This window comes from Musca vetustissima, unplaced genomic scaffold (genome assembly GCF_032173495.1).
Source record: "Musca vetustissima isolate MV318-11 ecotype Yass unplaced genomic scaffold, APGP_CSIRO_Mvet_v1 utg13038, whole genome shotgun sequence".
NCBI classification, from domain to species: Eukaryota; Metazoa; Arthropoda; class Insecta; order Diptera; family Muscidae; genus Musca; species Musca vetustissima.
In genome coordinates this window covers 92,212-230,976 of record NW_026878009.1, presented here as the reverse complement: position 1 = coordinate 230,976, position 138,765 = coordinate 92,212, and the positions used below count along the sequence as shown (strand labels likewise).

At 34.5% G+C, this 138,765-nt stretch overlaps 7 protein-coding genes across 8 annotated transcripts; 3 read left to right on the top strand and 4 right to left on the bottom strand.

Annotated features, from left to right (window-relative positions):
• Positions 1-57,336: 57,336 nt before the first annotated feature.
• On the top strand, positions 57,337-75,691 carry LOC133322791 (uncharacterized). 2 transcript variants are annotated; one of them, XM_061531748.1, is made up of 5 exons: positions 57,337-57,496; positions 58,394-58,446; positions 73,442-73,530; positions 75,000-75,187; positions 75,511-75,691. In XM_061531748.1, exons 1-5 carry the CDS (start codon positions 57,374-57,376, stop codon positions 75,688-75,690), a joined length of 633 nt encoding a protein of 210 aa, XP_061387732.1. In that variant the 5' UTR covers positions 57,337-57,373; the 3' UTR covers position 75,691. The 2 variants fall into 2 exon arrangements, with proteins under 2 accessions (XP_061387732.1, XP_061387731.1); XM_061531747.1 differs by having other exon boundaries at positions 75,000-75,199.
• A 2,525-nt stretch (positions 75,692-78,216) lies between these two features.
• On the bottom strand, positions 78,217-83,145 carry LOC133322802 (zinc finger FYVE domain-containing protein 9). Its single transcript, XM_061531759.1, has 8 exons — positions 80,504-83,145; positions 80,126-80,428; positions 79,543-80,045; positions 79,203-79,476; positions 78,888-79,134; positions 78,704-78,824; positions 78,461-78,640; positions 78,217-78,382 (listed from the first exon to the last, which is right to left on the bottom strand). Exons 1-8 carry the CDS (start codon positions 83,139-83,141, stop codon positions 78,230-78,232), a joined length of 4,419 nt encoding a protein of 1,472 aa, XP_061387743.1. The 5' UTR covers positions 83,142-83,145; the 3' UTR covers positions 78,217-78,229.
• Positions 83,146-88,259: 5,114 nt separating this feature from the next.
• On the top strand, positions 88,260-93,281 carry LOC133322801 (serine-rich adhesin for platelets). Its single transcript, XM_061531758.1, has 2 exons — positions 88,260-91,765; positions 91,869-93,281. The coding sequence occupies exons 1-2, from the start codon at positions 88,319-88,321 to the stop codon at positions 93,279-93,281; spliced, it is 4,860 nt and encodes a 1,619-aa protein (XP_061387742.1). The 5' UTR covers positions 88,260-88,318.
• Positions 93,282-93,982: 701 nt separating this feature from the next.
• LOC133322800 (carboxylic ester hydrolase) lies at positions 93,983-96,087 on the bottom strand. The gene is made up of 5 exons (XM_061531757.1): positions 96,013-96,087; positions 95,815-95,952; positions 95,531-95,754; positions 95,220-95,346; positions 93,983-95,161 (listed from the first exon to the last, which is right to left on the bottom strand). The coding sequence occupies exons 1-5, from the start codon at positions 96,085-96,087 to the stop codon at positions 93,983-93,985; spliced, it is 1,743 nt and encodes a 580-aa protein (XP_061387741.1).
• Positions 96,088-97,293: 1,206 nt separating this feature from the next.
• Positions 97,294-98,099, top strand: LOC133322799 (charged multivesicular body protein 6-A). The gene is made up of 3 exons (XM_061531756.1): positions 97,294-97,384; positions 97,453-97,562; positions 97,622-98,099. The coding sequence occupies exons 1-3, from the start codon at positions 97,319-97,321 to the stop codon at positions 98,097-98,099; spliced, it is 654 nt and encodes a 217-aa protein (XP_061387740.1). The 5' UTR covers positions 97,294-97,318.
• Positions 98,100-98,833: 734 nt separating this feature from the next.
• On the bottom strand, positions 98,834-100,028 carry LOC133322794 (glucose-fructose oxidoreductase domain-containing protein 1). The gene has a single exon (XM_061531750.1). It carries the CDS (start codon positions 100,004-100,006, stop codon positions 98,834-98,836), a length of 1,173 nt encoding a protein of 390 aa, XP_061387734.1. The 5' UTR covers positions 100,007-100,028.
• Positions 100,029-100,614: 586 nt separating this feature from the next.
• On the bottom strand, positions 100,615-104,867 carry LOC133322798 (cilia- and flagella-associated protein 57). Its single transcript, XM_061531755.1, has 5 exons — positions 104,647-104,867; positions 104,447-104,527; positions 103,412-104,361; positions 103,184-103,353; positions 100,615-102,861 (listed from the first exon to the last, which is right to left on the bottom strand). Exons 1-5 carry the CDS (start codon positions 104,865-104,867, stop codon positions 100,615-100,617), a joined length of 3,669 nt encoding a protein of 1,222 aa, XP_061387739.1.
• Positions 104,868-138,765: the final 33,898 nt, after the last annotated feature.

Genomic DNA, 138,765 nt, shown 5'->3' with positions numbered 1-138,765 from the left:
ATGTATTTGAAAAATTAAAAAAATATAAAAACAAAATATCAAAGTTCCACGCATAGATTCGGATAATGATGAAAAAAATAATAATATTAAATCCACGATTTATTCGTATAGTTTATGAAAAAAATATAAACTACAGTTTATATATTAAAAAAAAACTACAGTTAGAATAATTTTTGAAAAAAATAATAAAAATATCCACGCTTGCAATTTAAATAATTCAAAATTCCACGCCTATAGTTTGCATAATTTTTGAAAAAATATATAAAAAATTTTTAAATTATCCTATTATTCGGATAAATTAAAAAAAAAAAATATCTGAAATCTGCACATAGTAGTCAAAAAATCAACGCCTATAGTTCGGATAAGAAATGAAAACAACATAACTTATTTAAGGAATCCAAGACTATAGTTCGCGTAATTTTTGAAAAAAAAAATTAAATTAAAATAATTAAAAAAATATATTTAAAAAATCCTAGCCTTTAGTTCGGATAATTAAAAATATATGTTTGAAAACCAGTGAGCGGATCAGTATAGTCGGACGGGGCCGACCATACTATACCCTACACAACTACCACGGAACTCTAACTTTCTGCGAAGTTTTATTTCGAGCCTAGGCAATATTTCGTGATAGTTGCACCATCTTTCCCGATAAGAGGCCAAGAGCACCTCTTCCTTACACTGACATATTTTCCGAATATTACCAATATTCAGTACAGCCCTTCTAACTACTTGTCCGTATTCCCTTCACCGTGGGTTGTGTTTTGATGTTAGGCTTATAATTGTAGCCTACAGATTGAATCAAAAAAAAAAATAGTTTTCGGTCCTCTTCATCCCAAAATTATTATCTGATCATCACCGAAAATTTTAGGCATTGTACTTGACCATAACTGGAACCTCGTGGAACATTTCAAAGCGATCAGCGCTATATTTCCGTCCTCTAGTGTGGTAATGGTTTATTAAATGATATCTGAATACGTAAGCACCTGTAAATATTATAGTGTAACTCCCACACCTGAGTACATACGACCATATAATTGGTATCAATTTAAAGGTCAAGCACTCCTCTTGAACACACTACAAACTTCTCGGGCCTTGGTCCTTCAGGGGCAAATATATACGCCATAGAATGCAAATTTGCTCATTTTTCACACAAAAGTCAGGGTTGATTTGACCCGCTAAATATTGACCGATCTTTATCAAAACAGGCGTGTTTATTCTTTGTTATAACTGAGGCCTGTATCGTGTTTACAAATAATAATGGACACACGGACGGACGGACACACATGTCTAGATCGACTCAGCTAGTCGAGATATGACGATCGGTATACTTGAAGAAGGACCAATATTTCGCGGCGTTACAAACTCTTGGGGCTGCACAAAGCTATAATACCCTGACAACATAGTTGTGTAGGGTATAAAAATTCACACCTATGACTTAGACATTCATTGACATAAATTTAAGAAATGCAGGCCTTGGGCTTGGATATTTAATCAAAAATATGGATGTGGCTTGTATTGGGTTTCAAAATTATATTTTTTCTTCAATCCGCCCATTTTTTTTCAATGTATGTGTTGTTCCTTTTTTTGCATTGGACGTTTATCTACGCACCGAGAAATCGATGAATACCTATAAATTTACCAAGTTTATTTTTCAGATTGATGTTTTTTTTTTTTTTTTTTTTGATCTTACAGATGGATAAGTTTAAGTTGGTAAATGCTTGACAGAACATGTTTGAAATTGGCACGATTTATTGACCACATTTGAAGTGTATGTCCACCAGTGAATGATACGAATCATATTGGCTCAAAGTGATAGGTATCGAAGTGATTTCGTTCATTCATGGAGGCAAATGGTTTGCAATCAGATATTGAATTTATATGCGTGTATGATTTTGAACTTGTTTTATGATTTGCAAAAACAAAAAACCAAAAATAAACAAAATAAGCGCCATGCAAACAAGCTGACAAAATACTACATTGAAATGTTTATTTTACATTCAATATTTTTGTCCGACTGTACGTGTGATTGCCTTGCATGCACGATAGTTGTCAATTTGATTGAGGGCAAGTGTGTCAGCATAAAAAAATTCCTTATTTTGAGGAGGAACAAATTGAGACTGACGGCTTAAGATCTTTGTGTCATTGGCCGATATAGGTACCACCCAAAATAAATAAAAGCAATGGGGTTTGGTTCGTAATGTCAATTCGTTTTTATTTCCCTTTCTTCCAACAAAAATACCCAGAACTTTCAGAATACATTAAAACCTTCAATGAAATGAAATGAAAGGCAAACACAAAATTTCTGGTGGCCATACATAAAAACATACAACCATGAAAAGTGATCAATCACTTCGGTGGCATGCAAAGAAGACAAATTCGTTTTTTTTTTTTTTCAGCGGTACCTTCATTCTGAATGTATGCCCCTGAACATATGTATGAATGTGTGTGTATACAAATTGAGTTTGAAATTTAAAATGAATTAAGATTTTATGGTATCATAACTCTTTTCCGCATTGTATGCAATCGAAATGTGTGTACCCATATCGATAGGCTGATTCATGTTGCATCAAAACCAAATATTAATTCTTTTACAAACACGCGGAGCACAAGCGGAATAGATGGTTGGAGCACCTGAAGAGTTGCAACATTGGTACCGGAGTAAGTAAACTGTGGGCAACGGTTAAGTCGCTCTCGAACCCTGGTAAAAAGGATGATAGGACCTCAGTCACATTTAACGACGAAACTGTGACTGATCCGAAGAGATGCGCAAGTCATTTTAACCGACAGTTTGTCGAGCATCCCGAGAGCGACAGGGCGAAGAGAAGAGTACTTCGTCGTATAAGATCTCTTCCAGCCGAGGAGGTACCACCACAGTTTACGATGGGTGATGTTGCATATGTCATCCGTAACGCGAAGTCATCTAAAGCGTTGGGCCCAGATGGAATATCTATGTGTATGCTGAAGCAGCTGGATGAGCCGGGAGTCGAGTACTTGACCAACGTCCTCAACTTGTCGATAGCCACCCACGTCGTCCCCGAAGCCTGGACTATGGGCAGGGTGGTCCCGCTACTGAAGCCGGGCAAGGATGCCAGCAAAGGTGAATCGTACAGGCCGATTTCACTTTTGTCGCCAGTAGCGAAGACCCTTGAGGCTTTACTCCTCCCCAGCATTAGAGAAAGCTATCCAGTTGCGGATCATCAACATGGATTCCGTAAGCAACATAGTACAACAACAGCGTTGCACGCCATTTCCACGCATATAAGTAGAGGACTTAACCAGAACCGGCCGTGCGATAGAACAGTGTTGGTAGCGCTTGACCTATCAAAAGCCTTTGATACTGTCAGCCACGCCACGCTGTTTGAGGACATTGAGAACACTTCCCTCCGGCCGAGTTTGAAACGTTGGATAATCAACTATATGTGTGGACGCCAGTCGTACGTGGAGTTCCGGAACAAGAAGTCCAAACCCCGTAGAGTTAAACAGGGAGTTCCCCAAGGTGGAGTGATTTCTCCGGAACTGTTTAATCTCTACCTTTCCGGTATTCCACGCCCTCCGGACGGCATAGAAATCGTTACGTATGCAGATGATTGTACGATTATGGCGTCGGGTCCCATTGTTGAAGACATATGTGTGAGGTTGAACGCATATCTCATCGATTTAGCAGCTTTCTTCAAAGCGAGGAATATGAAAATATCCGCCTCGAAGTCGTCAGCCGCACTTTTCACCACATGGACTGCGGAGATGAGAATGCCGTTGAATGTGCAGGTCGAGGGGCATACAATTCCGACCACCAACTACCCCAAAATACTCGGGGTCACATTTGACAGCATGTTCAAATCGTCCGCGCATACCACAGCTATCTGCGATAAGCTGAAAAGTAGGAACAAGGTCCTCAAGTCGCTTGCCGGCAGCACTTGGGGCGCAGATAAGGAAACCTTGTTGACCTCTTACAAAGCGATAGGTCGGTCTGTGGCTAGCTATGCGGTTCCAGTGTGGTCTGCGAATTCCAGTGATACGCAATGGAGAAATATTCAGACCTGTCAGAATGCCGCCCTGAGGACAGCGACAGGGTGCCTCCTCATGACACCAGTGGACCATCTTCATGAGGAGACGAAGATCCTTCCCGTACGTCAGCATAGCAATATGCTTTCGTTGCAGTACCTGCTTGGGTGTTTCAGGGACGATCATCCCAACCATTACATGGTGGATAGGACTCCCCCGCCCAGGCGTGTCAGGAAGGATCTGCATGATCTAGAGAGGGAGGTCCAACGATACAAAAGGGAGCCTCTAGATCAAGTTGCCTATCGAGCGGGTCTGAATGGCATTCATACAGATGCAGTAGCCGCAGCGCTGAACGGTTACAAAGTGAATGCCGTCCTCGGAGCTCACCCCCCACCCATAGCAGCTGAAGAACGTCAGCTGCCTAGACAAACCAGAGTAGTTTTGGCTCAATTACGTTCTGGATGGTGCAGTCGGCTCAATTCGTATTGGGCACGGATTGATGACCAGGTGCTAAATGTCTGCCCAGCATGTGGTACAGGCCCTCATACCACACTGCACTTGTTCAATTGCCCAGCCAAACCTACTCACCTTACTCCGGAAGATTTGTGGCTACAGCCAGTGGAGGTAGCTGCATTCCTAAATCTGGAGACAGAACTGGAGGAAACTTAACAGGAAACATTCAATACATATAAACTGCTACAACAACAACAACATTAATTCTTTTAAGCCAAAGTGCAGTTGTCAAATCGATCATTGTTGAGTGGTTATTATTTCCAGGAAAATATTTAGTTTGTTTGATAGAGAAAAGCAAACCTTACACTCATAGCTTGAATAATTTTTATATAACACTATCAATACTGTAGCTTGGGTAGTCTCCAAAAGTACACTTTTCACAATATACTTTCTATCCTAATTTCAGTCCAGGATTGTTTGAAGTCATAGCCAGAGACGTGGATTTTGTTTAAATAATAGTTTGCAGGCATAGTCAGAGGCGTGGATATTTTTAAAATAGTTGTTGAAGGCATTTTTTTTAAATAATTGTTTGAAGGCCAGAGGCGTGGATTTTTTTAAATAATTGTTTTAAGGCATAGCCATACGCGTGAATATTTTTAAAATAATTGTTTGAAGGCATATCCAGAGGCGTGGATTTTTTTAATAACTGTTGTAAGGCGTAGCCACAGGCGTGATTTTTTTTTAAATATTTGTTTTAAGGCATAGCCAGAGGAGTGAGTTTTTAAGACATTTTTTTTCAAGGCTGACCTGTGGCGTGGTTTTTTAAGAAACTTTTTTAAGGCTAGCCAGAGCGTGGTTTTTTAGACACTTTTTTCAAGGCTAGCCAGTGGCGTTTTTTAAGACACATTTTGAGGCTAGCTAGGGCGTGGTTTTTTAAGACAAATTTTTCAAGGCTTATCTAATATTTTCATATCTAACCCTTACTAATATTAACAAATATTTAGAAATCACCCATAACAAAACCTATGCCTAGATTAAGTTAGGAATGTACGGTTGTTATAACAACCGTCCACTCGGAGACTATGTCCATTGTGATCATCCTTTTATATTACCTGTAAAGAAATGAAAAAGAGAGAGTGGAGGAGCAAGGAGAAAAGATAGTGAGAGAAGAAGAGCGGGGGAAAGGTTATTTTAGCCATGTCAAATTTTTGACAAAACCTAGGATCAGGTTTGGGTCTATTTTGGAGAAGAAGGCTGGGTTATCAATTTCATACCTTCCAAACTATTTGTCTTCTGCTAATCAGCGATGGACATTTACAAAGGATGTGTTCAATTGTTTGCAGTTCTTCTTCGTCCTCACATAGACGACAGTAATCCTTTCCACTGGAGTCTCACTTCGAAGTGAGAGATCTAATCTTGCAGTGACTTGTTATGATCGCCACAACGATTTTAATCTCTCTTATTGTTTGTCAGCAGTGAAGACGTTTTTTTACGAGATAGATTTTGAGATTTTGCAAGCAGGTTCTCTTATCCATCTTTTGCGACTATCTCGCAGTAGAACGCACGGATTCTGCCAATGAAATAGCCGATGGGAAGTTTCACAGATCTCTCAATCAGAAGATTGGACGACTGTGAGCCCCCTCGAGCAAGCTCGTCGGCTACCTCATTCCCTTCAATGTCGCTATGACTTGGAACCCAACATAAACTAACTAACTGTCGTATATCATTCAAAGCGGACTTGCAATCATGAACTGCTTTTGAGTTTATAGTACGCGACTTCACCGCTTTAAGGGCCGCCTGACTATCGACATATGTAGTCACCGGTCCCGTAATGTAGGCATAAAGTGATTTTACTATCTCGGCCGCTTTCGTGATTGCAAGAATCTCTGCTTGAAAAACGCTGCAGAGATTGTTGAGTTTATATGAGGTGTATGTCCCAAATTCCCTACAGTAAGCCTGCGCCAGTGCCTTCCTCCATTTGTAAAAAATGACAGACCTGGCAGAGGTAAAGAGCAAGTAGTCCAGGATTCCCTACTAGGAAACTCAACTTTGATGTCGTTAAAGTCCCTATGAGAGGGAACATAGAGTCACTAATGTGACTATTCCCCCTAAAGAGGTCACAACATGGCGTTATGTTTAGGATGCTGGTATGATCATAGTTCAGCGATTTCAAGACATCCGTTTCCCGGAGCCTCAGGGCGCACCTGGCCGCTTGGAATTTAACCAGAATGTCCAAAGATTGGAGATTCAAAATTGCGTTCAAGGCTGCCTGTGGTTTACTTCATAACGCTCCGGTGATCATGATTGAAGCCAATCGCTGTACAAAACTCAATTTTGTCAGCAGCATCTATTTGTTAACCCCCTGCCACCAAACAAGACAACCATATGTAAGAATAGGTAAGACGATCGTCGTATACAGCCAGTGTATAATTTCGGGTCTTAATCCCCAGCTCTTACCTATGGAATTCTTACAAGAGTAGAGTGCCAGCAGTCCTTTCTTAGAGCGTTCCTCAACATTCCTATTCCACGTTAGTTTGCGGTCAAGGATGGTGCCAAGGTATTTTGCTTCTTCAGAAAGGGTTAAAGTCACTCCTCCGAGTGATGGCAGACGGAAACAAGGAATCTTACGTTTCCTAGTGAAGAGCACCAGTTCTGTTTTAGTGGGGTTTACACAGGGTTGAAATCTATGATTAGTAATATGAACAAATATTTTTATCAAATGTATTTTAAACTTCCACGCCTAACAAATATTTATTTTAACAATTATTTATAAAATACATACCTTGCAATTATATATCTAAAAAATATACAAAAAATAGAGTCTTATATATTTAAGAAGTTCACGCAGAAAATATTTAAATATATTATTTAAAAGTTCCATGCATTACAGCTCTAATAGCCTTGTTGTTCACCACAATTTATGGTAATGGAAATGTCTAAAACCCCCTGTTATAATATACAATATCTAATCCCTTAAAGATAAATAAGCAATTTATATTTCAATTACTATAATAAACAGCTTAGTGTCAACAATATTTACGCTATAACAAGAAAAACAACAACAAATCAATCTATAAAGTGTTTGTTAATCCATGAACAACCACCTTCAACTATGAGACACCCAAGAAGGAACTCAAATTGAGCATATCGTTGATAACAACAAAGAAATAAATATTTAGATTCAAATCACCGTCGAAGTGGTTTAAGTCAGTCAATAGGTGTCAGTTAAACGAAATCTTAAGAAAAAAAATCAACAATATGTAGTTGTAATAAGATAAGCGTACCAAATTGACTTACACTGACACTAATGAGCCCCCTTATGTAAATTAAAATTATTTTTTTTTTCTTCCTCTAACATATTTTGAAAGAGAACAAACTTTAATGAGACATACATTATTAATTTGCCATGGTAGAGTTATGTTGAATGACACACTTTCAGTTAGTGACTTTTGATTTTGTGACTTTAACAAAGGGAAAAAATTCCATTTGTCATATGTTTTTTTTTATAAGAATATTTCCTCAATAAATTTGAGAAAAAGTGAAGTTAAATGAGTTCTGCAGAGTGGAGTGAGGAACTTCAAAAAATTGTCCAGAGGAAGTACCAATGCAAGCAACATTGTCAAGGTTAATTTGTTGTCCAAGACGAGGTTGTACGGTTTGGATATCCGCAACCGATGTGTTAATATTAAATTTGATTTGGATGGAAGCAATTTGAGAATTTGTGTAATATTAAAATTTTTTGTGAAATGACTAATGCCACATTGGATTAAATAGAAGTATTTACACTCCCTGTTTATGTTATTTTTTTTTTATTTTCCCCCACCCTCGTTTATTTTTGCCATAAATTTGTTGAAGTTTGGGCTCCCTCATATTTCCTGGTTAGTAATTTCGTGAAAGTGTAAATAATGTTAATGTTTAAAACATATGTTTTAATATATACACATGTATGTACTTTGGCCTCTACAATATTTGTGTAGTTTTTGTACTTTAAGTTTGTTTGCTTTTAAGTAGTCATAAAGGAAGCATCATTTAGATGAGTAATTGTGTTAAAATATTTGTCACATGTAAAGAGTGTTTATCATAGAGAATATAAATAAATGAAAAAGACTTCAACTTCTTCCGAACTGGGTGTGGATTTTTAAAACCATTTTTTCAAGAATTCACAACAGGAATAGACTAAAATAATATTTTAGAGGTTTTTAAGTGACATGCATATTTTTTTTTTTTTTTTTTTTTTTTATGGGTGGCGTAGGGGATGATAGATACCAAGCAACGGCTCTGATTGGCTTTAACATGGCGAAGTCCAGGCTTATCTTGGTCCCTCTTTCATCTCAATTGTGGACACTGACCTCCCCGCGGTGCCACCTGGGGAGCTATTCTCATCACCCGATGAAATAGTGAGCTAATATGTGCCGCGAGTTCACCCATAAGAACTATAAAAAAATGGGTTGAGGCGTCGGGTTAGTTGCCCACCCTCGGAAAACCCAACCTACTATGAAAAAGCAAAGAAAAAGAAAACCAAACCCCCCTAATGTTGACGACCCCCGCAAACGTATAAAGGACCACGATCTGCGAATCTGCACTTGGAATGTGCGCACGTTGTACAGAACAGGGGCAGTGTTCGCTTTGGCGGATATACTCAAGAAGTACAAAGCCGATATTATTGCCTTACAGGAAATGCGATGGAAAGGGACAGGCGTAAGTAAATCAGACGATTACGCCCTGTATTATAGCTGCCATGAAACGAGACATGAATTTGGCTGCGGATTTATGGTTAACAGGAGAATAAAAGACCTTGTCTCCAGATTCACTCCAGTAGATGAGCGAATTGCTATAATCCGTATAAAAGCGAAGTTCTTTTACATCAGTCTAATTTGCGCCCATGCTCCGACCGAAGATAAAGACGAACAGACCAAAGACATATTTTACGAGCGCCTAGAAACAGCATATGACCGTTGCCCTGGCCATGACATTAAAATTCTGCTAGGAGATTTTAATGCAAAAATCGGAAGGGAAAATATCTTTGGCCCCACCGTCGGTAAATTCAGCCTTCATGAAGAAACATCCGACAACGGCATGAGGTTGATTGACTTCGCGGCAGCAAAAAACATGGTAGTTAGCAGCACCAGATTCAAGCATCTCGATATACACAAGGCCACCTGGATTTCTCCTGATCAAGTAACGAGAAATCAAATTGATCATGTTGTGATAGACGGAAGGCATTCATCCAGTGTTTTAGACGTCCGATCGATCCGAGGAGCGAATATCGATTCGGACCATTACCTTGTGGCAGCCAAGGTACGCACCCGTCTTAATGTTGCAGCAAAGGTGCGATCTAATACAACACGGAAACTCGACGTCGAAAAGCTGCAAACACAACAGGTAGCCGAGGCCTACTCCGCTCAACTTACCCATCTGCTTGAAGAAAGCACTTCTTGTCCCGATAATAGTATAGAAGCACAATGGCAAAGAATTGCCCACTCCCTACAAACTGCAGCAAAAAGAACAATTGGGTACCAAAAACCACCACCAAGAAACCCATGGTACGATCAGGAGTGTCGTAATGCTACTGATGTGAAAAACGCAGCGTATAGGGCAACCCTGCAGACAGTAGCAACACGTAACGTGATGGAGAATTATCGGGAGAAAAGGAGAGAGGAGAAACGTATTTTCAGAAAAAAGAAGAAAGAACAAGAAAAACGTGAGCGTGAGCAAATCGAGATGTACAGGAGTCAGAATGAAGTCCGGAAATTTTACCAACGAGTAAAACACCAAACCGAAGGCTTTGGTGCAGGCACATCCTCCTGTAGAGATGAAGAAGGAAACCTGGTGACAGATACAGACAGCGTGTTGAGAATCTGGAAGGAGCATTTCGAAAAGCTACTTGTATCAAATAGTGGCGATGAAGCAGATACCCCAGAACCAATAAGAGATGATGGTATAGAGTGTATACCACCTAGCCAAGATGAGGTCATAAAAGCAATTAATCGGCTCAAGAACAACAAAGCAGCAGGAGCCGATGGGTTACCAGCCGAACTATTCAAGACTGGTGGCCAGATGCTGGTCAGGAGCATGCACCAGCTGATTAACACAATTTGGCTAGATGAATGCATGCCCAATGATTGGAACCTCAGCATCCTGTGTCCCGTGCACAAAAAAGGAGACAAGACGATATGTGCCAACTATAGAGGAATAAGTCTCCTTCCCATCGCATATAAAGTGCTATCCAGTGTGCTGTGTGAAAGATTGAAGCCAATGGTCAATGACATCATCGGACCATACCAATGCGGCTTCAGACCTGGCAAATCCACCATTGACCAGATTTTCACTCTGCGCCAAATCCTGGAAAAGACCCACGAAAAACACATCGACACATACCACCTATTTGTCGACTATAAAGCCGCTTTCGACAGCCCTATCCGTTCAGAGGTGTTCAAAGCCATGTCTGCGTTCGGCATTCCTGCAAAATTAATACGGCTATGCAGGATAACATTAAGTGGCACAAGGTCAGCCGTTAAAGTAGGAAAGGACCTATCGGAGCCCTTCAATACCGAACGAGGATTCAGACAAGGTGACAGTTTGTCGTGTGATCTTTTTAACATCCTACTGGAAAAGGTCATACGAGACGCAAAGGTGAACAGAAATGGCACTCTGTACACCAAACAACACCAGTTACTCGCCTACGCCGATGACATCGATATAATGGGTCGAACATTGCGAGCGGTAACAGCCACCTTTGAACAAATTGAAAAGGAGTCTGCCAAAGTGGGTCTGGCAGTAAACGGCGAGAAGACCAAGCTGATGGTATCAACGCGCAAGGCGTCCAGTAGACTCGGACCAACTGTGGAACTTGAGAACTACAGCTTCGAGGTAGTTAAAGACTTTATATACCTTGGTACCGCCATAAATAAAACGAATGACATCAGTTTTGAAATTCGGAGAAGGATTGTGATGGCCAACAGATGCTACTATGGTCTAAGTAAGCAGTTTAGAAACAAGGCCACCTCTCGCCAGACCAAACTCACACTTTACAAGACGCTGATACTACCCGTGCTATTATATGGATCAGAAGCATGGGTACTTGCGCAAGCAGATGAGGCAGCTCTTGGGTGTTGGGACAGATGGTGGGTACATGAGGAAAAATAAAAAAATTATGTTACATATTTTTCAACCTATTTACATTGGAAACTTACACCAAATACTAACCGCAAAGTGTTATACAAACTAAAATAAAACAAATGACTCGAGAGCCTGGCGAACTGTATTTTAAAAGAGTTTTAAGTATTATTGTAATTTCAATAGCAAATTTATATTTATACAATTTATATTTACACAATAGCAGATATAAAAGTTTTTCATTTCACATATCAAAACTGTTATACTCCTATATTTATTGAATGTTTTAACATAAGATTTGAACATTAAAAACACGCATTTAATTTTTTTTCTGAAACGTTGCATTTTGAATAGTTCTTCCTTCTTATTTCTTCCCAGTGTACAATAACGTGTCATAGTGGAGGGGCCAATGACACGTTGAGGCAAAAAAGAAAAATAAAACACACACACAAGGATACTAAAGAGATTTTGAAGAGTTGAAGTAGGGACAAGAAGAAGAGAACAACGAGAGAAGGAGCTTAGACTTGGAACGAATTCGAATGCTACAAAATTTAATTACTTACCATAGAAACAAGGACGACGACAAGCGGGCGTTTGTGGTAGTCGTATAATATTTAACCGATAAAAATGTTACATTTATGAATATATTTGATGTAATTGGTTTCTGTGAAATTGCCAGCAGGCAGGCAGGCGACTGACAGGTTGCTTGGAATCGTATGTTTTCTTTTTTATTAGATTATTTTGTTAAAGAACTAAAAAAGTAAAGCAACAGAATTTTGTTTTTCAAAACTGATGATTTTTTTTTTAAATTTATAGATTGGAAATCTCTACTATAGTTTGGAATTGTTCCCGCATCATGTAATAATAGGCTTGCATTTTTGAAATATTTTTTAACAAGAACTAAGAGAAGCACAGTACAATATCTAACGTTTTAAAAAAGGACTAATATACCTACAGGCATGAATTAAATTCAGGATTATTAAAAAGTACCAAATAAGAACCAAAACAAGGAAAATGTTAGCAAAAAACAAAAGACCTAAAAACCTGGATTTTTAAGGACTAAAATTCCCACAATTTTTATTAAGATTTTTAACAAGGACCAAGAGGCTAACAGAAGAGAAGGACTCATAACAAGGAATCTTAACAATTACCAAAACGCCCACAAGCTGCGCTTATTTAATTATTTTTAAAAAGGACTCCTTGGCTTCTGCACATTTTGACAATCGCTGAAAAAGCCTCGTGTCGATTGGTGCAAAGATATTTAAGGAAAATACGATTTGTGCTTCAAACGACGAATCTGAGCCCGAAACAAAACATTAATCGATCATGTGAGTTTTCAAATAATTCACTATTGTTCAACAAAATTGTAAGTGGAGGAAGTCCTTCCTTCCTCCGCAAAACTGGTCATGTGGCAACAGAGACGAATTATCGTCTCATCCGCCGAACAGCGCTGGCTGGGCTACCAATGCCGTACTTAAAATCAAGAAGAAACACGTAGTCAAAACCCATGTTTTGGAGAAAAAGGTGTTATATATTATATATGTTTATATATTGCTATATAATATATATTGTTATATATTTTATATTAGCCCTCGCATATTGAATTATTAATTTATCATTATTGAATATTAAGAATTCTACACGTTTTTTTTTTGTGCTTACCAAAATGATTATAAAACTATATTGATTGATAATAATTTTGGTCTAAATCATTGACAATGGTTGTTAAAAATAGACCAAAGCGTTAATTGTTTACTTTTTTAAAGCAAAAAACATATTACTGTGCAATTTAGACAGTATACAAGATTAAAACTGTTATACACAAAGACAAACCTATTTTCATTTCTAATTTTTTTAAGTTGTCATGTATATTGCTCGCAATACCAAAAAATATATTGACTAGAACTGTAGTTTAGAGGCCCTAACGAAAGCCCGATATAAAATAATAAAAAAAACGAAGCATTTGCTTTTTACAGATTTTCTATAATTATAACAGATAGAAAAACAATAGCAATGAATGTTAAAAATAAGCCATGCCATGCTAATTGTTTATATTTTAATCCAAATTAACATTTGTGTTAAATTTAGATAGTATAACAGTTACAGTATAACAGTTTTAAACTGTTATACAATGTGCAAAATTCAAGATTTCATGTTTTAAATGTATCCTAATAAAATACATGCATTTACCAATATCGAAAATAATTTTTAAATATATATCAAACGGATTGCTTTTAATTTTTTCGTATAGCAAATCACTTCTATGTGACCTTCCAGTTTGACAGTTTAATTCTTTTTGGGGGGAACAAAAAATTACATACTCGTAGTATACAATATATGATTGTGACAAAAACAACATTATATTTGTGTTTTTATTCCCAAACCACCCTCTTCGAGAGCAAGATGGGCCTAAAACGCTTCACCACCCAAAATGTTATGGTGTTCTGTGCTATGCAGCAGAAGAGCAGCAACTTGCCATGGTGAATGGTGGCTCGGTTTGGATGGACGGATAGGGTCACTGAAAGCCTTCTTCTTCTTCTCGTTTGTGTTGTTGTTTTTGTATTCATGTTGTTACTTTAGCAATTACCTAGTTTCATGTCTGTCATACTATGTACGAGTAAATTTTGTTTTTCATTGGCAAAAGAAGTGACATAATTTTTTCGTATTTTTTTCATTTGTTTTATGGATTTTGCAATAAAAAAATGTTGGTAGCCTCGTAGTGATAGGCGGCAAATGACGAATACAATACTCAATGGAAAGGAAGAAGAAAATGTGTTTTTGGAAAATTTTGCCTTGTAACACATCTCACAAAGGTTAATTCCACAATGGGGTGATGGTAGTAGAGAAGCAAGTACACACAACGATTTCCCTGTTGTCGGAGTGAAGGAGAGGAGGAAGGGTCTTAGTGGCTGTCGTCGCCTTATTGACTAGCCTGCCGTTGCCAGGCAAGCAAAAACAATAGAGAAACATGGGAAAATGTTAATGACCACTTGAAAGAAATCAAGTGAGTGACTGACTGACTGACAAGAATAGAAGAAATGACATGTCAAGCAAATTGAAGAACATAAATGCTTGTTGTCATTATTTTTATGTTGTGCTTATTTGTTTTTGAACTTGGTTGATGGGATTTTATTTTTCAAAAACGAAAAAAGCAAGACCCTTTTTAAAACACATACACAATGACAAAACAAAAATACTCATACATTATGTAAGAGTAGGGATCTTTTTTTAAATACATTACGGATTTCATCTGTAAAAATTAAGGCTTATTTTTTTAGGTTTAGCTTTAGATGATGGTCCTAATGGGAATATCATCATGACCTTGTTGTTAGTACGTGAGGAACGTGGGTTGTTTTTATTTTTTCAAAATTCGGGCATTCGTTCGTTAACATTTTATTCTAATGCTAATACAGGTGTTACATTTAATTAACATTCAACTGTGAGACACGAGTAAAACGTAGTGAACGAACGTCAGTGAATTCGGCTGACGCTGCTGTTACCATGGCGGTGGCAGTGTCATTTTGAGGAGCTGGTGGTGTACTTAAGTTTTAAAATTTATTTCAGTTGAAAATTAGAACTTTTGCAACAAAATGTGTGAATGACGACTGTAACACCGCCGAACCGAATGGTTGTTGTTGGTTGTTGGTGGCTTAAGATTAATTAGTAAATGGCAACATCAGGGGAATAGTATTAGAGAGGTTAAATGCTAAACGTGCAAGAAGAAACATTTTCAAATGACACGTTATGAGCGAACATGCCACCATGCCGCACAATATTTATGAAGATACATGATGTTTGTTTTAGATAAAAGGTAAGAAAAAGTACATTGCTTTCAAGAGAATATGTAAATTAGAAAAAAAATGGAAAATGTGTGATGGAAAAAATCATTGAAGTGTCATTTTTCTGTTAATGACGTTAACCTTGAAGAAGTTGCATTTTTGGTACTTAATTACGTGTTGAACATCAAAACAAATGGATGTTCTAATTTGTAATTTTTAACATTTTAATTAAAACAAGTAAAAAAGTGGCAATGGTTGGTCGGATCGAACTTTTTATACCCTACAACATGAGTTGTACATTCAAAGCGCCTAAAATCGATGGCAATTTGCATATAAGGGCTACGCAATGGTAAATTTTTTGTAGGAATAATAACTGCCACCCATCCAATGAAATATCAAATTATAAAATATATCTAAAATATCAAATTATACCAAAATTGGGTTAAAACATGACCAAAATATCGAATAATAGGGGGTAAAGGTATATGGGACCTATTCCCAAATCTGAAAGCAATTCTAATAGTTTTTTGTAGGGAGATTGTCTCCCCAGTGAAGATCCAAAATACTAAACTACATCCAATTCGGATGAAAAATCTGCCAAAACTTCCCAAAATATTTGTGAGTTACCTTTATATGGACTATCCTAAAAAGTGGACCAGTGGTTGAAATATTTGCTACCCTATGAGAATCCAAAAGACCATTATTACATTCTCTTCGATTTAACTGCTTTCCCAAACTCCACAATATGCCTGAATACATGGGATCTTTACCAAAACGTTGGCCGGTTTATCCCATTTTCAATACCAAACATTCGAGGAGTAGTAACAATGTGTATGCGCAAAACAGACAGACATGTCTAACATAAGTTTTTTTTTATCAATAATTTGGGGTCTTCGGTGAATATTTCGAGATCATCCAAACGGAATGACAATTTTGATATACACGACACCAAACGGTGGAGGATATACTAATATTGAAATATATTTTTAGAACAGTTTGTTTCTGTTTTATTAATGTTCTATTTTTAATTTAATTAAATACATTATCCCAATTGTATAGGCCATGTAAACAATATTATTTGCCATATATACAAAATTAAAAAAAAATGAATTAAAACTCTTTGTTAACAAACATGCATTAGTATAACAGTTGAAGTATAACAAATTGTTATATTAATTGAAAATTAACATATTCGGGAATTTCTTTGTTTCTTTTTTATTGTTCAATTCTAATTGGTGGTTATCGTACTGAGGTTGAAATATAAAATTAAAAAATAAGGTTTATTAACCCTTCATCTTTATATCGTTCATTAAGAGTGAAATGCATGACAAATTCAGCGTATGATAAAGAAAAAACCAGACTTTGTTAAAAACGGCATATTTATTTCAATTTAAACAAAAAAAACAGAAACACAAAACATAACAAATTCCCATTATCAGTCGAATATATGAAACACCTTTTTGATATAAAAAAGCCCACGTTATTTTTGCAATTTTTTCATTGCTTAATTTTATTTTTGTTCTGTTTTTTTCTCCTTCCAAATCCGTCTCAACAGCGTTCATTATCATTTGGATTTGGCTTTGTTGTCCCAGTTAAAAGATTTTGTGTTCATAAATACAGTCCAAAGCAAAGCACACAGAAAATGCAAGTAGAGGAGGAGGAGCAGGCATGCAATGCTGCAATGCAATCATATGAATGAATATGTGCCGACCGACCGACCACACGTGGCAAAAACGGATGGAAAATAAAAAAACACACACAACAACAAACACAAATTGTAAAATAAATCTCAAATTTTAGGGATCAACGAACATTAAAAACCCTATAGCATATTATTTTCATGAAGAATTTTGATAGCAATCATAAATATGGGACCAAAGAAATTCCTCAGATATTAAAAATAATATTGTATCTAATTGTATGTATTTATTTTCCAAATTCTAATCCTGTCACCACATGAATTCTGTAGGGTATATGTGAATGCGAGTGTATCGCCTTGACTTGTAAATTCACTTTTATAATGTATTCAAATAAAGTGGGGTAATTGCAATGTACTTCTGCACTTTGTTGAAATCCGCAAACATGAAATCTACATTTAAAAAGCGATAGCAGAGAACAGATGTGGAAACAAATTATGACTTTACTACCCCCATTGACTACATCACTGCAGATTAGAAGAGAAACGAATAAGTAAAATATGAGAAGTTTAATTTAGGTCGATCGTATATACCCTTCACCAAAATATATACCGAAACCGGCAGTTGAGTAAGTAATGTAATTGAAAAAGTTCCACCAAAGCTTATTACACTCTATGGAAGACCCTTCAAAGGGACTACTATTCTATAAAAGAACTTTAAAAGGGTTTACACCAGTTTATAGAACATTTCAATTGGCCTTAATTTTTTAAGGTATTTCAAAAGGTATTGCTGTCTTTGGAGGACCTTTCAATAAGCATTCCGTTCTTTAGAAGATCCATCAAATAGTTACCTGTTTAAAGAAGAGCTTTTAAACTGTCATGCGTACGTCTTCTATTTTATATAAGACCTCCAAAAGGCCTCCTAGAAGATTTACTAGTGCATGGGGGGACTCTCATTACGCCTTCCATTCTTAAGAAGATCTCGCTGTTTTATAGAAGACCTCTAAAAAGGCAAATTATTCCAAAGAAGGTCTCTCAAATGAATTTCCATGTACAAACCACTCTATATGAAATCCTTTATATGAAATACCCCTGAAAAGGGATTTTATTTTACAAAAAACTTTTTGATAGGTCTTATGCAATACATTTCGAGATGTATTATGAGGTCTACTGTATATTTCTGATCTAAGGATTGTCTGTCCTTTCTGTCTGACATTTCCATTGATAAGTTTAACATTCTGTAGCATAAACGTACTCAGAAACGTTGAACGTACCACCATTTGTTGTGTTGTTTACAATGACTTCTGAATATTTTCGACGTAGATTCACGACAGGAATACATCGACGAAATTTAATCTTTGTATGGAAATACCATAGTACGGAAATAACGGGTTAATGAATTCAATGGTTGCCAATTTTCGCTCAAATACTAAGGCCTGGGTCTTCAAAGTACAACCAAATTCAATGAACGTATTTCGGGGTAGAACTACTTCACAACAAATGGTGTTTATTCCGCAAAATTGATCATGTAGAATTTGATTCGGTTACGTAGAACGGCGGTTCTGAATGGTTCACCACAATTTGTTTGCCTGGAGTTTTCGGGCTAATTCGCCTTTGTGAATAATCAAAATGTATTATTGATGGTTCATCCGCCATATAGTCCTGATTTTGCCCTCAACGACTTCTTTTTATTTTCACACATTAAGAAAAAATGTGTGGTGAACGACTTTTGTCGAAAGAAAGGTTGCTCTTGAAACGTTCACAAACCATGTGTGGGAAGGGACTCAGTCATATTAGAGAACTTATCTTATAGAGGACTTCGGAATAGAATAAATGGCATAATATAATATCTCTATAAGCACTAGAGGCCACTTAATATATATTCTGTAACAGTCCCCTCAATTGATTTTCTATTCTTTAGAAAATCTCTTCTGTACCATAGAAGACAGTTTCTCCTGGACCAAAAACTTTTCTATTTTATTCCATATATTATTTTCTATAGAAGATTATTTATTTTCCTGAATTCTCCTTTTATTCTGTAGAAGACATCTTATATTCGGTACAAACAACTTTTCTATACTCCAATAGCCGTCTGTTGTAAGCAGAACTTGTTACCTCCACACAGGTGACATTGGTACTACAGTAATTACTTTGGAAAAGACATTTGGCAATGGGTATGTGCTTACACATTTCCCACCATGTTTTTTTCGGAGAGGCTTGGCTGAAAATTTTCTTATCGATTTAGGTCACAACACTGTAAATGTTTTCTTTTTTTTAGGCTAGACAATATCTGATATCAAGCAACAACAATTATAAATTATATTTGAATATAGTATTAGGTTTTTGGCAAATGTCTTTTATGGCCCAACAGTCACAGTCGACAATAATGGTAGTAATGTTTTGAAGAAGCTGACATGCCAAAATTCTTATTGGTCCAAAAAAAGCAATTTGAATATGAAATATTCAAAAATAAATTTATTATTTTGTTGTGCTACAATTGAGATTCAATTGAATTGAGAACATAAATAAAACAAAACACTACAGGAGGAATTCCATTTAATGACAATGCAGAGCAATTCATACACAAAAACAATTTATGTTGTTGTTGATATTGTTTATAAACATTTGGTATAAATGATTTCTACGATAACGCGTGCAATTTCCTTAGCTGAGTTCAATTTTGAAAATTGCAAATGTTTTTCTCACTCCACTCCATTTAATTGGTGGTAATTGTGCAATTGTGCATTTGTACACGTTACAACCGGTGTTCCCGCCCCAGCGAAGTCGCATCTTTGTTGTTTTTTTTAACGCTACTGCTGTTTAATTTTTACGTTTTGTTTACATTGTTATTTTTGTTTTTTAATTTATTCATTAGCGCTTTACTATTTGGCTGCTGCTGGTTTACTGTAAACGCTTTTGTTTTTACTGTTGTTTTTGTATTGAGCTGCGAACAACGACATTATCATAAGAAGTTTTATGTGACGTGTCCAGCAGCCACCAATATTTTACCGGCTTTAACCAGTTCATTCATGATTATTTTAATTTCATTATTGATAAAACAAGAAAAATCCGGAGGTAAATGTGACGCTGCCGGCGTTTTTTGTTTTTTTATTTATTTCAGCGTCTGCTGCTGTTGTTGTTTGTTTATAAACAAAAACGAAACGAAAAAAAATCTTAAAATTTATGGTCCCCGGGAGTTGAGATAATTAAATGATTATCTTTGACTAATGTTGTTGCAATTTTTCATTATTAATTGTTGTTTTAACAAAAAAAAAAAACGTGGTATTCAGATTTGGCGAATTTGTCTTTCTATTCGATTGCAAAAAGAAATGGTCGTCGATTACTTAAACTGTTTCGCTTGTCTAAATTTGAAATTCTACAAAATTTTCAAATTCGTAATGTAGCTCCAGCTCCCTTTGTGCTGTAACTCAAGCAACAGTAGATAGAAAATATTAACATCAACTTCTGATAAAGAATTGGTTCTAAGACACTTGTGACATAAAAAACCGATCTTTACATAAGGTATATTTTTGATCATATCAAAGCACATTGAAACAAAAATTATTCGATATAGTATTACAAAAAATATTCAAATATTGAAGTGTTAAAAATGTTTTAAATTCACAAAATATTATTTATAAATTAGTGAGAGTGTATCTTTAATAAATGTGCAAGAAAAATATTGTTTGTTGCAAAAAAAAAAATTTAAAAATATTTACATATTTTGCAAGATGTCAAAAAATTATAAAATAATTTATAAATTTCTTTAAAAGTACTTACACTATTTTAAACAATGCCGGTAATGCCAAAAAAGGCACTCACTCTCTCCTTTAATTTCTGGGTTATAATAACCCTCCAATAAATGTATTAAAAAAAGAGAGAGCAAGCAACCTTTTTGACATATTGAGCAATTGAGAGTATTATTATTAAAAATTACAACAACAACAAAAACACAATACTACACATTCTAAATGCCATGCTGACTAAATAAACAAAACTTACATAGCTTAGCAAAAAAAAAGAATAACAACAATAACAAAAACAAAAGGTATGTAAGAGAGAACGAGAGAGACATAAAGCAAAATCACTTACCTTGAACCAATTATGACAGGTTGGCGACCACTGTTATTGAGCAAATCATCAGAATCGTGACCATTGTTAGTAGTTCCCACCACTTGACCAATGACCCTCTTGACAGATTCGAAAACGGAAACGGGGCCTGTTGGCTCTGTGGTCGATTGATAAATCGATTGGCCATTGTTGTTGGCCCCCGTACCCTCTAGGGAAACATAACCACCCTCGGCTTGTGGCATATTTTTGTTTTAGCTTTTCTTTTTATTATTGTTTTTGGATGTGTAATATGAAGCGAATTTTATGTGGTTTGTTTTTCTTTTTTATTATTGTTCCGTTCTCTCCTTTCTCGGGGTAAGAAGTATTCACCGATGAGGAGTTGAAATACTACTAAAATACTTAGCCTTTAGTTTCGATTAAAATGGGTCGAATTTTGTTGTTTGGTTGGTAGTCGTCGTCATCAATGTTGGTGGTTTCAGTTGTTGCCCATGACAGTCAGAGCCGTCAGTCGTTGGTAGCAGGCAGCCGGGGAAGGAGAATTGAAATGAATGCCGGCACAAGAGCAGCGGCGAGCGGTACAACAGAGAAGGGGTGGTGAAGTTGAGTGTTTTTATTTTTATGGTTTTGGCGGTTTTGTGGTAGCGATGTTGTTGTTGGTATTACCGAATAGTGGTGGTGTTATTGGTACAGTAGTTCAGAGTTAGATCGTTCCAGTTTGATTATTTTATATATATTTTTTAGTGTATTAGTTAGTGTTTTTGTTGGTTCGTCATTGTTGTTGTTGGTTGGATTTATATTTGAAATAACAGGGGGCCAGCATAACAAGTGTTGTTGGTCGGACGGTTAGTTGGTTGAATGGTTGGTGCCACAGATTGTTTTGGTTTGTAAAGTTTTGAGGTTCGATTGTACGGCCGATCGATTGTACGATTAGTTGGTTGTTTGGTGCAATTTAATACATACACATACATACAAACATTTATATTACAAGACACAAAGTGTGTGTGTGGGAGTAAGGAAATCAAAAGTAGTTTTTTTTAATAGAAAAAATAATTACAGCATATTACAACAACGACATCAACAGCAGCAACAACAAGACATTGTTGATAAATACATTTATTTTGTGGTGATTTCAGATTTCATATTTTTTTTAAGTTTGTATTTTTTATTTTATTGTTGTAAATTTCCATTTAAACAAAATGCAAAAAAATACAATAATATAATCATGTGTGTTTTTTATATATTTTTGCAGCGCATTCAAATTACACATTAACCATTTATTTCAAAAAAAGAAAGAAAAAAAAATAAACAAAAAAGAAAATACATAAATAAATTAATGTCAATATAAAATAAAATAAAATAAGACATACATTTTTACAAATATTATTCATATACACATCATACATATATACACAAACATTAAAAATTAAACTAAATTAAACACAATTACTTATTTGAAAGCATCGAATACAAATATGTGTTAAAAAACAATGAAAGAAAGAATGAAATAATATCACTGATGTTGGTGGTGACAGTTAGTGTTTCCGAAGTTGTTTCTGATGATATGGCGATGACGTGTTTTCTTGGCGTTTTTTATGATATGATTTGGCAAATGGTGAGGTAGGGGCGAGTCGTATAAATTGTAGATTATGATAATGACCATTCTTTTCGTTTGGGCCAGATATGAAGTTATACATATTGAACGTCACACTTCTTATCTAACGGCATTCACATTCAATCACTGCTGCTCATTTCGCCGAATGTGCGATTATCATATCTCGGTTGACAAAAAGCAAAGAAAACCTTTTTGTTCGAGAGAATATGTACAAATGTGCTTTTTGCCTTCCCCATGGAATGACCGGCAATTCAAATTCATCTAAAGCCCTTATCTCACACGAAAATTATCTTCAACTTGTGAATGTGACTTAAACAAATAAAATGTTACTAATAATGTCTACATACATATTTATAAAAAAAAAAAAACAAATCTTGACAACAAGAACAAAAGCAGCAGAACAATTAGAATCACATTGACACACTTTAGAGGTACTTTGATTACCAAAAAAGATTTGTCATATCTAAATGACTACAACAAATGATATGACAGCACAGCACAAAAGAAGATTTTGGAAAATTTGGGAAGAAATTTATTCGGTTATATGAAAGAATTCCAATAGAAGAGCACAATATGATTATCCCCATATATAATAATAATCCTCATATACAAAAGAAAGGACTAAATCCCCAGAATAAACTTCATATACAATTGTAAAGTCATATATTTAGTGTTTATACAAAATCTTTTTTTTAAATAGAAAGTACCATATTTCCAAGATGATTCAAAATTCAATTTTTGAAGACATTTATATTCAAAAAAAAATTTTACAAATTTGTTTAAAGGACCATCATAAATATAAACGTCGATTTTTATTTTGAAGGTCCATCATAGCCTTTAAATCGGAATTTTTGAAACGTGGATTTTGAAGAATTTTTAGGGACACATGAGGTGTCTGACATTTCCCTTAAAAATTTTGATATATTATTGCATAAAAGTACTCAGTACGGTTTTGCCTACTACCATTTGTTGTGTTTTTATAGTGATTTGAAACATTAATTTGCCAAATAAAATGGGAATTAACACGAGGATATTTTTGGACGATAATCGTTCACAATTTTCTAAATGTGTAGTCGCAACATCGTACTACCATGTGTTGTGTTTCTATTGTGCTTTGAAACCTCAATTCGCCAAAAAAAAACTGGAATTAACACGAGGATATTTTCGGGCGATAATTTTTCACTAATTTCAACATGGGTAGTCTCGACAAGAGAGCATCGATGAACTGAAATCTTTGTATGATAAAGTGGCACCAAATCACTGTGAAGATTTTGGTGAATGTGACAATCACTCCAAAAACTCTTGCCAATTGATGCAACCATTTGTGAAAGACCGTCAACGAAATTTTTTGTTGGAAGAAGGATTTCCAACCTAATGGTCTTCTGGTTCTTCGGTAAAACGTATCACGTTTGCGACTCTTCCGCCTGAGCAACGTTAAAAATGCAACAAGACAATGCAATCTCTCACACACCGTCTCTCTCTCTCTTTTGACCGGTCAAAACATGGAATTGAAGGGTCATCAACAATTCAGCCCTTACTAGAAATCCAATGACTTATTTTTATTCCCATATTTATATGATCGTCACAGGTGGCGAATAATGGATCTATGCGCATGAGCCGACGTAGACGCCATGTGGCTGGCCCTTCAAAGACGAGCAAAGCCCAACGAAAGTTGTTCGTGGAAGAACACTTCCGCAAAAACGGGCTATATAGCGATTGTTCCGCTTGAGCAAATAAATAAAATAAAGGACAGAAAATTGGGGCACCGTAGTTATAGCCAATATATGGTTATTACAATTTGGACTGCATAAAGATTTCCCTAATTTCCATTTTCAAAAACTATATCTACCTGTATTGCTGGTGTGTTGGTGCTCGATATTTATTTGGTTTTTTAGCAGTTTCAAATAAAACATTACACCATTCATTATCCATATTATTGATTAAATGTCATTCGTCTTCGTCTTGCCACGTTAATCCATGGGGGTTGTGGTTAAAGAATCCGCCAAAGAACCAACCCACCAACCACAACACGGAAAATACATCAAAGATAATTGAGCGAAGAAAAAGTAGGTTAATGAAAAGCTAAAGGTGGCGATGGTGAGGTACTATCGTCAGCGGTGTTGTTGTTGTTAAATCCAAATTAAAAATACGTTTGGCCACAACACTTGATTCTTTATTTTGTTGTATTCTTGGACTTTTTAAAGGTATGTTGTTTGCTTTCTTTGCTAAGGTTTATAATTCGTAAGGAACGTGAAGTCCATAAAAGTGTACAGCACAGCAGGCCCACAGTTTTACTCTCGAAAATGTAGATTAAAAATGTTTGTTGTTGTTCTCAATTTTTATATGCCTTAATGAGGAAAAAATCCCATCATCATCATCATCGTTAAAGGCAACATGAAAAGTCAAATAAAGCTGTAGGTTTGGCACCAAATAATTTTAAGCCTGTACAACATGACCTAGCGAATAATTTTTATGTTAACAAATATTTGTGACAACAATGTAATATTTTAAAATTGTTAATGAGGAATTTCAAGAATTCTCTATGAAGATTTACTATTAGCTATTATATATTAAATTGGGAATGTTTACCAGAGCTCGATAATTTAAATGATTATAACCCGTGATGGTACAACTTAGTCGGAGTAATTTAATTTAATTGTTCGTTAATCAGAGTATTTGCTATAATAATCATCTCTTTATTAACCCTTCATACGATGTTTTTTGTATTTATTTTTCCTCTTTGTATGGAAAATTGTGAAAAATATTTATTGCATATTTTTGTGCAATAACATTTTATCAACAAAAACAGGTTATTTGTTATTTATCAGATTATGAAGCCGCCAACCAGTCAACCATTCAATAAAAATAATTAACACATTTTGTTTGGCGTAGAAGCAGCCAACAAAAATATAATTCATTATAGATGAACTATGTCAATAGATTGGTTGGCTGGTGGTAGTAGATTATACTTTCTCTTCCCCTTCCAACCATCTAAGGAGCTTGAATAATTGTCCCCATGGTGATAGTAGGGATGCGACCCCCCGCTCTGGCCATATCGTCAACACAATCATGGTAATAAAACATTTTTATATATTTTTTCCTCAACAGCTAACAAGCCAGCCAACAATTGTCGTTCCTTGTCCATGGTCATCAAATATAAAATATTAATTGAAGTAGGAGGATGGATGAAGGTGGCGGGGGCGACTATACATCATGTGTATAATTGTGTCGCATTTGCAAAACAACAACAACAACAACACTAACACCACCCATTGAAGGATATAAACTATAGTTTATTACCAATCAACGAGCAAAATGACAAATTGATTTTGTCATCATTCCAACACCACCCTATTTTACCTTTATTCCATCCATCCTGCCAACCTTTTGCACTGAAGGTGGTAATAATGGAAAACCAGTTCAGTTATGCAAAACAACAAAAACAATTGCGTCATTTTTTTCCAATAGCTTGATGTTTTGTGGTGACCGATCGACCGACCATGAGGAGCTTGCTATAGCTTGCTGTTCTTAATGAAAACTATATCTCGTATGTGAATAAAAACGCATTGCAAATAACAATGGAGCAAGCGGAGGCGACCACAACAGCAACGTAATTAGTCCCTATTTGTACAGAAAATTTTAAAATGCAAATATGTAAAATTAATAATTGGTCATGTAATTTAATCAAACTATTTAAATGACAATGGCAACAAAAATTCCATTGCTCTATATTTAGATTTAGTTTTTGTAAAGTTGGCTAATTTTCATTGATTAACTTTTTCATTATGGTAATTACAGAGTTATTTTTAATTGCGATTTAATTATATGGAGAAAGTGAAAACAATTCATGATGAAAATCAGCACTCATTTTAAGGATCATTTAAGCCATAATCGTGGTTATTAAACAGACTTTTTTAAGAAAGATCAGAGTGGCCATTCATTTAAAACCAAAATGAAACGAAAATAGGTTGTGCAAAGTTTGGTTCAAATCGGACGCTCAATTAGCCTGATATTGGATTTATAAATATTGAAAATTTGACCCACTGTGGGGGAGGTAACAGAAGAAGTGGGCTAATGGGTCCTATCTTCAAACATGATCAGGGCTTGGTAAATATAACAATATGGGAAATGTTTGTTTCAAATCGGACATCCCATTAGCCTGATATTGTATTTATAAACATTGAAAATTTTGACACTCTGTGGTGGAGGTACCAGAAGGAGTGGATCAAGATAATAGGTTGTACCAAGTTTCGTTAAAATCGGATAATCCGTTTGCATGTGCGTGGTGGAGGTACCAGAAGGAGTGGGCCGATATTCCCCATCTTTGAACTTAAACTAAGTTTGGAAGAAATATTGAGATGTGCAAAGTTTGGATGAAATCGATTATTCCCTTTGAGAGTTATCGTGCGCACCAGCCAGCCAGACAGACGGACAATAGGCGGACGAAAAAACATGGGGTCTAAAACCAATATGTATCAAAGCTATAAAAACTTTGTAGCTTTAAAAAATATTTTCGTCGGTTTCAGATCCGATTTTATGCCACCGATTGTTTTAAAAACATTTTTCAGGCCAATTTTTAAAAAATATATTGACAAAGGAAGTCGCTCAATGGCCTTCGTAGAGGGATGTTTTGGTCATAATAATTCTGTGAAAAAATTTATTGGGATTGAAAAATGTCAAACAATGTTCTTCAGTTTTGTTTTTTTTTTTTTAAGTGAAATTATAAATTGAATCTCAAACCATAAGGTAGGTAGAGTAGTAACAATTAATCGTATGTATTATAAATACCTTCGCACAAAAACGTATGCATGCATATAGGCCGACCGATTTCATTCATCTTACAAGGCCAATTATTGCATGCCTTTGTTTAATGGATGGAAATAACAATCAAAAACATTAATTTCTTTTATCGGCTGATAAAGATATAAATTGCAAAAAAAAAATGCCAGAAAATAATAACAAAATTGTGGCGCAATTAAAGCCTCATTTCATTGAAAAATAGAAAAACAAAAACAGCAACAACGACGACGATTGTTTGTGAGTCATAAAATTTAATCAAACACAAAACAGATTTGTTGTTCTTGTTTTTTGGAATTTGTTTTATGATTTATATTTTTACGCTAAACCAACGTTGAAATTGAAACACAAACATATGTTCAAACAGCAACGACAACAACAACGAATTTGAGACGACGTTAGATTTTCGCTTTCCTCTGATGGATTATTTTGATATCTGTGCCTAGGCTCAACAACAACACTACCTATCTGTACATTTGTCAGAACGAGAAAAAATACAATAACAAAAAATATAATTTTTTTCTATTATTGTTGCTTTTTACGCTTTGAGGCTTTTTTTGTAGCGCTTTAGTGAAAAAATATGGGTACTAATCAAAAAAAGCCACCAACAACAACAAAATAGACACAGTGTTATTCACTGATGATAATCAAAAAACCAAACAAACACACATACAACACAATAATAATAGAAAGATAGAAAAAAAAAACAATAACACCAACAACGAATGTAAAACGCTTGCATGTAAACGAAATATTAAAATGCACATAAAGTGGATCACAACAGATTATTACATCGCACACAGCCCGCCCACCTGTCCCCTTCTGCTCTTTCAGTGTATGAATGACACAGAGACCGACCACCAGGCTAACACTTAAGCTTAGAAATGAGAAAAATTAGTAATGAAACAAAAAAGAAAAAAAAAACAGTAGCCAACAAATATACTGGGGAAGATGGTGAGATGAGGTTCACCATAGGGAAACAATTAAAATTGTAAATAATTTGTATTCCTAAAGGAAAAAAACGTGGTAGAATTGAATTTAAAAAAGGAAGAGAATATTGAAGAGGAAGAGAGATTGAAAAAAGAAAAGGTCGTTCAAACACGAATGTGTCCCAAAAACGGTTTGAACTGATAATACAAGATCGTCATGTAATATATCGCGAGATAGTTGCATCTTTAGACATTTCTTCCATTAGCATACATTCGATATTTCATAAACACCTGACCGTAAAAAAAGTTTGTTCCTGTTCCCATTTTGACAACAAAGAATTTTTTTAAAAAATACAATAATGAAAATAAATCAATTATGAGCCAGAAACAAAACAGCGATCGTGGTGTGGTGTCTTTGAAAGTCATATAAAAAAATATATGTACGTGGGAGAACCACTTCGAAGCAGATAGAATTTTGCAAAACTGATTAAAGCACCGATTCCGATTAAAGCACCTTAGCCTGAAGTCTTTGTAGAAATTCGAAAAATCAATAAGTGAAGACGAATCATCGCTATACACCATGATCATTCCGCCTTTCATACTTGATCTCGAACCTGGATTTTTTAACAAAATTTGGAATTGATGGTTTATCTGCCGTACAGCTCTGATATTGCAACAAACGGCTCCATTTTATTCCCGCACATGAAGAAAAATAAGTGTTGTCAAAGATTTTTGTAGTGCTCAAAAAGAGAAAAATAAGCTTCGACACATGTTGGAGCATACTCGGAAAAACAATAAAAATAATTTTTGATGAAAAATAATCGAATTTTTTATAATCCCAAAATATATGTAGAGATCTTGTATAGTCCAATTATCGGTACATCTAACTACAAAGCTCTGCATTCAATTTCATTGAAATCTAATATCAAAAAAATAAATAAATAAAATAATAATTCTCCAAAATATTTATTGACCTTAGACGTCTATGATGTCCTACCATCAACGCAATTTTAGCGAGTATATATATTTAAGTCACCCACATATTACGTTTCATAAAGTATTGCTCTTCTTTTTCTTTTCACAGAAGACGAATAGAATTCTACAAACATGACCTAATCAACCCCATTGATCCCAGTGATCATTAAGGTTTCTATCTATCTTTTCAGATTCTATTCTTTTGAAAGTCCTGTTTGCCGTGGATTTATACCTCTAAACTCCAACTTAACAAAGTCCGGTAGTCTATCAACGTCTAAAAAAATTTGAGATCCTCTGATATTCCAATAGGTATTCAAGCTTTAGTAGTTCTAGGACTTATTTTTCTTTCCACAGAAGACGAGTAGAATTCTACAAATTGGATCATATCATCCATTGATCCAGTGCTCATTAAAGTTTCTATCTATCTACTCCAGATTCGATTTTATGATTTTCTTTAATCAATCTGAAAGAATTTTCAAAAAGACAATAAAATAAATCTGAATTTTTCGACACCATTTGGTTTCGATTAATAGGAGACTTCTAGATCTAGAACAATGACAGTAGTTATGTATGACGTTATAATAAATGATTTTATCTTTCTATTTTACATTGACAAAGTGAAGTATGTGATAGAAACCAATTCGATTCGATGAGTCATAGAAAGATTCCACTTTTTTTTTAAATTTTGTGAAACCTTAAAAAAGATTTAGATTAAAGATATTTAATCTAATATATTTGTAGTAAAATAAACAAACATAACAAAATAAACCTGAGTCCGAATAAATTTTTAAATTTGCTGTCAGATTTCACTACTTTTTAGCCCAAAATTTATTATAAAGCACTTTTCCAAACACTGTTCCCCGGCCCAAATATTAATTTAATGCGAGCGAAGAAAGTAGAGGTAATAGCTAAGGAAATGACAAATAATAAAAATAAACCTCAAAAAAGACAACTCAACTACTAAAAACCTAGCTACACTTTTTCATATGAATAAAACATATACACATAAAATATATATTATCAAATATATATAATATATACAGATGTATGTATAAAGACAAGAAATCATTGTAAGCCTCGCCTAAAACATGAGATGGAAAGCAAAGGAAACATCAACCCAGCCAGCAGCAGCTATGTGGAGCACAAAACGTAGGCGGCAGTGAACTACTTAAAGCTGTTACTGTCGCTTATTAAGATAATTGTAGATAAAAACGAAACGAAACAATGAGCATTTCTGTTGAATTCTATTTTCGTTGATGCTGTTCATTATCATCGTTATGGCTTGGCTTGGCTATTCTCATCATTTAAACGTCGTTCATCCTCTTCATTAGCACAAAGAACATGGAATGCCTGTCGTCGTTGTCTTAAGACTAATGAAACTTATAAAATAAACCAAGCAACAGGGCTTAACTACACAAAACTGCAACTAAGATAAGAAGAGAAAGATGTAAAATTAATGTTAGTCAAAAAAATTTAATGAATAAAAAGCGCACAAACACACACATAAAACTGAAGACTTCGATTGAGCTGCAAAAGTCACTTTGCCGTCAAGACCCGTATAGTAAGCAAACCCACACTATTTTTTGCCGTTTCTATATTTAATAACTAATTATTATTACTTTTGTTTTTTGCTATTGTTGTTGCTATTTGATTTCCCAAAGGCGTGGTCAGATGACTCGTGTACTGCCAGCCATATCATATCAAGTGTTGTGTGTGACAATGTGTGTTATTTGTATTTATTCTAGGTTAGGCCATAGACACACCGCTGGCTCTTCCTCCTTCCACCAGCAGTATATAGTTATTTCTATAATGAGGATAAAATCGTATAACACACACACTAACGCACTCTTTACACAATGACAGACCAACACTTGAAATGCGTTCTTCTTTACGTCGTATATGGGGTGGGGTGCTGAGCCCCTTTACAACTTTATGTGTGTGTGTGGTGTATAAACAAAATAAACTTCAATTGATAAAAAAAAAACAAAGTTTACATTGTCAACAGTCGCATTGGCATCGAATTTCATCTGACATATGTAGTATGCACCGCCTTTCTGATGCATCCCTACCACGCTCTTTAAACAAAGCTATTTATTCAATGGCAATCAACTCAAAACTCAAAAGAAGTAAATAAACTAAAAAGAAAAGAAGATAGTAAAAATGGATCAAAAACATTCACTATCGATTATTGGCAGACTAAGTGCAGGTCCCCCTTCTCGAACTGTTTCTCGATATTCGTAAAACAAATATTTACGTAACTAACATGAGACATACTTTACTACTACTTTACGTAGTTTCGATGTTTGAACAAGCGAATGCAGCAGTTGTCCCCACAAGTTTATCATGTTAAAGCACATGAAAAAGAAGAAGAACAACAACAAAAATGTTCTTGAAATATTGAATAAACATTTAATATTTAGAAGTGATATGACAAATTTATTTTGAACGAAACATGGACGAACAGATCAATGATAGCTCAGCTTTGATAATCGTGCAAAGCACTTCATGCGAAACATCAAAGATTGAAAATCCTAAATCGCAGTGTTGAAATCTGAAACGATAAGTTTGATGAATCACATCGATGGAGTACTTATGCACTAAAGGTATCAAAATAACCCTTCTAAAACAGAACAGAAATTATTTAAGCCATAGGATCCCATAAAAGGTCTTTTATCTATTGAAATTCCTCAATTTTACAAGTAGAAGTCCTTTAGGAGGTATTCGAATTGAAGGCCTTTAGGCCATCTATCTATCAGTTAAGCTATTTAAGTCGTATATAAATAATTGCCCTATTGATCCCCTATAAATATAGTACCAATTTGCTTTCTATCAGTAGAACGTCTTCTGACGGATTACATTATACGATTCCCCATCAAGCAAGAGACTTGGTTCCGTTATAAATATGATATTTTTCTTCTCTTGGTCTATTAAAGAAACCCTGTAACTGGAAGTCTCAAAGTATCTTGTTTATATAATGATTGTATGATCTCATATCAACAGAGCATCTTCCTCATAGCTTTAAAAATATACGGACTTCGGGTCTTCTATCAAAAGAATTTATCTAAATATTCAAAACATTGATGACCTATAGGCCTTTCATCAGAATAAATTCTTATTTTTCTGTCTTTACAATATGACCAAGTTATCTAGTTGCACAATACATGCAGATCTTCTTGCGAACTTCGGATCAATTGTCATCCCTAAGAAACATAATATAAAAAAATCTAACAGATATGTCACTTTTTTGGAAGTTCTCTCAATCTACTAACTGTGAAAGGCCTTCCGTAGGTATTTATTTTATAAAACCTTTAAGAGTTCTATCGACAAAAGGCCTCTATATAGGCCAGCCATCTAAAGAAGTCCTGTAATAGGCCTTCCTTTGGCATTTATTTTATAAAACCTTCAAATATTCTATCGACAAAATTTATCCATATAGGCCTGTAACCTAAAAAACATCCCCAATTTGTTTCTATCTATACAAGGCTAAATTTCAGAACATTTGCAACCCAGGTATGATCTTTTGGTTTGGGATTTCATTCTAAATGTGAAATATCAATTATTTATTTCTTTGTAGCTTTCATTTGAAACCAATTCGAATCAGCACCTAAAAGGTTTCATGTGTCCCTCCATTAAAATTCAACAAGCTCACTGCAAATATAAATTTAGAAATGAAATATTAAAAAACAAAAGAAACAAATGAGTTATAGCCCAAAAAAGGATAACCACCAACCAATAGCTCCAACATCTATCGTGCTAAGCGTGATTCTACGCATTTTTAAATCCAAATTTATTACTGTGTCTACGTAAAGAACAGCAGCAGAAAAAAAAACAGTAAAACTGCACTCTTCTTCTCTCCTCTTCTGCCTTTCTCCTTGCAAAATACAATATATGTCTACTACTATCACGTCTCATCAAGGTTAAATATTAGCATTCAAGAGATTTATTAAATAAATTATACGAACAGTCAGCGGCAGCCGTGACAACAACAACAATGATGATAATAATAAGAATAGAATCCCAAGTATTTGTTCTTAAATAAATGTCACAGAGACCCCCTTTCTCCAGACTCAAAAAAAGTGGGTAAGGTGAACGAAGACAATAATTTTGATATTATTTTGTAATTTCCATTTCAAGGTAAATAGATCCAGGAGGACACATCCACAGCACAATATTTTTTGCTTATTCATTCAACGTTTTAATGTTTACAAATGGTGACATTTTCAGAGACATTAGTGGCACTGACATGCAAATGTAAAAACGAAATACAACTGAGGAAGATAGATATGTAGATACGTTTATCTTTGTAGATATGTATTGAAGGTTTAACAATAACCTCAAGGTCCACACAGCGCTTCCTTCATCAGCCAGTAAAACTGTTTCACCCAAGTTAAGCTACAAATTTACATGGAAACTAGAAAATTAAAAAAGAAGAATGTAGAACAACAGAAGTTTTTCATAGAAGTAGTGGGGCAAAAGACCAACAAAAAATATTTTTATTTGCACTTTGTTTTTTTTTTTGGCATGCAAATACAGCTACGAAAATCTAGTTGTTGTGGCATTCCTTTCTCCTTTTGCCAGTTATATAAAATCATTTCACGAAAAACAAAGCCAACGAAAAATAATAATAATGGAAAAACACACACAAAAACTATAAGGACTCCATGCCATCTAACTTGTTCCTCCCCCCTACTGCTCATCGTGTAAACATTGTTTGTTCTTGGCGAAAGGTGAGTTCCAGCTTAAGAAAGCAATTACTTTATGACCGACCTTTAGCTGGCTGGGCTCTCTAATACACAAATGATGAAAATACCAGCACAGTTTTTCCTTCTTTTTCTTTTCTGAACAATACCAAATACCAGTAGCTATAGTGAAAGTAAAAGACCCGCCATGTTGCGTGCAGAGGGAAAAAGCGGGAGAATACGGCCCTCCACCTTTAATACAAACAACATGAAAAACAAAAAATGAATATTAAGAGGGAGGAACTTTGGTTATCTTTTTTAATGCATTCGTCGTTGTCGTCTTTCATTGTCCGTTGTTGTTGTTGTTTTTTATACCATCATCGCCATCCATTGTTTTAAATAAACCATTTCCTTTGGCAGGAAAAACTATTACAATTTGAAAAAGTGCCATTCATAATTTTCAATTAACAATTGAGCATCTTGTTGCACCTATGGCCCCTGCACCGCTCCACGCCAACAGCACAGGCATTTCCAAAAGACGAACAGAGAAATGAAATGAATTACGACAATGCCTGCCATTGGCAAATTATAAAATGCCAAGTAAGCAGATTAGGTTCTCTTTTCTTTTTTAATAGAAATGTTTGGAAATATGGTAAGACTGCTGCATATTGTAAGATTGCATATTGTGGATTCATTGTTAAAAAATCATAATAATTTAGGGATACATTTTGATTATAAATGAAATGAGGAAATTAAGAAAAAACATACACAAATGTGATTTTTAAAAATCTAAATTAACTTATAATTCCATTACACTTTTTTATATTTATCGACTTAATTCACTTAAAGGCTCCATTGCGACAAAGATAGCCAAATTTCTCTGCTCTTGGAGTATTTTTTTAGTAATGGAACATCTTTAAAAAACGTCTATATTTAAAATCCGCACTGGATAATTCAGAGTAATTCTTGGTAGAAACTTGTAACCAATTTCCCCTTTAGAAAAATATTATATCAACCCAACTTTTCTTCTTCTTATCACAAAAACTTTCCAATACACACTTTGATTTCCTCTATAATAATAAAACACCATAACATTAACAACAATTCAACTTCGCGAACAATATCAAAGTGAAAAGCTAATAAAATAAAAAAACAAAATCATTATCAGACACGCAAACCAAATCCAACTTGTCATTCAGTGCACCATGCAGTGGAAAAGCGAACAAATGTGCCTAGCACCGATAGTTGAAAGATTTGCAGTACCATTTTCTTTGTACAATTGTACTTGAATGTAATACAATTGTAGTAATTATTATATAACAATTCTAATAATGTATTTAAAAACCACAATATTTTATGTAACAAATATAATTACAAAAAAAGTACATGTTGTAATATCATTACTAGTAAATTAAATAATAATTACGAATTTTGATGTTATTAAGAAATCAATATTGTTTACGATTGCAAATGACATTTTGATTTATGAATGTAAAGTGTGCTACTTTCAATAAGAACTTCATCGATCGTCTTGATTAAGGTTTTATTTACCTATAAATCCTTTGGCATAACTACCATTGAAATAAACGTACACACATATTTTATGGCTGTCATTCCTATATATGTACATATGCAACGATAACGTTGACCATCGATGTGTATAAGATGTTAAAGAATTCAATGTTATCATTGATTTAAAAGTCCAAGGTAATGTCATCGTCGTTATGACGCGATGCAGATGGACTTTTTATGTTGATATTTATTTTGTGGCCTTTTACACAACTAGCTTTGGTTTAATATCGGTAGGAAGGAAGGAAAATGAAAAAATAAAAAAACACATACAAATCCCATTTTTAATGAAAATTTTCTTCCATATACATATGTATGAATTCCAAATAGCCTAAAGATATACAACTATTATTAATATTTAAACACAGCAAATTGTTTTGTTGCAGGCGAAAATATCCTGGGGCTGCCATTAAGTTGTGGAATAAAAAATGAACTTGCTTTCAATGTTTTATATTGAAATAAAATGATTTCAAATAAAATATATAACGATTACGTATTTTTTATTTAAAAAGGATATTTTTCATGCTGTCTAAAATTCATTTTTCAGGATTTTTATTAAATTTGATTTTCCTGATTTAGGTTAGGGACCTTTAATAAGCGTGATTTCTAATTTTGTAGGAGAAAGGGGGTCAAACGTATCAATTCCCGTTATTTCTTTCACAAACTACAAAAATGATGCAATTAAAACCACCTTAGATAAATCAGGACTAACAGTCGAATGATTTTTTATCATCAGGAGAGTCTAGAAGGAAATGTCTGAGTTCCATTGGACATGTCCAATGTCGTCCTAAAATACCAATTATATAAGGTCTTATGGCATTTCCCACCTAAAGAGGTCACTTCTAACGAAGGGAAGCACACGGTTTTCAGTCAGGGGTACTGAATGCATTCAATGAGCTTAGATATACCTTGTTTATAACTTAGCTCATCAATAAATTTTTCAGACTTTGCAGCCAAGTGTTCGTCGCCATGGTCGGCCACGAAATCCTCTTGTAATAACCAATTTTATGGAAACCAATTAAGGCACATGAAAAAATTGCTTTTTTTATAGCCAATGTTCTTCGTTGAAGAACCGGTTAATGATGCTTTGGTTGTTTTAGTGTTACCATTTTGTTTGTACTTTGGACTCTTCATTCAGCATGAACAAGTTTTATCAGTCATCAATTTAAATTTATCTGGCTGCTTTGACCGATTAGAATCTGACATACTTGGGGTACTATTTTTTTTATTACTAACCCAATCTCCTCCAGTATATTTCCGAAACTCTCATAACAAAATTATCTTTCGGTTCCCAGAAAATGTGATATAATTTCTAACCGATCAATGGTAAACATTTGAATACATTCCACGAATTTAGCATATGCAGCTCGTAATTATATTTTGTAGAAAATCCATTTAAACAAATCAAAAATATGTTAAAAATTTGTATCGTCCTACTACAAGCAAGGTCATATTCAATATGAATGAAGGGGCGTAACCGTCGTATTGAGGCATATCAATAAATGAAAAAACCTGTTCAAGCTTTACGTTTACAAAATAAATAATTAATCGAATTAGCAATACTAGACAACCTTTTGCCGGTAGGTGGGATTCAATTTGGTATAAGCTATTTCAGCATATATGTATTAGCGTCCATATACATTTATTCTAAAACTGATGTCGAAATCGAATTTAACAACGATCAAACGACACTTAGCTATAAGCTATAGTCGTTATAAGCGATATCAAATAATGAGCAGAACTGTTTCCGGGATTTTGTATAACGTATATTCCTATTAAATTCATAATTTAGCAGTTCCTACCTAAAATATTTCCATATCTGTTATATTAATAAATTGAACTTTAAATTGTTTGTAAAAAAATAAGGAATTAAATTAATTCTTATATTTCTCTAAACAAGATGTCTTCAAAAATGTTACCAAAAGGTAATTCTTTTTTATCCGAATTGCAAAGACATTATACCGATATATGGGTATACACAAATTTTTCTTTGAAAATTTTGAACGCCTAAATGTGGATATCCTGTTATTGGACATGGGCCTAGTGTTGAATTTCTATCCCAATTAAATGAATCACTCAAAAACAAATATTTTTTTATGAAACAAAAATCCGGAAGAATGTGTCTAACAACTGAGATATTTGATTAATTGGCGTTAAACCCATCAACAATTAACAACTGTTTTAATATGTCGGATAAATGGAATTTGAATTAAACAGGCATGCTAAAATTAATCAAAGCCCGTCCGTCCGTCCATCCAACATTAAAATGCATAACGAGACACCACCACTGCAAAAATAAAAAAGTAACTACAACATTATTTTTCAAAAACATTGGTCATTGATCGAACACTAAACTGTTGACTTGTGTGTGGGAATCTTCAAGACCACAGAAAATCCCCTACCTACCTCCCCTCTCTAAAATGTGGGAATTACGTCAGACCCCACCGCAGAGCTGTGCTGTGTGACTTTGGGCAAAGCACAGCAGAGGAAATATGCAGCGAAGCAGAGGTAGGCAGGCAGGCAGTCGATCGGGCAATCGTCACACAGGGCGGCATGGTATGACAAAAATAAAACGAATGTTTGTCAAAAAGAAGAAAGAAAAACCAAAGAAAATTCTAATAAAACAAAAAATAACGACCACACGTTATTTACAACAACAACTGGAAGTTTTGGAGGCACGTCACCCGTTGTCGTTATTTTTTATACACAGTTTAGGCGTAATGCCAAATTTGGTTCTATTCTCCAACTGTTGGAATTTTTTTGAACACACACACAAAAAAGGAAGTTGACTGAGACAAATAACGGAACTGTAAAAGTGGACTGAGGAAACAAATAAAAACACAATAATTCAACCTATTCAGGCAGAAAGGCATAATTAAAAGCAGCAAGAAGAAGAAGAAATATGCGAACGGAAGGAAATAGGTTTTTTCATAATAAATTAAAAAAAACTTAGGTTTTTATAAATTTATTGACAATTAACTGTTATATATGTGGGTAAAACGTATTCTTTTCCATAATTTTTGTGCAAAAACTATGTTTATCTTTTTGCAAAAATCATTTGCGTGTGATTGAATGTGTGTCCTAAGTAGCCAAAAGCAACAAAAACACCAAAAAAGAGAAGTTTGTTTTTGTAACCCAAATAAAAAGGGGAGGCCACCCACCCATCAACAACACAAAATATACTGGTGGTGTTTCTGACATATGGGGGAGAATTCTGTTGTTGAGAGCATGGTTGGGATGGTTGTCAAAAAATGGAGAGAAAAATGTTCAATGATTACAACACCACCACCACCACACCAAATAGTTATGGGAGACAGAGAGTTTTGCATTGAAATTTAGGGAATTACGATTAAGAGAATTTGCGACAATTAAAACTGGGTTAAATTTTTTCAAGTTATTATTTTTTATTGTTGTGATTTGATGGAACAACAGCAGCAAGGTAAGTGCTTTGCAATGATGACGGTGATACATGAGAATGTAGTTGTGAGTCTGTGTGTTTGTGTGTAAAAATCAGCTGCTATTTGTTTTATTTGTTTTAATAATTTGCCTTAAATGATGTTTTCCCTAATTGGATAGTTGTAAACCACACCAGAGAATAATTTCGATTTACACAAAAAAAAAATGGAAAAACTTACCTGAAATTAGCTGGTTTGGATTACTTGCAACGGAGAATGAGGTCGTCGTTCGGCCGTGTTATGGGGCAGAAGACAATTCAATTTTTTTATGTCACACTTCACAATTTATTTTTTCTCCAAGGTTTTTCCTGGGCAATGTAATGAATGCTCCACTTTCAGCGGCAGACAATTCAACTCACACGAAAATTACACAATTTAACCAAAGTTATTTAAAACTTAATTCGTTGGAAAATCAATAATTTCTTCTTGCTCGATTTTTTTTTCTTTTCTTCTGGTTTTTCTCTCTTGACACAGACTGACCGAAAAACGCACGTCGTAATTCGTTTTAATTTAATTGAGCTTTGTTTGTGGTGTTCTATTTGTTGGATTTCGTTGTGTTAATTAACAGTTTCCTCCTTGTCTTGGGGATATATTTTTTCTGTTTGTAGTTAAGAATTTCAACGCCAAAGTTTCTTTAAAAAATATTAAAATATTTTCTTTTTCTTTCCTTGATCCGACTTAGTCGGTAGGTAGGCTGGTTGGTTCTGATGGTTATAAGTTCCAATTGGATGAAAAATACACGACCGACCTAATCTAAAAACGTTTCAAACACTGCGTATGGGGGAGACAAGAGAGAATAGCCGATAAAGACCAGACCGAAAAGAATATGGAGGGCACTCATCAAGTTTACGAATGAGTGTAAAACATAACGCCGTGGCACACACATACACGGCATGTTTAGAACAAAGGGAAAGAAGGATGGTTTTATTTCGTTCCGTTTGTTTCGCGGGTTACCACACGATGCAATTGAACACAAATAACCAGAAATACCTTTTGTCTTGCTCTAACGAAAGTGACAACAAAAGGGAATGACATAAAAACCAACAACACAAATCCGTTAAAATAAATTTTTTTATGGTTTTATGTGCTACTATTTTTAAAGATACAACATATTTTTAACATTTGCACATATAAAATAATTTATTTATTACATTTTATTATATATTTAAAGATATTTTCATTCATAATTTTTAAAAATAAACAAGTTTTCTATTGTATTTGTTGTTGCACCAGATAAATAAGCGTTGCCATACTTGGGAGTATGACAACATACAGGGTTGCAAGAAAAGTGTAGCAATGAAGTGACAAAGTGTAATTAGTCCATTAACGTAACGCAAAGTATTATGCATTGAAGAGTACAGTAAATATAACACACGCTGCTATAGCACATCAACGTTTCTTATATGAAAAACAATATATTAAAATTATTTCTTATTAAAAATTAATATAAAATTGTGTATAAGGAGAATTAAATATTGCATAGTATATTGAGAGAATAAAAAATGTAAATAAATAAATATTTATATTGAAAGTATTCGTAAACGTAACGTACGTATCGTTTATCTTAATTCTTACACTGTTCACTAACTTCAAATGGCATCAATTACTTTTTGGCGGGAATATTTGTTGACTAAATTCACATCTGCTTTTCAAGTGAGTTTTTGATAAGAAAATTAAATATTTTTAATTTTTCTGCATATTTGAATAAATAATACTTTATTTTTATATTAAGACCGTTAAGTAAAGGAATAAATACAATGATCCACATATTCTACTCAATGGAGCAAAAGATTTGCTGTTAAACAAGCCAGAGGTATATTAACCGTCACTGATATTTAACAAAAATGGACATTCTTCAAGGAACATGCCTTTGATTCAAATTGGAATAAACGTAAACGGGTCGTAAGTACATAATAAAAACAACAATTAACATGAAAACAAAATTGATTCTGATTTACCCCAGTGGAAATCGGTTTTGCTTGTGGGTGAGAGAAGAGGAGTCCAACAACAAACGATTGAAATGAGATGGAGGTCGTCAGGTCATTGCAATGATACACCACAAGTATATTAACGATACATCTCAACATCATTTTAACGTAGGGTACCATATATGTAAGTAAATATTCTGCAATAGAAATATTCATTCCCAAAATTCTTCATAAAATAAATATTTTAGATGATAATGGATGAACTTATCAAGGTGAAGCAATAGGACATTACACCTCAAAAAAAGGAGTTACTTTTTAATAATGTGGTCCTTCAATGTTCCTTTGGAACATGGTACAAAAAGGCGGTAAGTCAGCTTTAAATTTGAATTTTATATTTAACACAGAATTTGTAATAGAATACCATTTTAGATATAATAATTTATATGGATGGCCGATAATCGGCATTTTCTATAGACAGATGCATTTTAAATAGAAGAGGTTTTGTGGGTGTCCGGCTTTTGTCTGGGACATGGCACAAATAGAAGATAAGTCAGCTTTAAGGTTATTATTTAATTTAAGGATATTATTTAATGAATTCGTAATACAATACCATTTTAGATAATATAATAGATAGTTGATGGCCGATCATCGACATTTTCTATAAGCAGATGCATTTTAAATAGAAGAGTTATTGTGGGTGTCTGGCTTTTGTCTGGGGATTAATGTCTTTATCCTATTGACGAATGAAGTGCCATTTTAAATAAAACAGTTTTGACGAGATTCGTATATTTGTCCTATAAACATTTACCAACACCGGTTTTCAGACGGAATCTCCTTTCAAATAAAATGGTACGGATTTTAAGGATATTTGTGGAAAAGTGTAGATTCTCCAGAATAAAATATTTTGGTGTTATCAGTAGTTGACCAAAGTTATAACCATATAAATCGAATGAGCTCATATTTCAGGTATTTTGCACTTAAGCAAGAACGTTATCTTTATAAACGGGCCCTTAGGGCAACTAGAAAAAATTTCGAAACATTCGCGATCGATGGCCTAAGTGTAGAAGGTAATGTTCATCGGAATGTTAGTTATTATTGTTATTACGAATACGCAACGGCAACAATAACGAACAGATTGTGATTTTTTACAACGTTACCTAAAATTCAACGAGGCGTACAAAAATATTCAACATACCCACTATGGCAAACTGTTTTATATTATTACCCAAATACGTCGAATCGATATATCTTAGAGAACTAAACAAAATCGCGAAACTAAATTAAAAAAAGTATACAATGTATCCAAATATTTCACATTCTTATAGAAATTTCCATATTTTCTTTTTGTTTCGTTTCTATTTTCAACAAAAGAAAAAACAAAACTAAGTTCTGTCATAGTTGAATTTGTTCAACTTGGAAAATTCGTACGTCGACGTATTTCGGTAACAGTCATATAAATACATGTGTTTTACTTTTGTGGTGAATAACGTCGAACGCCCTAGTTGAATTTTAGGTAGTGCTCTTAAGGGGGTACCGAACCTATAAAATATTTCAAATATTTTTTTAGCTTCATTTCCTACGAATACAATTTCAAATAATTTATTAAAAAGCATGATTTTCGTTCTCAGATAGTTTTTAAAAACTTCGACTCCACAAACCATATTGTGACCTCGGGTCAGATGAAAATTAACAGTAAATAATTTCATTATTGAATATATAAAATGTTATACAAATAATTTCAATACATATTTAATATTATTTCTACTTCATTATAAAAAAGTTTCTGTACCAAAGCTTTCAACAAAAGTTCAAGTTTGTTATCAATAAAAACAAAAATTTTGATAACCTTCACCGATACATGTTATGTCTTGGTATATGTGTTTTGCATAAAGCTTCTTACTTTTTAATATACTACATAACATTTTTCATCGATTTATGCATGTCCCTACAAATTATTTTAATAATGCCACAAAAAATAAACTGAAAAACAAAATAAACTCAGCAACATACTCGTACAGGAAAAAACTTACCCATTTTTCTCTGGCATATATCCAGGATTTATAAAACCATCAGAAGCTGGTGTTTCGTTATTCGATTTTGTTGTCGAATCGGGGTTTGTGTCCAAATCGAGTGTCTGCCAATCTTCCATTTCGGACATTTTGTTGATGTTGTTGTTTCGTTGTTGGTGTTGTTGATAACCAGATACATGCTGATTTTTATTATTTTTATTTATATTTTTCAACAACTACATAACACTATCGGGGAATGTTAACACTAAACTGAAAAACAAAATAAACTCAGCAACATACTCGTACAGAAAAAAACTTACCCATTTTTCTCTGGCATATATCCAGGATTTATAAAACCATCAGAAGCTGGTGTTTGTATTCGATTTTGTTGTCGAATCGGGGTTTGTGTCCAAATCGAGTGTCTGCCAATCTTCCATTTCGGACATTTTGTTGATGTTGTTGTTTCGTTGTTGGTGTTGTAGTTGAAGCTGATTTTTATTATTATTTATTTATATTTTTCAATGACGGGGAATCACTTTAAAAACTAGTATTTCGAATTTTCAATTGACGTTTTGTTTTGATTTAACTTCAAATGATTCACGACAAACTTTATGGCCTTTTTTCTGTTTGATTTATTGGTTTTTCGTTTTTTATTTCTTTTTACTTTTTTTGTTGAGAAGATGCACTTGCTGCGGCTAATTTTTTTATTGTTTACAAATTACACATCTATGAGTCTGGGTTTCGACTGTTTTTCCTTTTTTATTTTTTCAAATGGTTTGGCGGCTTTTGTGTTGTTAACTCGTTGAAAATCACGTCGCGAATGATTTAAAATTTGTCGTCGTATGACCGTTGTTGGATTGGGTTCCGTAACCGACAATAACTGCAAAACTGTTGCTAAAAATTAAATTTATTTCTCAATACCGCACACACATGGTTCTAAAATAGCCAAACCAAAATAACTACAATGCCCATCGATAAAATAAAAAAAACATGCACATTGCAAACCGAACAATGTTTCAAATAATTGTTAAAAAAAAATCGAAAAACTATTTTCTGGTGGAACATAAATTCGAAATCACATCTAATCTAATTTACCATTAAACTGGGAATTGTTTAAAATCGATCAAGTGGAACTTACAGCAGCGATAAGAGTAGCATCATCGTCGTCGTCACCGGTGTTGTTTGAAATTGGAATGTGACGAAGCTTGGGAGTGTCGATCGCCCTAGTGACCAATGTCAACGGAATACAATAGCAAAAAAACAACAAAAAATCGCAATAATCAATTAAGGGGCGTTTAACCGTCAGCCGTGTTGGTTTTCACTTGGATTTCATTACAACACTGGCCCTGTATGGGAGTCTATTCAACTCAGAAGCTCGAAGAATCGACAGTAATTAACTATTGAAAAAATGTCAACATAAATAATAATAACAACAACACAACAGCAGAAAGTTAATCGCGATCAATTCAATCAACACACTTCGCCAAACTCCCCCTGATCTCTGATCATCGACGATTAGACCACAACCAACCACCACTGCTGTAAGTACTGCAATTTTTCTTGATTTATTTTTTTTTATCACTTTCTATTATTAAAGGCTTCTGTGGTTCAAAGCGAATATAAAACACACAATTGCGATAAACGTCCATTTACCCCGCCCGTATCGAGTACACTAAGTTCGCATTAGAATTGTTTATTTTCTGCTGGATGCCAGAACTAAAGTGGCAGAAGAAAACAACAAACAAAACAAAGGGGATTTTTCGAAACGAGCAAATTCTGGAAAATGAAAGTTTTTTTATTTTAGTTTATATTTTGTATTTTGTTATTATGTATGCCCAAGATGTTTTGCTAAATTGTGTTGTTGTAACGAGGCGAAGGAGAGAAGCTGTTGTTTGTCAACAGCTACTGGCCACATACCATTCGATTGTTCGATTGGTAGTAGTTTATCTACATAAAGACATCACGAAATAGCCATGAATGGCTTAAAGTTATTTGTAATCGACTCGATTGACGCGCAAAATTGGGATTTCAAGATATGTCAGTCTGCCCGTTCGTCCGTCTGTCTATATGCATGTTTGTACAGTGAGAGTAAAAAACGAAATTAGTAATTTATTCCGCTAGCAAGTATTATTTTGCTCACTTTTTTTGAATATAAAAGATTTACATATTTTTGCTGTTTTGTTATTTTTGAGTCTCATTGTAAACACATTAGTTATCTGTTCTCATTTTGGCAACATAAAAAAAGGATTCGAATCATTTGAAAGCAAATTTGTTACTATATAGAAAATATGTATAGGTTTTGCTTTTATTTTTTATTTTTAGTTTGGATTAGTGATATAAACATGTTCCCGCATTTAGAGATAAATGCAATTAATGCAACCCGCGACAAAATATTTCATTGAATTCCACGTGATAATTATGTGAAATATTAAATTCGGCCATACCGACATTTTATACACTCAAAATACCCGAAATTAATATGGGAGCAACACCATCATAATACATTTTAAGTAGGAAGATTTGACACCCAATGAACACCTAATATATCAACTTATAGCCAATTCTATTTAAAAACGTACTCAATATCCCCGACTTCTATGTAGATTAATGGTGAAAGTGCCTTCCCCAAAACGTGATTCAATATTGATAATTTTTGGTAAGGAGACCTTCTACCCACTGAGAATCCTGTAATACTAAATTATAGTCAATTCAGTTGAAAAGCATGTCCAAACATACCGAAATTTAGGATGTAGCGTGATGATAGAGCTACCGTAAAATGAGGACCAATGTTGAATATTTTTGGTAGAAAGATGGGGGCTATACCAAAACAGGGGCCAATATATTTCACTTTTAAAACCAAATTTATGTTTTGTTTTTACGAAATTTTAAATCTCTATATTAAATATGTCGAGTTATATTGTGATATCAACAGACGGGCGGACATACCTAAATCGACATAGATTCTAATCAAGAATATTTATACTTGTGGTGGTGAGGGTATAACAAGTAAGAGTGTCACTTAAAAAGTTCTTATATGTTTAAATTTTCAGAGCCCTATCTTAAATATTACATATATATATAGTAAATAAAGTAAATCGAATCAAAATAATAATTATCACATATTTATACAAACCCGCAAAAGTCCGAAATTGCAGCATTCTTAAAATATGTTTAGTATTGTTGTGGTTTTATCTTACAAATCCAAAATTCCAACTAAACTTGACAAAACAAATTTCTGATTGGCTAAAATACAGCCCTTGCATTACGCATGTCCTTCAAGGATTTTAATGGGCGGAGTTTTCATTCATTGGGCAACAATGTTGCTAAACATATTTTGAAAAATACGTACGTTAAGTATGCTCTGGAAGCTTTTGTAATCGTCTTAGCCGCAAAATATGCTACAGTTTATATTACAAGTTCGTAAGAGAAAGGTTGTATACGGAAAAATATTTGTGATAATACTACCACACATACATATCATTAATTTTATATTTAAACCAAGAAGACTTTGAAGATTTTTTATCAGCGGTGAATTTTTTTATATATCAAAAGTGAGTAATACCAAAAGATATATTCCACAAAGATTTAATTTTAATATACAGAGAAATTATTCATCAAACGTTATAAATTGCATTATACCACAAATGTTTTTTTTTGCAATTTTCCAAACTTCGGTTAAATGTGTCCACTGTATTTATTCATCCATGCAATATTTTTTATTTTTGGTTTCCCGAATCTGGAATTTGATCTGATAACCTTTCAATTGATCTATTGCAATGATAGAAATTGGAGAAAAAATAAATTTAAGCAAATTTATTTGGTCGTATGATCGCGCTGTGCCTCTGTTGTGAATATTGAATAATAGCGGAATATATTAATTAGAACAACGAATTAAAAGAGAAATAGTGATAGAAACTATATAAAAGACATGGAACTACATATTAATTTGCGTGTCCATATAGTGTGTTTAGAAAATTCGCTTAGGACTTTCAATATACCGAAAATGGTCTATGTCCTTTATATTTGGGCTTAGTCAGAAAATAAACCGAAATTTACCGACAATTTGTTAAAAATGTTCATCCTTAAATAACCTGGGGTGCCAAATTACAGCCACTTCGTTTGCCAAATGTGACTAAACCCTACTAAATACATATAAATTTTCTGCAAAATGGTAAACAGGAGTGCCTACTTCCGATTGGCTGTTATGTTGATTTTGAAGTATTGCCGTCTAATTTTGGCATATTTACTAGATTTGCGTTCCCGAATTTTTCAAATTATTTTGTACACTGAGAGCAATTTTGAAATGTTTCCCTTTTACTAGATTTACTATCAAATAAGTACTGGAACAGGCCATAAATTAGAGTCAATCGGTTGAAAAACATAAACAAAATTAAAAAAAAACGAATGACTCTGATCAAAAAGTATAATTTTAGGGAGACTTTCCTCCCAGTGTCCAAACTCTTCAAAATACCTAAATTTAGTTGGTGCCATTATATAGGGGCTACCCTAAAAAGTGGTGGTAGGAAGATTTGATATCCACTGAGAATGAAATTCTAATGAAAATTGATAGAGAAATTCGTTATTCCTTAAAACCTCCATTCCTGTAGGAGATTGAAATATATGTGCACAATCTCAAAGCGTTATATTAAATGTTGCGAGCTCTAGCTCTAACGTCAGACGGACAGACAGAATCATCAAGGCCTAAAGGCAATAAGTCCATATTTTAAAATTTTAGAACGCATTTAATCACCACTAGAAAACAACAAATGTAATTGCAGATTTTTTATTAAATCGATGTATTTTTATTTATTGAACATGTGAGTATCAAAATCTCAATTTCTAGAAAAGGTGCACTTATTGCCTTCTCACGCTAAGCCAGCGATATATACCATCCGACGCCTTCGAGAATATTTCGAAGATTTGCAAACGGAGTGACAAACTGGAAAACATAATAGTTCTGTTCCAGAACCTAAAAGAATCTAATAATTTAACAAGTTTTGCAACTTTTTACTCGAAACCCGTTCCGGAATCCACAAACTAGTAAAACATTGAATCAAATTTAAGAGACCACAAAACTCGAGAAATTTGGCCGAATAAAAATGGTAGACAGGAATGTCATCTTCTGATTGGCTGTTATGTTAATTTTGAAGTATTGCCATCTAATTTTGGCATATTTGCTAGATTTGCGTTCCCGAACTTTTCAAATTATTTTGTACTCTGAGAGCGATTTTGAAATGTTTCGTTTTTACTAGCTTTACTATTAAAAAGTACTGGAACAGACCAAATATTAAATAATCTTAAAAAATAGAATACCAGACAAGAACTGTTTGAGTTTGATCCACTTATAATGGAAGTATGAGGATTATGCAATAAGAGTTTGCAGTGACATAAGCAAAGCTTTGTGAATATTATCGTAATCGTAGCCTTATCTATTCCCTTACATTTAAAATTGTATTGGTATCATTATTTAATTTTTAACTAATAATTTTAATGCAGAAAATGTAACCTAAAATTGTTATCATTATTTTAAACAAATAGGTACTAAAATATACATTTTAAGCTTACGAATTTGTTGTTGTTCCTTGAATCACAGAAGTTTCTTTTCAAAATCTTTTGTTGTCACATGTAATAAAAAATTACAGATCAAATTACGGCACTTAAAAGATCACAACAGAAACCATGTTACACAAATTATAAATTCTAAACAAAGAAAGACCATAAAACAATTTGCGACGAGAGTTGCAAAGCACAAAAGCTCTTTATATTTATTAAGTTTGGAAAAAATAGATCTCGCAGTATATTTAAGACAGTAAGAACCGCACGAAAAACTTAAACTGTTTATACATGAAGCTCGCCTTTTGTCCATAAAAACTACTTCTCTTGCGTGCGAAAGAAAAATTTCCATAACTGGGAGAAATATTTGTTTGAGTGAAATATTCGAAAGCTCTACTTGTTTATAGAACCATATGTTAATATTTATGTTTTTTTATATAATACTATCCAAAAAAAGAAGAGAACAACATGTTTAAACAGAAGCCGTCGATTTTAAAAATAGAACAAATTAATGTTTTATTTTGTTGTTACTTAAAAAAGTAAGTAAATAAATATATATGTACATTGAAATGTATGGTATTGTTTACAATTTTTTTTTAATTTCAAGTTAACAAAAAGGTTAACTAATTTCCGGGATTTAATTTGTTTATAATGTTTATGATTTAAATTCAGTTACAGGATTAATGTATATAAATCTGTTTCAAAGAACCATATTTAAGGGGACCCCCCCATTCTCGGTGTCAAAATTTTTGTTGATATAATTCGAATCTACACTGATTAAGGAATGTCTCTACAAAATTTCAAGTGAAAATCTCAAGAACTCTTGAAGATATAGCCGATTTATTGTATCAACATTAAGTGACGGCTAAAGGGCTTCTCAAACTTTAAACGCGTTTTACTCTAAACATTTTTTTGTGAATGGCGGGCACGATAACTCAAAAACCAATAATCCAATCGGTTCCAAATTTTGCAGCGTTTCTCTGAGAGTGTATAGCTCTCGTATGAACTAGGATAAAGCCAATCGGTGAAGATCTTCCTTATTTTTTAACATAGTTTTTGGTAAAAAATCGGCGATTTTCCAAAAAAAATTTTTCAAAGGTCCACCATTTTGTTAATTTTAGAGCGAAGTCAATAATCCTAGTTCATACGAGAGCCAGACATGTCCTCTTTCTAACACAGTTGGAATTTTCGGATTCCGATGTTCCAGTGAGGAGTTATCATGCCCGCCATCGAAAATGTGGACTTTTCTTTGCACCCAAAAAACAACAACAAAACAACAACAACAAATTTTTGTAAATTATTTTTCTTCCTTTTTAAATCTTCAAATATATATGTGCCAAGTTACAAATCTTAACAAGCATTGGTATTCATTTACCAGCCCATTTAAAATCTTTAAAATAAAAAATCGAGAATGGGGGGGGGGGGGGTTCCCTTAAATCGTTTTTCTTTCTATGCTCCGAAAGTCTTGTCCATCTATTAAAATTCCTAAAAGAGTGAGGGGTATTGTATGGACCTACATTAAAATGTTTCTCCGCTTTATCGTTGTCTTATATCACCATATTTTATCGTGACCTCAACCAACAGACATACATGTTTAAATCGACATAGAAATTTATTATCGTGGTTCGTTTGCAGAAAATTATGCTTCAGATCGTTCTGGATATTGTCCAACAACGGTCCCAAAAGTGATTCTTGTGTTTCTCGGGAAGTGTCTTCACTTGAAAAAATCATGCGATAAGTCTTAGCAATGCTACCAAACGGTGTCAACCACTTGGACAGGGCCATAACGATCGTTCCCATTTTTGTTTAAATCGCTTTGAAAGATACGTAGGGAAGACCTTTAGGACTTGCGTGGTAGAATATAATCCTCTAAATTTATAAAAATGTTCAATAATTTCCTAAAGGGTGAGAGCTGCGATAATGACCTACAGCTTCCACATCGGGTCGATCCAGGGTTCATTAAAGCCTTATTTGTGGCAGATGGAAAGAAGATGTTGTTGAGACAGTGATTGAATTGCATGATGAAAATAACATGATTCTGCGGTATCTTGTCCATTACCCACGTCTTTTTTCATGATAGCCAATCAGATTATGGTAACTGGAACTACCATAAATAAGCCATCGAGAAATATCGGAAGAGGTTTCTTTTCTGTTTTATAGTCGTACTACCACGGAAGTCTTTCGAAGAGAGATATGAAGATAGAAGAGCATGACATTTACTGTTGTGTCGATATTTTCTCCTCGGATATTTTTCGTCCGGGCAAACTCTTTATACCCTTTTACCATGAGGTGGAAAATTTATAATAATCTGGACATTCACAAATGACAGGCTATGCCATGGCAACTTTTTGGTAGGAAATTTCGACACCAACTGATAATCAAATTGTTTCCAATTCGGTAATAAACGCGGTCATAATACCAAATAATGGGGGCTATGTTAAAAAGTGAAGCGAAAGTATTAAAAGAGAACTCAAAGAACTTAGGTTAATATTTCGAGGTATGGCAAACGGAATGACATACATTTGTAATATATACCCCACCTTATGGTGAAGAGTATAAAACATTTTTTTAATTTTTTAAAGTGACAAGTATGGGGTAACCCCTAAAAAAGATAGCGTTGTATTTGCCCCTATGAACTTTTCATGTTCCATCGAGCTTATCATAAATGCATTTAATGTTGTGTTTCTATTTTAATGTGAAAATTATCAGACTAGACTCGTAAGTTATCAGCTGTTTTTAATACTATCAATTTTTGTTAAAAGAGATTTGGGCTCCATACAAATAGTTGTATTCCCCACACAACAAACCAACTGTACAAAATATCGATCTCTCTCCTCTATTTCGTCGTGGTGAACTTGTACTCTAATGATTACGTGGACATGTGCGGTGGAACATTTTTGTTTTGTTGTACAAAATTTTCTTTATTTTTTTATCGCATTGTTGCTGCTCTTTTGTGTCTCTGTCAGCGTCGACAGTCGTAGCTGATCGCTGACGGAGAGGTATTTTTCCCATAAGTTTTCTACGACAGCTCTCAGTTGAGGTTTAAGCGTCAACACTTACGGTTGTGTGTCTCAGTCGTGATCAGTGTTGGTTGGTTCGTGATTCGTTTTTTTGACATTCCTTAAAAAAGTGTATTAAAAAATAAAGGTAAATTGAACAAAATATTTAATAAATAATTTGTATTAAAAAATCATACTGAAAATCATGTTTCACAAAAGTCGAAAAAAATCGATTTTAAACAGAAAAAATAGTATGGAGTAATGGAAACAAGAATAAATGTGGATTGTACTTTCACAAGTGTAAGAAATATATTTAAAATAAATCCCATCAAAATGTAAAAAAAAATATATATATATATATATATATATATAAAATCAGTTCCAAACTCCAAGGAACCTTTTGAAATTTGATAATGAAATTTCACCCAGTTCACCAGCGTATTTCTGACGTCACAAAACTTGTTCTCTCTTCTGCATGTTGATCTTTCAATCAAATAAGAATTTACAATTGGATTTGGTTGGTATGGGAAAGGGGTCAAGAGAGAGGGCAATTTACACATGTTTACTGTACTCTCTACCAATTGAATGAGAATGCCGAATGCGAGTGTTTTGTGTTCTGAAATGAAAAATACGTAAAAATGGGTTAATGCTCTCTGACAACATAAAGTAGTGGAAGAAAAATAGAAGAAAAGAATAGAGAACACGATTAAATCCGGTATGTGAAAGTACCCCAAGAATAACAACAAATCTTTTGTTAATTCTTCTTTACTCATCATTCTTGTTTGATCATCAAAACACTAATTGGGGGTGGAGGTAGTATCCACAAAGATTTTTGTTTGTGTTTTGTGTGGATATGTCGCCGCCGCCGCCACCGACACAAACCGCCTTAAAAAATAAACAAACTGTTGCTGTTGTACAAAAAAATACACACAATTGGGTTATTGAACTCGAAACTTACGCATTTTAACACTTCATTTTATTGTGAAGAGGAGATTTGACGTTTATTTGTACGAACCATTTCTTCCATAACAACAACAGCAACATTCCATAACTGTGGTTTTTAAACCTAACTTTTTACTCCCCGGGTGGAAATGTGATGTAGATACCCAAAACAGCAATCGACTGTGAAGTGGGATGACAAACGATCGCGTTCGTTCATTCACACATTTTCACTAAACTCCAACAAAAACAACCGGCATTTTTCGTAAAAACCAATTTTGTAGAGAGATGCGGGCAGGTTTTTTTGTTTTTTTTTTTTTTTTTTATCGAAACCAGTTTATTTTATGGATGAAGTTTTTTGTCTGCTTTTGGTAAACTGGATTAGTGGCATTCGTCGTTGTAAGTCCAAAACGTTGATGTAATTTGGCCGTAAGTGCTACCATTTTGGATAGAAAATTGGCTTGAACAACTTTCATTTAAACCTGACAATGAATCGGCACTGTGTGGTATATTAAAGAAGGTGATACAATTCAAATTTCCTTGTCGATATTTTTGTTCAGGAAATTTAGAATACAGACAAGTGAAAATAAAATGTTAAAGGATGGATCACAGGATGTAAATATTGGGGTCAGAAAAATGGAATTAAACTTTAAGACCACTAAATCAATGTAGCCCTAAAATGGAAAGATTCCTGTGGAAGATGCCCGTATAATCGTTTAAATTTTCAGCATTAACACCACAAACATTTTCTTATAGAGCAATCTTTTGTGTAATATAAAGACTCTCAATTTAAAAGGTCATAGTCCCAGTAATATATAGTAATCTGATCTAGATGGTCAAAAAATATCTGGTTTGAAACACTAGGCCTTTCAAACATATTCATCAACGACTCAAATCACTAGATTGTTGAAATGGACTTGGATTTAGATAGAAAGGCCCTGTAATTAGCGGAGACACGATTGCTTACGTTAAGAAGTGGTTGTGGTCGGAGTGCATATGGAAAGGGTTCAGTTAATCCCAATTAAATGTAAACAATTCAACTGATTTCTAATTGTTTTGTTGTGGTGCCACGTTGTTATTGCATATTGTCACTAATCGTGTTTAAGTGTGTACTGAAAGCCTCATATAAAGACCCAGCCCCTTTTGAAGGTATTTTGATGGTGCCTACAGTACATGTGCCTACATTGCCCCAAACAAAGGCCACACGTTATTTTCGATATGTTCCAGGACATAAACGAATTTTCCAACCAAAGTGTGTGTAGTTTGTTGTTTCGTTCTCTTAATTATAAAACTTTCGATCCATTTTAGGTATTTTGAATGTCCACTTTACGGTGGAGGTTATACAAATTTTGTCCAGACAGAAACTTATTTGACGAAGTAAAAAATTCAGGTTTTATGTTGGTATCAAAGTATTGAATTTTTTGCTGTGAATTCTAAACTGTTCGGAGGTATGAAGTTTAGGGATGCTATTTGAAGTAACTCAAATTGAAATCTATAATTTTTTTATATGTGGGATATTGAATACAACCCAAACAGTTATATGGAGGATGTTATCCATAATCCTGATATTCGCCATCCAAGACAATCGGAATGATCCACCATTCCACGAACTTTGAAGGAATAGTTACTAATAATAATATGATTGTTATTAACTATTTGATGGAATTAACATTCGGGTTTAAAAAAACGTATAAGTCCGAAAACTAAATACAGCAGGTGATCGAAAGATTTTAAATTGAGCTATGAAATTACTCTATTGAAAATATTCTTACAAATTAATAATGGTGAGAAGTTTAACACCATGAAGTAAGTTAAACCATTATTTGTTTAATTTCCCTATTGTGTATTTTGGGTAGTTTAATACCACTCGAGTAAAAGTTAATTTTCTTGATTGCTCTTGGCATTTCATTACATAGATTGGAGTTACATTTTCACCACAAGTAGCCCCATTTCAAACTGTTTTTGATATGCGTAACACATTTCAAGCCACCTTCATTGCCCGTTACCTCCAAGACATAATTTATTTTTCATGATGAACTAATTTCCCCCCAAAATTTTCCTTAAACTTCATCCAGATTGTTAGTTCCAAACACACACACACGGTTACGGTTGAAAAACTAAACGCATCATTTTATCAAAGCCAATTAGACAATAATGTTACAAAGCGTGTTAATATTACGAAGGTGAATTTTCATTATTTTTTTCACTTATGAAACTCTAAACTCTTCATTATGATGAAGAAGTTATAAATCATTGTGCGCGGTGGCATTGTGTAGTGCCAACTATAAAGTGAAGGTGGTGTTATCAACATCATCTATCCACATATTCAGGTTTAAAATTATGACAACGTTGGGTGGTGGCGGCGGCGGGTATATGTTGTGTGAAGCAAGACAGCAGGAAAAAAAAAACTTGACTATTGTACGCACAACATAAACGAAATACAATTTATTATGTTTTGTGTTAAGGAAAGCGTAAAATCTGCTCTTGAAGATTTTGTTTTGTTCACTTCTGCTTTTAGCAGCCATTTAAAATGGAGTATTTAAAAAAAAAAACAAAGTTGTTTTCAAAAAAAAAGAGAAATTGAAACGTTTGTAATTAATAAAGGCAATTTTGAATTTAAAAGATACAAAAAACGGAAATGAAGTCATAACACAACAACCGCTATTTAAAAACTATATTTCTTCTTTGCAAATATTGGCCAAAAAATGTAACAATCATGATTTCTCCAGAAGATGATTGGTCGCCATGTGTGCTCATGTCTTACCTTTTTAGGGCAATTGAATATTTTCATACCCCAAAAACTTGGAATCAAACAAAAGTGAAATAGTTGGTCATTGCCATTAATGTTACTGCATAATTATAACCATCAAAACCGCCATCATCGTTTCTACATATAAGTCATGATCATTGTTTGTCGTGAATAATGTCATCATCATACACCATCACGGGCAACAACATCTTCATGACCATATAAGTGTGATTTACAATGGACTGACTACATGTCTGTCCTATGTTATTTAAGGGACTTTCTATTTTTTCGCCTAGCCACAGAGTGACTGTGACGATTTGAATTTGGACATTTCTGGAAATTGTTGAAATTTATTTGCAACAATATCTAAATTTGGAGCAAATATTATTGCATAAAATGTTATTTTTGGAAATAGTAATATTGTATCCAATACTATAGATTCAATGATACTATTATGAAAATATTAACATTTCTATAATTTATAAATTCAATGATATCTGGAAAACCTGAACTAAACATTTTGCATGGGAAATTCAAATATGGTAGCTGAGTGTGCATTCAGATGATATTAATATTCTTCCATAGGCTGTGGTCAACACTCAATCAAATGAGAGATATAAGGATATTGAAAACATACTGCAAGGAATGAAATAAATTGTTTAAAGTTCATACAGAATGAATTTCAATTTGATACCCATAATTGTTAGTATTTATCAACATTCATCCAATTCAATAAATCATAAGTTGCATATGGAACCAACTGCGAAGACTGATATAACTGAAAAAATCGTTTGTTATTCTGAAACATATGAAGCTGTATTATAGACATTCAAAAGCATATGTTAATATTTTCATATATTGCAGAAATGGCCAATAGCCAACATGATTACTTGCGGAATCTAAAATTGGGTTTAAAGAAGTGAGAGGTCTGGGAGATTTTAAAATCATTTCTCAGAACAGAAGGTTTATAGAATGATTTTTGAAAACTGTATTTACTAGTTAATTGGTTCTCCATCTCAACGATTTTTTTTATGAAGTAAATTTCAATATACACATTTTATTTTCAAATCATTTCAAGTAATTTAATTTTACTGTCATTTTAATTCACTACTACGATCGGTAATATAACGTCGTGTGTTTCCATATGTATGTTACAATTATTTCATTTATAATATTCATGCCCACTGTGTCAATATTACATGATCACAAAACAATTACAAGATATTGCTTATGCAATTTCATTTTTTTTCATTATGTTTCTTTTTTTGCAAAGCCAAAAAATAGCGTAGAAAAATATAAGCATAAAGTCGTCACATGAACACGTTTAAAAGTGAAATCAATAAATTTAAAGGTGCAAGGGTGGCATTTGTTCAGCTCACCTCTCATCCACCACACTCTCACAGCAATCACTTTAATTTGTGCCGTTGAAGACTGGCTGAAAAGACGCATTGGCCAAAAAACCAATTGCATAACAATTATAATGCGGACAAATGGACAAAAGCAGCAACAATATCACCTCACCATCATGTTTTACAATAAAAATGGCTTTAATGCAAAGCAATCACAGACATTCAACAAAACTTGCTAGTCGATAGCCGGTGGTGAGGCTAGGTAGGAAGAGATGAGAGCCAGCCAAGTTTATGCGATTTGGCCTTTGTCTGTTTTTTTTTCTTTTTTTGGCATAGAGATGAGGGGTCGGTCGGTTGTGGTGTCTTTTGGTTTCATTCATTTTTCCAGTTGCATGTTGCGTTGGAAATGCGTTGTGGATGCATTTAAGCCGGTTGTGTCCTCTGCTGATGAAATCTGCTGCAACAGCAATGAGTTGTTGTTGCTATTTGTTTTTCATGGTTATGATGCAACCTTTTGTGGCATTTGCCACCTTATGTTTGCTTTGTTTATCTTCTTCTATTTTGTGTTTTTGTAAGAAGTTGTTGGTTTTTAACATAACCTTGCCATGTCAGGCCCTAAGATGACGTGTTTATGATTGTCTGCCAAAGTCGTGATTGTGAAAAACCCCAAACGGTGGGTTTTTCTTTTTGTTTACCTTAATTTGTTGCGCCATATGAATTTGAATATTGTTTTTTATTTATAATTTGTTTTGTTTTTCTTCTTTCATTGCAGCCATGTTCAAATCCGTACTTATTGTCTCGTGCCTTTTAGTGGCTGCCGTACGCAGCGAGGATCTTAAAGTTGATGTGGTCAGCGTACCAGAAGTTTGTGAACAAAAATCCAAAGTTGGTGATACGGTAAGTTGTTGTTGATTATGCAAATGTGATGATAATTGGGAAAAACACTGGGAGAAAAAAAATCGTTACAGAAATTTAAAAAGTTTATAATTTTTTAATTAAAAAATAAAGTAATATTGGGTCGCAAGGACCTTTTTTGTCCTCAGTCTTTTGAAATCACAATAGAGAAATTGCTATTACTCTTGGCATTGAATATAGGATATATCGGTCCACGTTTTGGTATAGCCCCCAAATATTCGGTTTTTTGACCAAATTTTATAAAAAGCGAGCCTACTGATGGTTCTGACATTAAGGGACGGTTAAGAATCTATAGAAAAAGCAAGTGGGAGAAAATATCTCAAAACATGGTATTTCAAATTGGAAAAACTTCGCATGGAGGTATTTTTGGATATCGGCTAATGGAACGAATGTTCCGTCTCGAGCCAACTAATTAAATAAGGATTCTTAGGTAAGAATAGTAGAAAATCCCTTTACCAAAAGTTAACAATTTCACCACTAGTAGCCCCATTTCAAACTGTTTTTGATCTGCTTAACATTACAAGCCATCTTCATTGCCCGTTACTTCCAAGACATAATTTATTTTTCACAACATTTCTTAGAACTTCATCCAGAGGTAGGCCACATCTAACTGTACCCCTTCGCCCATTATTCTGTATTTAGGGGATTTTAAGAATGTTTTTCAATCTGATTAGCAATAGGTTGATACCAATAATTTACAATGGTATAGCCTCCATATAAAAGTCTCGATCGATTTTAGGTGAAGTACGATCGGCCATACTTAACAACATTTATAATTGATTTATTTGCAAACCTTTGTATGTTATTTTGAATATCGACTTATCTACCTTATGTGTTTCGAAAAATTTTCATCACTTTCCCCTTTCTTTTTTATTACAGCTCACCATGCACTACACCGGCACATTGACTGATGGCAAAAAATTCGATTCTAGGTACGTTCACACTCTTTGTCCCTACGATTTGTTTATGTTACTCTCTACTCCCATCGCAAACCTTTTTTGGGATAAAACAAAATGCATTGTTGTGTGTTATGCTGCCTATTTATTGGCTTATTTTAATTTATGTCCTTTTTTGCGCGTGATCAAAAAAGAGATGTCCTCATAATAATGTGTGTTCCAATACTCTCGCCTGGTATTGTTCCTAGTTTACACAGGAACGCCAAACGAACAATGTTTTTAACACGTTTGTATAAACATTGTCGTAAATTAGCTGCAAAAATCATTGATAAGAATCTTGGTCATTCAACAGCCGACAACAACAACAAGGGGAACAACTCTATTGTTGGTCACATATTAAAGAGGAGCGTCTGCTTTTATTATTATACTCTTTCCCTCAAAATTACACTTTGGCCATGTATTTTTGAGGGAAAGAGTATACCATTTCTTTTTTGGAGAGAGGAAAAAACGTGGAATTTAAAAGTGCAAAAATTATTTTAAAGTTGCGTTTGAGTTTTCAAAGGCCAGGACATTTTCATTAAATAAATATTGAGTTGTTGAGATTGATAGGTAACGAAAAAAAGTTTGTCTTTTTCAATACTCTGTGGCAATTAAATATGGGAATCTCTTATATTATCGTTTCCCCTAACAGTAAATGGTACATTTGTTTTTCTAAAAACATTCAATACTCCCTCCAACTCTTCTGTGAAAATTCTTATCAGAGCACTAAAATTATCAGCATTGGAAAAATGTCTTTAAAATTTATGAAGATATTTAATTTGAAAATATGTAATATAAATTTAATTGGGCAAGCTGTCAACTCTACTAACCAAAAGAGTGAAAATAAGGGTTTCTCATTTGCCACATGTTCGTACTACTTGCGAGTCAAGCAACATGATATGCATATTTCTCTCCCCTCAACGAAACCTGATAAGTCACCAATGTGTTTCTAAACCCTCTAAATGATAACAAACTGAAGTCGAACAAAAAAACTTCTGTTACTGCTGGTTTATTATTAGAGCGGCAAATGCTTATCAGCTAAACATTTAGGCAGACCTCCTGCTTCACATGTTTCTATGATTTTTTTCTATAGTACCCAATAAATTTATTCTCTATAATATTAATATATGAAACCGAAATTTTTGTTGTCCACAAACAAAAAAATAACACAAAAATCTAGCAAAATGATTAGAAATAATTGTTTATGTCCACATGCTCTCAAAGATTAGAAATTTATTACGGGGCTTGGATTGGTTAGTGTGAGTGGTACTTTAATGCTTGTCAAACTTTGCCTGTACATTGAAGTGTATTTTCAACGTTCAACTTACATGTAGTGTATTCAAAATACATTTGTTATATTAATATGTAGTCGTTCCTACTTGTAGATTTGTGTTTTTTGTTTAGTTTTCAAAATCTCATGTTTAGAATTTATTTAATTTTGAGGGAAATTGTTTTGTGATTGTGCCTTAAATGCAAATTGCCAAACAAATTTACTTAGCATAGCTGAATAGTTTTTTGTGTTTGCAAAAGGTATGCAATTTTGTCCTGAAATTGTGTTATCTGCTTGATTAAATAATAATGGTGTCCTTAGGTTAACGTTATGGCCAATTTAGCACCAGACGAAATAAATAGAGAGAACAAGTAAAATAAAATAGGAATAATCAAATATAAAAATGTACTTTTCAATGAATTCATTTAGATGAGATGAAAGGAATGTGAATGATCTACAACAGGGTTTCGAAAAAGAGATGTTATATTATAAACCATCTGCATTGGCGAAGCAGGTGGCAGCCGACGCAGGCACCTGCTTCACGCTCGCTACCTTTGGAACTTCCACCAACAACTGCCCAATTGTCACAACCTTGGATATCGGGTTTAATTTTTTTTGCAATCCGATTCCTACGAAATAATAAGATGAAATATGTATCAAATGTACAAGATTTTAGCACGATGCCAAAAAAGTCGAAATCGATTCAATTAAATCAAATACATATATGCCAAAAATGGTACTACATAAATACCATTTTTCATAATCCGACTTTATTCTTACTAATGTGAATTCCTTATTCCGCATTCGCAACTCTAAAAAATATGTCATTCCTTATTAACAAACATATTTCTCTTCTTCTTTCACATACATGCATTACATCCTCCATTACCAACGACAGACGACGACTTCTCAACTATTCCCAAAGTGAAAGTTTCTGTTTCTGTCTGATGGTTGGTTGGGTGGTGGTTTATTTTTCTGGTTCATTATGATTTGTGTTTAATTTACCGAGATTTATACGAATTCCCCTTCTATTTACTCTTACTCGTCTCTTTTTGTTTATCATCGTCATCACATCTTGATGATGAAAGCTAGGGTAAACAAACACACACGCCGACAACCACCTGTTGCATGCAAAAATCAGGAGGCACCCTTCCTTACACCCACAACTGGGGTTGGAAAATATTTCAAGTTTTAACAGTTCACCTTGTTTTGAGACATTGTGCATTACTTAATCACCGAACAAAACAGGAACAACAACGAGAACCTTGAGTTTTACAGAAAAGGACATGATGACGATGGAAAAATTGCTTTTGAAACTCTTTATGTATAATCAAGTGCTGGGATTTTGTTTTCCTTTCCTTTTTTCGTTGCAAAAATGTAACATTTTTGGCTTAAAGCAAAAATGTGTTAAACACTGTCTTGTCATAGCCGTCGTTGAGGTAGATGGAAACGACGAGCAGCGTTTGCTGTTAGTTAGCTTCTTTTTACTACCAGCGGAGATGAGCACCAAAGTTATTCAAGCATATAAACTGCATTCTCTCCTCGAAAGGTTGGAAGTTTTTCCTCTTTGCTGGCGTTTGTAGTTGTTATTGAAGCTTGGCTCTACCGGAAATTACCAACAACAATAAAGACTACCAAAGACGGCCACAATAATAACTAACAAAAGACAAACGATAAAAAAACGCCAACTTGTGTTGCGTCAAAAAAACTAACAACCGCATTTAACGCCAAACAAGCGAAGCCACCAACAACAACAAATACGCAATTTTAATCACCCTGACTAGCAGGGTCTTTTTTAAAAGAAAACAAAAATGAATTTTCTTTATAACAACGAAATGTTAACATCCTCAAGTGGTTTGCTAACCACCCACAATTTTTCCATTTATCTTACAAATGCAAATCTGGGCAGGTTGAAGAGAAGCAAAACACCTGATATTGTACTGCTGTTGATGAAAACTCTGATGATGATGTAATTAGGCGGTGTACAAATGATAAGCAATTAAGCGTTCAGTCCCTATCCCATATAAAATAATTAACCAATAACAGATACAAAAGGTATTCAATTTCATTGCACATGTGTCTTAGCTTCTTTATATTTATTTGCTAGCCATCATTTTCTTGCTGCTCTTTTTGTCCACTTTAATTTCCTTGCATTCATTTGATGATGATTTTCATTTACCCTGGAAATGACAGTTTTATATAAGGCCACGCTTCAAAGATGCCATTGTAAGTGGTGATCAATTGTGGCTATGTCTAGAACATGAGCCCCGGCAACATAGTCAGTCTTTGGCGAACGGAGGAAGACATCATTTACCTTGTTTTTATGGAAAGCATTCAATGGACATTCATTGTAAGTTCGGGTCTTTTATTATAAAATTGTCTGTTACCATTTTTATAACCAATGAGAGTGGGAGTGTATCTTTGATAAAAGGATGTCAATATTTGGCATGTTTTTATTCGTTTTCGTCTTCTTAGGAATAGCCATTGTAAAATTGAATTTTTTATTGGCATACGTGTCTGCTTAATTATAAAAAGGATTAAATGCAATAATTGCGTTTTTGGCGGGCGCTGGAGCAATTCTCTTGTTATTTTTAATAATTGGAATAATTGGCGGCAATTTTGTCTACTACATTTTTCAAAATATTGGGAGATCTCAAACTTACCATCACCACCTACACACCTTTAAATATTGTAAACCTGCAAAAGGCCTCATACTTTAACATCCACTTAAACCATATTACGCTATTTCAATTGTATCTATTTTCTTAATATTATTTTTTTTGTTATATATTTTATGCTTTTATTTTATACACATTCTATTTTAATTAATGTAACCGTATTAAATGTTTTTATCCATTCAAACATGTTTTTCTGATTTTTAAAGGATATAAAATAGCTGAAAAGTTTCAAGAAGTCGATTCTTTCGCAATATCCATTCAAACATGTTTCATAGTAACCATATGATAAGAATATTTAAGAAAATAAAATAGATGAAGAATTTCAAGAAATCGATCATTTCCCAATCTTCATTCAAACAAATTACATAGTAACCATCTGATAAAAATATTGAAATCTCCGAAAAAAGTATAAAAAACTGACAAGAAGTCGATCATTTCGCGATATCCATTCATATGTTGTTTCAATTGAATCAAATAAATGCCAAAACATGGTCCTACATAATTCCACTTTTTCATTGTCCGACTTTATCCATGGAGAGAGGACTTCGCATTAAACTCCTTTAATGAATAAAATATATTCTGCGAATAGAAGGAATTTCATTGGATCACCAATGGCTATAAGTTTCGTAGATCTTATATATAGGAAACTTTCGAATCCTTTATTAAAAACTGCCTTAAATCCCGTTTCTTTAAGTCCCTAAAATGGTGTCTTTCCATTTTCCAATTAAATTTATTTGATGTGTTAATTTTTTTCTACTAATTCACCATACAAATGTAGCTCCCTTAGAGAGCCTATCCAAAGGAAGAACAGCCTCCTCTGACATTTGCAATTGCAAGCGGCAGACACATTAACTTTACATTTTAACAACAACACGAACTCAATGAAACAAATGAACGTCGTTGTTGTTTTTTTTTTCAGTCTCAACAAATTTTATGGCAAGAAAATAATCTTAAAAAATACTACTCTACATATGATCCTTGCCACAGCTAAGGATATTTGCCATTTATAGCATGTATTTCGTTGCGGGGCAAAAGGAGATGAGTATTCACCAACATCTCTGCTACATGGAACATATAATCGCAAAATATTTTGAATAATTTAAAGGATTCAAAGCAATAATGCTAAAAAAAAGTATTGCTTCGCTTCTTTATTCATTTTCAAAAGGATGGCAGGATGGAGCATTGTACGTGTTCGAGGTGAACATTGCAATTGCTTGTCCAAGAGAATCCCCCTTCTTCGTAGTACAAAAAAAAAAAAAAATACAAACTTTATAACTGTGTTGCCATGAAGTTTCTTGGTGGCTTTGTGTGAAGGAACAACCTTTTTCTGTTTTGGCCAAGTGTTAAAGTGATGAACAAACTGTCCAAGTTGTTCCTTTTATTTGACACCCAAAAAAACAACCGATTAATCCCTAAGGTGATACTTAGGTATAAAACCTCATAGTAATCACTGCGTAAGTGAGTCGGAATAAAGGGGGAAATACAAGAGACTGTTTCTCTCCAAAGGAACACAAACTTTAAATTTCATTTTGGCAAACTCACACACACACGCACAACCACTTGACATTGTGTGAGAAGTATAGAGGGGGAGGAGGACGACTGGATGGTATAACACTTGCTGGCTCATCTGTCTGGAAAATCCTGAATTTTGATTTTTCATGTTATAAATCCATTGCTCTATGCGAGCAATGAATGAAGCAAATCCATCGATATGCTTGTTGTACGTTTATTTTATGAGTTGGTGTGTGTGTGTGTGTGATATCCTTTTTTGCCTTCTCTGGACGACTATGTGGGAAAATAATATGATTTTCCCCAGAACAGATAACGTCACGTGCTTCTGTTTTGATGGGTTTGGAATGAGAGACAGAGTTTATCACCGGTTATTGGTTTATTTATTCATACCCATTCTGAGCCTTTTTTCCGAATTGTGGTAGTGGTGGGATGGAATGTTTTCCCCCTACCTTTCTCAATTTTTTATGTTGGGATTGAGGGTTTGTTTACATTTTAAATGTGTTACAGTTGCAAATGAAACAAAGATTCACATTCACAGTCGCAAACCAATGCAATCAATTTCATTCATCCTGTTTAACATTCACATTACCAACAACTGATCCTGTATGTTGTTATGGCAGGCAATGGTTTGTATGTGTGCGCGTATGTTGTGTTTTTTATGTGCAACATTTGTTGAATTGTTTTTCCCCGGTTATTTTACTCCGTTTTCATTGAAAATCGAAGCTTATTAAATATTTAAGATCCGGTTAAAAAATTACAATGTCCCATTGGTGAGGCAAAAGAGAAGGAGACTATGGTAGTGGGCGGGGGGTGAATGAAGCAGTTGGGGTGAAAATAAACATTGACCTTTTGACTTTATAATATCACCGTTATGGGTTACATACACAATTTACAACACAATAAAAATCATATATCTGTCTGAAGGTTGGTTATATACAAGGGTATCGGGAATTCAGACGAAGACCACACACTTGGCATGCATAACCCGGTTATCTACGCAACCGGGTTTTGCAATGGCCTTGGACTCCATATACATAGTCCAATTTTTCAGTTATATGATCCATGATCATTATGCACTATTTCACAATGATTTTCTGCATTATTATTAAGAAAAATATTTCCCAGTAGTGTTGGCGGTTTATTTGGGATACCATTTGTATTTTGTTTTTGCAAAATAGTCAGGCTGAATCCCAGTTTGTTGTTTTTATAAAAAAACAACTATTTATTTGTGGGGAATGTATGGCATTGTTTGGGAAAGGTGTGGTATTGTTTGTAAATGCCTTGTTAACCTCGAAGTGAGGCTCCAGCGAAATTCTCATGCAGTTTATGTCGTTGGTCAGCTAAGTACTTCGCTTTGTTACAAGAGACATTTGGGTATGAAAGGTTTTTTGTATAGAAGCAATAGCTTCTGGGGAGAATATCCCAACAAAAAACTAAGGGAACTGATGAGGATCAGTGGCGTGATCCGAAACTATAGTCTTCCCTGCCTTACCCCTCGGCAAACAATGCCATACATTCCCCACTAATAAATAGTTGTTTTTTTATAAAAACAACAAACTGGGATTCAGCCTGACTATTTTGCAAAAACAAAATACAAATGGTATCCCAAATAAACCGCCAACACTACTGAAGTTGTAGACGCAGGCACGGTTAAACTGTTTGGTTTGTTGCTGTACACTAGCAACACCAACAAAGTCGTTGTGTGCATTTGTCGCGATGTGACAACACACAACAGTGGGAAAGGTGTGGTATTGTTTGTAAATGCCTTGTTAACCTCGAAGTGAGGCTCCAGCGAAATTCTCATGCAGTTTATGTCGTTGGTCAGCTAAGTACTTCGCTTTGTTACAAGAGACATTTGGGTATGAAAGGTTTTTTGTATAGAAGCAATAGCTTCTGGGGAGAATATCCCAACAAAAAACTAAGGGAACTGATGAGGATCAGTGGCGTGATCCGAAACTATAGTCTTCCCTGCCTTACCCCTCGACAAACAATGCCATACATTCCCCACTAATAAATAGTTGTTTTTTTATAAAAACAACAAACTGGGATTCAGCCTGACTATTTTGCAAAAACAAAATAAAAATATTTCCCCATAAACTTCTATAGACTAGAGAAAGAGGATTTAACTAACCAAACACATTTTACATAATTAAAACATGTTCACTCCTATTCCATTTCGCCGCTCCATCAAAACAATACTTAAACAATTTATAAATTATTTAACACTAGCAAAATAAAGGATATGGTCACGTTTTACAGGCTTTTATATTATCCAGCGCCTGTCCCTCCTCCTCCCAATCGTTCATTGAGCATAGCCTAACTTCTACATGTCATAAGCAAAAACACAAAACCTGCTAAATAAAAAACAACCATAAAAACCAGACCGACAGACAAACCCATCATTCTACATAAAAGAAACTAAACATTAGAAACACGTGCTCCATGGGCAAATGAGTGCAGTAGACAATTTGAAGAAAAAACAGGCAAGGATATAACAATAGACTGGCCACGAGGAAGGATACAGAAGAGCAGCACACCTGAAGTCTGTAGAATAAACTATTTACAATAAGAGAATGCAATTGAAGGAGGGAGGATTCATTCATTGTTGTTTCTTTTAGCTTTAAGAAGAATCATTGTTCTTCAACAAGTCCTTTTGTCATTCTACAGCTACTCCTCCCCATCTTTCAGCATTTCTTTTTCTAATTAGTTTATTATGCCGTTGTTAACCTGAAAACCTAAATATTGAAATTATTATTTATGCAGATCTCGAACAAAAGTCATAAACAGTCATAACTCTTTCTCCCCTTTCTTTTTGTTGTTTTACTCCACCTTGGTCGTATCTGTCTACACGGTTTTGTTTTGTTTATTTTTCATGCTGTTGACATTTCATTTTCATCATTTAAAATGATAAACATGTCATACATCTTCATGGAGGCAAAAAAGTGCTGATGAGGTGTTTGAAAAAAAAAAAGAAACACTGCTGGAAAAATAGTTTACAAGGGGTTTGAAAAAATATTCAGATGTATACATATATATTTGGCGGCGAAAGTTTCAGTGTGACAAAGTAGTAAAGTGGTAAAAAGTTTTATTAATTTGTAACATGTACAAAAATCCGTCAAATAACAAATATGTCGTAGTAAAAAGTGAGGACAGTGTTTAAATCTGGATTTTTTAAAAAATAATTTAAGGCACAGTTTTTTAGAAAATGTTTTTTCAAGTCTAATTTAAGGCGCAGTTTTTTTAGAAAATATTTTTCCAGTCTATATTTAGGTTTTAAAATATTTTTCAATTCTAATTTTAGGCGTGGATTTAAAAAAATTGTTTCGAGTATATTTTTAGGCATAATAATTTTAAAAACAATATTTTCCAAGTATAGTATTAGGCGTGGATTTTTAATAATAAAATAAAACATTCTACCAAAACATTGGATAGGCTTCATATAACAATAGTAGCTCACAAATTCGGTATTTTGAGGGATTTTCGACACGTTATTCAATCAAATTGGATAATATGGGTTTTTAGGTTATCTTTAAATGATAATCTCCACCAAAATATATTAATATTGACTTCTGTTTGGGGTCCCATAAAACATTACCACCCTCATTATTCGGTGTTTTGCATAGATTAGGTTTTCATGACATGCTATAGCTCTCATATAAACCCATCAGTCTCGATCTATATTAGATCTTCTTAATGCGCACCTTATGATGCAGGGTATTAAAAATCGGCACGGACAAACTTAACGACATTTTTTATTTCTTTTTAATTCCACTTTCAACAAATTACCCTTCTTTACCAATGTCTGGCCCACCATTGTGCCTAGTCTTGGCCAAACTGTCTCACTTCCGAAAAAATAGCAACATTTTTGGTCATATTTCTTGTCTTTTTGGCCAGACACCTTTTATCATGCAACGCCACCGAGTTGGAAAACTGGAAACGCTTGTCTTGGGCTGGTTACTTGATGATGTATGAGCGAGTATATAAATTACGCATTTTTTACTTTTCCTAACAGCGAACTGCTGGCAACATAATTTTCAAGTTCGTTCGTTTCATATTTTTTGTAGCTTGACTTTATTTCATACTTGTCCGTCCTATGAAGCTGGAAAATTTTGAATGTTGTTTTTTTTTCATTCGTTTTTTGGATCTCTTATGGAATGCAGGCCGACTACTTTGATGGGTGGTAGTGGCTCGAATAAGTGAACGAATCTAAAAGTTGGGTCTGAATTGCATTGCTGTTATGTTGTTGTTGTATTAAAGTGTCATAATCTTGAGTCCAGTGAAAGTCTACAAAATATTTTGGGTTGACTGAACCTCTCGCTCTCTCTCATTTCTTCCTATTTACTACTTCATTATCAAATATTAACTCGTATGTGACAATTTATTTTGTGTGGTGGCTGGTAACCAAACCTCGGACAACAGAGTTTGGTGTCCATTTCTTTTAAGATGATTATCACCTTTTAAGAGTTGGCTATAAAATGGTAACAAATTTTTATTGTTGGTTACTTAAATTGTCGGTAAACCATGGATGGCTTTGTCGAAAAATATGTGAAAATGTATGTGACAACGATGTGAAATACCAATGAAGTATGTGAAAATAGTAGTTTTATTTTTGAAATTTTAATCATACCACCACATTCAGAAAATATATAGGGTCACGATGAGAGATAGATAGATTGGATAGATGTCATTCGCAAATTTCATTTGTATTTCGATTTGTCTTAAGTGTAATATGGTAACTGTGGACAAAAAAATACGATATAATCCTCAAAAAGTATTCATTAAAAAAAGTAAAATCTGATCCTAAGGCGTCTACTTGTACACGTAAGATGATTTTTTTAAATTGTTAGTGTTCTAGAAATTAAAATAACAAAACTCTGACCATTCCTATTTATAACATTAAACAAAGCTCAACAACAACAAAAACTTGCTAATAACTAAGACATGACTTTGGCAAAATTTCCACTTTGTTCACTCTTTAAACAACGAATTAAACAAACTAATTCGGATTCCTATCACCATCAACGTATATTTGCTGCATTCGTCGTGAAGTTTCCATTACCGATTATCCACTGAACTATTTGATTTAATCAAATTTAATATCATTTAATTTTTTGGCTATCCCTCACTGATATGAATTTCAATTCGTTTTTTTTTTTTTTTTTTTTTTTGGCTGACACATTGAACTCAGCTGCATCAGCACCTGTCGATATTTGGTTACTCCATATTCATCATAATGATGGATATCATCATCTACTCTTCGTATCCGGATGAAAAGTAGCATACTCATTCATATTGCACAGACTTTCTTTCATTCCATCCCCCGTCTGTCTGTCACATTGCCTACATACAAACAAACATATTTGTATAGCGCGAGAAATGTGACAATCCAATTAACTGTTTACACGGCGATTAACAATTCATCGGCACCATCAATAACAAATTAATTCCGGTAAAAGGTATTGCCATTGTCGTCGTTGTGCCTCGTATATTCATATACCTCGGAAAATATTCAATAAATAAAAAATATTGAAATTAAAATAAAGAAAACAAAAAACTCTAACAATAAGTTAAACTGTGTTACAAGTGATATCCCATACAATGCCATCATCGAAGCGGCTACAATGGAATGTTGTCATGCTGAATAATAAGGAAGAGAAATTTGGGATGAACATATCTGAAACTAACAAACTCAAATAGTATTTATGAATACAAAGGTCAAAAGCCTTAGACATATTTAGAATTTTTTTTTAAGTTAAGTTCAATTTTATGCGTGAATTTTTCCAGTCTAATTAAATTTTTTTGAACTTTATTTTTTCATGTCTAATTTTGGGCGTGGATTTTTTAAACTATAAACTTTCAAGTCTAATTTTAGGCGCGGATTTTTTTAAAAGTATTTTTTCAAGTTTAATCTTTTGGCGTGGATTTTTTAAACATATTATTTTTGTAGAGAAAGCAAAATCTAATCTGAAATGTTATCTATTTTGGGGAATTTCGACACGTTTTCAATCAAATTGGCAATAATGAAATAATAGGGCTAACGGTTACATCCTTCAGTAATACTGAAGTATTTTATGAATATTTAAAGGGTGCCTACGAAGTTCTGTATATTGTTCTTAACCAGGCGATAAGTAGGGAAATCTATACATAACCCGATTATGGACGACGCATATCAAAAGAAAAATCAAAAAAATTCAAAATGTTGGTAATGTTATGAGCTTTTCAAAATAGAGAATTTAGAGGGTATATTTGTGTAGAGTATTAATTTGTGTATACAGTCTAAATTATTTAAATCGCTTCGTATTCAAATTGTACGAATTCTGCCACCAGAATTATTTTTGATTCTTGTAAAAAAAAATATAGAGAATAATTTATAATGACTTTCTGTCGATTTTGCTTTTGGTTTTCTTGATATTGGACTTTAATTTTTCCAAAAGAATGTACTGTATCTCTCTAATGCAAGGATGTAGCGAATTTTGTGCATATCCTATTTAGGATAGTTGCATTAAATCTGTGAACAGAAATTTGTTCTAAGATTGCGGAAAACATTCGGGGCTCAAAGGGTTAAAGATAAAATATAACCTGCCAAAACATTTTTATAAGAGGGAGTTCCCCTTATTATACAGAAATATCGAAAGATCCAATACCATTCAGATTACACATAATCGGTCTACCGTCTATAATATGGTCTCATTTTATTTATTTATAAACTTTACTAATTTTTCTAAAATAAATTTAATAGAATACAACAGACTGCAAATAAATTTAGAAACATATTTTTTTCAAACTGTCCTTTTTTGGCAAATCATCCAGACCTTATGATTATCATATTGTACAGGCAAAGAAAAAAAAACTTTTTAACAAATGAAAAATGCCTCCCAATGCAACACTTTTGGAAAAATAAAAAAAGTACTAAAAAAGTTTGCACTAACAATTGCTGTAGTTACTACTTGCAGTTCGGCTGCTGCTGCTGATGGTGAGTAGCAAATTCTACAACAAGTTTCGTTCTTGGGCTTTGATGCCAGCTTACATCAGACAACAAGAACTTTACATATTTTTTCTATATTAACGTTTATTTAACAGCCAGGCACACTGAACAAGTGGCGGGTTTAAATATTTTATGTGCCTTTTCCTCTGGGGGGATTTTGTTACAATTCAAATACGGTTGTCTTCATTTGTTTATACATTTGTAAACACAAGAGGAGGGAGTACACATCTCCCCCTCGTTCCGTTATATTACAAGCTTAACTGCTGATGATGATTTTTCTGTAGAATGATGAAGCATTTTCCCGACAACACTGCGACATTTGACTGTTTTATCCCAAGGTGAAGACGAAAGGCAAAAACAAAACAAATGACAGGCAAAGGAACCAAGGATAATCTCTTATGTGGTTTTTCACACACACACACAAAATACCCTACAAGGTGACAGTTTAACTGTAACAACAGCAACACCTTCAAATGTCATGGAATTCCAAACGGAAAAATATTTGTCCGCAACATCCTACTACTACGCATTGTTATGCTGCGGCACCCGCATCTAACACTCTAAAATTAATGTGTTTATAAAAACACCATCAAAATAGAAAAAATTACGACCTGGATATTACTTGAGGATTCCGTTGGATTATGAGTGGCTTTCCCACTCTATATGGGGAAATTCTTATGTTTCGCATGTTTTCTGGCGCACTTCAATATGTTATGCATGCTTATACTTTGATGCTCGCTCTTCTTCGTGGTCCCTCATATATAGAGTTCATTTTTTTGCCTTGAATTTGTATTGCATTTCGGTGAACGTATTTGTTTGTTGTTTTTTTACAAGCATTGACACTTGTTTCCGCCAGTTTGCCATAAACACCTAGAAAACAAGTCGTGCAAATGTTGTGGAGGATTTGTTGTTTTAAGAGATTATGATGATGACGATTCTATTGTGAGCTGTGTGCGGCTGACTTGACTGAAGGGGCACAAATGTCTTCAGATGAGCGAACAGTGGCGCAGGGGTTTCTTCCTTCTATAAACAAAAACTGGTTGGTGGGATAGAAGAGCATTTATTTCGTTCTGCCACGCTTCTGTTTATTTATATCTAGCCAATATCATAATGAAGATTTGTATATTGTGTTTGTTTGTGTGTGTGCAGTTTTATGATTCTAATGCTAGATTTTTTATCGCCATTTTTGCAAATGCATAACTAATTTTATGCGTATTCAGTGTGCCAACGTTTTCCCAACATACTTGTATTAATATTGTTATTATTGTTGTTGTTGGTTTTTTTATTATCATTTGAAAATCTTTTGTAAAGCTTTTCCGTATATCAGAATTTATGGGATTTATATTAATACCTTGGGAAGGTATCATCGCATAACTTCCTAATATTGGGAACATTGATTTATGTTCATTAAATATGCTAATTGTTATTCAAAGAGACATGATTGGATAATAATTTGTTATGAACTTTGGTAGAAAACCGGGGAGAGATGAACTTCAGGAGTATAAAGCCAATATATTTTGTGTAACGATTTTTTAAGAAAGAGGATTGAGTATCCTACCCCATAAAATATATAATTAAGCATCCAGACTTCTTAAAAATTCATATCGAATTATTTCGATTGCTGGGTATGTAGCCAGTCCAATGATAGGTGTATATTACACCTATCAAAATTGTCCACAAGATGACGTCACATGTGTTATATTTATACACCTAAACATCCTTATAAATATTGTCGTCTTCTAACAGAAATATGTTTACATATTTTGTAAAATATCTTACAAATTCTGTTTATTTGATTCACCCAACACCCATCCCCTCTCAATTCCCTGAGCACAGTCTGTGATAAGTTGTTTAAGTTTATGATAATCATTTTTTATTTAGCCCCGCGTGTGTCATTTATTTTTTGTTGAACAGTTGGACGAAGAGGAAGAAGAAGGGGGACTACATTAGAACAAAATCCTATGGCGACAATATTAATTTTTAAAAAGATGTTCGCATTCAATTGTTGTTATTTGTAATAAACAAAAATCGTATGCCAACAAATATCGTAATAGAATTTATTTTAAAAATAAAATATAATGAAAGAGCCATAATTTTAATTTAAAAATTTTAAAGGTGTAAATGACTACATATATTCTCTCCTTTTTTCCCTCCACTTCCATAATCATCAAAGGATAATCATGAGATTGTTGCCCATAATTTTCTTTAAATTCATTTTATTTTATCACTTTTCTCTTGGTAAGGTCTAAAAAATTGTATGTGGTTTTAATTTTTTTAAACCATTTATTACATTTCCTTCACGGCTAAAAATGACGAATTATTCATCACACAGAGTGATACAGTGAAAAGTAGACATACGAATGTTTAATGATGTACCACCAAAGCATACGTTAAATATGAAGTGTTGTTACATCGCCTCCAGTGAGAGCACTTCACATGGTTTTCAGAATTGTTTTTTTTTCTCATTTCCTTCTATGCTGTAGATGACACTTATCTTCAATTGGTTCTAATTGTTTGTACCTTTTTTTCTTTTTCTTCTCATTGCAGTTTGGATCGTGACCAACCATTTACCTTCCAATTGGGTGCTGGGCAAGTTATTAAGGGCTGGGACCAAGGTTTAGTTGATATGTGTGTTGGTAAGTTTAAAAATTTGAATTTAATAAAAATAAACCCTTTAATAAGTATTCAGTATCTAGAATATATTTTAGCACGATTTGGAAATGATAAAGAAAAAAAAGAGTTCAGTTTAAAAAATGCGAAAAATGGTAATTCCGGTGCCTTTATATGAGAGCTATAATGAAAGGAAGATTTGCTACCCTTTTTCAATTCAAAATAGCAAATTCCTGGCAATTCGATTTAAAATCCGTGCCTAAACTCCCCAAAATACCGAAATTTGCGTGGTCCCGTCATACGGGTCTATTTTAAAAAAGAAGTGTGTGAATATTGATAATTCTTGGTAGGAAGATGTGCCACATAATGAAACACATAATACCAAATTACAGTCAATTCGGTTTAAAAACGTACCGAAATGTCCCAAAATTCCGAATATATGGGTGTTTCGTAATAGAACGTACCGTAAAAATTTAAAAAAAAATAGGTTTTGGTAGGAAAATGTATCACCTATTAAAAACTCAACAAGCTAAAATACATCAAATTCGATTGAAAAACCCGCCAAAGATCCACAAAATTCTAAATTTCGGCGGTACCTTATATGGGGGTCATACCGATATATCCCATTTTCAATACCAGACATCCTATTAGTAGTTACAATTTATGTGAAAATATTTAAGGTTCTATGGGGTCTCCGGTGAATATTTCAAGGTGTTGCAAATGGAATGACAAATTTAATATACACTCCACCTTATGATGATGCAGGATATAATTACAGGTACTTAAGGGACCCCTCCATTCTCGGCTTCAAAAAAATTTAATTTTGCATTTTAATGTAATTTGAACCTACACCAATTCAAGAATATCCCTATAAAATTTCAAGTGAAAATCTCAATAATTTTTGAAGATATAGCCGATTTATTTTGTTAGCATCAAATGAATACAAGAGGGATTCTCAAACTTTAAACGCGTTCTTCTCCAAACAGTGTTTTTGCGAATGGCGGTCACTCAAAAACTTATAACCTAATCGATTCAAAATTTTGGGACGTTTCTCTGTGAACTAGGATAAATCCAATAGATCTACCTATAAATCCTATTTTCAATATCAAAAATCCTCAAAGTAGTAGCAATATATGTCTGAAATTTCAAAGCTCAATCTTATGTAATGACATAACTAAATGGACATAGAATTAGATTATGATCAATGTTAAAAATTCAATTATTGTTTCGACAATATAACATTTAGGTTATGGATCCAAAACGACTCTGATGTTACTCGAACTTCGTCACATCAAAGTTATAACAAAATAATAACAAAAAGTTATAACAAAATAAAATATTTTTTTTAGAAAAAATTGAGACATAACAACTATTTATGAGGATTTTCAATTTTTATCTCAAATATCCAATTTTATTTGCCTAATCCAAAAAAAAAAAACTCAAAACTACGTTTGAAACCATTTTATAATATTTTTTCCCTTTTCTCCTTTTTTAGGTGAAAAACGTAAACTTACCATTCCACCAGAGTTGGGCTATGGCGATCGCGGTGCTGGCAATGTTATCCCACCCAAGGCTACTTTGATCTTCGATGTTGAACTCATCAACATTAGCAACAGCCCACCAACCACTAATGTCTTCAAGGAAATCGATGAAAATGGTGACAAGCAATTGAGCCGCGAAGAGGTAAACCAATATGTATGGATCGCACTTTTTCATTTTCTGCACTTTTTGATTTTTAATTGGTTACTGGGGTATAATCATGAACTACTGTTGGTGGATGGTGACTATACTATGTATTTGTACTTTTCCCTTTTCTCCAACCTCCCAGGGAGAATGGAAAAAAAATAATTTTTCAATTAACATTTCTCATCATTGTAGTAGTACTAACACAACCATCATTTTAATTTTAACAAAAAAACTGCACTTTAATTCTAATATTTTTTTGTTAATATCAATGACATCATTTCATTTCGTAATATTTATTTTGCTAATTTAATTTTTTACAGGTCAGTGAATACTTGAAGAAACAAATGACCGCCGTTGAAGGTCAAGATTCGGAGGAATTGAAGAATATGTTGAAGGAAAACGACAAATTAGTTGAAGAAATCTTCCAACACGAAGACAAGGACAAGAATGGTTTCATTTCCCACGATGAGTTCTCTGGACCCAAACACGATGAACTGTAAGAAGAGGAAGCTGATTAGCTGTTCTTACAACTGTAAATCCAATGTCTTTCCTTCCTTCATCTATTAGTAGACAACCAAATAATTCCACTTTTAATATCTTCATTCATTGTCATTCAAACGACCTCAACTTTTTTTACATTTGGTTGCTTAATTTAAGTTTTTTGTATGTAAAAAAAATAATTTAAAAACAAAACATTGTTAACATTTCATTAAAATTGGTAGTTAAAAAAAAAATACTCTCATTGTTGGAGTAAACTGTAACATGAAATTGTAGACATGTTTTTTCTCTTCAATCTCTCGTAATGTTAGGATTTCCCGAAAATATTGTTTTTAGTTACCCTCTCAGTTAATTAATTTAATTTGAAGAAGCAAATGACAATTACTGGGAAATTCTGTTGTAAATGTTAATTATGAAACAGATCGCGAGAAGATGACGAATTGCAAATTCATTGCTACAAAATGGACAAAGTGTATAAAATATGAGACAAGTGTTTTTTCTAATTTTGTATAGTATAAAAAATCAACAAATTACACACAAACACACAATTGTTCACAATCATCATTTTTGTAAGTAAATAAAGTAATTTATTTAAAGAGAAAACACAAATGTCTGTTGGTTTTTAAATGGGGAGTGATAAGTGTTTATATATTTTCACTGTGATGGATGGTATGTATTTAAAGAATGATTTGAAGTTTAAATATTACGATCTGTTTTTGTAAGCGATTAAAAAAAATATTTCGAATTATAGACATAATTTGCAATTTTCACACAGAAGTCTGGGTCCATTTGGCCTGCTAAATATTTACCAATTATCATGAAAAGAGCGGTGCATTGTCCGAATGCAAGGTGACTCTTAAATTAACTTTTCTACTGTCACTCGCTACCAAAATTCTAAAAATGGTAGCAAGGCCATTGATGTACTTCTGGCGGTCATTTGGGTAACATCGGATGTTATTTCAGCAATCAGTGTTGATGAATTTGTATTATACCAATATATTTGTACGTTTATTTTCAATAAGACCATCCTATTATATCTACAATAAAAATATTATTTTAACTCATCAATTTGGTAAAAGTTTCATAAAGAAATTTCGCTTCGTTGCTGAGATATTGCTATTTGAAGTAAACCTTGATTGAAAAATATCGCTGCTGTTAAATTCTGATCGCCTGATACCACAAATCAAATTTTCCTTTGTATTTTGATCTTTAAATTGTCGCTAAATTTCTGAGAATGATGTAGCAAATTGTAGCATATTTTTAGGAGCAATAATGTCATCATTCGTTATTGGTGTGGATAATATGTATGTATATCAGTATGTACCATCCATAATTTAAGAAGTATGTGTTAATGACCCTCCCTCCCTCCACCACCCTCCCTCACCCAGTAGTTGTAGTAGAAAATTAAGAAATTTCAAAAACATAAAATACAAGGGAAAACCAAATTTTGGTAACAGGCACACATAAGTCAGCAGTAGGGCTATTTCGAATGAAGGTAAACTTCTAATTGCAATATCTCAGAAACTAAAAGTGATATTTGTATAATTCTTTTACTTGATTTTAGATGTGAACATGGAGTTTCGAACATATGGTTATTGTACGAAGACTTATCAGAATTGTAGGAATTCAACATTTGATAGTTTGTATGAGGCTTGAATCCTATATTTATTACTCATTTCGATATTTAGAAATAAAGTATGGTTTCTGATATAAAATCTGTTAAAATGTTCATGGAGATATCTTTTCACAATCCAAGGATTTTTGCATTTCTGAATATTTTCGAAACAAAAATATGCTTACCTTTCATTTATGGCCTGGTCGGTCCCCGTTATGTCATAATTTTGTTCATCTCTTATATTCTCCTCAAGACTTTCATGTCAGTTATCCTAATTTAAAACTCAATCTTATTTGTGTTTGTAGTCTTCTGTGATCCTCTTAACTAATTAAACATTTTTTTTTTTCATTTAAAGGTACTTTTTATTGATTATTTATATTACTATTGTATTATTTATTATCGAAAGATCGAAAACACATTTGAATTTGAGAAATAAAAGTGAATAAAATATTAAACAATAATTGAATATTATTATCATTATAATACATTTGATATTTCTACATTAGAATATTATATAGTGTGTATTTTCTTCTATATGTATGTATATAGTAGTGTGTCCCCAACAGAAAAAAAATATTTTTTTTTAACTAAAACTTGGTAGTTTAACTAAAACTTAGTAGTAGTAGAAAAGAAAAATTATTAATAAAAATATACTCCATTACACATTCAATGTGTATAAGAAATAGAAAAAAACTGTGACATCGTTATTTGATTATACAAATGTTGGGGTTTAGTCTTGACTTAATTCTAGAAAAAATAAAATAGAAACAATGATTCACCTCTAGACCTTAGTTAAACATTTTGAATTTTCATTGCACAGTTACTTCGTTAATAAATTGGGTTATAGTTTAATGTTTATTCAATAAAACTTGGCTTTCATTTTGCGTTTGTCATCGTAGTCGTCGTAAACAATGGATTTGATTTAACTAAACATTTAATATGTAAAAAATTAATTCTAATATTAACGCCTCCTCTATGCCGGATGAAATGCCATGTAAAGTAGGAATCAAATGATTATCTAATGCATTCATATAAAGAGGTGGCAATTTTGAGCCACGTGCACCAGCCTCGTAACATACCTAGAGAATATAAACACAACAATTCTCAAATTTCAGAATTTAAAAAAATTTAAAAAATTCAATTGCTAATTTACTTACATTGTCCTGATGCAAGGTGGCTCTTAATCCAATTTTCGTACTTTTACTCGCTACCAAAAGATCCAAAAATGGTACCAACGCCATTGATGTACTTCTGGCTATTTGTTCGGTCATTCGGGTAACATCGGATGTTGTTTCAGCACTCAGGGTTGAGGAATTTGTATTATACCAATCGACATGCTTTAATAACCACAAAAACTTATTTCCCAAACATTTCAAACAATTGTACAAACAATATATTACCTGAATTACGTATATATCAGTTAGACGTATGGAATAGTTTGAATTTGAATAGCTAAAGCTGGCATGGACCCGCATACTTGACACCCCGTCCATAAGGCGATCATCTATGGGCGATTTTACGCTAAAATTGGCACATACATAAGCACACGTTTGTTTCGAGACAAACAATTCACACAATTCTTACCCAATATTGAATTCCTTATCGTTTTCCACCCATTTAAGGCAAACAATTTCGGTATGCTGTTCATCGGCATCGATGGGACCGCAAACAATTGTGACATCTTTTTGATTTTTAAGCGATTCCCGAACTTCCTCCATTTTGGATGGTAGTATTTGGACCATTAGACCATCCTCGACGATGCTACATTTGCCGCTAAGACCACTGTTCGCTTTGAGGGACTCATTTAGGATAAAGAAACTAGCACCAGTTACTAAAACATAAATACCAACAATTATTTTACATATTTTCATGTCGGACTCACCACAATTATTTTCTTACCTTTACGTGGCTGTCCTTGAATGTTAATGGCCTGCGTAGAATAGGCATACATCTCAGCGCGTTCGTCATTTACATTTTGCATACAAACCAAGTGACCATCTGCCTTCTTCGAAAAATTACCTCCAAATGCCAAAATGTGTTCACTAGAATTGTTTATTGCTTTGATTACGTCGTCCAGGCGGTTGCGTGGTATAACCACCGTAGTTTGACGATCTTCCATGTGTATATACATGCCTCTAATGAACGGTAAGGTATACGAATAGTTGCGGAAATCCTGTAGAAATACAAAAATAAAATGATTTAGAATACGCCTCACCCCACATAGTGAGCCATAACTTACAGCCAAAAAGTTTATTATTGTCTGTGCTATTTCAGCATATACCGATTCACGATTACACATAGACACATGGGGGCAGGGATAGTAACGATATTGAGCGCCCAATCGCAACATCAAACGCAACGGGAATATCTTTGCCCAAGGAATTTCGAAACGATGTATTAATATGCCTATCAGATATGGCTTGTCGGGATGAATTATGTCCAGCATACACTGGAACGTTGGCCGTATGAATATAAAACCACCATAGTCACGAGATCCTAAAAATGTGCTTTGTGTTGGGCTTGTGTGTGATAACTCCTGTATGGGATTACCGGCCTCCGCATTATTGTAGATCTCATTTAAATGTACAAAAATGTCTCGAGGAATTAGAGAGCTGGTATTCGTAGTCGCTTCCTTGGATGTTGGCGGTTCGAATTCTAGCAGTATAATAATTTCATCATTACCCACATGATGCATGCCACATGTGGTGAAATTTATTACCGTACGATTTAAACAACATTTCACTGAAATCAGAACAGAAACAGAAATTATCTCAGTAAACCGCAAAGTATCCTCCCCACCCAATATAATCCAAAATACTCACAATGAACTATTTTCACAAAGACAAAGAAATTCTTTTGCACTGCAAATTTTAGAGTTTCGTTTTGTAAACGCTTGACTAAATCGTAATTATTTACCACATCCTTATAGTCAAAATCACAACCAGTTTCGTCTTTAGCGACAACAATGGGCGGCAAGCTGTCTTTAGCTTCGGGGATAAAGCAACCATCATCATCGCAACCCGAGGGTGGTATGCGTTTAGGTCGATTGTTTGTGTCGGTCGCCTTTGGTGTACCACCGCTTACGGGCGAAGTATTTGCTGAGTTTTGATTAGATGACTTGAGAGCTGATTAAAGAACAATGGGGAATTAGAATTCATACTGGGGAATATCGGATAATATACTGTGCTTACCACTAGAACCTCCCGTCTGTTGGCTAGCTGTATTTACTGTTGCAGCCGCTGCCATGGGTGGTATGGAGCCTCTAAATAATTGTGCGACCAAACCCATTGTCGTAGCATCTGTTATATATTCCGAGCGAGGCGTAGCTGGTTTATTGCTGTTCGCATTTCTATTTCCAGAACTTTGTCTTCGGGCTTGTTTGGGTTGCTCATTCCACTGATCTATGTTAGCCAGATCACTACCAGGTGCAATGCCGTCACTAAACATTACCGACTTCCGCTTACGGGCTTTCTGTCCACTAGAATTCGACGATGTCGAGGAGTAACTCCCATTATCTTTTTTTAGGACACCCACTGGCACAATGACTGTAGGCGGTGTTTTGGCATCGGCGCTAACCTGACGATATGGTGGTATTGTTGAACAGTACTCCATGGGATTATTCGGATTTGGAGACCTATTCAGACTACCGCCAGTAGTAACTTGGGCCGATCCGGTCCCAGTAGTTCCCAAGCTAGATTGTCCCGTCTGCCTTTGTGTTAATATCAAATAGCATTGGACGCAGACGCGAGATTCAGGCTCAGACAGAAATTCCAATTTAAACTTCTGCGAACAGCAAACGGAGCACAAAACTTTACCACAAGCACGACAATGGTGACGACGTTTTATCATAGTGAATTTAGCAGCACATTGCATGCAACCAGTAGCCATGTTATCCGGTACCCATATGGGTGGAATTTTACCTAAATTGGCATGTGGGTCTTCACTATAGCCTGTAGCCTCAGCTACTTCATTTGCTACCGGGCTGGGCTTGGGTTCCTCATCGGGCGATGGAGTTGCTTGCAACTCTTCCTGTTGTGGTGCAGTGGTTGTGTCTGTCGGGTTGGTGTGTTGTTCTGCTCCAGGAGGGGTTTGACCAGCACTGGCGTAAATATCAAGCGCCTGTATAGCTGGTAAATCCAGAGAAGTAGGTCTTTGCGGACGTGAAGGGTCAGAATCTTCCGCATCAATATTCTTGGCCTGTATAATGTCGCCTTCCAAAGAGGACGATTCACTGTTACTGTAGGAAGAAACTGCCGAACTGATACCGATATTATCTTCACATTCTGGTAAGTCTTGATGATTTTGTGGTCTTATCTCGGAAAATTCAACAGTTGAAGCTTGAGAAAAACTGTCTCCATTAGGATGATCACCAGAGCTCACATTGGACAAAACATCATCAGAATGTTCGGCATAGATATTAACTTCTCTGTCCGCCGAATGTGAAACGGTTTGGGAGACTGCATTAAGGTCGTTTACATGACTCTCCTCCTTAATTTCATCAACATGTGCCTGGGGCTGCACTGATACGGCCTCATCGTCTATATCCATTTCTTGTAACATGGAATCCAATTCAGCATCGGAAATTTCATCCATTGTAGAACAAAAAGTAACTGGTTGTTGAACAAAAGAATTGGCATCCTCGAATTTGGCCTGATTATAATCGTAGATTTGGTGAACTTGTTGCGGTTGTTGCTCTTGAAGTTGTTGCTGTCCATCTGGATGGTGCACTTCAGGTACAGAGTGTTCAGTTAGTACTTCTACAGAAGTATTGGCTGCCTCAGAAGATTCATCGTTAGGGGTATTGTTTGCTGCAATGGGCATGTCTCTCGTTTGACTCAAGGCTGAACTCAAATTGGTATCTGAAAGGTTTTCCAACACTTTGCCCATGGACGAGGACAGAGATGTCTCCAAATGTAAAACTGATTGCGATTGCAGATTTGCACTTGTGAGAGAAATTGAGGAAAGACCCTGGGTCAAATCCTCTACGTTGGTAGTGCTTTGCAAATTTTGCTGAATTAAATCTAGAGAATTGGAAATTTCACTCAAATATGTGGCTTCCTCATTATCACCGGCTGGAGCTTGGGATTGGTCTTCAGTATTGTTAGCAGAACACCCGCTGGGTGCTTCCTCTTCTTCATTTTCTTCTTCTTTGGCTGTAAGTTGGTTTTCATTGCTTCCATTGACTACTTCCATTGTGGTGTTTTTTATATCTTCTTCATCTTCCACAACATCATCGGGTGAAGAATTTGTCAATGGAGTGGGTTCTTCCAGAGAGTCCTCAGGCTCCAAAGATGGACCAGAAGAGAATGTTGAATTTGACGAGGTTGTCAGCGACTCTGAGCTTTGACTATTGGTAGACTCATCAGGAGAATCTTTACTATCACATGCCGCAGCGGTCAACTTATTTCGACTACGAGGTTTTTCCGTGAATTTGTGTATATCTTTACTCTCTTCCACTTCATGTTCGTACTCTTCCAGTTCTTGGCGAGAAGTGGCTACTAATTGTGACGGCTGAAATCCAGACTTTTCCCGATAGTCTGTAGTTCGACTAATGAAATCATTGCTGGAGTGTAGGGATGACACAGAGGTAACTGTCGCCTCCAAAGACTCCACATTTTTGCAGTAATCGTCTAGACTGTTAAAAACTTGTGAAACTGCCTTGAACCCAGAACCTTCCTTAGACTGGGATACAAACCCGTTTGTTGTTGAGGTTGATTTTGGCTGGCTTGATGTCTCCTTTTGTTTGGCCTCCTCAAGCCTTTTTCTTTGCTGTTCGTTTGCTGCCTCTTCGTGAAGCTCCAAATTGTCCAATACCTGATCAATATCCACTAAATCCATATTGCAGTGCCGTAATAATGTGATCCAATTCCAATAGTAATGCAAACAATACTTTTCTACTCAATAGCTGGTGACAGCTGATATTTACCTCCTACTTCGACGACATTAGCATCGTTCAATTAGCTGCCGGCGAAAAAATGGTGTAGAGGCTAAAGGCGATAACAAACTGAATGGACATGAAAAACAAGAGACAACAAAACTGGGTAGAATTTTGCGTTATTCAATCGTGGGTAAAGATTGCTATTTATGTTATGGAGCAGCGGTGGTGGAGTGTGTGTCGAGATGATAACGATGAATCACTTTTGATTTAATTATTGCTTAAGATTAAGTCGCTGCTGCTTCTTCGCATAATCTCACTTGACCCAGAGAAGTTGGTTTGTTTACACACATCAAACAAATTGTTTTCTTTTTTCAACGCCACCAAGCTGCTCTTCAACAGTGTTAAGCTCCGAATCACTCCAATTGATAGTATTTTGGTTCCGCTTTTCCAATATCGACGACGAATATAGTTTTGTATGTTTTCTTTGTTGTTTGTTTGGTTGTTCCAATTCTTAGGTTTCACTCAATTATCATTTTGTTACAGGAATATTAACAGTTTATATCAGTTTATTTTCATAATTTTCGTTAATTAATCGCCTCGAATCGCTTTCGTTTCGAAAATTTTAATGTATTTGGAGAAAATTGTAATTTTTCTAACACGAATTAATTTTTATTTTTTTTTCTCCCAACAAAAAAACAAAACACAAAACATGAAATATCTGGTTTACACGATGTGGCATACATTGGGCCTATTTACACTATACCACGAGATGTGGCAAGGCCGGTTCACACATCGTAGTATTTTGATTAATGTTTAATATATCTCAATGTCGGAAAAATAAAAAAACATAAATCGAATATCATAGCAATCGCACCATTTCTTTCTGTAATATTATAAAGATAAGGAACGGACCAGCCTTTATCAGGTGTTTGATTGAACTTTCTATAAGGAGTTTTCTTTAGTTTCCAGCATAATATATGTATACACTAATTTCGGAGAAAGTTTTTACTTTATAAACTTTGACGACCATAAAAAGTAATAGTTCTGTGAGAATATACTAATTTGCACTATTTTTTGATATCATAAAGGAAAAATTGTTATGGCTTTAACAATTTTAACATTCTTATATAAGGCGACCAGATTTTGAAAATGAGAATTGATGACAAAAAGAAAAAAATATACATTTAAAGGTCGTTTACATTGAATCGGATTTGGTTAACCGAGTGGGTTTAAATTTTCAATTCCTTTGAATATATGCCAAATAAATCCTCATAAAGTAGGTTAACCCGGTAAAAAGTTCTAATGTAAATGCCGTATTAGATTTAGTTATAAATAATAAAATGAGGTAACATTTTTTTTTGTCCGAAGCGAATAATCTTGGGACCTATGTCGACTATGTTTTCCAATTAAAACTTACAACCCATAGACCACAAAGAATAGTAAGTTGCAGCAGCCAAAAAGAAAGTGGGTTTCGTTCATTTGGGAACACCTAGAATCATAAAAGACAAAGTATCAAATTACAGCCAATTCGTCCAGGAACCTGTCCAGAAAACCTGAAAATACATAAATTTGTTTATTAATTACAAATTAAAATAACAGATAATTCGGTTGGAAAATGTATCTAAAATCCTGAAAATACCGAAAATATGGGCAAAAAATGTGAAATTCATAAATAAATATTATTAATGTCATTTAACTTACTAAAATAAAAAATGATAATTGTTTTAAAAATATCGATGACAATAATGACATATTATAGAAATAGATACAGATAGAGGACATACATTTTATAGATGACAGCCAGTTAAAATAAATGATTGTCCTCTAAAAAAAGGACGTATAGATTCCGGAACAGATATAAAATACCATTTCTGCAAGAGTCTTCCTTATGTTATCAGAAAAAGTAGTAAAAACTAGTAGTTTCTTGCAGTATGGGGACATACGAAAGTTTGTCTCGATATTTTGTGACAATTTGTAGATTTGTGACGTTTATTTTCATTTAATTTTTAGTTTAGATAATTTCTCTGTTTGATATCAATAATGGAAATTGTTTTCATAGCATAAATTTTTAAATATTTTTTTAAATATACACATATAATATATAAAGTATTTAATTCATTGTAAATTATATATTTAGTACATTCTAAAACTTCTTCTACACCTTACGCACACATACATATGAGAGCATACTGAACACAGCCAATCAGCAATGTTAAAGATACTCGCCAGAATCTCTGTATCTGTCAGATACATTATTCCACTGTCAGATACATTAGTTCATTCTCTATTGTGTATATATTTTTTCACGAAGAACGTTCGAATAAATACAATAAAAAATAATACAATATTTCGGAATTTATTCATAGAAATAGTTCTATTACGGTGTAAAGAAATACTTTTCGATACAATTGTGATCAAGCCTGTAACACAATACTCGATTCGAACGCGTCCCATGTAGCCAAAAATCGATACTCTGTGTGTGGAACCATACGACGAAGAAAAAAAATCTATGTGAACATACATTGTTTTTGTAATTGTAATTGAAAGAAATACGAGCGACGACGGGCTATGACACCTCATTGCTGCTGCTGGTGCGATTTGGAAGATAGTCAGTGAAAATAGTTGCAACACCATCTAGGAGGACTCATGCCGAGTTATCATTTTGCTTAGAGGTGTCGAAGGGAAATTGAGATTTTCTCTGTGCCACAAAATCCCTCCCATCATCCAAACGGAGACGGTCTATGTGCGAACTTGGAGTTTTCGATTTATGAATCAAAACCACAAATAAACCGACAAACACGATTAATTATAAAAATGTAGAAGACCACAGAAAACATAAGTAGATGAATTATAAATGAATGCACTATAAAAATCGTCATTGAAAATAAATAAACAATTTTAGCGATTATAAACATGATGAAGAACATCAGGCACTTCATTGAACTTGAGCCGTTCTGCTATTCAGCGTTGGTCACTTATTAAAATAAACAAAACCATCATAGTACGGGCGAACCGTCATCACCATCATCATCATCGGTAAGCAGCAAATCAGGCAGTGAACCTCATCATCACCAACATCATCTGTTCCGATCTGAACCGATCATTAACCAACGCCATCATCTCTTCACAGCTTTTATTTTTTTGAGGGGGTTTAACTGAATGAGTTTTGTAACGAAAATAGAAATCTTTTAGATACGACGTCTACGTCGAAAGTCGAAAACAACACACAAGTAATAACAATAATAATAACAACAGCAACAACAACGAAGTAGAGAACGGAAAACAAATTACTGCTGGTGCTGCTGCTGTCATTGCCAATTACTCTTACGCGATTTGTTGCTGCTTGGCCTTTGTGCGAGATGTATCGAGCAGATGAATTTTCACCTTAGCTGGTGTTTGTTTGTTGTTTTCGACGAAACTTGCTATCCCACCCCGTGTACGTACGTACCCATCTCTGCATTTCATTTTGCAAATTTCTTTTTCTATTTACTTTTTCATAGCTTATTGCGCATACTTATGTTTAATAGCAATATTTGTTTATAATAATTTTTATTGACCGCTTGCTATTAACAATCTCTTTGCCTCATCCTCCTCTCATGATTACAATCGGCGACCACTATCGGTGGCTGTATATATGTGTGTGTCTGTTCAATTAACTGAATGTGCAAATCAACAACAAATACATTCCAGATTTTTATAAAAGATTTGTAGGTGAACACATACCGCATCTAGATGAAAAATAAGATGAACGGTTTGTTGAGAGATTAATTTTCGTATAAAGTGTATGCATTTAATTTGGTAGCTTTTTTCTCCATAGACCGACAGCTTAGTGTTATTGCTAGTAAGGATCCACCATATAATAAACATGTGATAGTTTAAGTTCTACTAAACTTAGTAACTTGAGAATATTTAGCAATAATCTCAATATTTCTTTCTGTCTATTTCATAATTTTTATATTGTATACTTTGTAGGTAGGAAGGAACATTATCGGCTGGTCAACTATCCTTTGCTAATGTGACACTATAATAACTTGATCTTGAAAAAGTCAACAACGTTTGTATTAGTTTTCCTAAATACTCATATTGCAGGGACTATATAATTACATATGTATATTCCTTCTAAATATGTTCACGACAGACAATACATACTATTTCATCGTCCACCTTGGATTCCAAATATATCTAATATTACAACAACAATATCCACGAGATTTTAAAAGAGGATTCCGATACATTAGATTATATTCTAGCCATTTATCACATCATTCAAATGCTTAACCATTCATATTTCCTTTTGACTTCCCTTATCTTCTCGAAAACAAATCTGAGTGTAAAAAAGGGGAATTTGTTCCGACACAAACATATTTTATTTCATTTCATATATCTGCATCACAAATGAACATGACTTATGACATCTGTAAATAAATACTTATGTATTAAATATTTCTTATTACAGATATGACCTGTAATGGTTCGTGCAATGCCAGCAGCAGTAGTTCCAAGGAAACAAACACAGAAGACGATTTCAAAACGAACACCTTAGTATCGATATATGAATTTATTTAAATTATGCTCCTATTCCACACACTGTAGCGTGTGGGTGTGAAGAGAAAACAATTTACCTGACCAAATTACTGGCGATTGATCGAACGATAGGCGGTCTGCTACAACCGACCATCAATAAAAACAATATCGCAGACAAGGTGGTAAAAGCAGCGCCACTACTAACCAAGTAACCGATAATAGCGATACATTTCTTAGAATAAACCAAGACTATTTTAAATAAATGTTTATCTTAAGGATTATGTTTAAATAGTAAGTACGGCGCATATACTTTGTATATACGAAGAAAATTATTTACCTGAACTGTTGTTGTTGTTTTTCTCCATAGCTATATGAATATGCATGCCAGACTAAGCGGCGCTTCTGCTATCCCTTTAAGAAAAGAATACGGCTACCTAGATTACGACACCCACAACATCGGCGTTAGTATTGTAGAAAATCTCTCATACTAATAAATAAATATACAGCTAGAAGCTACAGCTTAAACCATTAGCCAACATCCGCAAAAGTGGATATGGAAAACGACAATTACAACAATAACAACAACAGTAGTAGCATCTGCGAGGCCGAAAATATGCAGCGAGGTCAAGAGGATTTAATGCGCAGTAGCAGCAGCACAACCACTGCCTTTGAATATTCATTTCCCACCAACAATGACGACGAGGACGATGACGACGACGATGACACCGAAAGTAATAAAAGTACACCGTATTTCACACCAATGGAATTTATACAGAGTCCATTCGAGTTTCCGACGCCACGCCTGACGGACACAACATCAGCGGAACACCAGCTGACATCAGCCGCTGCAACGCTGTCTAGTAATGTTCAAACGTGTGTAAAGACTAACAACAGTGAATTGGAAAGTATGCCCTCGAAAGAACACACCCAGCATCATCAAGCCGTAGATAATCAACAAAGTCCAAGAATATTACAAATATCCGGAGCTGTGCCGGGCACTCCAAAAGCAGCTACGGCACTCATAAAGCATTTAGAACCATCATCGCCAAAAGTAAAGGGAAAATATCGAAGGTTTTCACTTTACGAGAGACGCTCCTGTTCGCCACAACATTTAATAATCAAAAACGCATCGTCCGCAGAATGCACAGTGGATACTGACAAAGAGAATACCAAGCCAAAGACAAAGGCAACCGATAAGCAGCACGACGAAAGCCACAGTGGTGGCAATAATTCACCTAGCCTAATCCTAGATGAGACCACTGGTTCGCCAAGAATTCTGACCTCTTCTGAAGCAGCCATGATATCATCGGGTCGTTTATCATATTCTCCCAAGCTATTAACGTCCATTAATAACCTTCACTTGGCCTCGCCGTTGGGCGTTATAAGCTCCGCTGGTTACAAGAACGGAAACTACTTTAAGTTCCCCGAGATTGATCATGTTGTACAGCAGGAAACGTCGAGTCAGACTGGAGCCCCATCGACTTCAGCTGCGGACGATAATTCTGGCACCAGTCGCAGCAGCAAAGACAATCATAAACGTGCAAATATAACACGAAAATCAGCCTCGAACGATAACCAAACGACTTCAACTCCCAACTCCAATTTTGAATCGTTCAATGAAACGGAAATGGAAATCAAACCAACAACAAGTGCAATTCTACCGAGAATCGAAACCAAAAGAAATCGCAAAAACAAAAATAATCTAACGATAAAAATAATAAATAACTCATCTTCCACCAACACCACCACATCCTCCTCTTCCACGTCCTGCAACAACACGGGATCCTTTTACGAAAAGCCCCCACTCTCACCGAATTCGAGCAACAAACCGAAAACACCCACCATTAAATCAACCAAAGAAAAGGCTTTGTCATTGGACTCGGCCCACACGGCCAAGGAATCCACCACCGCCATCAAGTCCACTCTTATGATAAAACCCGAACTATACCTAAGCTGTGATGAAATCGATTCAAATTTAACCGGAAGCTCTAACCGTTTAGAAATACAATCTCAAGATCGCCTGCGTCCCCACCACCCGAACAACACTCGATCCACCTCCATGTCGCAGCTGACAATTGGCCATGGCGCTGGCAGTAGTGCCAAATTGAATAAAAATATACGCAGACGAATACCCAACTCCAATAGTGTGGATTGGCATCTGCACCAGCGGAAATATCCAACTTTACATCATGCCATACCAGATCCGATCACTAAGAAGTTGACAGACAAACGTGACGATGCAAAATTAGTTGTTATCTTGAAGGAAGATGAAGAGGTGTCCCCTGAGCAGCAACAACAACAGCAGATCCACAGTTACTCGGCATTGCAAACTCCCAACTCTAGCACCTGTACATCCACGCCATCCTCGGCTCTCAGAACACCATATAAACACAATCCTTTGCTGCATAACTCAAACACAAATCTTAAGACGTTGCCGGAATTTCTAACTTTGGTGGAGTTTTCAACAAATTCGGCATCGGCCATGGGTGCGGATCATCCCTACAAACAAAAGTCCATGGACTTGCCAAGCTCATCGACGGCAGTGGCATCGATACCGGGAAGCAGACCACCGAACTCTTCATCGTCCACCAATCTTCTTCAGAGAAGAGGCTCCAATCACAGTCTTACACTAAATCTTCACTCGCAATCATATTCGAACCTTCTGGGGTCATGCCGGTCCGGCCTATCGGTGTCCAACTACAGTCTTGGCTCTGTTGGAAATTCCAGTAATAACTTGAACTCGAAATCCAGTTGTAATTTGAATATATCAACTTCACAAACATCACAAACTACCAACACAACGGCAACCGTAACCAGCCAAGGCGCAAGACAGAGTCTTTTCCGTAGACGAGGATCCAATCAAAGTTTAACTCTCACGAATCTATCTTGTGGCAATTTGAATTCATTTGCCAGTCAGAATTCGTTGAATGTCGAACGATCGGGACAACTGCCTAGTTTGGCCAGACCCATAGCAAATGCCTCGCTAACCACAACACCACGAAGAGGTCTGCTCGAAAGGAGGGGATCAAATCAAAGTCTTACCCTCAATATGAGTAGCTCATTTGGAGGAATTGGCAGCGAGCGAGGTGCTCTCGGCAACAGTAGCATTAATTTGGGGGATGCGGCAAAGGCAGAGGAAGAAATCAAAGCCACCAACCACCACTCTTCACTGATGCCTAACTGCTCTGTCCATTCTCATCAGAGACGTTTCTTTAGTAGCGAAAGTTTGAATCGCAACAATAGCTCCCAGTTCGGCGAATTGAATCCACCGCACAAACGAAATGCCAATCAGCTATGTTTCGGTTCGGTAAACGATCTCAAGCCCAGCCCAGACAGAGGATCGTCACACAATTTGCGCGATGACAATACCAATCCACAAGCCGAACATTTCGATTTCAAGGAGACCTCTGTATGCACATGTCCCAGTATACGCAACATCATGACAAAACCCCTCTCCCCACAGACCACAAGCGAAGAGTTTAAAATCTATTTGGCGAACATTCAAATGCTGCAAAATGCCTCCAATGCTCTTAATCAAAACGACCTAATCAAACTCAATTATATATTCGACAACAGTTATGCGTCCCGGTCCAAGGGAATAGCGGATCAAAGTATTCCAATACTGATGTCAACGCACAACCAGTCAAGCAAGGAAGCAGAAACACCCCCACCGGCCATGATTTCCAATTCGGAGGATTGTGAAATTATAGAACGATATATGCAAGTAGTTCGAGACATTCTGCAGACCCTACAGCCCGACGAAGAGGAACAGAAACGTATGTTTTTGAATTTGCACAAGGAATTTTGGGATTTGCCACTAAATCATCAGGAGAAGCCAATGGTTTTTGGTTCGCAGACCAAAAATCGTTACAAGACGATATTGCCCAATGAGAATTCACGGGTTATCTTGGAAAAGGAATCGAAGCTATTGATGGAAATGATGGAGAACTGCTGTGGCGGTAATGTAGAGGTTGACGAGGAAACGTTAATGGATGGCTTGACAAAACCATCTATGTTAGTTGCCGAGGAAGTACCCTACATCAATGCCAACTATATTAAAGTAAGTGGAGTGTAATTAAATATATAAAATTTAATTCGAGATATCATGTCCATTTCAAAACAAAATATTTCAATTTTTTCTTATCTTTTGTTTTCTTCAACAGGGTCCCGACTACACTTCCAAATGCTACATAGCCACCCAAGGTCCTTTGCCCAATACCATTTATGAGTTTTGGCTTATGATCTACCAGAATACCAAGAAATATATCAAAATATCCAAAGGTCCAGATAGTCCTAGTCGACGCCAGGGCAAGCTCTTGCAACAGTATTATCAGAAAATAGTAATGCTCACAAATTTCATGGAAAACAATCGACAAAAATGTTCAGTTTACTTTCCGGTCGAATTAAATGAAATCTTCATTACAACCCCACGAGAAGAAGTGGTCCAAGCCAGTGACAAGTTCACCGACTTTATCAATCCATATCTAAGCGAAGAAGCTATGGAGACCGAAATCGACGAGACGGAGGGTACAGCGGTAAAAGTAATAAAAATAGCCTGTAACAAAGTGGAAGTGGACGACGACTTGAAGGCGCATTTGCCCAACAGTAAAAGCTTCTTTGTTATGAAGAACGTGGGAATTGTGAAGAAAAATGGTTTTTCCATCAGGAAAATTCTGATTTTGTATTGTGCCAATTTCACGGATGTCGTCAACATTCCATATTTGTTGATTAACAAATTTGTTTGCTATCACTACTGGTACCCGGATTGGCCCGATCATCGTTCGCCAAGGGATATCAATACGCTACTGGACATATCGCTACATGTCTCTAACTTGGGAAAATGTGAATCGGAGTTTGAAGTCTTCAGCGATGCCGAAGAAACACCTCCCTCCCATGTTAATGCCCAGTCCACCGAATTGTATCAACAGGACATCTTCAATGCAGTGCAGCCACTGCCAGTCATACACTGTTCAGCTGGCATTGGTCGCACGGGTTGCATGACAGCCATTTTGAATGGCATACGACAAGTGAGGCAATCTTTGGCTTACTCGCTGACTTCAATGGCAGCCAAAGCGGCAAAACAGGCCACCTCAGCACAGGCGTTAAGTCCCGTAGATTTCCGGTTGCCACGTCAATTTTTGGAGGAGGATGTTCTACTGCTGGAGGCTCCCATACCTACAGATATCGATTGCAGTTTTACACGCAACACATTGCTGTATATGCGTTATATTTTGAAAATGGAAAAGAAAATTAAAGAGCAGGAACGACAACAACAACAACAACAGCAGCGGCAGTCAACAGTAACGAATGAAAGCCATCAGGACGTTGACGAGTCGTCTCCCATTGCCGAAGAAGAAGGAGAAGAAAAAAGAAGAGCATATGAGGAGGATACATGGAGACTGCCATCTGTTGCAGAACTGCCAAAAATGCCCAATATTTTCGTTGATGTCTTGGGTATTGTTTGCAATTTGCGATTACAACGGGGTGGTATGGTACAAAATTCCGAACAGTACGAATTGATACATAGAGCTATATGCCTATATTTAAAAAGGACATTTGCTTTGAAACGCTTTTAAACGATGAAAGCCATTACAAAAGGCTATGTGTGTATGTGCGCCCACCCAACTCAAATTCTCAATAATCAAAAAACTAAATATATTTAGTGGGTAGCAGTGACAAATACGATGGATACGAAGAAATGCAAAGATGTGAATAAGAAGATAAAAACTCTTTAAAAATTATGATGATTTTATAGCTTATAAGATTACTAGTTGATACAAAAACAAATTTAGGATAAGTTTTACTAAAATCAAAGCGACAAGTTAAATGTAATTTGTTTATAATTTATAACCGATTCATTCTATATATTTTATAATCTAAGCGGATAACCCAAAAACTAATTTAGTTATGTTAAACAAAAGGAGAACACCCAAAAACGCATAAACATTTTTTGCATTGGGAGCAAAAACGGAAATATTATTTGCAAAATAATATTTTTTATTTCTAGAGAACGAAAGTTTATGTATAAACGGAGAGACAGAGAGATAAACAAATAATTTTTGTTTATTTGCGTTTTTTATTATTTGTACAAAGCTTTTAAAGAACCATTAAAACAAAAGAATGTAAGAAAAAAACCCCAAACTAGTCAAATAAATTAAATTAAATAAAACAATACCTATACATATATTAGATATATAAAACATTAAAGAAAAAACAAACCAACAGAATACAAATTCATTAAATGTAACAAAAGTGTGCACGTGTGTGTCTTTTTTATTTACAATTTGGAACTTACTATTGAATAATCTAAAGGAGAGGAATATTTTTCATAAATGCTTCGCCAAAATTCCATACGGTCTTTGTTAAGATTTTCCTGCATGCGACATCCTTTATCATCTATTAACAAGTAATTCAAATTGAACGAGTCGTGTTCACCAGTTGGTTTCTTTACTGGCAACCACTTGCAGCCAACAGTACCAGGTTCAGGTGTAGGATTTGAAGTTTTAGCAAAATTAGCCCACAATTCAGAGATTTGCTTTGTCACTCGTTGATCTTCTCGACTGCCCATATCGTCATTACCCGCCATTTGGAATAGATAAAACAGTTCATCGCCATGTGAAGCTCCTTTCAATTTGCTCATTTGTAGCATTGTCTTGTAGAAATTACGACTTCCCACATAATCGAAGTAGTAGAAATACAATGGAGAGTTGGCTTGTAAACGGACTTGCCACTCAGCAGCCAACTGCATGTCTACGGCAAAATGATAATCGGTTAAAATATTTACCAATTCATTGAACACTTTGGGTGACAGTTTATGACCATTCATATAGAAATCTCTCATTTTGCGGGCTATAATTTCCAGCTCGGGGTCGTCTGGGCTCAAAGGAATGTTGCGAGGAACCATTCGTTTGAAATCTCGATCATATTCCTCAACTTTACGTACCGCATTTATCATCATTCCCAAACCTTCAGCGGAATTGTAACCCATAATACTGGGTATTTCTACACTATTCACTTGTTTCAGTCTATCCACAATGGGTTGATCAATAAAGGCATCTGGGCTTTGGGAATCTTCGATTACAGGCTTAAATGGCAGTGGTAAGTGACGTCTTCTCTCATCGGCAGTCATTGTCTTAAGAGTCTTTTCTAACATATGTAAGGGTGTTATTTGTGGCGATTGAAGAAACTGTAGCAGTTCTTTGGTATCCGATGTATTTTTCAGTCCCAACTCCTCGGCTAGCTTACGAACTTTATAGGCAGGATTTACTTGGAAAACCCATTCCGCATTAGCCGCACCACTTTGCATGATGGTTTTGTGAAATAATTTATTGGCATGATTAGAATACATATGAAGGTGTACTGAAGCTGCACCGGCAGATTCGCCAAACAATGTAACATTGTTGGGATCTCCATTAAATTGTACTATATTTTCTTGTATCCATTGTAGGGCTAAACGCTGCAAGTGTATTTGTTTATAATATTATCAATATTCACTTATGAAAAACGGGAAATACCTGATCTTTTAAGCCAGCATTGCCCCAAATGCCTTCTTCAGGCAGACATAGGAATCCTAAAGCCCCCAATCGATAATTAAGAGTGACCACTATAACATCTTCCTGGAGCAGTGATAATGGTAAATAACTAAAACACATTATTCAGACTATCTTAATATTTACAATTTTCAACGTTAGCTATATCGCTGTGAAATATCTAATGGAGATAATTTTGATTATTTATGTTTGATAATATGTGTCTGGGTATAACGAGAAAACACACTCAGATGAAAGGCAAATAAATAATAATAAATGTTAATATATTTACTTACTAATCACTATTGCCATGACCAAACCAAAAACCACCACCATGTATCCACACCATAACGGGTAAGGGACCAGAGGAATTATTCTTTTTTGGTGTATAAATATTGAGGAAAAGACAATTTTCCGAGCCAATAATTTCCGCAGTAAAAGCATCGCGTTGATGACAGACATCACGTTCCTTCAGGCAATCTAATTCAGGTACATCGAATTTTTCCAAAGGCAATGGAGACTATAGCAAACAGAATTGCTTTAGCAGAAAAAAAGTTTCACAAATAATAAATAAAATTACCTTAAAACGCAGTGGACCAACAGGTGGTACAGCATAAGGAATACCCTGAAAACTTTGATATAAATTCCCATTTGGTAATTGTTTTTGTTGACCAACAACTATACCCTGTTTGACTTGGACTTTGACCAGCTGTGATGACTGAAAAAATATAAACAAACTTATAAATACAAAAGTATCCATATTTTATTCGGTACTTACCATTCTGTATAGCGTCGTATAGTTTGTCAGCTTATGGCCAATTGAATGATTGAAACTTACTAATGTTTTAAACATTTTTGTTATTAACAAACTATGTTCCCCCACCGAAATAGAGTAATGTTTAACTAATAATACAACGGTCAACTCTTCCAGATAAATACGTACACATCTGGTAGATTACAGTATACGTCTGATATATTCGTGTTGTTGTTCTTTTCATTACACATTTGTATTTCGCAGAGAATGTTAATATAATACAAATGTTAACATTAATGCAATACACTCGTCATGCCGTTGTATACATTTTATACAAGATCAGCAGATGAATACATCATGAATACATTTTAATATACATCTCCTAAAAATATAAACGTTACAAAACATATGTGTATGATTTGGATCAATGTCTCATACACCCTCAGATTGGGAAGGTGCAGAAGTTCCTCTGTTGCTTGTAGGGTTGGGTCGATTAAAAACATAAAACATATTTTCTGCAAAATCAATTTTTCTGATTTATGTCGGTCTTGCAGGAAATGGACAATGTACTGAAATTGTCCAATTATATTATTGTACAGATCGAAAGAAATTAGCATTGCTCTTTCGAAATAACGACAAATCGGGGCACTATCAATATATGGAAGCTAAAACATAGAAATGTCCAATATTATTAGAATGGAAATATGGGTAAGAACTAATTCATATTTGAAATTGTTTTAAACAGAAATGTGCAATTCCTTTATTACATTTTTTGTATTCGGGAAAGATATATTTTATTAAATCAATAATGAATACAAAACGTACGGGAACGGAAATCAAGTAAAGATTTGAAACCTAGATGACAATCCTTCGAAGTATCAACAGTCCATTAGATGTTGACGCTTCTTTTAATAAGTTTAATTATATTTTGTCATAAAAATTTTACTAGTTTATTGGGTACAAATATAGTAAAATTTTTCTGAAATCATTTAACTTCGATTAACAGGGTTGACTTTGCTTTTAATTTCAAAACGACTTCGAATTTCGGACAATACAAGAAGTCGACTTATCTACCCCTAAAGGACACAGCTGATTTTCACTTCTTCCATGCCTCTTTCTATACAATAACAGATTATCGGTCATTTTCTTTTGAGTTCGTTTTTTATTATTCATTCCACCTATTCGTAGCAAAATATTTTGACTCAGCTGGCCTTACCGAGTACTAAATTACTTGAACTTGAGTATTTTAGCAACAAACAACACAAATCTTTTGTCTCAAAGAATATTTTTTTAAATATAAATAAAATATACAACAACACAAACAAACACAATGGGAGGATTGTTTACGAAAAGTAAAAAACAAAGTCGTGTAACTGAACAAGACAAAGCTGTTTTGGTAAGTCGGGGTGATTTAGATTTTCTTTCAAGTATTTCTGGGTGTTAACATTTTCCCAATTTTTACAGCAATTGAAACAACAAAGAGATCGACTGAAGCAGTATCAGAAACGCATTGAATTATCGCTTGAAAACGATAGACAATTGGCAAAGAAATGTCTGGCACAGGGACGGAAAGAGTAAGTTACTGATATCTACGATTTTGAAGAATTTTTAATGATTATCTTTGAAATTGCAGACGAGCGAAATTGTTGCTCCGCAAAAAGAAATACCAAGAAACTATGTTGGCAAATACAGACAAGCAGCTGGAGAATTTGGAGAAAATGGCAGCAGATATAGAATTTGCCCAAGTCGAAATGCAAGTACTGGATGGCTTGAAACAGGGCAATGCTGCTTTGAAGAAAATGCACGAAATTTTGGATATCAATGAAATCGAAAAGATCATGGACGAGACTCGCGATGGAATTGAAAAACAACAAGAAATCGATGCTATACTTTCTGATGCCCTGACACAACAAGATGAAGATGATGTCTTGGCTGAGTTGGAAGCATTAGAAGCGGAAGAAGATGCTAAAATCACCGATTCACTGCCTGAAGTTCCAAGTGATAAATTGCCCGAAGTGGAAGAGGTTGCTGGCGACGTCGAAGAGGAATCGGCAAAAGCAAATGTTAGCAAAGTCAAAGAAAAACCAGCTAAGGTACTAGTGGAAGCCTAGTGTCGAAATATCCTTTTCAACGGCTGTCATTTACAAATCTATGTTTGTGTACGTAAATATAGAAAATGTTTTTTCTTTTTGCTAGAAATGTATTTTTCTACTAATATTTATGCTAACCAATAATCTAGTAATTTATAACAAATGAGTGATCTGTGTCATAAATAAAAAATGAGTAAAATAAGTAAAGGAAAATGAAAAACATAAATACGAGGGATGGGCTATTTCAGGTTGAAAATATTATGGAGATACTACTGTGTAAAGAAATCACAATATCGCCAAAATTATTAATGCATACAGTATTACTTATTGCTATTTTACCATTACCGGCAAACATTGTTTATATGTTGAAGAGATTTCTCACCGAATGACTCATTCGGAAATATTATCAAGATACTTCTGTCATATCAAGTAAACATTTGTATATGCAGATTTCTTACCTGAAAATGAATCTTTGTTTAGCGCAGAGTTTAGAAATGAAAAAAAAAGTACAAACAACCGAAACTTACACTTTTCCAATGCGGTCTAGACATATTTATTTGTATAGTTTTATGGATATTTTCCATATACGATTGCAGATAATAAATAGAAGAATTAAAAGAATGAATAATAGTCTGTATATACTTAACAATACAATTATAATAAAGTACAAAAAGGAATACTAGAGATCCAAGGTAATCTCATACAAATAAAGAAGAATGCCGTCCTTGAACCATGAGATAATCTACCATATATTTTTACATTGTAGACATACGAGCAACACGCATCATTTGATCATGATTCGATGGTGTATCCGAAGTGATTTGCACTCTTTGCCATGACTTTGTTTCACTTGATTTGCGAACAGCTTCTAAGACGGCCTGAACATAGAGACCATCTTCAAACGTTGCGGCGGCCTGAACTGGTTCCTTAACCCATGACGATTCTTTCACAGCAAAAGATTCCTTAAGAGCACCAATCATTTTGCACAAGCCCTTGATGTAGAGACGTGGTAGCAACGAGTCTGATGTGGCAATATGCAAATCTTGTACATCTACGTAGACCGCTTCTTCCTTTGCGGTCTGCGATGAATCTGTTTTATTTTTGAATATGAATAAATCGCCACCTCTAACAACTAGATGACCCTGCGAACCACAAATAAGAACTTCTTGTGAGAATGTTTTTGCCGGGACTGTGTGACTATGTATTGATGTGGTGATAAGTGTGCCATTGGCGAGTTCCATTTGAAAGTTGCAAAAGTCCGGAGCAGATATTTGACGTATGCCATTGACATTGTTGGTTGTCTTCGTGTAGGCCTTAACAACTCCATGTACACGTACAGCATGTTGATGTATCAGAAAACTGACCAAGTCGACAACATGACTGCCGACCAAGTTCAAAGCCCCACCACCCATAGCTGCATCACACATCCAATCGAATTTCTCAGGGAACAGACTTCCCAATTGCACTCTAACATCCACCAAGGATATTTCATTGAGAGGACCAATCAATCCCTCGTTAAGGCAACGTTTCATGTGAGTAAATGCAGGCAAAAAACGCAGGGAATGATTTACCAAGGATATCAAAGTGGGGTAATATTGCGAGGCACGTACCATTTTCATGGCATCGGATTGGTTGAGGCCCATCGGTTTGTCGCAAACAACGTGTTTTCCAATGCCCAAGGCCTTTACCGAAATTTCGGCATGCAAATATGGTTGACACACAATGAACACCAGATCAACATCCTTTCGCAGCAGAACATCATCGATTTTGTTTGTGTAGAATGAGATATTTAGGGAGGTGGCCACCTCCTCACTTTCACGCAACGTACGACCCCAGATAGCTTTTATCTCGAAGCCTTTCTCACGTAAAATGGGCACCAAAACTTTGGTTATTGCACCCGTACCGAAAACACCAACTCCAGGCAGCATTATTTAGGTAATTAGTAATGTTATTGTGTGGTCAATTAATTGATATTATAATGATTTTCTTCTTTAGTCCATTATTCCATGGCCAATCACTTTGAAATGAGAATTTCTTCTTCTTACTGCAACTTTTGTAGAAGCACTCACACTGAAATGTTACATTTCATTACAGAGAAAGAGGAGAATGTGGAAGTAATTGATAAAGGCCAGGAATCAAAACAAATAACCGGCAAACTAAAAGGGGTTTCAAATCGTGTTTTGGTCAACCATAAATGCTTCTTCGTTATTGATACACATTCAGCATTCACTTTGGATTGATATCACAAAATCATAGCAATTAATATGAGTATTCAAACGTAACGTATGTTATATTACGTAAGGTGTATGTATCAGAATACTCTTGCTGTAAATTCAGTACAGCGGCTTATTAAGTAAAATTAATTAAAATTTAGGGCTAAATAATTAATACTAAGTATTTAGTATGTGTAATTAGACTTACTCCGATTTCTATGAATATTAGTAAGCATGAAAAGTTAACAACTTCAAACTGAATGGAAAAAAATTATTTATTATTTTTAATTTGAATAATAAAAGCAATGCACATACAAATTCGTTTATAGTTCTCCACCACCCACTGCTCCATTGTCAAGGTCACTGTAGTCCTTTAATGCCTCACTCATCTCACTCGATCTTATGGGACCAGATTTCTGTCTCAAATTGGATGCTGCAGAACGACTCTTACTCTTCTTCGTACTCATTTCCCGTTTCAAATGCGCTCGCAGCATCTTATTTTCTTCGCGCATTTTATCGATCTCTTCCAGCAGTACCACATTTTCCTTGAATAGCTTATCATATTTACGTTTCTGGGTCTTATCCTCTTCGCGTTTACTATAGATTTTCAAAACCCTTTCGATTTGATTTCGCTGACGTTGGAACTCATCTCGGACATTGGCATCTAGCGAAATGAAACGTTTCAATTCATCATCGCTGGCATGACGTTGGAAGAGTTCGCGGACTGCCGCCTTTAGTTTGTCGGGTGTATTCATAAGACCAGCCACGTGATAAATTTCACTACACAAATTCTGGACACACTCACGACCCGCCCTGGCCCGATGTCGCTCCACTTTAAGTTCTGCCACAGTACTGATGTACTTGTCCTTCAATTCCTTGAGCTGCAATTCCAACTGGCTGTTGTTTTGATTCAACCCAGCCAATTCATTTTCCAATTCCAAAATGTGTTTACGCTTGTCGTTAATTTGAAATTCTCGGGGTTCGATTTGAGCTTTGAGTTCGGCAATTTTATGATTAAGCACCTGTTTGTATTTGTCGAGTTCCTGGTTTTTATGCAACAGCTCTTGTATTCGTTTCTCTTTGTTGTTGATGGCATAATCTCGATCCGATATATCTTTTTGCAGATCTTCAATGGTGCGATTCAGTTTGGTAATATTCCTCTGTGACTTTGTGTGCTGTTCCTTGAGAGTTTCGACTTCTTCCAGCAGGTTGTCGACATCTTTGGTGAGACTTTCGTATTTCTTCTGTAAAACTCCTGATTTGCCGCGCCATAATTCGGTGGCCTCCCTTTCTTGGAGCAGTTTCTTTTCGTATTCCTTCACGGTTTCACTCAAACGCTGCTCGTTCTCTTCTTCGACCTGCTGACAGTAATCGGTGAATTGTGATTTTTTGTCCTCCATTTCCTGCATAAGTTCGCGTATCAGTTCACGTCGTTCATCCAATTGTTTCTTGTAATCATTTTCCAAACTCTCAACGGTGTCTTGTAGAGTGCCAGCGGATTTTTTCAGTTTATTCTCATAGCTCTCTCTTAACTCGAGCATATTTTCTCGGAGATTTGTGAATTTCTGATATTCGATAAGCATACGTTCCGAATATTGGGTGGCTAGATTGTCCAGTTGCTTTTTGTGCTCCTCTTTCATTTCATTAATTTGAAAGGTGATTTGATTCATTTCACCTCGATGGCGTTCCTCAGCCTCGGCATTTATGCGTTTCAGTTCCTCCAGTGCTTGACAATAGCTACGGTGCACTTCCGCCATTTGTTGGCCATCGAATATTTCATTTTGTGACAACTGATATTGGAATTCTTCGGCCTGTTGTTTTAGCCGTGTCTCCAGATTAACAATTTGTTCATTTTTCTCTGCCAAAATGGCACGAGGTATGAGAACTTCTTGAGACTTTAGCAGATCCTGATCCATACTGGCCACTTTGCCTTCAATATTTTCCAAAGCCCATATGGCCAAAGTTCCAGCCTTGGAGACAGTCATCAGTAGAGTACCGTCGTAGGAGAAACGTACTTTGTTAACGGCGGTCATAAAGAATCGAAAATTGCTGCAAGTTCCTCCACCGGCATCTAAAAATGGCAATTGGACATTCACCAAATCTCCCATTTCATTGGCCACAAACATAATGGTATCGGAACGTGCCAAGCAAACATCTGTTAGACGACACTTGGAGCTTGACGGTATACTGACTTCGCGGACAATTTCTGAATTTTGAAATTCTCTCAGCAGACCAGAATTGTTGACAGCAAATATGGACAAAGGGTCATTAAATGTCGAACATACCGAAACATATTCGGTACCTTTTTGTACGATTTCTTGCAGTCGGTTACCATTGTCAACATCCCATTGATAAATGGCACCCTCGTTACCACCGGATATAAGATATTTGTCATTTTTGGTCCAGGCCACTGAGAGTACGGTGCCATTGTGACCCTTGAGCGTTATTAGAATTTCCAGATTGTAAACTGAGGTTATGGCAATGGTGCTATTATAGGCAGCTGCCATTAAATGTCCATAATTGGAGTACTTGACATCTTTACAGCGTGGGAAGTTATAGGTTTTTACAATCTGTGGAATCAGTTGATGGGCATAGAGAAGAACGTGAGTTAAAACCAAGTAATTATTAATGGGTACAGATGTAACCAGGATTCAAATCCCTAGCAAAATTAACTGAACTCAACAGAGGGAGAGGACTTTTTGAATATATAATAGGAGGGATCTAGTTTTCAATATATAATATATGTTCAACTTTTTCCATCAAATTTGTCGCGAAGTTGCAAAGTGCCTTATAAAAAACCACTAAGCCTCCACTTTTTGTTAAAGGTTATAAAGAACTATCTGAAACTTTATCTCCAAGAGGGCGAAGTATGTAATAATTCTTTATACTCACATTTAATTCTTCCATAAAAATTTGAGTTATACGCAATTGATCCGAGAACCCAATGGCCGCAATAAGACCCGTCGAATTCAATTCCACAATATTGACATCGACTTGAAATTTACGGACCAATTCAACTTTTTCGGTTTCATAATTCCAAATGCGAACTGTTTGATCGCGGGCTACATACAAACAAAGATTAACATGCATAAAATTGTGGTATCTCGCAAAAAAACTTACACGCCGTCATTATGATGGGTTTCCAGGAACACAGCGATATATCCACAATATCATCGATGTGAATGAGAGCACCCAATGGCTGAAATTGCAAATGCTTCGCCTTCAAAGTTTCGGGTACAATTAAAATTCCGACATAGATTTGTGAATGTTCGGCAGTTACTATCACCGTTTCCTGTTTACTATCCACCGCTAGATTGGTGATCTGATACAAATGCTCAGCATAGATGGTGATGGGTATGGTCAGTATAGTTTTACGTTCAAATTTAAATTTCGATACCCGTTCGAAAACATAGACTCTATTGAAAATGGCAAAGGCAAACCCCTTGGCAAATGCTGTCATGCAAACAACCCTACTATCGTAAAGTTTACTATTCGCGTTGGCATTGTTTTGTGGTCGTTGTTCTTGCTCGCGATCAAATGTTTCCTGATCCATGAGTAAATCAAAGACTTCTGCATCACTGGCCTTTTGCCTCAGTTTATATTCACCATTTTCGACGAGAATTAATTCATCGGAACTTGTACCCACCATTAGCAGATCCATGGCCAAAAATGCCATAGAGGTACAAAGGAAATTGGATTTTAAATTATTGGTTATATTGAAACCCTTATCCGATTTAGTTTGCAATGTCAGTAGATTATTGCCACCCACAGCCAAGAGGCTGGTATCTTGAGGATTGCAGGCAAGACACTCGGCAGTAAAACGACCATTTGTCGGACATGCTCTGCCCTCATAGACAGTGCCCAGTTTATCCATTAATATCATATAGATCATTTCATCTGGTCCTTTGGTAAGCAATGTCAGAGCCTTGGAGTCACCGGTAAAAAGTATTTGCGAAATTTCAGCATGTTTTGAACCATTGGGTAGTTCCAATGTCCGACGTTTTTTCAGAGTGTGCAAATCATAAATGGAAATGCTTTTGCTGCCATTATTTTTACCATTGCCTGATTTACTATTTTTTGGGGGGAGGTGGAGAAAGGGAATGTTGCAAAATTATTGGAACACAAATAAACTCATATATCTTAAAGAAAACTCACGGTTTTGCTTTTTCCAAAATTGCCAAAAGCTTACGATGCGGACTTATTTGTATAATTAAGGGTATCGTATCCTCGGGCAGTCTGTAATAATAATATCGATAACGACAAAAGAACAATAAAAATTCCTCAATATCCTCGGCATTCCTTTATTTCACAACACACACAAACAAACACTCCATCAGCACAACCACATATCTTACCTTAAGAAACGCTGTTTATTCTCAACGAAATCGTGAAAGGCCAATACACCTTCGACCGGATAAATGACCTCTTGTTGCAAATTAAAATGTATGTTGCCCACAACATTGGTACGCAATCCGTAAATGTGTTTGGGTCGTAAACCGACGGTATTGATGGACGGCGGCTGTGGCGATATATTGCTGTTGTCCATTATTTGATTATCCTCGACAAGGGAGGACATGGCGGTGCAGGGACTTTTACAAAATCTTTCAAATTAACCACAAGACACAAACTTTTTTAATGAAAATTTACTAAGATTGATTGTAAAATGAAAACTTCAATGAAAACGTAGTTCCATGAAACAAAATGTTTGAAGAGAAAATAAACAACTTTTGTAATATTACCATGACATTTTTTTACAGAGTTGGCATACATTGAAACGGAGTTTCGGTGTGGGCAACGAGAGACATTCAACATTTGAATTCCTTTACATAAAATAACGACCTACTAAAGGAAAACTATCACACACACGCTCCTCACAGGTATTATAATAGAAATAACAATAACAAACAATTACTCACATGTATGTTATTGTAGAGTGCATTCCATAACTGTAACGATAACAGAGAGAATAATAATGCAATTGAGTTTTAATAACAGAGAGATAATGTTAAACTCTATGCGGCCATAATGCAAAACTTCTCTTTGATGATAACATATTCTCTTTGTAGTAGAATGAACTAAAGATATATATATATATATATATACATTTTACACAACGATAAAGAATATGATTTTTTAATGCAAATTAAAAAAACATTAAAAACCTCTAATTTTTTCGATATAAAAAAATAGACCGGTAAATTTTTTTTTCTATTAAAAAAATAGTCCTTTATTTTCTTCTATTTTACGAAATCGTCATTTTGTATATTTTTCTATAGAAAAATATTTTTGTGAAATACTGTGAATTTTTTATAAAAAAATAGTCCTTTGAATTTTTTCAATAGCCATTTGAATTTATTCTATATCCAAAATAGCCCTTCTCGAACAATTTCCGAAATTTTAAAATTTCCTCAGCAGGTCAGAATTGCTGCCAAAATGGACAAAGGATCATAAAATATGAAACATACCGAAACTTATTCGTCATCTTTCTGTAGAATTTTTCGTACGATTGTGAAATTCCACCTTCATTGTCATAAAAGGACTCTATTTTCTTTTTTATAGAAAAATATTCATATATTTTATAGAGAGAAAAAAAGTCCTGTGAATTTTTCTATAAAAAATAGTGTAGAGTTTTTGTGAAGTTTAAATAAAAGAAAAATATTCCTGTGAATTTGTTTATAGAAAATCTATATTTTTCTATAGAAAAAATATTTTTTGTGAATTTTTTCTATAAAAAATATTATTTAATTAATAGAAAAAATAATAATCCTGTTAATTAGATGTTAATTTGTTAATTAGATGTTTCTATAAAAAATCACATGACAATTTTTTTGTCATTTTTTTTTGAATTTTTTCCACAAAAAATATTTTTTCCTATAGTAAAATAGTCTTGTGAGTTTTTTTCTATAGAAAAATAGTCGTTTTATAAAAAATATTTTTCCTGTCTTCTATATATAAAAAATAGTACTGCGATTTTTTATATTAAAAATTGCCCTGTGATAGACAAAAATAGTCCTGTTAATTTTTAAAGGAAAACGTCCTCTGATTTTTTATAGTAGTGTGATTCCTATAAAAATGGTGCTGAAGTCCTGCGATTTTTTTTCTATAGAAAATATATATGAATTAGTTTCTTTATAATCAAATAAACCTGGGGGTTGTTTAACTTTGTTATTATCTATAGAATTTAATTAATATTATGTTCACTTCATCATTCTTCATCCAAGAAAAAACCACAAACTTTACTCTAAACTTCTCATTCTCTTTAATTTTTGTGGGTTAGAGAGGGTTTGTTATTATTTTTTTGGGTTTCTTTTTTTTTTCCTTAGTTACCAAACTTTGTTGTTGGACATGTGTTTTGTTTGATAACATTTGTAGACAATGTTGGTGGGACATGTCAATGCCAGTCATACAGTTAACCAGTTAGTATATGTATAAGTAGTTTCAATGTAACACAGCATACACACATACACACCGGGATATTCATTCGTATAGGTGGAAATGTCAACTGTTTATCTCTGGTAATACTGCTTTAGGAAATGTCATTGTGAGTGACTCAAATTATTGGGTTAATTATGAATCCCATAAAGAGAGTGAGACAGTTAATGTGTGTATAAGTTTGTGTGTGTGTACAATTGTGTGTTTAGTTGTTGTTTTTATTACTTTAATAGGTAATTAAGAGTGATTAATAGAATGAATGGGGAAGAAAATTCCTGAGAAACACCTTAAATAAAATTTAGTGTTACAATTAAGAATGCCATTGAAATGCTGGGGATTCATAAAATAATAAACAAATTTTCAGGATAATTTACATTTTAATAATTCTGTTGGGTTGTTTTTGCTTTACTCTCTTTCTCTCTTGTGTTATAGCTATCTATTTAATTATTTTATTTGTGTTCCCTTCAACAACAACAGTACAGGAGTAGGGATTCATTTGCTTTTTTTTGTTCTAACGGTAAGGAGAATAATAAACAATAGAAAAGGATACAACCTTGAATATTTATAAGGGATAAATTTTGTGTGTAAGTCTGTCAGGGCAAAGTAATTAAATAAAAATGTAAAATTTTAACAATAGCTAAAGTTTTTCAATTTTTATTTTTGAACAGTGGCAGTAATGATTTTGAAAATGAACGCCATGGGCATTGGGAAACAATTAACATAATTTTTTCGACAATGTTTTTATGTTGTGGCGAATAATGGTAATTGGAATAAATTTTGGAAGGAACAATAAGCAATGTTCTCCAATATATACATTAAAAATAATAATAAATTTGTTGTTGATTTTAATATATATTTTTTTAAATTGAAGAACAAATAAACATTTTTTTTTTCTAGAATTTCCTGAAAAAATGAGAATAATAAATGGTTTTAATAATATATGATTTAAAAAACTAAACTTAATTCATTTTAATAAAAATCAGCACTGGGGCTGTGCATTTTTTCTATGAGTTTTTAAATATTAAAAAAAAATTATTTGTTTTTGCTGTTGCTATTCGTATTATTGGCTGCAAACATTGTGTTCCGACAAATGTTTAAATTATCGTTTACGCTACTAATGATGCATTTCATATTCACATATAGCAACAACAACATCCAAATTATTGCAAAGAAATTTACATATCACATACATCACTCCACTCTCTTCACACTGCACTCATCCTAAAATAAGAATGGGGTACACAGCAATTTGTAGAAAGCGCCAAAAATACAATGACACAAACATCATCAGTAACAACAAAAGCAACAACAACAACGAAAGGAAAAGTCATGTTAGAACAAACCAGGAAAAGTATGTCGACGACATCGTCTTTGTTGTGGTTGTTCGAAGACGAAAGTGAATTTGTCAAGAATTCCTTGTCTTTATGTTTGTGTGTGCGTATGCGACTGTGTGGAATTTGTGCTGCGTATCAAAATGCAACAAAAAAGAGCAAAGACGAAAATATAGTGGCGTGCTGGGACCAAAACAGACAACGGGCAATGGTCTAACACTATGGGGGCTGCCTTGAATGGCTGACTGGCTGTTTGACAGTCTGGTTGGTTGGCTGGCTAGCCGCATGGCTGCCTGGCTGGGTGGTTGTATATATTGCCGGTTTGTTTGTATATCTAAAAATTTGGACTATTTATAAAACGACCTCATATCTATTTTTCTTTTTTGTTTTTGTGTAAAGACAACATTTAACTCTGCTGGCACTCGTCAACAAAACAAATACAAAGGACGTGTTAATATAACAGAGAGCTATATTACTAGAAGAGATAATAACAATGAGAGAGATGTCTGAGTTGGAGTACCGTTAAAATTATGAAGTTGTCCGTGTTGTTATGCACTGAGTAGCAATAATAACAGAGAATATAGCAAGAGACCAAGTTAATTGAGAGTATATTCGTTAAAGTAAACAGAGAACACACAAAATGTAAACAAATGAATGAGTTAACTCGGCAGTGTGGTCAATTTAGCGATTTTTTTATTTGTGAGTAATATTATAATGAAAAATGAAAAATATTTAAGTATTTATGACAATAAATGATGGAAATCTGACATTAATTGCATACTACTTATGTACAATGAGGCGTATGAGCATTGATATCAAACATAATTTATTAAAATATAGTAAAATAATATATGAACGAATAAAAATAGCGGAAGATATATTTATAGGAATTATTTTATCTTTTATTCAATGACACCTGCACCACCTACAACATGTACTGAATACTACAGAGTCCCCATAATGGGTATACCACCGGTCAGAATTTAATTCTATGTCGTTTAGGAATGACCGTTCGTAATTTTAAATTACGATATTGCTCACAATTTTTTTAATATAGAGCTTTGAAATTGTGTACATACATTGCAGCTGTATCTAGAAAGTTTCCTATTGAATAAATTTGTTTCCTATTACTTTACAATGTTACTGCTCCATATTCGGAAATTTCAAGTTTATCCTCCTATGGAAGTGGCTGTAAATTTATATTACGAGTTCATGGAAATGTCTTTCTATAAGAAAGAAGTCTTTGGATTTGTTTTCAATAGTAAAAAATCAGCACATAGTTCCTGTGCATTTTTCCCATAGTAAAAATCGGTTCTAAAATCTTGAGAAATGTATTTTTCTGTGGAAAAAAATCTATCCCGAGGTCCTACGAATATTTTTCGATAGTAAAAAATGGGTTCTGCAATCCTGAGATATTTATTTTTCTTAAAAAAATCAGTCCCGAGGACCTGAAAATTTGTTTCTATAAATTATATTTTTTGTATAAGAAATTAATTTTGAAATCCTTAACATTTTGTTCTATGGAAAAAATCGAGGTCTTCGATGTTTCGGACATATTGGTATACGTTTTGAAATAGCATCTGTCAAAACAATCCTCAATATAAATTAATTTTTCAATCGAAATGACCAAATTCTGGTATTTCTCAATTCTCCATCCAAAAATGTTTTATGTGGTTTTATGGGTTGACGTATCCTACATATATCGGTCCTGCCGAACAAAATCATAAATATTCATATTTATCTATTGAATGTTTTAAATTAAAAGGAGGTTAAATAAAAAGTAAATGTACCGCACTAAAGAAAATAAAAAAATATATATTTGTTCAATTCCTTAGAAATTCAGGTTTATATTTTTTAATGTTATAACTCAATTACTATTGAGACTTCAATACCCAATTAATATTTCAATCCTTCAAAATAACATTTTCCCAAAAAAAATTTAACTATTTCCCTTCACAAACAACAATAGACAACACTTTTGCCTTAACATTAACTGTGAAGAGCATGATAGAGTGTGCGAGTAGTCATATGTTGAGTACACTGGGAGAGAGAGAGACACAGTGAGCGCGCGAGTTCATTTATTATTATTTATGACTTTTTGAAAGGAACAAAATGTGAAACATTAACAAAACAAACTCCAACAGCTGGTCGACACACACACTCATACACATGTACTCACAGCACTTGCACTGTGCCACCAATACACACGCATACGCATGCACAGCAATCAGCTACGTTTGGCCAACGTCAACAATATCATTCAGGCAGACATTTCAGTTTCATTAAACTACCGGTTGAAGTCACACGGAGAATACGGATAACACGAACAAAATTGGTTAGCAAAACATAGATTTGACAAGGAGACGTCGTGGCGTGGTAAATGCACGAACTAAACAACGAATGACTACTACTGTGGCTTTATTTTACATGTGAAAGTCAAAGAGAGATAGAGAGTGGGAAAGTATGTAATAGAGAGAGAGTGTGTGCATTTTATTTGCTTTAAGTTACAATTTGGTTTCACACAAAAAAGAACGAATTGTATATTGGCTGGATGGCTGACTAAATGACTGGCGATTGTGTCTCCCCCTCTCGGTTATTATTCGGTTGTTGTTAGAGCAGGTCACTTACCCACTGTGTAGTGTGAGAGTGTAAACATACACACATACGCGTGTGTGTGTATATGTGGGAATTGTGTGATATGTGTACTCATTGTACAATGTTATAGTTATCTCACACTCCACTCCGTGTTTAACTTCCAATGGTCACAACGGGAGTGCGGATTCATTGAACAGTACACGGACACAGTGTGAATGCATGCAGTCGTAGTTCGAACGTTGTTCCGTTTATAAATACAACACGCTCATACAAGCTCAACAAAACATTGATGGGAAATACACGCAACTAATTCTACATATCTGAATATTTATCATCCAGCAAAGGTACTGGCGGTTGGTTGTCCACAACGGAAAAATGTGCATTTGAAACCACAAGAACAAAAACAACAACAGCGGTAACAAAAATAGTAAACGGTACGGTCTGTAGGATATTGAATAGAAAGTGAAAAGTGGCAACGAAAACACAACAGTGTTGAGTGCATTTGCAAATAGCATTTTTAATTTACCACCATTGTTCTCCTCGAATTGTGAATGTGTTCGTCCATTCGTTAGTTAAGTGTGTGTGTGTGCGTCAGTGTTGGTCTGCTATCATTACTAGAAAGTCATGGCAATTAAATTAATAATTGAATGGAAATGAAAATTTACAAAACAATAGGAATTGCAAAACAAGAAGAAACAACTGTGGAATTGAAAACTACATACACAGTTCGTTTAGTTCACCTAACAAATGATTAAGGCAAACAAGCGATCGGTCGGGGCCAAGTAAAAACCAACAGTTAAAACGACAAATACATTTCAACGAAAAAAAAAATACAAAAATAAATTGTGTATATTTTAATAAAAATATATATAAATATGCATGTGTAAACACATATAAAAAGCAAATGTGAAAATGTATTTATTTATCTAGTGGACCAAAAACAACTATCAACTACAACAATTCCAACATATATTAAAACTACAAAAACAAAGGAAACCACAAAACAAGTGCGAAATTGGATTAATGTATTGACAAAAGGAATGTATGTATGTAAATGTGTGTATTTATATATTCACTTTCTTCACCAAAGAAACAAAAAAACAAATATCCATTTGGAAATCTCTATAATTGCATTCGGCATCGAAATAACCTTTTAATAATTGCCAACACTTTTTAGCAAAATACAACAACACGTCGCAAACATGTCATTTTCCAACGTTTAAATTAAAACAAAGAGTTTCAGAAAAAAAGAACACGCACTTTTTTCGCAGTCACTCAGGCGGGTAGCCATTCTGTCTCGAGTTGGTTTGGCTTGACTGGCATGCAAATGCAAAATAGCCTATGTGTACCTGGACTGCATTGATGCGTGTCGCTTGCTGCATTACATTGAAGATGGCGTGGTGGCGTATGCTTAACACCCCAGTGACAATTACCCATACGCCGCCACCTAAGTGCTATTAGTGACTGGCTGGCTGGCTGGCTAGCAAAGCTAAGTGCCCTCTGAAACTGCCTCCGTCGCTTTGAATTTTTAATGTTTTTAGGCTTTTCAAAGTGCGGGGAGGCAATTAAAACAATTTAGTTTTTCATAGTGAACATTCGAGATTTTGTTGTTGTTGTTGTTGCGTTTTCCTTTCATTATCACACAAACTTGTAATTGTTGAAAAGTACATTATACACACAGACATATTGCATATATACACAGAAGAGACTAATTACTTAAAATAAAAAAAAAACGTTTTAATAAAAAATAAAATGTGGCTTTAATAGTTATTAAAAATTTAACTATGATAAAATTGTTGCTGTCCGAGATGGTTGCAACAATTTCATGGAAGCTTTTTTTAAGTGAATATGTTTACTTGTTCGGATGGCCGATGGAGTGTATTATGAATGCGGGCAGAAATAAATTATTGCAGTAAATTGTAAATTGGATGAACAATATTAAACGTTACATGGAAATTTTATATAGAATTGAAGTTATATTTAAAATGGCCCTCAACCTCCAAAATTCGTTTTTTTCAGTGCACTTCCAAGTGAAAACATAAAGCACTAAAAATAAATTCTAATTACCCTCATACATCGATTCAGTTCATAAATTTGCCGCTTTAGAATGGAGCAAGCACAATAATATTTGTTCGCTTTATACAACAATTGTATCAAATTGAAATATGAACCTTGACATAATAAAGTTAAGCATGTCCGTCAATTGAAATCACGATAGAGCTCGAAATATTTAAGACAGATATTTGCAATTTTGCACATATTTTGATAGTACTCTTAGGATATTTGGTATTGAAAATGAGATATATGGGCCACACTACCGCAACATTCGGAGTTTTCAGGATTTGAACTATAGGTCCTTATTTAACATGCTTCGGAATGTCTGATTTGGGTCAAATATGCAAAGGTAAAGGTAACTTCATAATGCCTCTCTCATAGAAGTCCTGCTCTCTATTTGCAAAAAACTCTAGTAGTCGATTTTCACAATTCTCCCTAGATATCAATTTTTGAGAAATTTAAAGAAATTTTGCAATGCAAGAAAAAGATGATAATCGCTTGTTGCCAAGTTAGGACTGCATGGCGGATGCATTAAAACTTCCCAACCAAGCTCCCGAAGTTTCTGGCGAGTCACTGTAGATGTGTGTGGCCTAGTGGAACACGACACCTCTCCTGTTAGCCAATTCTGGTCAATTGCTATCTTCAAACGGCCGTCATAATAAATAATCCACTTCCAGTCCCACCAAATGCATAGCAGAACCTTCCTGTCCGTTAGTCCTGCTTTGGCCCGGTTTGAGGTGCTTCACCGCTCTTTGACCACGAACATTTTCGCACAGGGTTATCCTATGTGATCCATTTCTCATCTCCAGTCACCATACGTTTAAGAAATGGGTATATCTCCTTCCGTTTGGCCAAGGCTTCGCAGATGGAAATTCGATCCATCCTATTTTTTCTGTTAATTGGTGTGGCACCCAAACATCGAGCTACTTTTTGAATCCAGCTTTGTGTATATGGTTTAAAACAGTTTTATTCTCGATTTTTTAGCTCCTGGGAGATGTTACGACTACTAACATGCCGGTCAACTTCGATCATTTCTCCGATTTTATCGACATTTTCGACGACCGGCCTACCTGTACGAGGTGCATCTTTAACATCAACAATTCCTGAACAGAATCGATGAAACCAAAATTACACATAATTGGCTGTTACAGTATCGGAACCAACGTCGCCGTCTCAACGAGCATAAATCTGAAATTGTTTGATCGATACTTTAGGAGAAATCTATCAGTACATCCATCTGCCGAAAAAAATAATGGTTTTTTTTTTATTATTTTGTAGTTTTGGCTCCTTTTCCAACCGAAGTGGCTCAAATTTTATATTTTGGGTTAGCATTGGATACCAAATGTCCCTACGAACAAATAGAAATGTGGATATACATTTTGTTATATCACCCATGTATTTCTTTTTCTCCTTCAATTTTCCATGGCATAGTGCCTTTATAAAAGTTCCGATCGATTTTAGGTATATTGATATTGACCTCATGGTGGAGAATATAAAAAAATCAACCTGTATAGGTTTCCAATTCGGTGAAGATATACAGAAGGGATTTCTGCCAATTACATTCAAATTGTATACACTTTTGAATGTTCAAAAAATAGGAAAATGTTTCCATAATGATTAGAAGACCATATTATCCAAAATAATTTATACCTTCGAAAATGCAGAATACCTACTCACAAAACTCTTTTTTTTTAGAAAATTTACCAATATTGAGGTTAAAAAAGAAGGAAGATCTAAACCGATGGGATTTACTCCATTTCACACGATATAAGCTTGGAGCATTTGTTTTGTTGGCTTTTAAAATAATTAACATTTTAACTTCAAAAATTTAAGAGAAAACATTAGTCTTCAAACAACTTTCATTGTTTGAAACCCAGAATATCGACTGTAGTTCTATCTCGGACTCATATGCATAGAAACATTATTCGTCACCTGCGAAGATATTATGCTTTTGAAGCAACGCGATTTTTTTTTGTCATCCATCTTTTCTTTTTCTCTCACTCTCAAAAAAAAATTAAACTATTTGTTTATATTAATTAAATGCTTTAATTCTTTGAGGTCAAACCAGTTCGTGGAAACAATATTTTTTTATTAGAATGTTCTCAAATAATAAAGCACAGTTTGATGTTTCTGCTCTTAACCGCCCAAGGCATTTCCCTTTGACTCGATGTATTTATTTTCAAATGATCTCTTTGGTGCGTCTTTAACGCCTTGGCGGTCAATTAAAATCAAAAGAAAAACCACCGACACTTCCTGGAATTGCCAAACACAAAAGTCGGTATTTTTTATTGGTGCACCGTGGAACAAACAAAACGAAAATTGATGTCAAAGTGGGAGAACACAAAAAATATTTTATTAAAAAAAAACACCACCATGTTTAACTGCTCTCTGGGGGAAGTTGGAATTGTTTTTTTTTGTATTGCTTCCGAATTTTAAAGTTAGCATCGTATTATACGGGTTGGCTAAAACGCAAAACGTATTTAAATATCCACTTAGGTGGAAAATATTAAAAATTTAAACATACATTCGAATTCTCTAAATACATACACGTATGTATGTACGAATACGCAATTGTTTGTAACAACTTATTAGAATGTAGTGTACTAAATGTAGCATATGGGGTGTACTATATATGTGCGTAAATATAAATAAACTGACAGCCAGACAGACAAGTTACAACAATTTTTTTGTGTGTGAAAGTTGTATACATATAAACATATGCATATACTTGTATGTACTAGCACTTCAGCGGGGAAATTTACACACTGGCAAGTCCTCCAACAAAAAAGCACCAAAGAGTACCAACAGCGAGTCAAGTGTTGTTTTTGTTGTTACTGTTGAATAGAAAGTGTACTTGAACACTTTCCCTGTTCCTGTACTTAACATGTCCATGATGGTGCCAGGGAGAGGCTATCGCCAGTAGTGAATAACCAACCCAACATAATTGTTCGTTATCAACAAACAACAGCAGTAATGACAACAACAAAACGCAACGCAGGACTAGTAGTGTGGTAGTACAACAACTCAAAAACAATAAAAAAAACCCCAAATTCTGACATACTTAAAACCAAGCACTCGCAGACACTTGCGGAGTTGCGGGTATGGTAGGTAACTACCATTGTATTTATACAACAGCTTATGTTCTGATATGGGATGTATGTATATACGGAATGCATAATATTATACGTACTTAAGGGTAATAGAGGACCCTCTTAAATACACAAACACACATGCATCTTCAAACAAAAAATTCATTCAATTATTAAGCATTTAATTTGTGTGCGTGTGAAAGTGTTGGCAAACGAAAGAGGTAATCGGAAGACAAAGTTCAAATTAATGTCATACAGCGTCAATAATAATTTTCTAATGAGAAAAACAAAATGCTGCAAAACAATTCACATATTCTGCTAGTAATCATGCTAACCCACACACTCACTAATATATTGTTCATGCCTAATTCAACTCACACACACTCATGAATTTGAATTGTTTTCGTTCTAGACCTAAGGAAGCAAGTTGCCAAACATCATTTCATGCTCGCCTAATATCTTTACAAATGTAAGATTAGAGAAAAAAAACCCGAAATCGTTTTCATGCTCTAAATTGTATTTAAGAATTACATACACGAACACACACACATGAGTACACATGTACATATATCTTAAGAAATATATATTTTTCATTTTTAACGAAGCGGAAAACAAGCAGACGTTTTTTTTCTTTGGGTTTAAATTATCAAGTGAAAGTAAAAAAATGAAAACCAAAGACGATCATTTTTCTTTTAGAACAATGTGGTAATGTAGAAAAAAATAAGAGATGTGGAGAAATTCCTAAGGTACCGTAAAAATTTTAAACGGAGTAAGATTAACTGGTTTCAATCCCGTGTATGTAGATTCACATGTAAATTTCAAAGAAAGTGCTACAAGGTTTCTAGAGAGTCGAACTTTTTATACCCTTCACCAGGAGGTTAATATTAAAAATACCTTAAATCAATCAAGATGTGGGCTGTGCCAGGACCTTGAATATACCGAAAAAAATCATGAAGGTTAGAAAACATGTATGGAAGCCTCTAAATATCCAATATTAGGTTGGGAAAAAAATCCATTATGAAAATGTCGATAAAATCGGAGAAATGATCGAAGTTGACCGGCATGTTAGCAGTCGTAACATCACCCAGGAGCTAAAAATCTACAATAAAACTGTTTTAAATCATTTATGCAAAGCTGGATTCAAAAAGTAGATCGATGTTTGGGTATCACACCAATTAACAGAAAAAATAGGATGGATCGAATTTCCATCTGCGAAACCTTGGCCAAACGGAATGTTCACACTACTTATATTCCGACTGATATTTGATGGATCGAATTTCCATCTGCGAAACCTTGGCCAAACGGAATGAGATAGACGAATTTCTTAAACGAATGATGACTGGAGATGAGAAATGGATCACATACGATAACACTGTCCAAAAATGATCGTTATCAAAGAGAGGTGAAGCACCTCAAACGGTGGCCAAACCAGACCTAACGGCCAGGAAGGTTCTGCTATGCATTTGGTGGGACTGGAATGGAATTATTTATTATGAGTTACTTTCATATGGCCAAACGCTAAATTCTGATCTCTACTGTAAAAAACTAGGCCGCTTTTAAGATAGCAATTGACCAGAATTGGCCAACAGGACAACGCTAGCCCACGCACATCTACAGTGACTAGTCAGAAACTTCGGGAGCTTGGTTGAGAGGTTTTAATGTATCCGCCATTATCATATTTTTCTTGCATTGCAAAATGTCTTTAATGATAAAAAAATTGGTATCTAGGGAGGATTGTGAAAATCGACTACTACTTCCCAATGAAAAGTGACTGATCCGGTTTGCGCCGCAGATATCACTTCCACGTTGTTTGGTAAATAATAACTGATTTCAGTCGATATCTGAGATCTGGAATTGTGATGGTGCCGAATGATTCCTCATCGTTTTCCGAATTGCTCCGAAGACTTCATTCATACAAATTGTGTTATACCACTCAGAATTGAAATTCTTAGATTATTCAAGATTATTCTTCGAAAAACTTCTATCACGATCAAGTTTCACACATTCGTCACCTGTGATGTCTTTTGAGGAACCGCGATTGCATTTTTTTAAATTCTTCTGCATTATTTGAATCGATCCTATTTTGAAGAGATAGTCATTGTGTTGGTATTTAGGCTTTAGTCTTTCGCTTCCAAAATTATCGTTTAGTATATATTAAAATTGTAACTGGTTGGTGGTCCTTCATCATTTTCGAATTTAAAAATCTAATGTTTTTATTAAAAACTTAATAATTGAAATTTATTAAAAAAATTCGAAAACTTTTGAAGATATTGCCGATTTAAGGTGACAATATTTTTATTCTATTGATTGGCGGGCCCAAATTTTAACACTTATTCTAGACGTACGAGAGAATGTTCTATATTTTTTGAACTGACTGAAAAAAAGTTTTTGTAAAAGAATGATCCGTCATTTTGTGAATTTTTTGGTTGAAGTTAATAGTTCTATTTCATACCTGATACAGACATGCCTTTCTAATCCTATTGGATTTTTTGATTTCTGAATTTCTAGTGAGCGAAAATAATGTCTGCAGTCGAAAAGGGGGGCTTTTATTTAATCTCAAAAAATAACACCAACAAAATTATAGATTTTTTCTTTTCCTTTTACCTCGAATTTTTTGAATTAGAATCCATGTAAGACCAATTAAAAAACCTCAAACTTGTATAAGTGGAATTTTCTCTAAGCCGAAGTATATAAAGGAGGCGAATTACAATTAATTCCATTATTCGAAGTGCCAATGCAAACATTTCTGATCAGGGGGTTTCATTAAATTTAGTTTTATTGTGTATTTTAAACCATCTAGACATATTCGACAATTATTAATATGGGGCGACTAAACTATAAAGACATATCGACGCCTCCGAACCATAGTATGCTAAGTCTGAAAAGTGAGTTTTTCAGTAGAAGCTTTCAAAGTATGGAAGTTTCTTTTATCGTACGTGCCATGCTAAGTAAATTTTTGCTTATAAATTTGGTTTGGATTAGCCGATGATTACCAAAATTTCAGTGAATTTAAATTAAGGACCGTAGTATCTAAAAACGTAAAGAACTTTAAAGCATGCTAAGTCGACTTAGCATACTATGGTTCGGAGGCGTCGATATTAAAAAATCAATCCATTCACTTCACAAAATATTATTTTTAAAAAGAAATAGTTTATCTATGAAATTAAATCGCCATCATTAGTATGTCAATGTCTGGGTCAAGGCTAGACTATTTGAAATTGGCATTGTTGAATGCATTCCGTTTGGTTGTGGTGGATTCTTGTACACACATTGAATTACCATCTTATCTGATGGTCAATACAATACTTTCTTTCAATAATCATCCAAAATAAAAAATTCATAAATTATAATTATTGTACAAGTTCAAAACCTTGAAAAGTCCAAAACCAAAAAAAGTGTACCAATTTTCTTTTATTTTTTTGTATAAAACGTCACCAACTAATTGAAAAACGAGTTCAACGAACTAAATGTACTTTAGAAAAGAAACAATGCACACACACACGCACACACCGACAGAAAAAAAATATGTATTTCTTTACTTTTTCATAGTAATTTAATCAATTTTATTAATTTATTTATGTATTTTTGTTGCTCGTCCTTGGGTACTCTCGCTGCTATTGGTTTTCATGCTCAGGACCTGGACTGCGTAGTTGTGTATCTAATCACAATAGTATTTACGCACACAGACACACACACGCACACCGGGAGACAGATCATGCAAAGGGGAATGATTACTAAGGGGATATACTGCCATGGCAACGATAGAAGTCCCAAATGTAACAGCAACAACAACAACAACGACGACGGCGGCACAAAAACTTGTTCAGCTTAACGAAGGAAAAAAAAACGAATAAATAAACAAACAACAAAAAATAAAAGCCTTAAAGCAGCGATAAATGTCATAATAATAATTGCGTCGCTATAATTTTTATAGACTCTCTTAGTCAACTAAGGATAAACTATACTCAAACTAAATATAGGCACACAAACACACGCACACAGCCAGACATAGGCGGAGACAGATACACTTACAGGTACAATGAGCATTTTTTTGGTGTTCTTGGTTGTCAATTTGTATTAAATACACTCAAGGAAAATAATTTAATTTTTCTGTTTGCTTGGTTTATTAATGAGGAATGTAGTAAAACCCCCTGCATATGAAAAAGAAAACATTCAGAGGATTATTGTATAAATTTAAGAAAACCATGCGCAGGATTATCTCGCAAACAGTAAACTTTTGTAAATATTTTTATAGGGAGATATTATTTTTGTAGGAGATTTTTTTGGAATTATTTTCCACGGTGTTATTGTTTTGTCTCAGGTTTGATGTACAAATCTATGATATCCCTTAAAGTATTGTTTATATTAAATAACAGTTCGAGTAGGGGAAGATTATTTCAAATTCTCATTTCTGTATTTTGATTTTTTTCTTTTGGTTTTGAATGAAAAATGTCTGTTTTGTGAAATAAATCTCCGATTCATTTCTAATATTAGACCAATTCATACTTTCCGGAGGCTGAAATCTTGCAACAGAAATACTTGGAAATTAAAAATAAGACCTCTTAAAAATAACACCTCCTTTAAATATCAAAATAAGGTTATGATTTAATAAACTATTTTTCTTTATAAGGATGGAACAAATTATAATATAGACTGATTGGCTTAACGTGAAAAGGTAATAACTCCACTTTTTCTAGAAATTGAGATTTTGATACCTTCTTCTGGACGGCGGGCAGGATTTGAAAAAGTACATGTTCTGCTGTAGTTTGAACCAGGATTATTAATTTCCCACAAAAACCAACAAAATGACGGACTTATATCCGTCATTATATCCGTCCATTATTTTTTCGGCAGATGGCTGTACTGATAGATTCCCGTAAAGTATCGATAAAACAGTTTCAGATTTATGCACGTTGGTCTCAGATTTTCAAAAATGTCGATAAAATCGAGGCAATGATCGAGAAATGCCTTAAAAATGGCAACAAATCATACAACGAAACGATGCATATTTAGCCCAAATCGGACATTTAGAAGCACTTAAAAAAAAGTCCTATAGTTCATATAAAAATAATGGATATCTTTTTCCCCGACCTAACATTTTTCTTTTAGAAGATTGCCATTTTTCAGCAACAAAGAAGGAAGATCCTCACCGATTCGATTTTTACTTATCATAATCCAAAAAGGTTAAATTACAGCCACTTCGGTCAAAAATTCCAAAAATGGCATTGTACTGACAACGTGGACCTATATTCAATATTTTTGGGAAAAAGTTTTCTACTCACCAACAACCCAAAATGTCAAATTACGACAATGGGGTATAGAAGAACCTTGGCTCATATATCCTATCCCTACCAAACATCCGACGAAAGTTTTAGTTATATTTTTGTGAATGCTCACGACTTGGTGATACTCATATCCTGTCGTTTCTGTACATGTTGATTGTCCTCATGGACAGAGCTTTAAAATAACATAAATAGTGACCTAGGAGAGACTCCGTGTAAATCCAGATAGTATTCTTCCCCACAAAGATAAAATAGTCAGTTCTCCTATATTCGAAACTGTCATAAAAACTTAAAATGGGACATCGTAATTATTACGCAACTGTTGCTTCCCAACTTCAATTATTGGCATCTTTGGAGGTCACACAATTAAAATGGCATTATTCATGTTCACACCACTTATATTCCGGCTGATATTTGCACTTGCGAGTTACATAACAACACCCTTAGATCGTATTTTTTCTACTGACATAATTGATGTTGAAAACTCCTCCATCTTAAATATACGTCCACTTAATTACAAGGGAAATTGTCCATTGTCCACGTAAAAAAGGAGAATGGAACCTGTAATGGTTGACGGTGGTGGTGGTGAGGTGGTTGGCAAACAGGCAGCTGGCACATGCATAAATTCCCATGGTAAAATCCATCAATCATTCCACTTGGCCGTCCGGAATGGTCAAATGGTGGCGGTGGTGACCAAATCACAGTCAACCGCAAATGACAAAAAATTGTCAACCTTTGCAATTGCCCTGTTATTCGGTTTACGAAAACGTTTCACCACAAAGGCAACAATCGCTGCAAAAGGGTTATGCCATGGGTTTGATGTATAATAGGGTGGGGTATGTGTGAAAAATTCGCATTTATATACACCGTATAATATTTTAATATTTTTGAGAATTAAGGACATTTTTTATTCTGAAATCCTGGCGGCCATAACTATGGGGTCTTATCTCTTCATACATAAGAATAGTACATCTTATACAACCAGCTGTTTTTCTCATAAAATGATTTATAAAAATTTTTTTAAGACTTACAATTACTTGTATGGTGTACATATATTTTGAGCAACCCTCTAATAATTGTATTAATGGACCAAAACGCCAAAGTGTGGGCAATTTATGTTTCCAGAAAAAAAAATCTTCCTTGTTCCCTTATCTCCAACATAACCCACCTTAATATCCAAAATGTGTTAAGTGTCAACTGTTCTCCCGTATGACATTGTATGGCAGTAACAATGACGACGACACGACAAAAATGACAACTTAACGGAAACGGATACATAAACTAAACGTAAAGAAATTGATATCGATTTCCCTCCAATAATACTAATTTTTTGTTGAAAAAACGAAACTTTTTACTTGTTGTTTTTTTTCTGTCGTTCTTTCGCAAACTGGTTTAATGCCCAAGGTATTAATTCGTAACAATTGGTAATTCTAAGGTAACAAACCAAAAAAAAAAAAATAATAATAATAATACTGAAACTTTCTTGGTCAAAGTTAGTGTTTTCAATATCAGTCAGAATAAATACTTGAAGTTTGAGTAAAAAAATTAAAACAAAAGCCAAAAGGAAAAAGGTCAAATATTTGCATTGCAAATTTAAGGCAAAATGTAGTAAATGGTATGGACACATTTTTGAAGGTTTATGTTGTCGTGTACTTGAAATAATTTTTGAAAATATGCAGAGTTTCTTACAATGTTTAAATAACAAATCAATGACGATTTTTTTCATGTAATGTAAAAGGCTTAGTTTACTGGTGTGTAAATATGAATAAAAATTAAAGAATTACCTGGATTTGTTGTAAAATATCTGCTGGATTTGCATGTTCCACTTTGGGCCAGACATCCCAGTTTTTGGCCATAATTAGAACATAGGGTTTATGAAATAAAAATCAAATATACGGATTTTGAGTATGCTGATTACGATTTTGCAAGAAAAAAAAATAAAAATTCAATAGAGTGATTCGAAACTAACAGTCAAGTTTTTAAAATGTTATTTAATCAAATATTTTTTTACACATTCTGTAGTGCTAACAAATGTGAAATTAGATTGTGAAAATCAATTAAAATTAATCCAAAATGGTTAATCAAACTAAATATAGGTATTATGGCCATACAGCTATGGCATACCTTTATTGAATTTGGAATATAGCCGATTAGTTTGAAAAATGTGCTCAGAATGGGGCCTACCCCGAAATCAGTGCCAACGGTGGAGAACGCAATGGACACACAAAAAGCTTGTTATCGATAACACCATTAAAAAATCATGAAATAATTTTAAATGACCATAAACGCGAGGCCTGATCAAAAAGGATCCCTTAGGTTTGATTAGAATCTAACCCCCCGAATCCCCCTCAGATAATAAACAATTTTGACAGCGTTCTACCCTAGAAAAGCTTTGAGGTATATCCTACAGCTTCTGTTTCGTTTATTCTTTTATCATCTCAATCGCAGTAAAAAAAAATTTCATAGAAATCTTCAGTTTTGGGAAGAGGAAGAAAGCAGGTCAGTCGGTGTTTGAAGGATGAAAAAAGATTTTGTTTTTTTTACTCTTCTGGTCTTTTCAGTTGGGATGTTTTAGCTTAGGTTCTTCTGGTAACGGTCCATATCTTCTGGTACCTTCCCCACAAAATTGTCAACGTTTAGCTGATAATGAATTTTTTAATATCATGCGAACGGACTATCCGATTTGAACCAAACTTCGCACCTTACCCCTTCTGGTACCTGCCCCACAAATGTTAAAAATTTCCACAAATGATTATTATTAATTTTAAGCAAGTGATTTACACTGGAGCGTATGCTTATTATTTACTTCAGATACATACCACGTATACGCTTGAATTCAATTCAATAGACAAACACAATTACACCACGACACAACTCCGAGACAATTATTTAAATTATGTAGACAAGAACATCTCACTCTCTCCCTCTCTATTTACTTTTCACAGAATACCAAGAAGACAGGTGGATTTTCATGTTCAGTGTTTTCTTTTTTGTCTTCAAATAATATTTGCACAAAATATTCTAAACTTTTTTCTGCTTGTTAAGTATTCAAAGTACATACGTTTCGTTTTCTTCTTCTTGCAATCTGCTCTCGCATCCCCAACGGTTTTTTTTCTTAAAATTCAATAAAACAGCCAGCAAATGCAAATCGAAGAACACATCAGAAACGAATACTCCTTGGAGATGTTGAAAACTGGCGGTTGGACTAACCCGCAAACAGAAGCTATCAGACAAAATATGAATACGAATGCATTCTTCAATGTCTAGCATGAATTGAATAAGAAGAAAAAAAAGACAAAATAAAATACAACAAATTTGTTGATATTTCCCCTTGGACATTTCAATTTATCCTCTTTTCCTTTTAAGGAATACGAACAATCGACATCTATTTTCCAATCAAAGTTTGAAGTGTATGAGAAGAAGAAACCTTAAATCAAACTACAACTACATGATAACATACGCACACACACATACCAGTTAAGTCGATGTTGATGTTTGTTTATGTTAACTATTTTTCCAAAATTCTGTCTTTGTTGTTGTTTCTCGCCTTCTTGGGGGATTCCTTCCATTTTTGGCCAAGTAACATTAACAAATTGTCTACATTTGTCTTGACAGCTTTTGCCTGCCAGCTGCCTGGGTGTAAAAAAAAACTAAAAGTGTCACTGACACACGGTTCCATGGGCGACAGCCGGCTAAATGTTTTTTGGCAATCAGTGTTTTTTGATGTTTAATGTGCAAGCCAAGCAATTTTCGTTTTTTGTTTTTGGGGGACATTTTTTTGTTTGGCCAAAATGACACTAATGAACTAATCAGTGTGTCTGGTGTGGATTTATTAAGACATTTAGCCATAAGAGCAGTTTTCCAAAACAAAAAATGAGCAAGCAGCCTGTTATCGCAAAGTGTGAGTGTGTGTGTGTTAATGTGTCTGTATTTTGTAGACGAATAGCCTTTAATGTGCAATGCTGATGATACATTTCCTAGAAATGCTATTAGTAAATGTGTTTTGTTGTGTTTGTACGTGATTTTGTTGATAGGTTTGAGGAAATCTCTGTTATATGAATTATTTGGGGTCCTTAATATTTTGGAGACATTAATTTTTGTATTTGTATTTTTTAGGGGGATAATGCGAACATTCGTTTTCTTTGTATTCATTTTTCAGAATGGGAAAGTTTATATGGACATTGAAAATATCCAAGAATCTATATATATACACAATATATATGGCCATACAACAAATATGGTCTCATAGGTAATTCGGGCAGTATTGATATATTTATGTAGACAAACCTTAAGCTTAACACCAAGAAAATGGTATCGTATTGAAAATAAAATAACAAAATAAAATAACAAAAATTAGTGCGTATGATTATTATTAATTTTAAACAAGTGTCACACACACGGGAGCGTATGACTATTATTTACTTGAGGTACAAATCACGTATAGGCTATAAACTAAATTCAACAAGCGAAAAAGCGTTAAGTTCGGCCGGGCCGAACTTTGGATACCCTCCACCATAGATATAGTGACAGGTACTAGAAATGAAAATATAGGGAACATACCAAAAAGTGGATTATGTAAACCATAATACAAATTTCAGAAAATTTTAATGGATAAATATACCCTCAGCCTTTTGCTAATGAGGGTGTATACACATTAACACGGTGAAAATGTGCCTTTTTGAAATATTGGTTCTAGACCCCATCCGTTTCAGAAAATTTAGATTTCATCCAAACTTTGCCCATCTTATTATTTCTTCCAAACCTAGTTCAAATTCGAAGATGGGGAATATCGGTTCACTCCTTCTGGAACCTCCACACAGGGGCTAGATCTAAATGCGGCTATAGTTCATTATCGAACCTTACGTTCTAATTTTTAATCTAGCTATCCTTCGCAGGTGAAATGATTACAACAGAGTCTTAGAACCAAATTCAAATCGCAGAACAAATCAGATAACTATTTTAATATAAAAAATGGGGTTATATGGGGAGTACCCCAAAATGGGGGCGAATATTAATAATTTTTGGTAGGGAGATTTTTTACCATATACGACTACAAAATACCAAATTGCAGCGAGTTCGGTTGAAAAACGCGCTCAAGAACCCCAAAATACCGAAAATTGGGTTTACCCTTATATGGGGGCTATCCGAAAATATGGACCTATATTCATAATTTTTTGTGGAGACATTTTGTACCTATTAAGAACTCAAAATACTAAATTACAGCTAATTCGGCGGAAAAATACGAGCAAAACCTCCAAAATACTGCGAATTAGGAGGTACCGGTATATGGGGGCTACCAGAAAAAGTGGACCTATATTTATAATTTTTTGTGGTGATATTAAGTACCCAATAAGAACCCAATGTAGCAAATTTCAGCGAATTCGGTTGAAAAACGCGCTCAAGAACCCCAAAATACCGAAAATTTGGGGGTACCCTTATATGGGAGCTATGCCTAAACGTGGACCGATAAAGCCCATCTTCGTGGAGGGTATAAAAACCAAATACAATTTCAGAACGACACAATTCAGAGACAATTTTTTTAAATTTTGTATACAAGAAAACACCGCACTCTCTCCCATCTCTATTTACTTTTCAAGGAATAACAAGACGATATGTGGATGGATTTTTATTCGGCATCAAAAAAGCTATATATTCAAAAAAGGCTATATCTTCAAGAGTGGTTGAGATTTTCACTTGAAAATGTATAGGGACATTCTAGAATTAGTGTAAGTTTGAATTTGAAAAAAAAATGTTTTGAAACAGAGAATGGGAAGCGGGGTCCCCTTAAGGGGACAAGTCTTTATGTATTACGCTTCTGCTAAAGAAGTTGGGCCGTTGTTTTATTTTTTCCCTCAGGAAGTTTTTTCACTGTTATGCGTTTTAGTCTCCACTATATAAATCTATAATCCTGTCCAGATATAGGCCTCTGGAGCAAATCACGATCTTCACAGGCTGAATTATAAATGACATAAGAAACAAAGAAAATCATTTTAATATTCCCAACATTTTTTTGAACAAACACCCCCATTCTACTCTTCACGATTAGAATTTCTTCACTTTAATTTGTATACTTTAAATTGTACTTAATGTTCTTCTATTGTTTTCAAATGAATTTATTATAACAGAATTTATTCACAAATTGCCCTTCTTGTTATTGTTGTTCGCAGAGATAATTCTTAGAATCACGAAAATTTGTTTACATTAAATCATTAAAATACATAACAATTTTGGGTAATAAATTTTCAAACATAATGCACATAAATTTCGCAAAGAAATAAATTAACTTGCAAAGAAAAAAATAGAAAAATTAAGACAAATAATGATTTGAATAAATTTCCATTAAATTTAGAGAAAAATTATATGTGTGTGTGTGAATTTTAAATTTATAAACAAGAAATTTTAAAATCGACTAAATTTTATAATGATTGTAAAAAATTTTGGGTGCTTAGTTTAATTGAAATTTTATTTTATTTTCCCAACACAAAAGGTAACTTTCGTGGAGGGGGAAAGGAGACAAGGTTAACAATAGAAAAACCTTCATGAAGGGGAAACTAAACATTCATCCAAAAATGACAAACACACAGAAAAGTAATTCCTGTGAGGAAAGAATCTTGTCATCTCCACATGGATGTTGAATGAATTAGTGTGTATATGTGTTTTTGACTGCTATGTGTTTTAGAAGTAACATCTCTTAAGATTCTCCATTGAATTTTTGCAGAAAAATCACAGTATATTTTATTTGTATTTTGTGTATGAGTTAAAGATTTAATAATGACTATTAAGCTACTTAAACATTGGGCCTGCAGATTCCATTCCATCTCCACACACACAGACAGACACTATCTTTCGTACACACACACACCACTCACATGTCGACACTTGAGAATGCCAAGTGTTTGGTTATTGAAGCGACAAAACTACTTAAAAATCGAGCAACAATCGAACAATAACAGCAACAGCAAGACAAGCATTCATGCCTGACAACTTGTTAAGTGTGGAGTGGAGAACAAGAGATACTCCCAGCATACACACACACACACAGCGAGACACTAACATCTGTATTATTCGCAACAACAATAACATCAAGATATTCACCGTGAGACTTTTGTCTATATACTCCAAGGCATTCCCTAAATATTTAAGAGGTTTTCTTCGTACAGCATCTAAAACATATCCTTCATACAAACAACGGCACAAACACACACACACGCGCACATACGTCCACTCGCTCTGAGGGAGGATAAAAACATTTTGTAGGTGTATGTCAATGCCTTTAGATTTGAGTGCGTGTGTCGTTGTGTTTGTTTGGGTATTAGTGCATGAATTGCGTAAAGCTTTTATTGATATTGTAAATGTCTTCATAAAAACCCATCATAACAAACATAAACATACACACATTTAAACAGAAACAATAACATTATTATTAGAAAGAAGATAGGAGAGTTCAGGGCAGGATGGGATGTAATGTATTTGGAAAAATACTGGCACAGTGGTTAAAAATTCCGAGACTTTTAGTGACTCGAACTTGGGACAATATTTAGTGGTTATAAAAGGTACATGATACCAATCTAACTCCAGTTCGATGGAAAAAAAAAACGAAAAAACTTCGTTAATTTCGGGTGGGTGGTATTTTTAATATCCTCCACCAAATTACGAGCATTTAGGCTTTATAGTGCATTAAAAACCTAAAATGAAGCGCTCTCAGTAAATATGTCGAGACATGGACCTATAAAGATCTCAGAATCCAAAATGCCAAATTATATGAATTTCGATAGAAAAACGCATCATTAAAATACTTCAAATTGGGTTGGTCTCTGCAAAAATTTTTGAAAACTTAGTATTGGATACAAAAAATTGAGCTAAGTCAGAATAATATTGCAAATTTTCAGCCTTTCAATATTTTCTGAGAATCTGAAATGCCGAAGTACAGTGTCTTAGATTGAAAATCAATGTAAGCAACTTAAAAATACCTAAAGTAGACCTGAGGTGTTTTGTGGAGTCTACAACAAAACAAAAACCTAGTTTGAAAAAGTTAAGCTGATCATTTGCATGTCAAATCTAAATCTAAAAAATTCAATTTTTTGTCAGAATTACAAAAAATGCACGCATGTTTTGGTCCATTCAAAATCCATCCGATGGTCCCTGAAAAAAATTCTTCTCAAAAATCAAAAAATATTCTTTAAAATGTCCACGCATCCTTTTGTCGGTACTTGAACCTAAGTTCAACAGCAGGTGGAATATAGTTGTTAACTGGGACAGAAGTAGCTGGTGCAGGGGGATTTAGGTGTTAACAGGGGCAGAACAAATTCGCGTCTCAATTGGACTTTTAAAAATATTCTTTAACAAATCCGCGTCTCAACTGGTCCTTGAAAAAAAATTCTTTAAAAATCCACGCCTTTATTGGACTTTGATGAAAAAAATCGTACAAAATATCCTCAAATGTCCTTCAAAAAATATTCTTTTTGTTTTTTTTTTTATTAATTTTTGTACTCTGACTTCTTCGGTGCCTGGCCCCTCCATACACGAAAATCTATTATACCCAACACTGCTTAATTTTGCACAACCTAAGTATTATTTTCCCATTTATAATTTCACGCCTCGAAATCCTGACCAATGTTAATGCTGACAGTAAAACACAACCTTAACCTTAAGACGACGAGCAGAAACGTCAACGCAAACAATTATTTGATAAGTGTCAAAATCTCATAAAAAAATCCTTAACGGCTTTAAGGATTTGTTTGTAACAACAATTTTTTGTAACAACGTTTACATCTTTTACGAGTTCTCCATAACTCTGGTCTGAGTGAATAAATTAAAATGATGGCGATAAGAGGGACAAATAAAAGGACGAAGGATGAGTATAAACGGGACATCATGTTAATCCACTTTGCAGAAAGTTTTTTTCTTCAGTTGCCTTGAATGATTTTACCATAGAAATGTTACGATGCATATTCCGTGTTGATAATAAATGGATACTTTTCTACTACCTTCTTTAATGGTTCCATCCATTCCATCTAAACAGCTCCTCCCCCACTTACGACCACACATTGCTTGGTTTCTGTGCCATAAAATCTGTTAACAGATATTTTGAATGTGAAACCCATCATAGAACGAACATTCATTTATAGATGTTTTTGGGGTATTGAAGAGTAAAAACGACACAAAACATAAAATTTAAATATGCACATTGTTTGGAATATCGTATTGAATCGATTGTTTATGTTTGAGTATACGATCCCCATTGCATGCAGGGCGTGATGATGTCTTTTAAACGAACCATCATCCAATTGTTGTTATCGGATAATAAAATTTAGTTTTAATATTGACCGAATAAAGCAGAAATGTGATAGGTCACTGAAATGGATTTTTAGGAATAGCCAGAAGGAATAAAACAAAATGGGCGAGTCATTCAATGTTGTGGGATTTTGTTCTTGTTGTTTTTATTTTTAATGTAAAAGTCAAATGCCAATAAACCTTTAAGGATTACACATATAAAAACGAGTAATAAAACGAATTTAATCATATATAACAATATATGAGGGTGTTAATGTTACTTTAACAATCAGAGCTTTTAAGAAAATGTGACTTTCAGAAAATAGGCAGCAGTGACTCAAAATATTCTGAAAATAGTATTGCTTGAAAAAAATCTTAAAAAATCTACGCCTTTTTTGGTTCTTAAAAATATTCTTTAAATAATCCACGACACTGCTCGTTCTTAAAAAAATATTCTCTACAAAACCCCCGCCTCTGTTGGTCCCCCCGCCAAGCCCATGTAGGTCCTTAAAAATCCAAGCCCATGTAGGTCCTTAAAAATCCATGCCCAAGTAGGTCCTTAAAAATCGAAGCCCATGTAGGTCCTTAAAAATCCAAGCCCAAGTAGGTCCTTAAAAATCGAAGCCCAAGTAGGTCCTTAAAAAGTCTTATTTAAAAATCCAATCCGCCTCTGTTTGTTCTTGAAAAAATATTCTCTAAAAAATTCACGCCTCTGTTTGACCTTAAAAAAATATTCTATAAAAAATCCCCGCCTCTGTTGGTCCTTAAAAAAATATTCTCTAAAAAATTCACGCCTCTGTTTGACCTTAAAAAAATGTTCCTTAAAAAAATCCACGCCTCTGTTGATCCTTGAAAAAATATTCCTAAAAATATCCACGTCTCTGTTGGTCCTTAAAAAAATTTTCTTTAAAAAATCCACGCCTGTGTTGGTCCTTGAAAAAATATTCTCTACAAAACCCACGCCTCTGTTGGTCCTTGAAAAAATTCCTTAAAATAATCCCCGACTGTGTTGGTCCATGAAAAAATATTCTTTAAAAAATCGACGCCTCTTTTCGTCCTTGAAAAATATTCCTTAGAAAATCCAAACCTCAGCATCGGTTCTTACCCTCACTCCTATATGAAAAACCCACACAAATTATCCCTAAAATTGCAACAATTTAAAAAAGTCTACGAAATTTAATAAAATATCACACTTATTGATTTTTCATTCAAATTTTCTCCTCACTCCACTAATTTGTTTTTCCAATGATGATGGCTAAATTTATTTAGACACCAACAATCCCTTTTTTCCAAAAAATCATTTAATGGACCTTAAAAACAAATATGTAAAAAAAAAGGAAAGAAGAAAAAAATGTGGGAATGGGCCAGCAGAGATTTGAGAAAACAAAAAGAAAATTGCGTGTACCCTCCTCCACCTCCCCACCATAAAAAACGGTTAAGAGCAATAAACGATTGAATATATTTCTCCCATTTGTTATGCATATCAAAAATAAAAAAGTTTAACCGGGGGTCTCCCTTTTTTGTATTGGCATCGTGAATCGTCCTCCTCGTCGTTATCAGTACTTTGTGTTTTTGACGTTTGGGTTTGATTGAGTTGTTTGCGGAGAATGATGAGGAGGATGACGGCGACGACGACGATAAGTGAAAATTGTGACAGTGACAAAGTAACAAGAAAGGGTTATAACGGCAATTGAGTAACGCAGTTATGCGTTTGAGTGGATGGGGTGGGGCGGGGTGGTGATGGAGTATTGATTTGGAAAATCCCGGCAATGATCGGTATTGGGTAGTGGGTGGTTAGGAAAATTTATTTTTATGGAGCTTTAACTTTTCATGCGGCATTAACCAGTTTGCTGATGTGCCGTTTGGTTGGTTATTGATGGCCAGATTGATGGTTTGTTGGTTGGTTGTTTGAGTGGGTGTTGGAATTTTTATTATGATTGCCAGTTCAAACTACAATTTGTCAGCGAATATATACTTTTTTTTTTAGAAAACAAATAACGATATACCGAAAAAGTAGGTTAAAATTAACTTTTTAAAGCATTTTTTATGCAGCAAGCAGAAAAAAACAAAACTTTTTAATGTTAAATAATTTATTATGTTAATTCATTTTGTATTCATTATACCCTTCACCACACTGTGGTACAGGGTATTATGTCTTTGTGCATATGTTTGTAACAGGCAAAAATAATCGAGATAGACCCATGGTTCCTTTTGAGAATATGCATAGAATCACTTTCTGAGTCGATTTATGCATGTCCGTCCGTCCGTCCGTCTGTCCGTCTGTCCGTCTGTCCGTCTGTCCGTCTGTAGATGTTAAATTGTAAACAAAGTACAGGTCGCATTTATGATCCGAATTGGATGAAATTTGGCACAGCTCATTTGTTTGGCCCAAGGACGAACCCTATTGAAATTGGGAAAAATCGGTTCAGATTTAGATATAGCTCCCATATATATATTTAACCGATTTAATGTAAACGGTCCCTATATATCTTTCGATTTGCACGAAAATTGGCACAGCGTAATGAATTAGGTCTAGAATGATGTGTGTAAAATTTCATAAAAATCGGTTCAGATTTAGATATAGCTCCCATATATATCTTCGTCCGATTTAAGGTAAATTGTGTACCAAAGCCCCTATATATCTTTCGATTTGCACGAAATTTGGCACAGCGTAATGAATTAGGTCTAGAATGATGTGTGTAAAATTTCATAAAAATCGGTTCAGATTTAGATATAGCTCCCATATATATCTTCGTCCGATTTAAGGTAAATTGTGTACCAAAGCCCCTATATATCTTTCGATTTGCACGAAATTTGACACAGCGTAATGAATAAGGTCTAGAATGATGTGTGCAAAGTTTCGTGAAAATCGGTTCAGATTTAGATATAGCTCCCATATATATCTTCGTCCGATTTAAGGTAAATTGTGTACCAAAGTCCCTATATATCTTTCGATTTGCACGAAATTTGGCACAGCGTAATGAATAAGGTCTAGAATGATGTATGCCAAGTTTCGTGAAAATCGGTTCAGATTTAGATATAGCTCACATATATATATATATATAGTTCCTATATATAGCTTCGCCCGATTTTAGGTAAAAAGTCCACTAAAGTCCCTGGAAATCTTTTGGTATAGCGTACTGAATTAAGTCTAGAATGATGTGTGCAAAGTTTCGTGACAATCGGTTCAGATTTAGATATAGCTCCCATATATATTTTCATCCGATTTAAGGTAATTGGTGTATCAAAGACCCTATATATCTTTCGATTTGCACGAAATTGGGCATAGCGTACTGGCATTTGGGTCTATAATAATTTGTGCTAAGTTTCATGAAAATCGGTTCAGATTTAGATATAGCTCCCATATATATTTTTGCCCGATTGTAGGTAATTGGTGCACCAAAGTCCCTGGAAATCCTTTCATTTGCACGAATTTTGGCATAGCGTACTGAATTAAGTCTAGAATGATGTGGCAAAGTTTCGTGAAAATCGGTTCAGATTTAGATATAGCTCCCATATATATTTTCGTCCGATTTTATGTAATTGGTGCACCAAAGTCCCTATATATCTTTCGATTTGCACGAATTTTGGTATAGGGTACGTTGGCCAGCTAAGTACTTCGCTTTGTTACAAGAGACATTTGGGTTCGAAAGGTTTTTTGTATAGAAGCAATAGCTTCTGGGGAGAATATCACAACAAAAAATTAAGGGAACTTATGAGGATCAGTGGCGTGATCCGAAACTATAGTCTTCCCTGCCTTACCCCTCGGCAATCAATGCCATACATTCCCCACTAGTAGATAGTTGTTTTTTATAAAAACAAAATACAAAATACTGAAGTACTAAAGTAAGTCTAAAATGATGTTGCTAAGCTGCGTGAAAAGATCCATAGCAAGGCCGAATGACACAACGTACTGATGTAATATAAATTAGTCTCTGGCAATTTTCCCTGAAATCGGTTCAGATATAGATATATAACAAAATCGCGTCGTCTGTTGGGATACATATGTAGAATATACCCAAAGTGGTGAAGGGTATCATATAGTCGGCCCAGCCCGACTTTACTACTTTCCTTACTGGTTTTTATTTAGTTTAATTTTTTTACTTTTATTTTCTCTTCAGTAACATTCGTTGTCGTTTTTTGTTGTTGTTGGTCAAACATTTTAAATTGTATTTTAAAAAAGTGCTGTGCTGTTGGAAAAGCTCTTTGCCTTCAGCTGAAATATTTAAATCGTTTTCCACCATAAAGGGAGAAAATGAAACACAAACGTATGTTTGTCGAACACGCATCTACACGCAAAAGTTGTGTTTAAATATTCAGGAAGCCTGTTTCCACCAGCGGCACACTTAGTAAAGGAAATGGACTTTTGAAAACGGGTTTAACCACAATACGTAGGATAAAAGGTATTCTGTGTATGTGTGGATTATATACTCCACACATATGCTCTCTGATTATCGATATGAAGGTGTTGAAATATTTAAAATACATTTTTATTTTGCTTAACTTGAATGTTTTTGAGAGCTACACCAAAGGTCAAAATTGCGTAACAAGGACCCTGAAATGAAAACCAAAAGCCATGATGGTTAAACTGCCCCAAACAGATGACTTCAAATACCTAAAGAATGACAATCATTGGAAAAAATTGATACCGATATTTGCATTAGCGATATTGGGATAAGCTACCCCTGCTCAAAAGCTGTCGATGTCATCCAAGGACTCTCTAAGACAATATTTGCAGGGGCTTCAAACCCGATTCATGCTGGCTACAAAGATGATTTCAGATGAAAAAAATTATTTCCAAAACCCACGCCTCTGTTCGTCCTTGAAAACATATTGTCTAAAAAAACCTACGCCTCTGTTGGTCCTTGAAAACATATTGTCTAAAAAAACCTACGCCTCTGTTGGTCCTAAAAAATGTTGTTTAAGAAATCCACGCCTCTGTTGGTCCTTAAAAAATATTGTTTAAGAAATCCACGCCTCTGTTGGTCCATAAAAAATATTGTTTTCGTCCTTGAAAAAATTATGTTTCCAAAAAATCCACGCCTCTGTTGGTTCTTGAAAAAATATTCTCTACAAACCCTACGCCTTTGTTGGTCTTTGAAAAAATATGTTTTTCCAAAGTCCACGCCTAATTGCACTTTGAAAAAATATTTTTTTTCAAAATATGAGAGATCAAAACAGCGCTGATTTGAGTCGATGTGTGAGAGCTTGCATTGTCATGATAAACAATGATTCGTGTTCTCTTTTTACTTTTCGAATTTCTGGGAAGAAGAAAAATGACGATCTTATACAGCCTTTTGAAGCACCGCGATCGTTTTATTTTTCAAATTTCTTAACACTTTTGTTTTTGCAAAATAGTCAGGCTGAATCCCAGTTTGTTGTTTTTATAAAAAACACAACACAAATGAATACGACCCTTTTCTGGGACCAAGGGTTTGTGGAATATATAATGTACGCTGATTGAAGATATACCCAAGGATGCCATTATCTCACGGTTTGTCATATGGTGATGTTGCATTATTGCATTTTTGGTCCCAATACACCCTATTATCAAATTTTTTTTTTCCACAAGACCCAATGACTCAATACATGTTGCTGATACCCTGCACTTCCATTTGATATTTTTCCTTTTTATTTCTATCCAAAAATATTTTATTCCAATATACGATTTTTGTTCTTACCGCACAATTTTATTTCTTAATAAAATTCCAACGGGGATAAATCTCCTTTCTCATAAAAAATCCCTTAGCAATCCTTTTCTTTGCTCTTTATGTAAATATTATCCTAAGGCATTACAACAAGAACAACAACAACAGCGTATATTTGTATGGCCAATCTAGACTGAAGAAGGTTAGACACAAGCAGTCAATTCGTTAAGAACTGGTTGTCTGCCTATGACAGTCTGGGTTATTTTGGGAGATTTGAGGAAACATGTCTTTGAATTGGATTATATGATTTAAAGGACAGACTTCGGTAGACGGGACAATAAGAATTCTATCAAACAAATATTTTCTTTTACATTGTCTGTAACATGCACGTGTACGTATGTGTGTATTCTATAATTTTTTTAAATGGAATTTTTTGTTGTTGCTATTCTGGGGTTTGTCTTTGGTTAGGAAGTCCTTATTGGTCTCATGAAAAAGAAACAATTCCAATTCCACTCATAGATATTGGATAATAACAATGGTTTTCATTTTTATTATTATTCAGCATATGAGTATCTATTGTGTGGGTGTGTGTGTTTGTATGTTAAGCGTTATTGTTATGAAGTCCCTGATTATATTCATATGTATGTATTTGTGTATTTACTATATATGAGTGTACACATAAAAATTAGATTTTATAGGTAGTCGCCCATTATTGAAATGACTTTCATCGGTTTGTTTTGTTGTTGCTGTTGGTTTTTATTCATCATCGAATTATTAACCATAAAAATGTTAACGTGCCATTTTGGTCATTAAATTGTAACAGATTTAAGCATGCTCTAATGGATTTTATATCTTTTGTTAGATTAAATTGCATTTCCGAAAATAGTAATAATATTAACGAGTTGCTTTGGAAGGTTCTACGCCTACAGTTAGGTGGGGAGGGTTTATTCCGAAAGAAATTAGTTCTGTAATAATAATGCCTGGAATGAATTACTTGTAAGAATGATAATGTTAAAACCAGTAAGGAAAGTACCACTTTGGGTATATTTTACATAGTCTCCTAACAGATTGAACGAAAGTTATATAGGGACTTTGGTTCACCATTTGCATTAAATCGGACGAAAATATATATGGGAGCTATACCTAAATCTGAAAGACATTTAGGGACTTTAACGTACCATTTACCTTCATTTGGACGAAAATATATATGGGAGCTATATCTAAATCTGAACCGATATTCACGAAACCTAACACACATCATTCTATACATAATTTAATACGCTATGCCAAATATTTAGGGACTTTGGCGAACCATTTACCTTAAATCGGACGATATTATATATGGGAGCTATATCTAAATTTGAACCAATTATTATGAAACCTCACGTACGTCATAATAGGCCTAATTCGGTACGCTATGTCAAATTTCTATATATAACGCTACGTAGTAAAAAATGGCCACACTAAGTAAGTAAAGTTCCCAACCACTTTACAAAAAGATGCTTTGTTCCTATACAACGATAGATGGCAGTCCCATATACTAGGACAGAATATAGCGAAGCAGTTTTACACTACGTTGGAATAAAAGCAATGAAACGATTATCGAAACAAACAGAAGGACTAATGGGGTTAGATAGCGATGCTAGTGAAATCCCTATGCACTCTAGAGGAGTAACAGCCAAAAATTATAATGTGGCGATTGCTGGAGCTCGACAATTTGTTTGTCTGAAGTCTTCGCAGAAATTTGAAAATTGCACACATCGTGGAATTGATGAGCCATCCGCCGTATAGCCTTGACGTTGATCCAAATAACTTAATTCTTTTATTAAATTTTTTTAATTTCAACTTTTGAAAAAAGAGCAAATTCGTATAGTCTTCAAATAACTGATGACGAATCATGGATTTATGGCTATGACGTCCGGAGGGCCAATCCATAGATGCCAAAGCATCTATGCCAAATATGTTAATATAGGTCCATGAAGATATTGGCATTTCGGGTTCTGGGAAATGCAGGAAATTTCCAATATAGTTCCATGGATTGACATAGACCGCCATATGAAGATCCTAACCCATTTTGGGTATTCTCATGGCCCTTACCGTTTTTTCCAATAGAATTGGCAGTAATTTGGCAGTTCAGGTTTTTGATTATTTTTTGATGTAGGTAAATGTTCTAACATAGCCTCCATGTAAATGACCCGACCGATTTGAGATATTTTTATAGTCTTAGGTACATTTTCCAATCGAAGTGATTGAAATATGACATTTCGGCCCAATTTGCGATATTATAAAAGCCTGAAACATCGACATACATAGGAATTCACTTCGGATGGACCCGCTGGTGCAATATTATTTTTTTTCCTATGGCAAAAATAAAATTATAGAAAAATCATTCCGGAGGAAGCCCCCTTCTTCTTCCGTACGTTCCTGGTCTAAGACACATTTTCTTCAACTTGATACTTCAAAATTATAAAAAAAAACTATCTGACAGCCTGTTTACAATGCCATAGCTCCGATGAAATGTCCCATAAAAATGTTGCCCCAGCCCGGACTTAACGAAGTTTTTATTTGTTTCATAGTTCCATTCATTTGTGCTGATAATATCCAAATACTCCTTAAATTCCGCAATGCTACAACAAAGTACGTTTTTTTGTAATTATTATGAACTCATCAAAAATCTGTCGCTAAGTTGTTGATAACAAACTAAGTATCCGGCGGCAATATCCAGCATGGATTCCGTGGTTCTTTGCCGCCGCCACCAACACCACGCCA

What these genes read in the sequence shown, in the direction of transcription:
- LOC133322798 (XM_061531755.1), bottom strand. Translation starts at nt 104,867, where the DNA reads ATGTCCTCCCTTGTCGAGGATAATCAAATAATGGACAACAGCAATATA. An exon ending in AATAAACAGCGTTTCTTAAG is followed by an intron (nt 104,528 to 104,646) that starts GTAAGATATGTG and finishes TTATTATTACAG; the next exon opens with ACTGCCCGAGGATACGATAC. An exon ending in TTTTTATGGAAGAATTAAAT is followed by an intron (nt 102,862 to 103,183) that starts GTGAGTATAAAG and finishes CTGATTCCACAG; the next exon opens with ATTGTAAAAACCTATAACTT.
- LOC133322799 (XM_061531756.1), top strand. Translation starts at nt 97,319, where the DNA reads ATGGGAGGATTGTTTACGAAAAGTAAAAAACAAAGTCGTGTAACTGAA. An exon ending in AACAAGACAAAGCTGTTTTG is followed by an intron (nt 97,385 to 97,452) that starts GTAAGTCGGGGT and finishes CAATTTTTACAG; the next exon opens with CAATTGAAACAACAAAGAGA. An exon ending in CTGGCACAGGGACGGAAAGA is followed by an intron (nt 97,563 to 97,621) that starts GTAAGTTACTGA and finishes TTGAAATTGCAG; the next exon opens with ACGAGCGAAATTGTTGCTCC.
- LOC133322791 (XM_061531747.1), top strand. Translation starts at nt 57,374, where the DNA reads ATGTTCAAATCCGTACTTATTGTCTCGTGCCTTTTAGTGGCTGCCGTA. An exon ending in AATCCAAAGTTGGTGATACG is followed by an intron (nt 57,497 to 58,393) that starts GTAAGTTGTTGT and finishes TTTTTATTACAG; the next exon opens with CTCACCATGCACTACACCGG. An exon ending in GCGAAGAGGTAAACCAATAT is followed by an intron (nt 75,200 to 75,510) that starts GTATGGATCGCA and finishes AATTTTTTACAG; the next exon opens with GTCAGTGAATACTTGAAGAA.
- LOC133322794 (XM_061531750.1), bottom strand. Translation starts at nt 100,006, where the DNA reads ATGCTGCCTGGAGTTGGTGTTTTCGGTACGGGTGCAATAACCAAAGTT.
- LOC133322800 (XM_061531757.1), bottom strand. Translation starts at nt 96,087, where the DNA reads ATGTTTAAAACATTAGTAAGTTTCAATCATTCAATTGGCCATAAGCTG. An exon ending in GGTCATGGCAATAGTGATTA is followed by an intron (nt 95,347 to 95,530) that starts GTAAGTAAATAT and finishes AATGTGTTTTAG; the next exon opens with TTATTTACCATTATCACTGC. An exon ending in ATGCTGGCTTAAAAGATCAG is followed by an intron (nt 95,162 to 95,219) that starts GTATTTCCCGTT and finishes ATACACTTGCAG; the next exon opens with CGTTTAGCCCTACAATGGAT.
- LOC133322801 (XM_061531758.1), top strand. Translation starts at nt 88,319, where the DNA reads ATGCAGCGAGGTCAAGAGGATTTAATGCGCAGTAGCAGCAGCACAACC. An exon ending in TCAATGCCAACTATATTAAA is followed by an intron (nt 91,766 to 91,868) that starts GTAAGTGGAGTG and finishes TTTCTTCAACAG; the next exon opens with GGTCCCGACTACACTTCCAA.
- LOC133322802 (XM_061531759.1), bottom strand. Translation starts at nt 83,141, where the DNA reads ATGGATTTAGTGGATATTGATCAGGTATTGGACAATTTGGAGCTTCAC. An exon ending in CTTTGTGAAAATAGTTCATT is followed by an intron (nt 80,046 to 80,125) that starts GTGAGTATTTTG and finishes TTCTGATTTCAG; the next exon opens with TGAAATGTTGTTTAAATCGT. An exon ending in CAATAATAAACTTTTTGGCT is followed by an intron (nt 79,477 to 79,542) that starts GTAAGTTATGGC and finishes GTATTTCTACAG; the next exon opens with GATTTCCGCAACTATTCGTA.